The following is a 115,788-nucleotide window of genomic DNA, read 5'->3' as shown; positions in this document are numbered from 1 at the left end:
GTAGTATAACCTATATACTTTAGAAAGTTCGTAGTGTTCAATTAATTTTCCAATTCATCATTATATTATACTCGTATATTCCATATATATTATTAGAACGAATCTCATAATTATTCCCTAGATGAGTTGATGAGTTGAGTCATAGGTTATTACTAACAAAAGGTGAATCAATTTTTTCCACCTTTATATACAGCGGATAAAAATACACTAAACAAGTTAATTTTCTAATAAAAATTGCTTACATATTGAAATATTGATTGTCAGTATTATTTCAAAATGATCTCATATCTAGAAATCCTTCTGAGAAACTTGCATGAATGAGTCACATTTTCATTCATTGTTTCGATATCGATAAAGACAGTATAATATACGCTTGCGTCCAATAAAATCAACCAAAATCTGAAAATTATAAATGATAACTTACACCCCTATTCATTAAAAATGAATGTAGGGTCAGATAAAACAACCTTTTATTTATTATATTCTCTTATTAGTTAGTTATAGTTTCTTATTTTATCAATAATTAAATCTGGAGGAGAAATAATCGGATTTCTGAAAAAACTTACATTTGTTATCTTGTATCGTTACCACATACCCTTACAGGATATTTTATTTTGTTTCTCATCCGATATATTTCAACTTTTGGAGTTTGCTTTTCTGCTCCTGTTTAATTCGATTTCAGATCAACGAAATGAACCAAAATGCAAGCTCTTCAAATATTACTCACTATTTTTCAGATTGAGTTGCTCGCAAAAAATAAATGTGCTCAGTAGTCTTCGGATAGTAACCTTTCTAAAAAGCAGATATACATTCTCTCAGATAACCAAGAGGTTTTGAAGGTCCTGGAAGCATCGATTGCACATCTAAACTAGTGAGGGAATGAAGCACTAGCTAACGGAACCAAAGTGACCAGTAATGTGGCTCCCAAACCACAAGGGTATATCGGAAATAAGGAAGCATACATCAGAGTAACACTCCAGGAATAAAACAAGAAGAAGACAACGGAGGATTTTGCGAACAATCCATGGAAAAAGCAGATCATCTACTCTTCGAATGTCCTGCCCATTTAGCTAAAAGGCTCAAATATTTAATTGATGTGGGCGCAAATATCCTAGTGATGTGGGACATACTAACCTCGAACAATAGCCTCCTTTGGGAGTGGTATATATATTTTGGAGGCAGAATAATAAGATGTTGAATCTTGTACAAAATATCTTCTGGGTATAGGCTATAAATCCAAAACTACTCCCCAAAACAATTAAAAATCTACAAAAGTCAGATCTGAAGGGTATTCGATAATCGTAATTCCCATCTCGCTCAGATATTGGAAAAATTATACGGCTCCATATGGGCAAGCCCTGATATGTAATCCTTGTGTACAATACTGGTACTTGGTGTTATATGTTGCTCTAGTACCTCCTTGATGTATCGTTTTGCAATCAGATTGCCTCAAAGAGGTGTGAATACAAACATTATTTTCCTTTCACGACAAATTTCACTTCAAACAGTCAAAAATATTTTCCAAACCCGCTTGCTAATTGATTTGAGCCTATCTCCCAATCGATTTTATACTTTTATGAAACAATATAAATGAATTCAAAGTCACATTTAGTGGAGGAAGAGGGTTGATTCCTGAATTTTAGGGTTTTTCAAGGACATTGTACGGTGGCTCTTCAAAATGTTATATTATATATTTTTATTTTATATTTTTATAAAGACTGAAGTAAGTCAAAACGTCAATACTTTTCAATAAATTTATTTGTTGCTGAAATCTTCTTATTTTCGTTAATAATAAATATTAATTTGGATAATCGTTTCCGGGAATAATTTTAATTTGTTTAGTTTCAATTATTAATATAATTCAGAAGATGTTTCTAGCTTCTCTATCCTATTGTATTCTCCAATTTAATATCAATTGTCTACCTTATATGAGAACCAGTTATATAAATACTCTAACTGAGGCCAAATACCACTTCCCGAGGAAGTCTTCTGCAGGTGAAATTAATGTTATATTTTGGGATGCTGAAAGTGTATTTACAGAAGTTGTCAATCCAAATCCAAAACTATTTGACAGAATAAAGAAAGTTGGGCACCAGATTAAAGCATAAAGCTCAGGTAGTCATATGTACAGTGAATCAGTGATTTGTAAATGTTGGCGCATTAGGAATACTGGAATACTAATGAAAATAATGCGTTAACATTCATTGAGAATATATAGATAAATAGATTGATGTCTTTGTAGATTTTCATTGTCAGTGGGCCAGAGGTGGTACAAAGGGAATAGCCCTCGTATATATATGATATGATAAGAAATTTTTACTGTGGAGTGTAACGTAACAGTTCTTTTTACTCATGACTCACTCTATATAATGATAGAGATTTTATTTCAAATTTGCTTTTACGATAAGAGCGAGAAACATATCATTAAACAGTTATATTGTCTAATTCAAATTGAATTGATCGTTAGAAAATGAATGGAGCTTATGGTATTTGTGTAAACAAATGAAGGTCATAATAGTCATGAAATAAGAGGAAACAACGGATATTCACTAATTATTGCCGTTCACACGTACTTGGAAAGATCACTAACAACCCGATAGTGTTAAGGTGAACATAATTTCGGATAGGTTTTTACAAATTTAAGATGAAGAAGCTGTTGACCATTGTTTTGGGTTTATTTCTAGGGAACTCATTATGTAGGGGTAAGTTTTAAATTCCATTTCATGGAACTATTAACATTTTTCTCATTGGATCTATATATGGATATATATATATATATATATATATATATATATATATATATATATATATATATATATATATATATATATATTCCACCTTATCTCCAATTAACATAATATGAATATCTATTAAATAATTCAACCAAGTAGAATGAAATTTATTCTAACAGGGGAGAATTTCGTATATTTCAAAAAGAGTAATGTATTTATTAATGTATTAATCGCTGAAGACTTTGTGCTCGCGTTGTGTTTTGCTTTCTCACGTTATGATTTGTTAAATATTATTTTCTTCCGCGATGTATAACATTCGATCTTTTAAAGGGTCATTAATTTTTTTTTTATTGAAAGTATCAGTCAGCTCAATGCGTAAAAATGATAATTTTCTTTAATTATTTCATTTAATTTTTTTGTGTAATTTATTCAAAATAGTCCCCAGAAGTTAGTAATAAATAGATGTAACGAGTATAATATAACGAGAATAATATATAGGATCACATAAAAATTATTTTCTTCTCCTAACATTACTTTTTAATAATTTATTTCTGATTTTCACTTTTTTTATCAAAATGTTTCGCAACCTGAATCAAATGATAATCAGAGGAAGCATTGAGACAATATCCGTGTTATATAATCGATGCGTTAAAAATTCCCAAACAATTTGGGCGTTTTCTTTAAATTTCTTCTCATAAAACAACCGTTTGACTTATACGATAAGAAACAGCCGAATAGAAAAAATTCTTTAATAAATAAATGAAGGCTTGTTGGAAATTATTCTTGGTCACGTTGTTTTGTATTTTTTTCGAAAAGAAATTATAGGGATCATGGGATCTGAACTTCTGACAAATTGGGAAAATAAGCCATTTTTCAGATATTATTACGTACCGAAATTCGAACGACTATACCACTGACACTGCCATACAGGCAAACAACAAGTTGCTGATGCTATGAGTTGTAAACGAAAATAAACAGAACTTTTTTCAATTCATAACAGTAGAAAAGAAAGCTGAAATGGTTTCTGCTAGCTTTCTCAATATCAAGAGCTGAATGAAAAATAAGTTTTAAGCTTAATATAACGAATTTCCGAAATAGAATGATGCTCTTCTATTAATGTTAATTTTTGTTATAAATGTGAAAACACTCAGTATTTCCAAAGAATTGAACAATATAATTCCTGAAGAATCAAAAAATGAATGATTTATACTTTTGGCAAACAAATATTGGTATACCATTCAGAATTAAGCGTTCTACGTTGCTCGAGAGGAACAGTAGTAACATGTCCTGTTAGTCCGAAAAAACTAGCAACCATTTGCTTCGAAGTACTTAGTGCGAGAGCAGCTTGTGTTGGAATTGAATGGTCTTGAAAGACCAATACAGTCAATTGTTGTTTAGTTTTGGGTACATTTGCAAAGATGCATAATTTGTCACCTGTCGCAATCTTATAGACGTCTTTTGAAGCACCAACAATCGACAGAGTCATTGTCAAATTATGCGGTATCCAACGCAAATAAATCTCTTTGACAGCTAAATGTTCATGCAATATTGAATATAGACAAGACATGACGATATTGCAATATCATTCCACGCACTGCATCAATATTTTGGTCCAACAGCCGATTTGGGACGGTTTACCGATTTGGGACAATCTACATGACATTGTAGCGAAGTGGGACCAGGATTGAATTCGAAAAACTAGCAAAACACGGTGGCTCAAGATGGTGCTTCATCATCAAAAGACGAAGCGAGTTTATCAGCACAATGCTGTTGGTTTAATTCATGTCGAAAGTCATAGAAAATCATCGCATGCGATTTAATTCCATTTTTTGACCAAGATAAATGTTTCAAGTATCTATAAATAACTAAGTGTATTGACAATTACGTGGTTAGATCATCACATCGCAGTCAAATGGTAGCGGGTTCAAATATGATTCAAATTTCAAACTTAAATGTTGACATTTAAAACCAGAGTTACGCAATGAATTACAAGAAAAACGATGTCCACCAAAATTGTGAAAATCAAAAATTTGAGTATCGAGCTATTATCAACTACCTGTATTTAAAAGGGTTAAGAGGTAGTGATCAATATCCTTCGTATACGACCGTGAAAAATTGGACTGCAAGCTTCAAAAGAGGTAAATTTTCCATTGAAAATGATGACCAATCGGAAAGGTCAGTTTCTGTGTCAGTTTCCGAAAATATCGATGCAGTTCATGACATGATTTTATCAGACCGTCAAATTGGGCTGAAACGGATATTTGAAGCAATGAATATTTCATACGAACGCGTTCAACATCACGTCAATTTGGACAAAATTGCTGCAAAATGAATCTCCAAATGTTTGAATGTTGACCAAAAGCGTGCAAGGGTAGAAGCATCGCATACGATCTGTGCTCGATTTGAAAACGATGTAGACTTCTTAAACCGAATGGTTACTATGGATGAGACTAGGGTACATAACTACGATCCAGAACCAAAACAAAAATCGATGGAATGACGACACTCTTGTTATCCAAGACCTAAGAAGTTCGTGTCCAAAAATCAGCTGGAAAAGTTCTTGCTTCAGTATTTTGGGATTGCCATGGAGTAATCATGATTGATTTTTTGGATAAGGGTAGAACAATAACTGGGGATTACTATTCGACATCACTGACCACTCTATGGAAAAAAATTGAAGAGAAAAGACGCCCCTGCACACAAATCTCATATTGCTATGCTAAAAATTCGTGACTTATGGTTTGTATTACTAGAACACCCCCCTTATTCACCAGATTTGGCTACGTCCGGCTATCATCTGTTTTCTCAACTGAAAAAAAGTTTAAAAGTGTATGAATTTTCTTCCAACGAGGAGGCAATAAAAGCTGTGGAGGTCTAGTTTCCAGAGCAAGAAAAAAATTTTTTTTAAAGGTCTATAGACGTTGCAGGCTCGTTATAATAAAAGTATCCAATTAAGAGGAGAAAATGTTAAGTTGAAATTTTGTTTGGTTCTATAGTAGGCTAAGAATTTTTCGATATATCCTCGTAAGTCATTTATATAAGCCTTTATTGAAATGAGGTGTCAAATATGAAACAGCTTCGTTAGGTTCGTGAAGATGACTTACAATGTCAGTTGGCAGATAAAACATTAGGCACGTGGGGCAAAAGTCAATTTTTCACTATAAAAATATTTCCAGCTTAATGAAACTAGAAATTAAGTAATGACAACAAAGTCTGAGTTCAAAATGCACTAAAAATAAAATATTTTCGCAATAATGGGTACAAGAATGATTTAAATAATAGATGCTGCTGACAACAAAGCTGAAATAAACTATTATGAATATAAAGGTAAAAAATGTGAAGAAAAGCTAAAATCTAACATATAATGTGATAAAGTTGACATTATTGAAGATGGTTGTGAAGTGTGAAATTAAGGTAAAACCAAGTAACACTATGAAGTTTGAGCAGAATCATTGGAACATGATTTACTTGAATATAAGCATTTATCACTTCCCATTGTGTAACCAAAATCACTGCATCTTCTTCATAGGTTGTCTGACTGAGTATAGAGATCAGTTTTGATGAATTCATATCAAATATATTTGAAACAGTTATATACTTTCGAATTTTAAAATATCTGTTACAGAGCTACATCTAATTGATCCCAAGTCTGATAAGTGCTTCGACTCCTACCCAGATATTCAACCAATCAATCTCAGTAATTTGACTAAAGTATGTGTGGAAACCATACCCGAATTGAACGATTGCCAAGGTATAAGTCTCATAAGTGATGAAGTTGTTATCCTAAATTGTGACGAAGCTGGAGAAGACAAGGAAACATTACAAAAAGGTTGCTACAGACTCATCAAACAGGATTCTTCAGAAGATATCGTTTGTCAAAGATTTGTTAGAAGAAGGTCATGTGAAATAATAAAAACACCCGCCAATATCGCCATTGAGGTTCATTGTGAAAGAACAGCGAGAGGGATTGTTAATGTAGAGAAAATACATCCCTAAGGTATCGATTCAAATTTTTGACAAATTGTATAATTTATTGTATACTGTGTAAAATAAAGTAACTACTATTCGTTGAAATTTTATTTTTGTGAAATCATAGAGAATAATTTGAACTGGGTCAAAGTAATTCTCCCTTTTGCAGCATTGTTTTAACATTACAATTTGATCTTAGGATCAATCAGCAATGTAGCAAAGTGAGGTCTCACTCAACACCATACTTAGATTTCTGATACACCTTTTGTACACTATCAGTTAACATCCGAACACACACAATACTGCGCTTTAAACAAATTCACTTCATCAACTCGAAGGTTCAATCCTCTTGAGCTCTCTCTCTTCTCCTTCCAAAGTCGAGGAAAAAAATTACCTCAAAATTGTTGTGGCGATGAAGTCGTAGTTCATGACTAGTGGCAAATTTTGGTTAACAGTGTCTATATTCAGATCCTTGTGAGGACTCCTGCTTTGAAGGTATTAATGTATAATCACAATAATCCCTAGTATTTTCTTTTGAAATCTTTGAATGTTTTTTTAGATTACTTCGACTAGTAGTTCACAGTTCCATAGTTAATTACCATACCATCAGATGGGTTTGAGGGTGAGCTTATAAAGCTTATTGATCTTGTATATAGACAGATTGAAATTTCGTCCGATCAGCCAAAACGATTTTTCATATTCGACTGGAATTTATTTTCTTTTCTTTATAATATCAGCTTTCCAGCGAAGCTTAGCATCAAGAGTTATACATAAGTATTTTGCTAAATTTGTGCCATTTGAGTCATTGATTTCAATCCTCCAGTTTTTGTCCATTTGTCTATTTTACTATTTGAGACCTGTGATTTTTAGTCTTCTTCATAGGTATTCCCTGCTACTAGTATTGTTGTACATCTGCAAAGGTAGCTATAGAGTAAAGCTGAGTTTATACCAAATTAGTCATGAAACTGCCTGTGGGATCAACGGGTAGACACTCGGATGCTAAAAACACCTTTATACTTAAGGAAGTATAACCATCAAAGCATACAAACGTTGGTTTTTTTCTGTGTTAATCGGACTGTGGGAGGAGTTATCCAGTCCTGTGAAATGTTAGAATCATTGTGCGAATCTTTTTTGAACTGAAATGAGTTATCCGGCAAAAGTTGATGATTTGCATACTGCTAAAGTCTGTTTGTCAGATCTGATGGATATTATTTCTGGATGTGATTCTGTACTCGTAGGATCTATCATTTGATTCAACTTCACAGGTTCTTGAGTATCTGGAGGTGATGATGGGGCTTGTCGGGACAGTGAAGATTCAACAGACCGTTTAAATGATAATCCAGGTAGCCACATTGTCAAAAAAGTTGCTTGCTGAAATTTTTTATTGTAAACTAATTTTAAATAATTTTGGTTTTGGTTCAGTGCCTCCATTGAATATTGGAAAGCAACGAATGAACTCTGTACATCCCAACTTTGTTTCAATAGATCACATTTCCACAGTCAACTCCAATTCCTTTTCGATGATCACATTTTTTATGAAAGCAATTTGATTCTCAAAACTTTGTACGTTTATCGAATATTCAATTACTTTGATTACACATGAGAGATTAGTATTTGGACTGCAATATCAAAACTTAATAAATCTCAGAGTTTTCGAAATTATCAACTTCATTGTTGCTTCGCTAAGAGGCGTTAATAGTTTTACACATAACAAAACGATAGTTCAAGGTAGTTTTTTTGACATAAAAACAAATGTTACATTGGAAACGTTGCCGCAATAATAAAAACACTTTATTGGAAATCAATAAAACTGGAATGAGGATTTAATTATAGCTCTATCGTGTCGGCCGGGAATAAACGACGATTAAATATATTTGAAGATCAAAACCTGAATAGGTAATAGCCAATAATGATAAAGATAATGGTAAGATAATTGAATGAAACTGATGTCTTATAAAAGGAGCTTATTATACTCTCTAGAGTAAACAACAGGAACTAAAAGATAACAGTAGTTAACGGACGCACTACAAAATATTTTGTACAGAATCTAAACAGTATTTGTCAACTTTATTGATAAAATTGATCAATAATATTGACATAATTCTCTTGTATCCCAATATAATACTCATAACAATTTGAAAATTTGAAGACAATGTCTGAATCTGAAATCCGGTTGTCGTTTAAGAGACATATAAAAGACATTTGTCGAAAGTCGAAGGAAAGATCTTTTACATTCATCCGGCAGTGATAAGTCTAAATAAGGTTTTGAAGTTAATAAATTTGTACTCACTTTTGAAATAGATGGGAAAATAAATGATGCACTTTTAATTACTATGAGAATAGAACATCTTCAAATTCAACTCACACAATCAGGTGATCATCAGCTAATATTATCCATAATTATGTTAAAAATATCAAAAGTCTTGTCAGCTTGTTTCGCATACAGCTGCTGAGGGTCAAAGATTAACCATATCCTATAGATAACTGATGTTCTCTTAGTTCTTGAGTACTACTAAACGTACTTACATGAAAGAGTTTCCTTCCTGCTACTTCAAATTCAAATTTTAAATCCCAATTTCGTCCAGTTATTTTTAAAAACAGTTTGATGAAATTGTATCAACCAAAACAATCACGATCATTTTTAATTATGGAGAGAATGGAGCTTCATAAATGAAACAAAAAATTGAGGCAAACAGCAGTTTTTTATTACATTCGAAAAAATACAAAATAAAAATATAGATAATTACATGTACGTACGTATATATATATATATATATATATAACAATATCACATAATCACACTTCTAGAGAGTGTATTATCTGCTTAGTCTAACGTCTTCAGATGTCCGTATATCGTTTTTTTTGTGTTTTCTTGAGAGTTTGTATGCCATTATAAACAAGAAATCACAATCTCTTAATCTTTCACGTTAAGTTTTTTAAATAAATCATAACTGAAAAATTAATTCTTAAGTTGTAAAATTTTTATAATGTATCACAAAGTTTCACGTAGAATGAAGATAATAATGTCGCATAGTATTTAGAAAGTATCTTTTAATGTACTTTACAGTTAAATTAAACGTTCAAAATGAGCACCATTCGCTTCTTAATAATAACCGAGGCGATTTTGGAATTTTTTGTATGACCTCAGAGCTATTTTGTGAATTTCTTCCTCAGTTATTTTCTTATCTGGGAACAATCTTTGAAGATACTGAAATATTAGTCAAAAAGTCAAATAAACCTGTGATATGAATCGAATAGACTGCTGACATTTAGGTATTTAGAGTTACTAAGGACGTCAATATAATATTTGTGCGCGTATTAAATTTAACGATGGCTCATTTGTCCGAGACTCAAAGAATAGACATTTCAATAATGATTGGTCGTGGTAATAAGAGAAGACTTCAAAAAGAGGTTTGTGAAATTTTACGAATGAGTACCCTGGTCAACACGTTTCGCAGTCTACAGTTAGCAAAATTGCAAAAATTGTTCCGTGAAACGGGATAGGTGAAATATATTGAAAAACCAGCTAGAAATGTTTAATTTATTCATGAAAAAAAGTTATATGTACTTCTAGAGATTAAGGATAATCTGTATAAGACAACTCGAGAGCTTGTCGTCGACAATAATGTAAGTAAATAATCTATTTTAGGAGTTTTGCATAAAGAAAAATACCATCCTTATAAAGTTCAGTAGGTTCAGGAGTTAAATGAATATGATCTTGATAGACGGCAATAATTCTGAATGCAAATTTGCAGTTCATAAACTAAATAGTTTTTTCTGATTAAGCTACGTTCCATTTAAATGGAACGGTTAACTATTATAACTGTAGATATTGGAGTAGAGAAAATTCTCACTGGATGTGTGGGCTTATCTAGATTATTTTATTCACTGCCTACATTACAAAGATTTTTTCCTAATCTTCATCATCCAAATGAGGGATCAATCTATTTACTACCAACAAGATAAAGCTCCACTACATTTTGCACATACAGTAAGAAATTATATTTAGGTTTTTCCCAATAGGTGTATTTGAAAACGTGGAAAGATCGATTTGCCGCCTTAATCCCCCGATTTCACACACAACTTGATTACTTCTTATGAAGTTTTTTAAAATCTATAGTATATTTTAACAGACCAGAAAATATTACTGATTTAAAAGTTAGGATAAAGGAAGGAATTAACAAAATAACTCCTGGTCTTTCAAGTTGTTCGAGAATTCCAAAATCGCAACGGTTATTGTCAAGAAGTGAATGGTGGTCATTTTGAATATTTAATTCAATTGTAAAATACATTGAAAAATACATTCTAGATATTTTACGGCATATATTTTTATCATTTTACGTAAAGTTCTGTGATGGAGACATCAAAATATTAGATCTTTAAAATACATTTTTTCAGTTATAATTGCATCAATTTTGAAAAAACTTCATATTGCTGAGCAGAGGACTAAAATCCCTTTCCATCAAGGTGCCACACGATCTCCTTTCTCACTTAAAATTTTCGTGGGGTTGCTTATAGTTCTGAGAGGGGGTGGAGGGGGATAATATTTGTATATTGTAAATTGTCAATTTAAAAATCAAAATCTCCCTGTTTTAGGTTTTTCCCATATAGTACATGATAACACTAAAATTTTATTTATATATTGTATATTTATTTAAAAGAGTTTTGATATCAAAAAGATGGTATGGCGAATTGTAAAATATTCTTATGATTATAAAAGTTAGTATCAATTCAGTAGATACAAAGTATTTAATTATACTTTCAATGTTTTGCATCTTGAATCTGAGACCAAATAAATTTTGTATGAAATCTCGCTTAATATGAAATTAGCGAGAATAGAAAATTATTAACGAACAGAGATTTACTCACCTCAGATTTGATCCAGTTAACAAAAACACTTTTAGAGAACACTATTCAACACAGTTTTGTTTACCATGATGAACAAAAACTCAAGAAACCTAGTAACCGGAAATTAATACCCGCACACGTAAGTATTCTCCCAGAATTATACCAGCTATTATAAATTTCATTTCAAAAAAGCTCTGGCACAATTCAAATGTAAAGTGAATTTGAAATAATAATAGACATAATTTTTTTAATAGAAATCTATAGTAGGTATCTATATTCTGACGCCAATGGTGAATTATCTAAGATAATATTTTCTATCGTCAATTCGTCAATTATTTCTTGATATATAGATGTAAATAATATTGAAGTACTATTTACATATAGGTTTATCAAAAAAAATTTCCTATCAAGAAATTTTTTAAATAAGGCAAATGAGGCAAATCTTTTAGAGTGTTTATATTGTTTAATAAGCAAAAACTATTATTATTATTACGAACGCGTCTCCGCTGGTTCTGCCTAGATATAGAAGAATTCTAAAATTCGGCAACGGCGCGCGACGCCTTTGACATTCTTTTTATAAACCACGGAATCCGTTTGATGTTTGTTTTATATAAATTTTATTATAGCAGGTGGTTCATTCTCATTGTTGCTTTTGAATAATTCCTAGAAAGGTCTATTTATTTATGTGTTGTGTTTCTTCACTTTCTAGAGTTTTTGAGAATTTCTTTGGGGATATGTAAGGAGTTTGAGTAGGGCAGTTTGGTTCATAATAAATAATCGTAGTGAACAGACCGAAATAGAAAGTAATCGGAGAATTTGAATAAATTATCTAAGTAAGTTGTGTGCTAGCGAAAAGTGAATTAATAAGTAAGTGTGGTGTACAGTGTTTGAATAAATTGAGAATGTGAGAGATAGAGTCTATTAATATAAAAAATAAGAAAAACATTACACTATTTTAGGTATACCTAATCAAATCCTATAATAGAGTTCACTAAGTGAAATATGTAAGCAATTTTTCACTTATCTTCATATAATTTACGTTATTATTCTCAATATACCGACGCCCATTCTTATTTTTGAAAACCAATCTCTTCTAATTTTCCGGAATAATTGAGCATGGAATCTTTTCCGGTTGGACTATGTTTTTGAATTTTTCCTGGGTAATTGGAACTTTGTTCATATGTGAAATGAAAACTAAAAAATCTAAAATACTAAAAACTTCAAAAATAACGTATACAGTTGAGTTGAAATCCGTACAATTCAATCAAAACTACTCATAAATCTGCTTCTGTTGTCTGTCAAAGTTGATAAAATACTGTGAAAATAGTTGAAGTTCCAATTACTCTGCTATGAGAGAAGATAATGTAATTCAATATTATATTGGATTTGTTGGAAAAAGAATGGTAATAAATTAAGATCTACAGTTTTCACATATCACAAATTACATCCTTGTCAGATATAAGCACCACCTTATTTTTAGAAATTATTCAAATATATATGCTGGAAGGCGCTGTTTGTTAATTTAAATTATTACATACCTCGCTCGATATTTTCACAAAACCGAATAAAAAATAGCCCCTATAAGGTGATTCCGCCTATGTAATTTCTTGACATATTAACTGATTTATGGTAGCACAAATCCGTCATACATTAAAGATACGGTAAACTGTTTTGAGATCAACTATCTCAATAATTGGTATCTGGATTCTTAAAAATAATAATTTGTTTTAAGTGTGAACTGATGAATATAGCAAATATACTTGTCTTATTGCTTCTATCTTAGCAATATCTATTGCTATCATAAATATTACGTTTTTTCGATTTATGAATGGAGATAAAAAAGGTACAGACAAAAGTATTAATCTAAAACAAAGCCATTAAAGGTATAAAAATTAACATAACTTAACACTCACATAAAAAAGAATAGAGATATGAAATCTGAAAGTAATCATGAAAGATCATAGTCTAGTCTATATTATCTGCTTACTGAAGCATTTCTCCTTTTTCAGGTGTGACATACTGGAACTGTGGCGATACGTGGGTCCCCTTTTCCACAGCAGTTGCATTTTTTCTTCAATTTTCTGTGGACAAATATTGGTTAGGTTTAATAAGTTTGTCTGTTGGCTTTAATTTTTCGAAATATTAGAAACTATTATTCATATTGGAGAAGATAAATTGCTGATGTTTTTGAGAAATGTTTTAGTAAAATGTTGGATTTATTGCCGACCAATTCTGTATAGTTATGATAAATGCCAGTTACCATTGGAGAGATACCATTATTTAACCACAAATGGATGAAGCTTTGATTGGCTAGTAACCAAAGAAACAGTAGCAGGAAAGGAATTACTTAAACAAGAGCTATAACAGTTACGTAAACAACATACAACAAAATCTAAGAAGTAAAGCGTAATTGAAATAGTAAAAAAACATGTAGTTGAAGTCTAATTCTAAGTTTGAATTTCTCGCGAAAAATGGTACCAGCGGGAAATCATCTTCGGTGATTAATTTCATATTCCTCAAATTTATTGGGGGAATAGGCGCATTGTCCATATTTCAAGTGATCTTATCATTAAAAATATCAAATGTATACAAAATTTTATTATTGGAATCATTTTTTAACAATTTACCATTATTTATATTTATGATAATGATTGGTAATACTCGATTTTTCGGTCCGTTCATATTTTAAATGACCTTATATGTTCTTTGAAAGTGACTTCAATGGATCTCTCAGTCTGCCCAACATACTTCCTGTCACAATCATTACATCCAATTTTATAGATACCACTCTTTTCAAATCTGATATATCATCCTTAGGATTACCCAAACATTGTTTTAATGTATTGCATCAATTTATAAATCACTTTTAAACCTACTTTGTTAAAAATTTCTTCGAATCCTTTTGTTTGAACAGGATTGAGAGATATCAGAGCAAATTTCTCTTGTTTTTCATTTTTATTGTGGAAAAAGGTGGCTTCACATCCTCAAACTTATTGAGGAGGTAGCTATACTTAAGACTTATGTTAGATAGGCTTATCAACCGGCATAGGATTAGAAAATCTTCTTCTTCTTCTTTCTCTTTCAATAGGACCAGGTCCTGTTGAATCTTGTACGTTTGGCCCTCTTCCTGGATATTCCCGAGAAGCTGAACTCCAGCTCTCGTACCTCTTTGGTAGTCTGCCTACAGGTCTGCGGGTGTTCGGTATTTGAGTTTTAGCCCACTTTGTCCATCTGTCTTCTGGCATTCTTGCTACGTGATCCCTCCAGAATATTTTTCGTGCCTTGACCCATATCCTGAACGCCCAATTCCTCTCTTATGTCATCACTCCTTATTCGGTCCCTGAGGGTGACTCCCTTGATGGTTCGCACTATTTTCATCTCTGTGGTTCTCATTATTCTTTTTGTTGTTGATGTCTCGGCTCTGGTTTCTGAGGCATATGTGAGAATAGGTCTCACACACGTTTTATAGATTCTGGTCCTGCTCTGTGAGCTCATCGCTTTGTTTCTCTACACTCTACACCGCTGATTTTTTATGCTTTCATCGCTTGTATTCGTGCCTTCTCTGTCAAGTTTCTTTCACTATTTATATTCACAACCAGCTAATTGAATCTTGATACCTGCTGTATTATTCCGCTATCGACTGCCAATTTGCATCTAATAAAATTTTTTGATATTACCATTGATTGTGTCTAGTTGACTGCAATGCTCATATTAAATTTTTCGGTAAAAATTTTCATCTTATATAGTAGACGTTGTAAGTCGTCTTCATTTTCTGCTACGGCAATACCATCGTCTGCATAAAACAATACCTTTAGGGAGCGGTGACCCATTCTGTATCCTGCATTGACTTTGTTGACTTCCTCGATAATTTGATCCATTATGATGTTGAATAGGGTTGGACTAAGACTGTCTCCCTGCCGAACACTAGTATTAATTTGAACTTCTCCAGAGAGTCCTACCTTAGTTTTAATTCTTGTTCTGGTTCCGGTAAAAAGTTCTTGGATAACACGTTGGTACTTATAGTCTATGATGCTTTGGTGAAGTCAACAAATAATGAGTTTATTGAATTCTATCGACTTTTCCACCTACTGAAGAACTATGAATATTGCGTCCACTGATTAGAAAATCTCTATGTGAAAAATGTGTGCAAAAATTTGGTATAAAATGGGTAGGTGAAATTAATAGGCTTTAGTTCACCTTCAGTGTCTGAAAACGATAATTGTAGTGATAGTATAAACAGTGTGGAGTTGAAATTTTGTGATCAATACTTTATTACTTGATACTTAGGATATTAATTGGGAAAGGAAAATTCTATGAATTGGAGTGACGAAACTGATGATGATGACTACGAATCGAAAAGAAACGAAGTGACGTATTAAAAAACTACTTTTTTCCATAGAAAAATTCTGTTTTGTGTATTTTTATTATATAGTATAGAAAATCTCATTTTGATATTGTCGTCATGAAGTTTGACATTTTTAATGATGAACGTACTTAGAACGTGTTGTCATTTGAATGCTATTTTTTTTTTACAAATATTTGCAACATTCATCTTGATAAAAAAATATAATTTAATGTCGAACATTTTCGTGATATGATTTTCTATGATTTTCGACTCGGATTGTACCAACAGCAGTCTGCCGATCAACTCGCTTGGACTTTTGGTGATAAAGCACCCTCTTGAGCCGCGTGCTTCGCTGGTTTTCCGAATCTATCATGGTCGCGTCTCGCTACAGGATGAATATCGTGAAAATAATCCGAAAGCGGCTATTGTACCAGAAAACATCGATGCATACATGGGCATTAGTTCCATGCATATGTACAATATTACATGAAAATTTGTCTGTCAGAAATATTTGTTCGCGTTGGATACCGCATAATTTGAAAATCGCTCAAAAAACAATCTCTCATACATCAGTTCAAACGAAAACATCAAAACTTCGTATTAATTGGTCATCTGTCGAACAGTCCTTCTTTGACAACTAACATGTTATAGAGGTACCTTAATCGGAATGGGAAAAATGCTTAGACAATTGGTCAAACGCATACAAAAGAATATTGATCTTAATGGGAAATATATTGAAGAGCACTAAAGCCATAACCAATTACAAATATTTGTTCTCATTTGTCTCTCAAAACTAGAGTAACAACCCCTTATACTATTCTTATAAGAGTGTCTGAACTCGAAATTATTTTCCCGTTCAATGTAGTGTCGAGATTTTTCCTGTTTTACAATTTTTTAAATATACCTTTGACATAAAAACTGTGCTATCAGTCATTCTCAAATAAACTGTAGTATGAAATGTGGACTTCATTATTTGACAAAATCGGGGATGACATACAACGATATTAACATTTCAATTTTTTATGTGGTTGTAGATAATGTTCCAGTTTTCGGAAACGGCGTTAAGAATGTGTATTAAACTTGAAGTGGTTTGGTACTAGATTTTTATTAAAAAAATTAATAAGACCAATGCCATGAATAATAAAATACTCCGTGAAACATTTTTTGATAAACGTGTTTAAACGACCTCAATTATTACACTGACATGATTGAGAGACTGATTGTCCTTAAGACAGATAATATATCGATGTATCAGGTACCTTCGTAAGAAAGAAAGCCGTTTAGATGGTTATTTAGTGCCTGCAATTTTCGTATTATTTCTTGAGTTAAAGTCGATAATAACAGGCGAACATAATTGCACAGGTGTGAAAAGAAATTCCAACAAAAAAATGATTGAATAACGGTGGCTCCGTTGTAAATAATTTGCTAATTGGACATAGATAGAATCTTAAAAAAAATACTTAATCTTGTTCCAATTAAGAGCATATTATTAATCTGCATCAGTTTCTGCTATATCATTTACTTTATGTGTGCAGTGGCAGTGATAAATATGATAGAACATACGAGGTATGGCAGCAATCTGAGGGAGTGATGCAACTTGTTTGAACATAGCTAAGTGAAATCATCCACCTCTTTAACAGTTTATTATAACCTCATTGAATCGCATCTCCGATATGCTCTTCCATTCTCGGGTACGTGTGGTGCGTCTCAATTTCAGCGAATCTTCAAACTACGAAAATGTTAGATATATACTCGGTCTAAACATAAAGGCTCATTGCAGGGACTTTTTTAGAAGATTAAACATATTGACTCTTCCTTCCTTATTCATCTTTGAATGTGTTTGCCTAATTCGTAAGTAGGCTTCTCTAATTTCAGGAATATCTTTGCACGGTTGTCCACTTAGGAACGCGGAGCACCACCTTTACCTACCTACTTCACGTTTAGAATTAGTTAAGGGCTCAACATTTTGCAATGAAAAAAATATGCACAACCACTTGCCAATTGAAATCAAATCGAAATTATCTTTTCCCGCATTCCGCAATAATTTGAGGGCATATTTACTGGAAAGAGCCTTCTACTCTGTAAACGAATATTTTAATAATAATAATAATAATAATAATAATAATAATAATAATAATAATAATAATAATAATAATAATAATATATATATATATATATATATATATATATATATATATATATATATAATAATTTTTTAACAATCTCTCTATCAAATGGTTCTTCCTCCAATATGAGCTCGCTAAATAAGTCAAGTGGTAGCAGTTTGAGCCAAAGAAAAACTTGGAGTATCCTCAACCTAAATATTAAGGGAAAAAACATATGTAATTTTGAAAGAAATTAGCGGTATTAAATGTTCATTCCTCACATAAATGTTTGGTTTGTATAGTAGATTTGATAAATGCCGTAAAAATAACTGAAAACGATTGTTCCTCCACACAAACTAGCATTGAGAAAGACTAAACTCTCCAACATGAATATTCATGTTGGATGATCCATCGTACTTGCCGGACCTTTCCTCCTATAACTTTTTTTGTATTCAGTATTCAGACAAGATTTGAGCAACACAAAATGGAGATATATTGAGTTCTATAAAAAGTGAACTTCTAGCATTAGGGATATCATATGGAGATATATAGGGATTGACAATTAACAAGGGGAGTACATTCAAGGCGATATTACTTCTGGTGCAATAGGTCGTACTAAGTAGGAGTTGGTGATATTTATATTGTGATCACACTGTTTACTGCCACCTTCGGTTTTGTCGAGTCGAAAACTTGGGTACAGAAACGTTCCTTAAACAGTGTAATTTTCAGTACTGTTGTAATGATTATTGAGGTATTGTTGGTTATATCATGCGAAATACATCTTCCTCTTGGGTAGAAATTATGTGTAAATATACTTTAGGATAATTGAAATTGTGAGCGTTTGAATACCACAGAAAACTGATCAATTTGAAAGCTGAGATACGAATCTATTAAATTGATGCATTTCCTTCATTTTTCACATTGAGTTTGATAACTCTCGCAAATTTTTATTTATAACAATATTTATTCTGGAAATCATGTGCGAAGATAGTAAAGATAGTGATGTCATTTACAAAGAATAGAAGATCAAAACCAGTTAAGAGAGTAAGAGGAGCAAAACTAGGCAAAAAAAGAGAAAGAACTTAAGGGACATTGAACAGAATTATCAGTATTATACTTAAGAAGCAAAAATAATAGCAATGCTATTTGGAAATCATTCTACATAGAAATTAAGCTTGGATATTGGATTAATCATCAGTTCAATTATTTCCTATCAAAATGTAGATTATATTAATGTTCACATCCACCGAAATCACTCTGGTAAGATTTGTAGAAACAGTATATTTTCAAAGGCTGATCGAATCATGCAGCATCGTCGGTGAGTTTACAGCTAACTTCCAAGTTCATCATACTCTGAAGCAGAGTCCACTTAGTATGTGACCTGAAGAAGCTTCTTTTGCTTATCATAGAATTATTGATAATACTTGGATTTGCGGTTACTATTAATATTTATGGAATCGTCTATTCTTTGTAATTTCTATGGTATATAATTGCCCTTATGAAACAATTACTAGTTTTCCATAGTGACAATTCTACCTTTGTCTATGTGTGGGCATTTGGATGATCTGATATTGAATTTTTTTATATTGCACCTAATAAATATGTATGATTTAAGAAACTAATACTGCTTCTTTAATGAAGTTCATTATAGTATCTGAAGTAGCTTTATTTGTGTATGCTAGGAGAGAGCTATATATATATATATATATATATATATATATATATATATATATATATATATATATATATATATATAGCCGCTTCATTTTTCTTGCACTTTATCAAAATATAATTAGTATCACCAATCGATACGTTGTCGCAGCTGCAATATGGTGACTGTAGAATACCCAATTTATTAAAGTGCACCAGGAAACAACCATGATTTAATTTTAGTCGCGTTATAGTTGCTGTGTATTTTTTCACTAGAAATACAAGTTTGTTAAGGATTGAATGCTATTTGATCGATTTGGCTGAAGCTGGAAATGAGACTTTCTGATGTTTTTCTGAGTTCATTGTAAGTTTATGACCATCTGATTCCAATAGATTTTTTATGCATACTAGTTACATTAGGTTGACAGAAAACGTACGTAAGTACTTTTTTTATTTGCAATCTTCTTTTGCCTCATAATTTACCATATCGTGTGACATTTAACCCATAGGAGGATAATCTGAATTATGAATATTTATTGGAGACCCTTCGATAGTTTGTGAAACTGATATGAGTCTGTCATTATAGAAACAGTTTGAACCAGATTTAGTAAGCATCATGAAAGCATTGTTAAATTGCCAACGCTTTGGCAGAATAAACTGAAAAAATGTTTGCTTTTCTGAATTTTTTAACATGATTTATATTTGAAATGAAAAATGCTGCTTTATATTATTATTCAGTTTGGTTGTGAGTATTAAATAATTTATATTAGGAATTTTGATGTATAAGGGGTTTATAACTATACTTTTGGACTATTGAAAATGAGAACTTCTGTATTAAATGCTCTGTATTTATTTATTTGTTCATCGGCTTAAAATTGAGTACGAGTGTTTGATGGTAGTTGTTGAATTTTCGCCAAAACTGTTTAGCTAGGAGATAACATAATTAGTTCCATAAAAATAATAAAGGCTTCATATTGAATACAGTCAATAATTGAAAGTTTTGTTTCAGTTATTAACCCATTTAATGTACAACCATAGTCCAATATGGAACGGATATACTTAAGCCTTGTCTTTTTATATAGGCTATTCTTCCTGGAATCATCGTCGTTAATATTCTATTATTCACTATTTCTATTTCTTAAAAAGTTATCACTTATCGATCTAAAGTAGCAACATAAAATATATTTCATATAGTGACCTTCAATGCATTAAATCTAGTTATTGCCAATACCATAGCTATTTGCTCTATTGAGAACTATCTATGTCCAACTCCTTTTTTCTTCTTATCATTGAAGATGAAATGTTTTGCCAAGACGTCTTGGATTCGACTCAAAAATTACTCTACACTTGATTAATTTCTAAGACACTGCATCATTTAGACTAAGTGATAAATTAAAATAGTGACGTTTTTTTGAAATTTTATACATCAACTTCATTTTAATCCAGGTTGCTCTCCTCCTACAGCCAATACAAGGCCTAGAATATACTTTTAGCTCTCTATAACAGTTTCAGAATATTCATAGAACAATATTTATAGACACTTGTCTAGTATCTATATCTGGACACTTGTCTATAAATATTCAATTGAATCACTTATAAGCCATGTTAAAATAACTTAACAAACGCCTTCTGGATTGTGCGAAACTGTTTACTATCATCTAATAACTGTAAGCTAATCCCTGATTTGATAAATGTTCAATTTTGTTTTTGGTTATGATTTTCCACATTAAATTAAGTACTATGAACATTTTCTTGTTGTTTATAATCCTGTTAACAAAAATCTTGTTTGTGTAATGTTTCGAGAAAATATCAATATTACATAATTTAAAAACATAATTACTGTTGTACAAGGAGCCACCATATACTGCCATCTTGCTGCTATGATATAAAAAAAGTGAAATGTAGTTAATGATTATGTTAGAGATCGAAGTACTTTGCGTGTTATTCCTTGACGTGAAGTTGTGTACATTATCTAAATGATTACTTGGTGTTGATTAATCCTTCTACATCGGAAAGTAATTGCAATAATTTGATTAAATAATTTACTGATGGAAATCTATGGTAATCTATATTGTGTGCGTTAGTTTTCCATTTTTTCATACTAAAAGGGTAAAAAGTACAAGATTTTAGCTTCAATTTGTATTGTTTTTCGATGCGTCTGTCACGGAAGAAACGATGATTTAATATTGAGAAATCATATAATTAAAATCATCAAGTCAGAAAATTATCGATGTGAAATTTGAATATTGAAATTTGTAGGCTAGTTGTTGTACTTATATCGATTATTAGACAATTTTTGAAGTAATCTAATAGCTGTCAATTCAATTTTGTCATTTGATATTGATAGTTCAAATTAGGGGTTGTTTAGAAGTGATTTTCAGTACTATGAAGTAAAAAATGTCTGATTCCAAGTTTTCTTTGACTCCACCGGAATTAGTAGAAGTATACGAAGTGGCGTCACAGAAATTCTTGCCAGCTAAATCATGGAAAGTTTAAGAAACTGCGTACTCAAGATTCATGGAATAAGAAATGAAAAAAAAATGCAGTCCTTTCTCGGAGAAAATGGCACAACAAAAAAGGGAAAGTTAACAAGCCCATGAAATTTTTAATAATGATGATGAATTTTATTTAATGGTCAAGGTTATTATTGTATTCGAGATTGTAGAAGCTTGTCGAAGTTCTAAAATTATCCAACATTAGATTATGTTGAAGATTCTGGATCATTATTAATTGTGAAACTTCAGGAAACAAAGAATGATGTAAACAGGAGATTTGTAGTTACTGAAGAATATGTTAAATGTTACCAAATGTATATAGCATTTCGTCCAGCAGCAATAAAGGATCGCCGTCTGTTTTATACATATCGCAATGGAAAATGTATCAATCAGGTTGTGGGTGAAAACCATATTTATGAGGTTCCCGAAACATTGCCCAATTTTCATCAACTTAAAAATAGTAACTCATATACAGGTCATTCATTTCGAAGATCGTCGGTTACACTTTTACTGGGGAAAACCAAAAAAACATGGCGGTTGGAAGCCATCAACGTTGGCTGAAGGGTATGTTGACAAATCTGTATTACAAAGGACGGAAATAGCTAATGAAGTGTGGTGGTGCTGAAATAACATTGGATTTGCGAACAAGTACATCAACGGGAGTTATGATGACAGGAAGAAATATTATTTCAGCTTAAGAAAATTTGACTGTTGTACCGAATAGTTTTAGGAACATGTCATTCATGCAATGCACATTTAATCAATGTTCTTTTGATATGAAGTAAATGTGACATTATTTTGAGCAAAAATAGTTTAAAATTAAATATTCTCCCTTTGCTTATGTGTTTATAGAATATGCGGGAAAAAAGTACTTATTTTCTCCCCGGAAATACTATATTACGCACCTTGGAAGAAAAGTGGGGCATTCTCGCCCTACTTTTCTTCCGTGATTCGTATACTATTTTTTTCTCACCGGAATGAAAAGTTCGTCTTTCATGTATTCTAAATATTAAGGTGCAGACGAGCACAACAGTGAAATTGGATGAACACTGATTTTCTGGACAGTAGTTTTTATATATCTGACACAAGGTTCGATAACTCAAAAAAAAGTGAAATACTAAAAAATTCACTGCAAACTACGCAGACGCGGTATCATCTTATTATTGTTCTAATTTCACGATGACACTGCTTTCACCATGACAGTCACAACACTAATTCACTAGAATCGTATAAATTAATATTTTTTATTTCAATTCTGTATTTTCACGCGATAATAAATACGAAATGTCGTGTGAAGTACCTGTTGCTGTAGTTGCTGCTACCATACCAAGAGCAAAAAAAAAGGTCTTTCGGGAGAGAATAGGCCATTTTTGTCCCGCATACCAGGAACAAGAAGTGAACTTTTTATCCCGGCAAGAGAAAAAAGTCATTTCATGAGAAGTGACATTTTTTCAAATGTCAACAAAGATAGAAAATTGTTCTTCATAAACTCAGTTTTTTATTTTCAACTAACATTTTTTCCTCGTCGCTTTCAACCATTCTAAACTATTGAATAAAGTTTATGTACTCTATTTTCCTAACAGTACGAGACAATCGACACGTTTTTTAAACTGTACTGTACGTTTTATGTCTTTGAACTTTTGAAAAATATAAAATCTTTCTTCATCAAGGAAATACTGCTAATGAGGTTATAGGAGAAATTAACTTAACGTAGAATCAGCTTACTACTACTTAAATACTCAACTGCCACTACCACGCACTAATTAAGTTTTTATTTTCACACTTTTTACGTGAAATTCCAGTGCAGCGCTATTGCTGCTTCAACAGTCATGTAGACAATTATACTACGTGCGGCAATCCAATAACAAGTGAAATAAAATTTGTTTGTTAGCTCTTCTAGAATTCGTGTCACTTTGTCTTTCACAGATTCAATGTGTACAAACCTTCTTCTTCCAATGTGAATTTTACAATTTTGAAAAAAAAAAACATTAGAGCAATTCTTGACTCTTCTTTTACCCTAAACATTTTTCTAGCGCAACAAAAAAACTTTGGCTCCGATTATATTGATTTGTCTACAGTAACAGTTATCGGTATTTTCCCAGCTTTCTGTTTATCTTTCGATAAAATAACTCTACACTTGATCAGGTACATTGATAATATCGTTCATATACTACAAAATTGGAAACCAGCGGACCGTATTTTTGGACGACGGAGTTCATAAAAGTTCAATAATTACTGAAACAAGATGCTGCCCTAAAAATATATGATAGTTGGATTAAATGTGAGTTACAACAAATAGAAGCTGATAAACACACATTTTATCATTTTTCAGCAATGGTATCCCCACGGCTCCCAACCGTCCCGGATTTCCCGAGGCAGTCCCAATTTCTATTCGCTTGTGTCTCCGGGACACGGATTGTTTGAATGAGTTTGTTAAATACAATGACAAGAGCTTGTGATACATGTACAAACTAGGTGATTGTCATTAGGCAAGGCCCTTGAGAAGATTTTAAAATTTTATTCTTGCTCTTACTATGTATTTCCTTTCCTTGGAAAATTATTGCGTTGGAGCAACTGCTAGGCTTAGAAGATCAACCATAAAGATTTGATCACACGAAACCATTGTATTTCTACATTTTCTTGCTAATATATGCGCCGCCATGGAAAAATCAAATAGTCTTCTTCAGAAAATTGAAACCAGCGTTACTGAACTCTTCACAACTATTCAAAAGAACAAATTATTGCTAGTAGAGAAGATTAATTTTTTGGTTTCCATCTAAAGATAGCCAAAAATCAAGCAGATGTAGATAGTTTTGAAAGTGCAGCTTCCGATTTCCAAATTTGGGAGAGCATTTTTATTTTATCGTCGATAACTTGTCTATCCATGACAGAGTATTATAGGCTTTTTAGAATCTATTCTATAATCATTGTATTGTTGAAACGGTTTTTTCTGTTTGCAAGCGTTCAACTTTGACAGTTCTGGAGAGATGGTGTCAGATTTTCACTATTGCCAAAGAAGCGAGTTTGGACGTGCTCAAAACCGTTGTGACCTGAATTTTTTCACATAGAATTCGAATGGACGAAGTCTATAAACCACTGCAGCGTGGATTTGATGAGAGCCTAACTACTCATAGAATTTACATGTGGAATAAATACTGTAGCCGAAAAAAAATGTCAGAGGAAAAAGTGAAATACTTCACTTTAACAAGTTTTTTGTTCAGGTGTTGATTTTTTGTGTTCATAAAATCTTGTTAATATCGAACCCTCCAAAATTCTTGATAGCATTCGAAATTGATTTTCCTGAATTTCTGTCTAACCCTGAGTATTCGATAGATAGGATAAGGCATAATAACTGTGAATAAATTCAATATAGAACTTCAAGGGAATAATAAATCAAGAATCTTCTTGAAAAAAGCGAGCTGAATTAGATTTAAGATATACACTGAGTATAAGATAGTTGTTATCCGAAAATCATTGGTGCATTTTAAGCTTAACTAAGATGTACTGTTTATACCACCACTACACCAAAACTCACAATTACACTGTCTGCAGCGCGTTTTGATAACCAAGTTATCGACTTAAGAGACTGAAGGTTAACAGTATTTTACTCTTAAGCATGCATCCGCCATGGCGTTGTCTTACCGTACTCAATGTCGTGATCGCCAATAATGACTTCTATCTATAAAAGACTTCTCAACAGACAAAAATTGAGATAGGTATGTGAAACTTTTATTGTTGATTTACCTTTCGGTTTCGACCTAGTTATAAAGTGACCATTTGGAGAAAAATCAGCGGTAGAGGCTTAATTGTTCGGTATATGCCTCAATATTCACATAATTATAACAGAATAGTTGAGGACAAGTATAGTTTTAACAGGATGGTATTAGAGATAATACTGCTAGACAATTGATCTCATGATTAACTTCTTGCTTCAAATTATCTACTCTCACAACACTCTAGTTTATATTTTGAGGTGAAAGTTTTTTATTTTAAGCACCAAGTTTTCTTTTTGTCATCGGAGAGAAGTAGTTCAAGTTTTAAAGCCTTTCAGATCACTTTTTTGAATACTTCTTATATTTAGAGGATTCTATCAGTAACTAAAGATCAAGATGGTCTGTGGTGATGCGTTTGCTCACGACTATAAGCCTATTTTATTATGATCCCGTAAAAGGAAATCGTTCAATAGCAAATTTCATAGATCCAGCGAGAAAATTTTGAGAATCTCCAATGTGTGATTTCCAAAGCTTGTTATAATACTTACCAGGGTTGATACTTAAACTTTGAGATAGACAAATCAAAATAAATATTTTCAATTGGATTTGGCTTCATTGTTTTTCAACATAATCTTCATTCAAATCAACACACTTTCGTATGCGTTTAAGCCAATTGCAAAAGCATTTTTATTCTTTCTTTCTCTGATTGAGGTATCTTCAAAGCATGTGATTTAAATGCATCAACCGCTTTCAGGTTTAGAAAAACGTTGAAATACACAATTAATTTTTGATCTGCGGGAATAAGAAGGAATCATATGTTGCTAAAGAAGTACTGTACAGCAGATCATCCATCAAATCGATATGTTCGACTGTTGAAAAACATTTTTTGAACTCTGTCGCCTTTAGTTTCGGCTAAATAAGTATAGATCCATGATTCCATTAATTGACCAAGATGAATGTTTCATGTATTTGTAAATAACTCAAATAGCACTCTTTCTAAGTACGTTGACCATTAAAAATGTCAAATTTTAAAAAGGCAAAACTCAAAACTTAAAAATCTCAAAAATTAAGAAGCAACCCTTACGTCTGCTCATGCTACATTGTTTTTGGTATTTTAAAATGATGTTACTTATATTTTCTATCTACAAAAAGTATCATGATTCTTAAACATTTTTATATGCTCAATTAATTTAGCCAAGACTAAAGTTAACGGTGATATAAAATACTTCGAGTGTCTAGACGATAACTTAAGATTGTTCTTTTGAATGAAATTTCAATCAGCGGAAAATCGTATATACTTATTTGCTCAACTGTTCATTATCGTAAAAGCTTTTAATATCGTTATTGTTTTATAGACTATAAATATCTACAGAGAAAGAGAGAGAGAGAGAGTATGTTTTTATAAAGGTGTTCTTAATACGTGTCGACGCATTCGAACAACTCAAAATTAATCATAGCCTTATTAAGTAGACCAGATAACATCATACCTTCTCTAATAAAGCAATCGGCTACATGTATCTAATATCTGACAAAATCTAATATAGAGTAGACAGTTGGATATAATAGCTTCTTAAGTAGTTACCTCGTTCTTTTTTAATGATTACTTACTTAATAAACTCTTATCTATGATCCTAAGTTAAAAAAATCTCAACGCAAAAAGAACTTTAAATTAACACTGGGCAGCCGCTGCCACTACAGTATTTGATGAAATCTAATAATAAAATGTAAACAAACAGTCATAGCAGGACTATTATTTAGAATATCAGAAGTTCATAAGAAAAAAACTTTTCACAAATGATGATTCCTAAATGATGCATCAAATTTGAATTAAACGTTTACTAAAAAATAGTGTTTTTATTAACACATTGACGGAAACTAGGAACAAGTGAAGTTCGAAAATTAACAATATATGTTTTTGAAATTTTTAGAATATTATGAGGAGAGCTCTACTTTTTCTGATTAAATAAACTCAATTTTGATTAATTCGGCACCATAATGGCTATAACCGTATTTTTGGAAGTTTTACACGAAATATTAGTTTGTAATCAAATAATAGTTAGTTCTGGAACAAGTGAGTGAAGTAATATTTTTTTTCACGAGTAGACATTTCCTATGAGTGAAAAAAAGTTACTTCACTCACGAGTTTCATACAAAAATTTTTCTACGACCGTAGAAATAAAAAAAATTCGACAAAACTTCTATCAACTTTTATTTTGTAATAGTAATATTAAAGAAGACAACTGTAAGCATTATTAATTTGAAGTGAAGAAGAAGTTACATTACTGTTGGTACTTGAATTGGCAACATTTAATGAGCTCAAAGAGATAACCTCGTCTACAGTTGTATGAGTACTTATTGGATTATTAGTAGGATTCTGAACATTTGCAATGTTGCTTGAGGTCGAACTAGTTGTTCTCATTAAAATTTTTACTGCGGAATCCATTTTGTTTTTTATTGGGTCGTCTACGTAACCTTCCGCAACTGTGTTGGATTTCCCCCCACCGTGCTACTCTAGTTGAATTATATCATCACCGGAATCTACTAATAGAGACGCCGAAGAGCGTCAACATGTATGCCCAGTGTAGTTTTTTGGATTCAAATATTTACCATTAGGGTGCCTTACTGCCTACTGTTTCCTGGATTTCTTAGGGAGAATATTCGTAGTCGCTGCAGTTACCGATTGAACAACATTACTATTACTCTCCATTATTAATAATATTACACTCCTTTTAATTAGACTCAAAACGGATTTTCTTGAACGAATATCAAGAAATAAAAGTGTAACAGTTTATCGTAGAAACGAATTGACATGGGAAAGAAAGCGTTCACTGCCAACTATTTTGATAAAACAATTTTATAATTGCATTAAAAAATGACACGTTACGGCACTTTTTTTAACACAAAAGCGTTTTTCGATGTATCTGGCATCAGCGACAAATAATCAATACTTTGAAATCTCTTAATTTTTTATAATAAACTGTTTTGTTCATTATAAACTGTTTGACGAAATTGATAAAATAACAATCCTTAGCTTAGCGAGGGCCATTTTTCACGACGGCTACGCAAAAGTATTCCACGCACGCATGCAATAATTTTCCTACGACCACATTAAAAATAATTTCATGAAATATACTTATACCAATGTTTAAATTTAAAATTATGGTAATTTTCAACATCTAATAATGAGACAATAACGTTGATGATTTCCAATGACATTGTCTTAACTTTTCCGAGAAATATGCAATAAGAACATTTTCCGTGTAATCTTTGATTTTTTCAGTGTGACACCAATCCAAAATATCGCCATATGACTTTTCCAGAAACAGGTTTTGAGTTACAGTGCACGCATTTCATGCAATTTCAGGAGGAGAGCAATCAGATCCATCTTCCATGTTTATTTAGTTTAAGTGTTTTATTATTCAAAATTTGGAAATTATTTTGCTAGTACAAATTACTACAATTACAGAACATTCGGCAAAATACTCAAGATAACTTGATAAATATACAAAAATAAAATTGTGTTACTCATTCCATTTAGAAGCGATTGTACTTTATCACACTCTTTCAGATGTTATAATGACTTTAGATGTATTGTGAGGTCACGTATTTATATGAGTTCCAAATGCTTAATTTCAATAGTGGTCGTGAATAAACGACTATTACTTTGGTATCATCAGAAGCTACCCAGGGAATACATAATTGTGCAGAATCGTTCCAACGTTAGTCTTTTTAGATGTTTTGCCGCTTTCTTGATCAAAATAGGATTGAATTTCAGTGAATGGACAAAGAACTAGATATAAATCGAGGAAAAATAAGCAGTTTGTGAAGTTTTAAGTGTGAAGTTTCTGAAAAATTACACTTATTAAACAAGGTACTTTTGACATGCTGGTTATTGCCAATAGTAGTTTAATAGACATTTTATTATTGTTTAAATTAATGGAATTTCTAGTTCTCGTAGGCATGTCTAAGTGATGAAAATTACTTCAAGGGAAAGACGCATTTTTAATTGTTTCCATTCCTAATACAAAGATATATTGATTCGAATAAAGACCATTACTTTACATCATGCTGCTAAAAAATCTTAGGTTTTTCAAAGTTCTTAATATTCATTTTTACTGAACACATATGCATGAGAAAGCTTTTTTCAAAATAGGTGCTTCATTTACTCACAGTCGATCAAAAACAAAGTGTTGATGATTCAGAACAATTTTTACACGTAATAAATCAGATTGTTTGCATCGATATGTGACAACATCATCTGAGTTGACTGAAACTTCCGAAATGTCCAAAGGCACAACAGTTTGCTCGGAAGGTAATGACTTTAGTATTTTGGGATGCGAGTGGAATATTGTTCATCGACTATCTACAAGAGGAAGCGACAATCAATAGCGAATACTACATAAAATTGTACAAAAACGGCCTCATTTGCCAAAGAAAAAACAAATGTTTTACCAAGACAATGTACCGACAAGTAGATTTCAACGATAGTTGAATTGAATGATTTACACTTCGAATTGCTTCCTCATCTACCGTATAGTGACTATTGGTTGGCTCAAATGAAGAAGCAATTGCTGAAACTGAAGCTTATTTTGAGGCAAAAGACAAATTCTTCTGCAAGGACGGCATCGAGAAGTTGGAGAAGCGTAGGACTGATTGTATTGAAGGAGATTACATTAATGAATAGAATTGATTTTTGGCAAAAAAAGTGTTTTTATGAGTCACACGACTGATATGATGTGTTAAATCCTTATACTTGAAATACCAGTCACCTGCCAAGGGTTCTTGAGAAACTCATATTTTCACTCATCTTACAATGGAGAAAGCAGTTTCAAAACAATTTCTGATTTTTTTATGTGTTCACAGGCGTTATATATACAATTCCTTGAATTATTTCTAAACTTGAAATCAATCCGAAACGATTCAATATAATTGTAATACGTTAATGATTTCCAAAGTTGGTTATTAACGCAACTCGCATTATTGGACTCATGGTAAAACCGAAGTGAGTAATCCACGTCACCAGGCATATGATCGTTCATCCCTACACTCCAATTATGATCCATTCGTAATTTCTTTATCTTGAATTATATAATGTTCATTATCCAATTCTGATTGGTAAAAGATACTTTTGTTACTCATTTTATATAAATTCCACCTCATTTGAACGTTTCACAGTTATTCATACAATTTCTTGTTGTCTTTTTGTATACCATGCAATATTCATCGAACTGATGCAGTACAATGAATACAAATGAAGAGACAATTGAAAATTCGCCCGAGCGGAAATGCAGAAATGCAAGCAAGACACGAAATCAACTAGTGCGGAAAATAGTACCAAATATCTTCAATATACATTTTACATGTAGCACTATTAAGCCATGGGCGTTCCGCAGCTTTGAAATAGAATTCGTTTCAAAAATTATCTATGTAATAAATGTGATTACTTCACGATCAGACATTGTTTAATGCTGCTCTTTGAATTGAACAGCAAACGTGAGAATTACGTATTTTATTATTTTTTTAGTTTAAAAATGAATGTACTGCTTTGAACTCAAGTTCTATGTGGGGAACTATTCTGATTATTTCAACTTTTCTGAATGTTTTAATTGATATTGGCTAACGATCATTGTAAAAAAATTCTAATATCTACTATTCCACTTTTTCAAATAAATATGATCAAAATTAGCCAGCACAATTTAAATTCCGTGTACAATTTTTTTGCGTCACTAACTTTTCATCTACTTGCAATCCTCGTAATTTATTAAAATAATTTCATTTCTGTCTTATCTGTGAGAGATCAGAAAATAATAATTCCTAAGAATTTCAGTTCTAGACCAAGGTCGATAATTGAAAAAATAATAGTAGGATAGAACTAATTACCAAAAGAAGGGAAATATAATAAAACTGAAAGGAAAAATAATTTACGGGTGATCTGATATCGAATTGGGGAAGGGAGTGAGTTTTTAAGGGTTAAAAAAGGTTTATACTGATTTTCGGAAAAATTACAAGTCCTATGGAATAAAAAACAATTGAAAAAGCCATAAATAATGAAAAGAATTATTATTTTTCTATTTACGTTTTTTTCATATAACCTCAAAATTCATGTGAAAAATTCTAAGACCCAATTTTTTGGTTTCTTCTTTTTTTTTCATTTTCTACGAAAAATTTTGTTCGCGATTATTAGTGAAAACTGTTTATGTCCCATTACACTATAATTTGTTTTTTTTCGAAATACTTATTTATATGGAAAAAGCACCCTAATTTTCAATTGAAAATTCTCCCGCAAAATATCAGCATCAAGACAATGAGTTTTTGGTTCATTGGAATCTTTACTAAAGGCAATAAAATGGAAGGGACTCGCATTCGAAAATTTTTTTTAATCATTTGTGCAATTTTAAGTTATTAATGAAATGTTAAGCTCTAATTACACAGAAAAATTATTAGAAAAAAATTCAGATACGAGTTTTTTTCGTTTTTTGCCTTTTCTGAGAAAATTTTCCATGGTGTTGTTGATATTTTTTTACATCATCAGATTGTAGAGATTTCAACGAACAAAAAACTCACTGTTTAAAAGAAGCTGATATTTTGACGGGTTACTTTTTGATTGAAAATTAGGGCGCTTCTTCAATATTAAGTCAAATTAAACTGAAAAAATAAATATTTTGAATCAAATAAATTACTTTGTTTGGGACATGAAAAGGTAAATAAATAAACCAAGAACTTGGTTATTTCAATTTTTCACGAAAATTATTTTTATTATCTACAACTTTGCTATCCAACATTTTTCCATAGAACTTCCATAGACATTTTTCACTTCCTAACCTCTAATCACCCGTAAACTATTTTTCCTTTCATTTTATTATATGTTCCCCCTTTTCCAGTTGGTTTCATCCTATTATCTTTCTTTTAACTTCTTATCACTTTGAAAGGCTTCCACTCTGGTCTAAACCTAAATAGAATTCAAATGAAGTTGAAAATTGACCAATCAATTTCTTGTATTTATTGGAAACAAAAGTGACTACTTCACCATAATAAGAAATGATGTTATTAGGTTAAATGTGCTAGTTTTCTCAAAATGGTACTACACCTTTATGAACAGGTGTAAAATTTCATGTAGAACTTATTCATATATTCTCAGTAGTTAGTCCATGCGTCAATAACTACAATTACTTTCAACATCAACATCTCTTCGTCGATTCTTAGGTCGATTCACTCATTCTTAAAAATGTTCACAGTTCTTTATTACTGTAGTTTTGGTAATTCATCTTCGATTTGAATATGTATCACTGAAAGTTAACTACTTAACCACTGTAACCTCGTTAATCGTTATTTGGTAAACATATTAGTAGTTAAATTTAAGAAGTACCTTATTACCTTACCTTACAAGAAGTACCTCACATTACGCATGCGCTAAAAGTTAACGACAGTCAGTTGTTTAACCTAAAGCCTATTTTTTCGAATTCGATGTCTACGGTGTTTGTAGACATCGAATAGTGTAATGTTTGTTTCTGTGTTGTTTAAGTGTTTTCAAGATGACAAAGAATTGGTGAAGATGATTCACGTTTCGGTGGCCCTTCCGTCAAAAACGGATAAAATTATCAAAAAAATCGCCAATCTTGTTTGTTCTGACCATCGGCTAAGTATTCGGGCGATTTCTGAATCTATAGGAATCGAAAAAAAAAGTGTGCAGGAAATTTACATGCAAAAAGTGTGCAGGAACTTTTACATGCAAAAAGTGTGTGCAAAACTAGTGCCTCACATTTCATTAACAAGAAGTATAAAAATATTTGGTTTGACACAATGAATGCTATTGAAAATAACTCTAACTTATTAGAAGAGGTAATAACATGTGATGAATTAAATCTGCAATAGGAGGACCAAGATTTTAATCTGAGAAATGACCAAAAAAGACTTCCTACACTGTTTTGAACAATAGAAGATTTGCATAGAACGATGTAGAGAAGGAGGACGGGTACATAGTGAAGGTGATAATAAATGCATATGCATAATATCAAAACAATTAATCTATATTGTCACATCTCATAAATACCTTTAAAGTGAAACAATGAGAATTAATTCATGATGTTTATTTATATAATGACCGAAAAAGCTACTAATTTTTGACCGTATCTATTTTTTAATAATTTTAATTTCAAACGAGTCCGAGTGTGGAACCATTGAAAGTAGAAGGAGCGTTCTTGATGGGTTATATTTGAAATTTAATCGATTATGATAAATTATTTCGATAATCATGAGTCCTAATACTTCTAATCTTCTTTGCAGATGACCTGATTCACATGAGAATATTTTTAATCGTAAAGAGGATAGGTTATAAAATTTATGTTTGAGCATATTCTTTAAATTGATTTTTTATAGAAATGGGAACTGGAAACAAATTCTGGAGTAGCAAGAGACAAATCAATTTGAAGCACAATATAAATATTTCTTGGAAAAATATATTTCATTATAAATCTAACATAACCGGAATATGGTTTCCAAATACAACACTATTTGGAGCATACTTTCCATTATAATATTTGTGATTAATATATTTATTTCTTGTTTTTTCACATCAAATTCATCATCGAATACAAAAAATGTGTTAGATCATCTGCATTTCTTCATTTTTAACTAGTATATTTACCGAAATGTGTGATCTAACGTGCTAAAAAAATGGATACATAACATATCTTGTAGTTTATCATTCATATATGATGATGATCATAGAGCTACTTTAACATCACTTTTCTGCACAATTTCTAACTAGTTTTTATTTCGTAAAATAAATGAAAATCACTTGACACAAGATCGAGACGGGTTCAATCAATCAGACAATTTTTAATTGTCTATATTTATTTGTTCATTGTTTCTGATACTAATCGTTTCTAACTAACTGATAAAGTGTTGGTTGCTAATTTTATACAGAAAAATATGAAGTATTACAACTTCATTTGAGAAGATTTATACGGCCTTGGAGAACAAGTCCTTTTATTAGAATCATTAGAATCAAGTTGCGTGTTTCAGAATACCAGTTTAGTTTATCTTCTTCGAACTGAAGGAAAAACCGAACAATCTGTGTGACGAGCTCTATGGACTAGATATCTGGGGAAAGGCACTCAAACTATAAAGAAATCTTAGGTACAACGTATAGGTATGCTGAAGATACACTGTGCCTATTGAACGGCTTTTGAAGCGGTCGTGTGATTCCAAATGTATCTGAGATACTCAGAAGGTTGTGGAAGGAGTTTTGGAGGATATCGAATTACCACAACGCTGGAAATCTATGAAAACTAGGCATGGACTGAAGGGCTTATTGGACGCATCCGGGTTTAACCGGAATGTCGAGAGTTAGTTACTACTAAATGTTTCGGCACAAGTATGATAAGCCACTTCACAACGATCATCATAAAACTCTATACATAGACTATTGATATTACGAGAAATCGATTTATCATATTTATTTTATGCGCAAACATTCACTTCCAGAGATACCGGAAGTGGCCATTATCTCAGGAAGGTTAACAGATATAGAACCATGGATAACTTTGTTCGATAGATCTCATCAAGATCTATCTGTGTGTGAAAACATCTATGTGCAAATGGCCATTTCATGAAAAATCAATAGATAAATGGAAATTGTTTCGATATCTGTTAGCATGAGATAATGGCCACCGGTATCTCCGGAGGTAAATGTTTCCGCATAAAATATATATGATTAATCGATTTATCGTATCATGAATAGTCTATGTATAGAGTTTCATGATAATCGTCGTGGGGTGGCTTATCATATTCTTACCGAAGTTTCTTTGATGGATAATAGTACTGACAGAAGAAAGAAAAAGGAACTGTGAGGTGAAGAAACACCATTAAATTCCTTAGTACTGAGCACTTATAACAAGAGGAAATTTTTGTTAGGTAGAGATCCCACATTACCAACTGACCTATGTTTTTCGAAGATTTTCTCTCTCTGAGGGAAATTTTGTTGTTCAAGTGAGGATTTTTGGAGCTCATTAGCAGTGATCAGTGAGGTGTAAAGTCAATTTCTCTTTGAAGATGATATGATGAAAATCTCCATTGTTTCGTTAGAGAAGTTGCATATAAACCATCGTTTTGTGTTCTTCGTTTTTAATTGTGTATTTGATAATAAATTCATGTATTCAAATACAAATCTCTGGAGACTTTATAAGTACTTCTGTTTACGACCAATATATTATTAATATTTAATAGCTCCCGAAAAACTATGAATAAATAGATTAAAAATAGTTGTTCTCATATTTAATCAACGAACTATTCGTAATTTACTCACAATATCTACTTAATGATTTAAAATCGTGTATAATAACAAAACGTGTAATGTTTATGTATTTCATCGGAATTTATAGAGTGAAAATCGTGATTCACAACCTTCATTGTTGATTCATTTGCCATTCCTTTTCTTTGCAATTGAATGAAATATTTATGCAGCTAACAAATATTTAAAACGATATCTTTGAAGTACCGCCAACAAAACCATGTAACATCACGTTCCATTTTTTTCTGGTTAACCTAATTTTTTTTTATCATTACACAATATTAAAAAACTATGTAAGACATAAGCAATATTATCTGACTAGTTCAATCGGTTTTTTAAACAAATCAATTAGTTATATATGAATACTACAGTTGGTATCACCTTGAACGACACCACTTCGGTATGGTTACGAAAAATGTCCGTAAGGTAAACATTAGTGAGGAGTACTATTAAAAAAATTATTTTTGTGCACCGATAACTCATCATGGTACCATTCTAATCTTCTGTGTTTTAACGTTTCTAAAACTAAATATCATATCATTCTAAAAAATTAAGCTCTGCCTATTATGCGCTAAGATCAGTTTTCAAGAAACTAAATTCTTATAATAGTGCCCTTATTGAGGTGCATCTTTGATATGCCCTTCCTTTCTGGGTTACGTGTGATGCGACGAATCTTCAAACAACAAAAGATCCTTCCTTATTCATCTTTGAATCCGTTCTAATCCGGCATAATTCGTAAGCACGATTCTCCTATTTTAGAAAGATGATAGCACAGCTATCCACATAAGGACGCACAACACGACCTTCCTTTATCTATACCAAGTTCAGAGCTAGAGGGCTCAATCCATTACAATTCGAAAAATATGTACAATCATTTGCTAAGTTAAATCAAATCTATAACGTCCTTTCCCGCAGTTCGCATATTTACTGGAAAGTACCTTTTACTCTATAGACACTTTATATTTGATTCTACTTCATTTGTGCCTTTATTCAGTTATTTGTGTTTGTTTCTTAGTTCTTTGCAAGGTTTTGTCTACAAAACGTAAATAATTTTTTGACAATAAAGTATTTCTCTTTCTGTTTCTCATATTCAGATAACTTGACTTGTGTATTGATTGCAAAATACCTATTTGCTTCATGTTGAATATATAAATAGTTTGTCGTTGACTCCTACATGTTACGAGATACTTTTGATATCCATTATTATAGAGGAGAGGGATGCTAGAGACCCTGAAGATGAACAAGTCAATAAAGGTTTTCTAAGTGGTAATTTTCGCACAAGGACCCAAGAGCAGATAGTAATGACACATTATCGCTGTCAAAAAAGAGAAGATACACATCAGTAGGTCAAATTGCCATTAGAAGGTGTGCATCAACACATCTAGATGCTAGGAATCTTCATTATGGAACACAGTGTGTCTTACCGAAGGAACGAATAATACTCAAATATTAGAGTATGTCGTTGATCAAATGATGAGAGAGTTAACAGTATATCATTGACAAATCTAAGGCAGTTAACACTCGTGAAATCATCGGCGGAACATCCAAATAAGAGCTGAAATCCGAACACAGAAAAAGGCACAAACCCACAGGGGAATACATGGGAAATAATGAAAAATTACTTACCAATGAAAGCGAAGGCGCTATCAAAAATAAAGAAGAAATATGATAGAAGCAGAAACAATAGATGCAATTGCAGAATTAGGAAGAATGTTCGGGTTATTTGCAATTCTTATGAAGTATAATTATTCTTAGTGATTGTTTGAGCTTATTAATAATGAAAATGCATTACAACTGTTATTTATTTAAGCTTCATGTCAGTCGCTTGATTTGTTTGTATTACACTATAACCTAGCGTGATGAGAGCATTTCTTTCTATCTGTTTTTCCAAATTATGTTCGATCTAATCTAAGAAATATTATTGATATAGAATTAGTTGGCTCACTTCCCTTAGCGTTTGTTACACCAATGTACTCATTTTGAATCCACTGTTTCTTGTAGTGGACGAATATAACCAGAATGAGTCGTGTATAGATACACTCAAGAGCTTGTAGAGATTAATTGATAAATTTGCTTTTAAACGTTTTAGTCGGTCGGTTAAGTGATTTAATTATATGTAAATATATTGATGATAAATTATACCGATAGTGCTAGACAGTCACGAACTTGTTTACTCTTGGGCAAATTTCATTACAATGTGTTCCTGCATTGTGCATGAATTAAATAATATTACGTTGAAAATAGATATAATAAAAATCGTTAGGGCTTAATAGGAAGTGAAAGTAGGAAATTATCATTTATTTTTACTTCCGGTTATGGAATTGAAACAATATTTTAAAAATCATTGATAAATCAAATATGATTGAGATCGGCACATTTATGAACTTTACCAAAGTTTCTAGTTCGCCTTTTATATTTGATAGCTGATTTGTTTTAATGAAAAATGTGGAAAATTGTCATCAAGTATCGATGTCAATCGATTAGATATATTTTGTCTAATAGAACGCCATACCTTATGGGTAAATATTCATTCATTCATTCATACGATATATCTTTTGGATAGCATGTTAACCTAAAATTAAAAAAAAAATTCTTAATTGAAATTTTATTAAACTCTATAAAGGCTTTTACGGTTATTACAATGGATTAACGACCTGGTCTGTTCGACATAGTTTTTTCTTGAGTAGACTGTACATTGTAACCGTTATCGTACCCGGTGAGACTCTTCAATCAAAGTTAATTAATTTAGTTCAAAAACTTTATCAAATAGTAATAATCAGAATAATTACAAAAGTATTAACAATTTTGTGATTATCACTTCAAAAAAAAATATTTCATTATACCGTCCAGATTGTCTTCTAGCTCCATCTCCTCCGCTGGATGCATCACATACTCATTTTTTCACGCTATTTTTCAATTCTGCCTTGTGCTTGCAATCAAACTGGTAAGTTCTTAAAAGCATCTGAATTTTCGTGCCATCGGTGTTTAAACATTCACTAATATTTATAGAGTCATTCAATCGATTGAGCTTTTTCTCCCTCTTCTTGAAGTTCAAAAGCCACATTAGTCAAAAAGATCACAGTTACTTATGAAAGAACTCATGGATCTTGCCCATGACCAAGAGCTCTATTTTTGATACGTAGTGATTCTTCTCAGCTTCTGACAGCACAGCAGTATGCAATGATCTGTTCATCACTATCTTGAACATTCGACAACATCAACACATCAACGTTGCTGTTTTGAATGGAAAAAATATAATGCGGTATCGTTTGTTTGAACTGTATATCAATATAATTTTGAATTTTTTTGTTATCGAACTTTTATGAGAGTGTATACTATGTTTTGTCTAAAAAATTTACATTTTTAAAGACTAAACCAAATCCCGTCGAGTCTGACGAATTTAAGACCTGATTGGATTGTACTGAGAACGATTACTTGTACCTATATTTGAAATGTGATATTTATGTACTAAAGCGCAGTAAATTAATATACAGAGGGATACCTTATACCCGCCTTATGGGCCCCATATATAAGGCCGCCCATCAAATATCAGATTAGTAAAAAAAATCTTGAGCGCCTCAGATTTAGGTAGGGTGAGTTAGTTGAATGCTAACAAGTCAATCTGATAATTTGAAAGTGACATAAAGAAAGGGGGCTCAAAAAATTAAAAATAAACATCATCTTTACATTCTCGAGCGGAGTTCATTTTTTTTTTATTTTGAAGGAAATAATTCAAAGATAACGAAATGTACATAATAAAAATTCATCGATATCTGGAACTGTCAAGAGAATCTTAATCAAACCTTTTCTGTTTATTATAACGTATTCTATTTGGATTTCACTACCAAAATGAGACGCCCAAGTCTTATCTGAAATAAATTACAAAAATTGCTGGAGAAATGTCGTTTTCTTCGGCATCTAGTGATAACTATGAGCCTACTGTCGCTGGAGAAAGTGATTTATTCAACTCCTCAGATTGTTTTGAACAGTCATTCTACCATTACAAGAGTACGAAACAGAGCAGGTGATGTAAACTACAAATAATTGAGATCGGATTACTGGGTATTGTTGACCTTTTTCTGCAAAAAAGCTCATCTACAACGGAACTTTTTTAAAGGATATTTCCTCATGCATTATTTCTTCAGATAGCAGAATGTACCAATGGTCGCCTTGATATTTGAAATAAGTCAAAAAAGTGGAAAGATGACAGACAACGAAGAGATACAAAACTAATAAGATGTACGTGTGTCACGCCAAACAATAATCTGCCTGCTGTGAAGCATAACTGGAAAATAAAACTCTTAGAAAAGCAGTTTCACGTGACTTATATGTGCTTTTGTTCTCGATATTATACCTTGCTCGCTCAGATAAACAAGAGATTGCTCCCCTTATCTCTTTAAGTAGATTTTAGATCATGTTAAATGTTAAGTTGTGGCTTCGTTGTGATGATTTCTTCGGGCTACACATGATATAAACGTATACTCCGGTAAAGAATCCAACAAACTAACTTGGCAAATTGTAAGTGAAGAATCTGCTTTCATGTCCACAAACAGTGGGTTGTTATACGGCAAATGGCAAGGTACCAAAAAAGTAGTATAATTTATGTCCAAAAAGGACTTATTTCCTTACATCTTCTCGTGGAAGGACAAACCAAAAGATGTGTGAGATGTGCAAAATATAAATATCAAAAACAACAAAAACTCTTTGTGCAAAAGGCAACATTCCTTTTTGCAGGGTTATATTTTTATTTTATTTCCAATAAATTACTTATTTTGATAGCACGTTTCTTTTGTGAAATAGTACCTGGTGGTACTTATTTAAACCACATTAAAGCCTGGGGTAAACCTTCTCCTCCTACCTACCAGAAAAAATATTAACTAAAATTAATAAATTCTAGTTAGTGAATATCAAGTTACAAAGTAGACCCGTCCATTGTTGGTAAATTTTTGACCATCGAACCATTTTGTCGAGTCTAGAAACAGAATATGAACTTCAATTCATTAATTTTGGCCCTAGCAATAATGAATATGTGAGCTGGTGCATTGTATTAATTAAAAACATTCTCTTTTCAGCCAAATACGGCAAACGTTGCAATAAGCTCGCATAATACTCGCCGTTGATAGATTTTCCTTTTTCAAGATAGTCAATGGAAATTATCCACGCGCATTCCAAAAAACCGACGCTATGACCTTGCCTGCAAATTCTTCCTTTTTAGTCCATTATTTTAATTGTTCTTTTATTTCGAGAGTGAACTGATGTAACTACGGTTCATTCATGGTTAGGGAACGGTGCAAAAATTGGGATTAATTTCTGTGAAATACTGCTAAACACTAGGTGGAAACATCTTCAAAATGCTGTTTCTTGCGCAAAGCTTTCTCATCTTCAAATTTTCAATTAATATGCGATGTACCGAATTTTTTGAAATGCCTACTATGTCTGCTACCTCGTGCAGTTTTCGATCATCCAGTCCTCCTTTGTGGATTTTTTTTTATTTATGGAGTCTTCACTTCATTTGGTCGACCAATGCCATGCTGGTCTTCGTAGATTTTACAACTTCGTTTAACCCCTGCTATTCAATATACTCTTGATAACGAAGCAGAGCAGTCTCACCCAGAATTGAATTTTGTTTAGCTTCTATATTCGCTGTGCTAAGACGTTTCAAAAAATAGTATTGTATCTCATAACGATAATATTTTTTCCCATGTTTACAAATTCATTGAAAACATTCACTATTGATAGCTACCAAACAAATAATAAACAACCTGGCGTCTTCAAACTTGAAACATATGCTGTGTAGATTGTGTACTTCCTGTGGTATTTCTTAACCGCCATCTTTAGGTCGGGCCAGGTATTTCTAGGACCATTTTCGTACATACATTATTCAAAATACGTGGGGCATTGATACTATTAATATCTGACGCACCCGAGTATGTCCATGCAACAGTATTTTTTTACATATTTGGATATCTATAGCCGTTTCTTATCTCCTATGGAAATATGTACATTATAGAACATTTTTTTGAAATTTGCAGTAAAGTGAAACATTAATGGCGGTTGGTCGATGGAAATTGGCAGTGAAATTAGTTAGTGCCAAGGCACTGAAGTACCCGAACTGTCATCCGCTTCATGTTCGATAGCAGTCGGTAACACGTCAACCAGCTAAAACCTTTTAACATTACGATAAATTCAAACCGTTCTATTACCATTAATATACATAATCGAGAAGAATTAAGATTTGTATGACGATTTTTGGAAAATAATCATATTATTTAGCTGTGTAACTAAACGCGAATTGAAGGTTACTGCCGCAAAAGTCAGTTTTAAAAAAATACGACACTATCATTAAAATTACAGTGTACAATAGTTATTTTTGATCGATCTTATATACAAAAAATAAATGCAAATATAAATTAAAAATATGTCATTCAGCAAATCACAGTAGTTATTTAATAAATTTCTAAACATATACGAGTAATCATCGAAGTGTTTTGGAAATGGTAACTTACGACCAGATTTTACTTTTTTAAACTATTTTATTCACATTCAAATTACGAATAAAAATTGTAGTCAACTATGGTGATAACCTTTTTGAACTGGAGTTTATGAGCTTTTGTTTTATTGGTCACCTACAGAAGAATTTGGGAAATTTTGATGTAAATATTTGAATGATCACAGAAGCGATTTTCGTAATAAGATAATTATTATGATTATTTAACCAGATATAATATTCAACTTGATATTTCAAATTAGTAAATGGATATTTAGAATGATCGAAATTCAAGGAGATTATCCGATTATAGTTTGAGAAAATTATCTGTAGTTTTAAAAAGAATATACAGTATGATTAATAAATGAGTACATTTTGAATGAGATGGTTGGAATGGTACTAACAGAGGCGTGAGAAAAACAGGTCTCAGAGTTTCAACTAATCTAGTAATACAAATGAGGACTGAAATCTCAATAAACAATCATTTAACTTGAGAAACATACGACTTGAACATGTAGCGTTCCTATTTCACCTCGTATTTTCACTCACATACCATTAAAATAAACCTTTATTTTTCCCACGGTAAACGATTGATTTCGTCTTCGATCGAACAAAACAATGGCCGCTAGCAACTTACTATTGATCATAGCAGTCCATTTTCCTGCGCTTCTCAACATGTCCACAGGCGCCCTCCGTTACCCGCTAATGCCTATTGCATGCTATTAATGTCACTTGCCAGCAATAACTTACTATTGTCTTTTCGCGTAATGCATGCGTCTTTTGAAAGTGGATCGTTCCTTCAATAAGAAGATATCTAGATGTCAACTATAATGTATTTAAAGTATGTTTTGTCACAAAACTAATGTTAAGTTGCAGGTGACACCGGTACGTACTATTCCTATATAATTTATATATAAGAAGAATATAACAATAATTTGATATTGTCTAAATAGTCCGGTCAAATTAGACCAAAAAAAAGAGTAAAGCTACATAAATTACCATCAAGCTGAAAATCAGTACAATTGTTTAAAATACAATAGAGAGAAAAAATTTGCATGTTCCCCATCATTTAAGTGTATGGAAAAAATTTTATTCAAGGTCACAGATAAAAAAAATGGGTTTTTCGCGATTATCAACAAAATAGTGAGTTTTATCATAATAATACGTCATACAAAAATTATACACCATAAAATTGTCTACAAAAAACCTACCAATACTTTTTTCCTACGAGCCACCGTTTCTAAGATATAACGATTCAAAAAGTTGTAAAAGTTATAATATTTCCGTATTCTGTTGTATTCAATGGCTATAATGATTGTATGAGAAATACCAAAGCTGCAGAACATCTTCGTCAATTGATCATTTATTTGATGAACTTATGACAGTTCCCACTAGTCAACAGAAATTTCTTACAAATACTCACAACAGGTCTCGGCTCATTCCAATGTTGTAAGAAAAGTTTACTGCTGAAAATATATCGGTGAAATCATTAAATACGGCAACTTTTACATCTTTTTAAATCATTATATCTCAGAAACAGTGCCTTGTAGGAAAAAAGTATTAATATGTTTTTTGAAGATAACTTTATGATCTACAATTTTTGTCGAGGGTATTGTTATGATAAAACTCACCGTCTGCTGAATCTTGCGAAAAATGTAACTTCGAATGTCTAAATTGACTGTACTAAAAATGTTTTTAGTTAGAAAGAATCATTGAAGAAATATTGTAGAACCATTGAGGTGTTTCTTAGCAGCAGACATATTCAAATATTTAATTATTGTTTTTTCCAAAAATATTTTTTTTTCAATCAGGTTGCATTTATCAGTGAAGTGTTTAGCGACAAGATAATAAATGTCATTAAGATATTTGAACAGATTGTGTGTGCTACAATTTTTGTCAAGGCCTTGGGTTATCGGTTATTAAGTGTTTCGTAATGAGAAACTTTGGAACAATCACCTATATGATGATAAAGATATACAAATCATTGCGTATCTCTACTGGTATCAGCTAGCGTTCGCGTACTTCCCCTGAGGTTGAAATAAGGGGAATAAGACAAGCGTGCATTCTAACTCCACTACTATTTAATTTGTACTTGAAAAATATTCAATGAAGTCTTAGAGAACGTTGATGAATGTGTCTTGGGTACTGCAAAAATTTACAGCAATATATGCTACGCTGAGGATTTTTTTTAATAGCTAGCTCATTTGGATAACTACAGAGGCTTAAAGACCATGATGTAATGATCTAGCAGAATTACGGAGTAAAACTAATAACAAAATGTACTAGAAGGATGAATCAAGTTTAATAGAGGACAAATACATCAAGTAGAAGAATGAACGGAAAGTTTCTGAATATGAAGATGATACGATGTTACACCATTCCTATGGTTTTCTACAGCGCAGAAGCATGAGCGCTCATAGAAAATTTGCTCAAATTTTTGAAAGTATTTGAGATATGGGTTTATCACTGTATTTTGACGATAAGTTGGATTGATAGAGTTACAAGTAGCAAGGTTCTTGAGCGCATGATCAAAACTTTAAAAGTAGTTAACAGTATAAAGAAAAATGAAAATACTCTGATTATGTGATGCCCAACCTAATGAATCAGGATCCTATTCAGTTGGTAATGTTGGGCAAAATAATCGGTAGAAGAAGTGTAGGTCACCGCATAATATCGTGGTTGAAGAGTTTCCGTCAATGGTTTAGGAAATCAACCATTGAGCAATTCCGCCCAGCAGTAAATAAAGCCACAGTAGGCAATATGGGAGCTACCGAACGATAACGATTACAGCACGCTAAGAAGAAGTACTACTTTTACTCAAAGTGTTGGTCTTGGCATTGATAATTGACCGCAACGAGAGTTTTACAGCCTGGGACCCAAAGTATTGCTATAATATTATCCAAGTGCTGGAGCTATGATGATTCGACTTTAATTTCGAGTGCTAATAGATGTGTGAGAAGAAAATGGAATATTTTTTTATTTCAATGCGTATGAATGCTTGCAGAACAACTTAAGTTTTCCAGTACAGATGTCCCTTATTTTAGGTAAATTTATTATTATTTTCTCTAAATTGACGTGAAATGAGAATTTGATGTATGGAAATTATGTATAATTTGAAAATGTTAAATTAGTTACCAAAATGACAGTGTTGCCATTCGACAAAATCATCGTCGTTGTATCTCTAAATTGGTACATACTTTATGAGTAATCCAAATAGGAAGTACTAAAAAACTATTGAGTACAGTTCAATTTACCGACTTTCTTTGTATAACAAACAATGCAAAAATTGTATCTGCCTACAGTGAAGATTGATTAAGAACAGTTACTCAAATAGGTGTTTCACAGGATTTCAACAATTTTGTTGACTTATTATTCCAATTTTTAATAATTAGATGAATCGTAGATAAGTATTGATTAGAGAGAAGGTATAAAATCAGTTGTATGTGATTTGATCAGCTACTATCTTGAGTATCCAACTAAAATGACTCACCTCATATTGTGGTTCATCATAAGTGCCGTTTTATATACTTTTTCGATTATTTGTAAAGCAGGTATATGGTTTATTTATTTTACCTAATTTATTTTTAATTCCAATTGCATTAAACATTTTCCAACGTTATTGAATGATCCTATTCTCCTTCATCTTTCCAATTCTCTGCACCTAATAACACTCATTTTGATCATCCAATTTGTACGCCTCCTCTTCATGAGTATTTTTTCTCTCAGTACCCTTTCTTAGATTGTAGATTTTTTAGTCGTCTTGGCTTCTTAACCGCTCTGTATCTAAACCTAAAAATATATTTTATGCATGAATCTGCTTCTCATTGTTCTGACAACAAAATACAGAGACTTCTCCCAAAGAAGGCTATTATTCTGAGGGTTTTCTGTTCCACTTCCCAAGCTATTGACATTGCTTCTGCTCAATTGTAGAATCTCCAACTTCCGTCCTCTACCATGCCGATCGTGTTAAGGTGGTATTTGAATGTCTCAGTTGATGTGGTTATGAATGCAATTTTTCTATCCAAGACTCCATCTGATCCTTCAAACATTCAGATAGTACTTTGTTAATGTGATATCTTTTAAGGCTACAGTAGGACACTGGTCCAAAATATTGAGTAATTACCCCGTTTGGGCAAGGTTATCAGCTTCCATATTACTTGGTATATCCTGGTGGCATAGTAACTATATAAGTGTTACTTTCTTTCTATTAACTAGTACGATTAAGATTTCATTCAAAATCTCCTGAGCACATATGTATATTGATAGTTGCTATACTTCACAAATAGTTTTCTGGAAAATTTGCATGATGGTCTAGAAATGCCCTATCTTGTTCTATGCACTAGTTCCGAAAGATCTTAACTCCAAAGATCTTCATTAATCCTTGATTGACGGTCATTTATCTCTTTGTTCATCATACTATGCTTCCGGCCTTTCTCGATTCTATGATCCTTAGATGACCTATCAGATTTCCTGTATCCAATTTTTCTGTCTAGAGTAGCCACTATAAGGTGAAGGGAAGGAAAGTTTAGCAGCGCCTCTAAGGCTGTAGTAGAGCATGTTGTTATAGTCCCTGCGATATCCAAACAGATTGAGCCTTTGAATTTTCCTCAGTTTTATTGAGCAGTTGTTCGTTAAGTTTTCGACCACGAAACAAGTGTATACATGAGTATATGATCAAGGATTTGATGACCGACAATACAGGAAGGGAAAATAAGCTAAGTGAATAGAAGACTTATGTCGAAAACTAGGTGCACCTAAGAAAGTCGTAAAGAAAAGTGTCAAATATAAATATCATCAGTTCAAGGAATTTGGAAGGAAAGCACAATAATAATAAAAAAATACATTTTTTAAAGTGGTGTACGAACGACATGAAATTTCGTAATTGAATCAAAATCAATGCAAATAATCATCTTCACAGCAGTAAACCATTAAATTAAAGGAAGGAAGATAAAGGGTTCAATGTGAAAAATGAGTGTTATAGCCTTTTCAAATAATTATCATATAAAAATACCCATAATTCTTAAACTGTAGAATATTTTTCATAATGTAACTTTTAAATCAAATTCACTCAAAAAGAAGTCAACCAGATTTTTTCTTGTTCATCAGTGTAAAGTCTAACTTCAAATTTTACATACATCAGTATCATTTGCAAATAATCTGCAACATTCTGCAACGAGGCTTAGAGATTTCGAGTTATTCATTAGGTTCTTGAAAGAACTGAGAGAAGAATAAAATATATACCATATCAGAAAGAATAGTGAAATGAGTAGAAAAACGATTATATAAAAAGGACAGTCGCAGTACTTCATATATATACTAAGCTCTCTATATAATCAATCACCTGTTTCAGCAGAAAATATGGTGCAGTTTTTGCACAATTTTGTATATTTTTCAGATTGTCTCATTCTCCGTCCATAACTAACACATTTCTACTTTTAAATTGCTTATATTACTCATGATAAGTGATATTATCACCAAGAACAAATTCCTGCATGATCTCCAAACTCAAAATGTAATGATAATTGTACCAGTAAACTTAATTTACAATTAAATTATTCCAAAATCTCATAGAATTCAACTATTTGCAAGTTTTTAAGCTTAGAATGGAAATATTCCACACATGTATTATGAAGTGTTTGTAGGCTCCTCTAAGACCCACATTCTAATGCCCTGATGCTAAATAAAGCTCACGTGGTACTGAATCATTCAACATTTCTCAAATCTAATTACTCTTCTAAATATTTAAATTATATCAGTTTCTATTTTATAGAATGTGAGATAAATCCATTCATAGATAAGCATCCTCTATTGATGAATTTGGAAATGACCAGCTTCATTTATCCAAACAATGAAGATAAAACTGTAGTAATAAAGTCTGGAGACACTTATGTATTCGTTTGCCCTGGACAGAAAGTTGTACTCAACTCAACTGAAACTGAAACAATCGTTGAAGCAAAATGTCAAGTAAACTCCTTGTTTGAAATTGAAGATATAACATACACATGGGATCAAATAAGTTGTACTGGAGGTCCTGTTGCCGTAGGAAGATATGTGGATACTGTTTGTGGTATCAATGCCAAATCAGCTGAAATTGGTTTTGCCATGGAAGATAATGGATTCATAAGAACAATTAATTTATGTTTCGATGTACAAAAGCAAGAAGCATTGTATTCTCATTATAATATTACGGCTTCAATAGGCTTCCATCAAAGTGCAGTACCTCGACCATCGTTTCATGAAGATCAAGGTTTTTATGATGTAGGAGGTTGCAGTGTTAAGCATCTGTACTTGAGAGACATACAAAGATCGACTATAAATGGTTTGGTTGGGTTGCCACTGACGTCTACTAAGTACATTGATAATAATCAATCTTACGTTCTATCCAAGGGTCATCTTGCTGCTAAGGGAGATTTTGTATATGCAGCTGAGCAAATTTCGACATTTAGGTAAGTGATAATTGATGAATGGTGAGTAAAAAGAGACTTGTTGCTCACTACAATAATAAGGTATTGAAATTATTAAGAAATCAATCGATGCATATTAGAAACTGCAATCGTACTTCAGTATTAAAATCCAGCAAATCTTGCCGGATTTCAAGATTTACTGGTATTTTTTTATTTAATTAGGTAGATGCAAATAGACCACGAATTTTGGACTGAATAGTATCTATTTTTGTACAACATCATGATCTCAAAAGCATGATGTCGTAATATAGCTAAATTTATACTAAATAGCTACTATGCCACACCACGATCTAGAAACAAGTTTTAACTCCATAAGTGTGAACAATATATCTGACAGTATCATTAGTGAGGTTGGGTTTTTGTCACAAACCGAAGCAATGGAATCAGAGCAACGTTGTGGAACTTAGTTAATCTGTGAGCATGCAGTTTGAGAAGTAAAGAAATGGAAATTGTTTATCCATAGCAAAAGTTTTCTGCTGACTTAAATCATTGGAAAACATTTATTCATGTGTAGGATGGAACCGTCATTTAACAATAAGAATCACGAATGGACCGTTATATATAAACAGTTCTACTGCGAATATTTCTGATAAAATAGTGCTTGAAAACCTTTGAAAAACAGAGGATTTTTAACTGTAAAAAATCTTGATTATTGTTTAAGTCTTCGTCACTTTTTCCGCCTTTTCTTAAATTGAAGCATGATTTAGATGAAAGTCATTTCGAAAAATTGGAAAATATTGAAGAGCTTTGACCAGCCAGTTTAAAAGTTATATGAAAGCCGATAGTTTATGCAATCCAAATTTCATTACTTCTCTCACTAAAGGTTAAAGATCAATATTCTACGTTCTATGATATTTCTATGTAAATTTCATAACCCGCTGTCATAACACAAAAATAGGTTCACATTATTCTAAAGCAATTCTCCAATTAAAGTTTCTATTTTTTTGTGTATCTCAGTATGCGGTAGCTTTTCCAAGCCATATTTCCAAAAAATTTAGTAACACACCTTGTCGGATAAGTTTACTGAGTACCTATATCATTTCAAATCCAGTCTGGTGAAAGTGTATCATCATCGATTTTCAACTGCATTATAGGAACTTTGACAAAAATGGTAGTAAGGAAGTTAGTCAATATAAGAAAGAGTGTGATCATTTCAAAAGCTCCCAAATATTAAGGTACTAATTAAATATCAAGAATTAGTTAATTTCTCTGAAGGGCTAGTTTTATTTCTACAAGTAAAACAAGGTGTCCGTCTATTAATTGACACAATCCAAGTTGAGCTTGAGAATCGCGTAATATATTGTCATGCAGTTTTTACTAGACTATAAATATACTTTTGTTGAGTTTGTCTCCATATGAATTTTTTTTTTCGAACATTCACTAGAATAGAACCCAAAAGTTTTTCAATAAAAATCTCAAAGTTGTATTTATACATCCAATAAATTTTTTTAAATACAATTCCTTATTTTTTCCAAGGGTATGCGCCAACTCTTAATTTTAATACCCACCATGAAATTTTAACTTTTGTAACAATGTGCCAGCTTGTGATCATGGTTGTCATGAAGATTAGACAACCCCAACCCGTGACAGAAGATTATGCAGCCTAGAGTTTTTATTATGAAATGAACCTAATCTAATATAACCTAGCCTAACTAACTTCCGTTGGTATGGCACTTTGCTTCACATCCTTGTACTGAGCAGCACCAAATAATTTTGCCACTTTTTTGTAACCTTTGTTTTTAAAATTTAAAATCATTATTCACAAGTAATTTGTTTTTCCTCTGACTTAGCATGATATCACAAATTACAAACATCTGTTTGAAGAATGGGAATCAAGTGTGCATTATCATATTATATGGAGTTTTACAAATTACGGCTACTGCAAATTATAAAAAATTCATTTATCTATCGTATATTGTTTAGAAATTCTGGGTTTCAATTTTTGGATTTTTCAACTCTAAAAAGTGGATTAGGTTCTAAATTCCAGTTAGTATTCTTAATGTATCCGTCATGAGTTGTATTATGTACTCGGACTACCTTTTCGTTTACCTGAAATTTCCCCGACCCGAGTTGGCGAAAACCTATCTCTATGGATTAAAAATCGTCACGAGTTCTACAGAAATGTACTTTATCAGCTGCAACTCTTAAGTACTCGTAGGTTATAACAAGAGTGCGAAAAATGTCCCAGATGATTATTATTTTTTATTTTCATATCAATATTCTTCCTAGATTTCATTGCGATACGTACGCACATGGAAATGTAGTCCTCAAATTTTTTAAAGTAGGTCTTGTAGTATGCTGCTGCTTCTGCTATCCTTTGTCAATTAGTCTAGCAGGAGAAAAATCGTTGATTGGGCTTATGGCTAGTAGTGTTTGTCGTTCACAGTAGTCGTTTGCCCCGCGGCGCCTTTAATGTACCCATCATATCATATAAAGTTTCTGTAAAGACCGCCAATTAATTCTCAATTGTGTGACTCGTACTGGTCGATTCTGTCCTAGAACGGGTCCACCCATATTTGACAGCAGCTCATACTCTTAGATTAGCAGCAAGTTCCGTAAAGTTCCAAACGACCGGCAATTTTGTCAACAAAAACTTGAAGTAAAGTCATGACATCTTGTGAATACTCGATGTAGATATCCAAATTCACCCTACCTAGTTAATATGTTGTTAATTACGTGTTTTGTAGGTATATAAATGTTGCACCCCAATGGGAAACATTCAACGGCAATAATTGGGCCAGTACGGAAAGAGATGCCAGAGCTTACGCCCAATCTAATAAAATAGATCTCCAAATTTGGACAGGCACTTTTGGCATAACAAGTTTACCCCATGAAAAAACTGGAGAAGACGTCGAACTTTATTTATATACTGATACAAATACTCACGCAATACCAGTTCCAGCTATTTATTGGAAACTAGTTTACAATCCAATCAATACAAGAGGGATTGTCCTCATTGGTTTGAATAATCCTTACGAAAATGATGTGGAAAAATATATTTACTGTCCAGATGTTTCGGAACAAGTGAACTGGTTGCATTGGAAAAAGGATGACATACAATCAGGTTATTCATATGCGTGTACTGTTGATGATTTCCGAAAGGTTGTAACTTATGTACCTAACCTGAGTATATCTGGATTATTGGTTTGATTGTTTCCATTATCATATCTAATTTTATATCTAGTACATCTAGACTGCATTGAATTTGCTGTTAGCATTATCACATACTATATTTGGGTATATTGAAATATAAAAATTAATTATTATTAATATGAGACAAAATAGATGTATTATTAGTAGAGTGCGCTACAAAAACAATATCTGATGGTTGCATGAAATAATAGCATAACGTAAATATATGAATACTAGCTGACAAGGCAAACGGTTTTGCCGTATATATAATTTTTAGGAAATGTTGTTAAAAATAACTAACACTATAATTGTGTGGGGATATAATAATAATTGAAATAGGAATCGACCGCTAATCAGGTAGTGTTCCGTTTGTTGCACTTCTTCTGATGACCCACACATCACAACTGACTCATTCTTAAATTTAAGTGGACGAAAATACGAGAACTCCTTGTCCAAATTACGTATGGCTACTTTGGAATGAGCATAATAACATCAAACTTTCAATTAATCAAATTCAAATGCTCGAAGTTGGCGTTTATAAATTGCTCTATGTCTGTTGACAACGGATCTGAGCGCTTCTCTTCGTTTTGATTGTCGGTCATTTAGTGCTTGTTGTGATTCACGTAACTAAACCATACTCACACGAATATATGCATTGTTTTTTTGGATTTTGTTCGCTTAATCTTCGTACTTTTGTATAACTCAAGATTTGATTATTCGACGACTCAAATTGGCCTTTGCGTCTTGCTAGTATTGATAACATATAAATAAATCAAGTTGAAATACTTATTGGTGAAAAAAAGTCACTTGATATTGTATTTGTTTTCTTATTATTTGACTTACCTTTCACAATAATAAAACACTTATACACGTACACGTTTCTGTTTTGATTCAAAAATTAAGTACAATATGTACAGATACGGTAATGGCTCACAGCAAGTGTTTATTCACATGAGATCACTTAATTAACTGATATTAAAAACTGTCTTTATCAGTTATTAATAAAATGTGAATAAGTAATCATTGTACTAGAAATTAATGATAAATTCACGATGAGAGTTGCAGAGAAAAATTAAAATACTACGTATTAAAGTCACTGCCACGATCGATACACAAATAAAACCGGTTTCGTTCTCATCCCTACTCCGCGATGTTTGCTGGATGAGAGGTGACATCTGGCGAGAATAACTAATCGATTGATAGTTGACAGTTATCGACCGATGAGGGTGGGAGATCAAATTAAATTGAGAAAAAAAACATGAAATTATAAACTCTGAATAATAATTCATCGTACTTCAATTATTAAATTTGATTGCTATCTTGCAACTCTATTGGGGATGAAAATCGCGAATAAAAAGGGGGGTTTATCTTGGAAGGGTACAAAATTGAGAGTAACATTAATTTTTGATTCTACCTCATAACAAAATAAAAATAAAAATCTTGCTAAAAAAACTAAAGCTATTAATTAACAAATGAAAAATAGGGGTTGATCCTAGAAGAGTGAAAATTTGGGGTTGTATATTTTTTCAAAAGTGTCACATAGAAAATGATATCAAAAAATTCTTCTAAAAAATAAATTAGGAGTGGACCACCCTTAACATTTAGTGGTATGAAAAATAGATGCTGGCCGATTTTCATACCTACTAAATATGCTTATAAAATTTCAAAAAATCGGTCAAGCCGATTTGGAGGAGTATGTTTACTGACATTGCGACAGGAGAATTTTATATATAAGATGTATGAACACTGTTATAGTTTTTTTTTTGAAGAAGCGGAAGAAAGATTATTATGAAGTATAAGATATTTTCAAAAATATCTTAAGAATTTTTTTAGGAATCTGTAAGGTTACACAAAGAAATGTAAACAAAAGTGATACGGTTATGTGCCAGAATTGATGGCATTATCTTAATGGTTGTGTGGTAAAAATTGATGAGCTTAAATATGCATAGATTAACTTGGTGTAGATTATAGAAACAAGTCTTGCAATTTACATGCTTGTCTTTTGAAAATGGTGATGTAAAATTGGAAAAAAGCAGCATTTAGTTTACTCAAATACAGGTTCAACTGTACGTAACTAAGATGTATACCTATGATTTGTTTATTTATTCGCAAGTTGTGATGGCTTCATTAGTCGGGATAAAGAATTCTTGAAAGATGCTAAGTGCAAAAACATTTATTTTAATTACTATTTACCAGCAACTTAATCGATTTATACCTAAAAGAAAGGATGAAACCAATAGCCATGTTGGATTATTTGATAAGCGAGGATTTACGGGAGCCAACATTATCAATAATAGGTATGTGACATCGTCAACGTAAATAGCAAGATTCAGATCCAAATATTACAAAATATTTTAATACTTCCAACTTCTACATTTTCAATGTTATGCTTTCAATATCGATTAAAATTAATTTTAAAAGATATTTGATTAAAAAATTATGATGACTTAATAGTCATATTTTGATAGAAATTGGTAGAACACAGCTAATTTACATTATATTTTATTCACTTATTACTTTTCTCATTTCTTTTCTTCATTTTCCATTCTGCTAGAGAAAATGTATAAAATTTAGACTAAATGTTCTACTTGTATCTTTGCACTCGACAAAACTATTATGAACCATTTTTCACTCAATTATCACGCATTTACTTATATTAATGATTTTACGATAATTTGACCACATTGAGCACTGTAATAGAATCAGTTGTACCCACTACATACTTCCCTCCCCACTGATAAAATATTCTCAAGGCCGATTCAAAAACTTGAGTTTCCGTTTGCCGTTGCCGTTGCCGTTCGCGGGTGACATTTGCCATTGCCGAACGTGGATGACGTTAGCCGATTGACATCTATTGACCCTATTCATAAGCTTGACGTTGTCGCCGTTAAGCTAAACATTTTGTTATGCCTTTTGACGCATGTTCACCTTTTTTTCGTGGTATTTTTGTTATTGTTTTTAATCCAGTTTATATGAACGATATTATGGAGAATAACGGGGAGAGAGTATTGGGTAAAATCACGTGATAAACGCAAACGGATATGATTGGCTCTTTTCTATTGCTACGAACGGCCGAATTGAAAAGATAAAATTCGTTTATGTTTGAAGTCACCAACGGCAGACAGCGATGTCAAACGGCAACTATGAATAGTCTTATGCATTTCAATGTTTTTTAATTTTGTATCAGCAAACGTCAGCGGCAACGGCAAACGGAAAATCGGGTTTGTGAATCGGCCTATAAACATAGTAATACTGAATGTTTTTCGTATCCATTTTTTAGGTTATGGTTCATCATTCTATCAATCGTGATTTTCTTTTCTTTCTTATTTTACTCAAATATTTCACTCTATCAGTCTTTTCTTGTTTCCACGTTCATTTTTTAATGAAATTCTTAGAAATGTGTGTATATATCTTCATTGCATCTCTTTTCTTGTTCTAGCTATTTTTTCAATTCATTTTGATTATTCAAGGTACCTAGAATCATGTTCGAATCCAGGTTTTGCAAACAGGCGTTTTTTGACGTTTCCATGTCAATATCAAAATCGGAGAAACGTGATTTGTATTTTAAATGTCAAATTAGTAATAATTTATCTAAAGGTATCCTTTGATTCATCGAGGATCATTTGCGTGTGCTTTTGAAAACGGCATTATAATGCATGTCACAAAAATATACGTCTGGAGAATATGAAGGATAAGGGAAGTCAGTAAATTGAAAAATTAATCTGCTTTTCAAATGTCCTCGAATGAATTGACGAGCGGTAGTCAACTTCTGCTGAATATATTCATCTCGAAATGCAAAATTACGTACTCGACAGGATTAACCTAAATCAAAAATAAGGCTTGTGAAAATTTCTATATGTATCTCTCTTGATTAATGTTAATTGAAATTCAACAAATTGTTCTGAATTTGGTACATATAATGAATATTCACAAATGAAACAAGTTTGTATTGATGACACTTTATTTTTTTAATACAATAATTGATCAGTATTCATCATTGAATGGGTAGTGAGGATGTCCAACAGCCCTGAAAAATAAAATTTACATGATATATAACTAGAAAATGAGAATTCAATGGGATATATTCATAACAACATAAATGTCTAAATCAGTCCACGTATTTAGGAAAAAGTTTTGTGTATGAATTCTATTTTTGATCTCTCTGAATAATGATTACAATCTCAAAATAAAATGACACTAAGATATGTTTCATAATACAAACACGCCGTTAATATTCTAATAATCAGAAAGTTTCTTTTCACCATTAGCACTTCAACTATTACCTTCTCTATTCTTTCCTGTTAGCCTTTGACACATTTTACTTTTCTGGATCTCCATTTTTTATTATTTCAGTTACGACCAAATATATGTCTTCCAGAACTTTTTATTTGATATAATAGAAGTTTTTTTACATACCATGTTACTGTTTCCCACATTGAAATTTTTAGTTTTCATGATCAAAAATCGTATTTCTTCTCTTAAGCTCTAACATTGTGTGAATCAAAAATGAGAATTTTTCAGGAGAGCAAAAGAACTGTGCTTCTTTATATATCGTGTTCATAATACGCGTTGTTAGAACTTAAGCGACGATTTCTACTTTTGATTGACCAATGCACTTTCATAATTTTCTCATTCGTGCTCGTTGCTTGTTCATTATCTAATATTATTAACCAATGGAATGACTTTCAAAACCAAAAAAGGCATTTTTCTGATTTATGCGGAGTTGCAACTTATTCGACGATTTTTACTTTTTAATCACCAATATATTTTCTTAATTTTCTCATTTGTGATCGTTGCTTGTTGCTAATATTCCTTACTAATTTTAATTTATAATTTTCAATTTATGGTTTTTATTATTTTATCCAAATGAGAATCATTTTAAACAACAGAATTTCAAAATTCTGCGAACAGACAAAAAGTGAAGCGATCTTGGGAATTGAGGTCATCTAAAAGTAGGTTCCAATTCTAACTTAATTTTTAAAGAGATTTTTCTACCACAAGTTCTTATAACTCCATCGGTTTAGAGCTTAGTTGAGTGCAAAACACCATGATTTCTTTTAGTGCCCAATTGATTTCCTTTTTGGAAAAGCTGGAACGAGACAGACAAAATTGGTATAGTATTGTTGTAATTCTATTCACCCCGACGTTTCCTTCGAATTTCCTTCTTCAATATAATAATTTCAATAGCGTACCATTTGATAAGGCTTTGTATAGTAGATAAATAATTCCTTTTCAGTTCACTATAGACCCAATATCACTTGACAAGCCATCAATGCGAGCTTTGAAGTCCTTTATGTGACCTCACTATGCTCCAGTCATGATATTTTCCATTTAACGTATTCATGTGTCATAATTTTTCATTGCTTTTCTATAATTTCATGGAAAATGCTTTCATTCTTTTGCGATTTAAACGAGAATTGTAGATTTCGATATACCTAATTGATTCAATTTCGTTCAAGCAACTCAATCAGTACACTAACTTTGAATGCTTTTTTGTATATCTAACATTTTCTGAATGTTTTGAACCTGATTCGTGGTTGATATACAGTGTCTGCCGATCCATGTACACCGGTTTCAAAATTTATTTAGTGAGAGTCTAGAAAAAACATCCATGCCATGTTGAAAACGTTGAAACAAATTACGTATGATACAATCATAATATATTCACACAAAATCCCACTAATTTTCAATCATTCATAATATTCGACAAAACTCTCAGAAAACTGTAAGCTCAAATACTACGTCCAACAAGTTGGCACAATCGGAGTAATTGCAATCGATATACTGCCACTAATACAATCTACTTTGAAGAATAAAAATTTTTGATTTGTTTATGTTTCAAATTTACCTCAAACATCATGCTATACTACATGTGAAAAGTTTGTTTTCCATTATATCATACTATCGGATTACTTACTCAACAAACCAACAAACTCTTCCATTACAGTCAAACGTATCAAATACTGCAACATCTTCAGGAGTCAATTCAAAGTCAAAAATATTTATGTTTTCTGTTATCCTTTTCTTATTGACGGATTTTGGAATTGGAATAACTCCTTGTTGGAAGAGATACCTATAAGATAATACAAATATCATTTATTTTTTGGCGGCAATACAATTAAACCAATGTTTATCGAACTAAAAGCTTTGACTCTAATTATGATCTACTTGTACTATAACATTTTCAAGTTAAATAATATTTGATACCTCAAAATAACTTGCGCACTGGATTTCTTATATTTTTCGGCAATAGCCTTCACTTTAGGATCTTCAGTAAGAATTGGATCGGTAGGCTTAGCCCATGGTCTATCTGGTGATCCCAAGGGACTGTAAGCTGTTACTGCTATATTTTTGGATTTACAAAATGCGATGAGCTTTTTTTGATTCAAGTACGGGTGACACTCGATCTAAAGATGAAAATAGATTGAACTGAGTAAATAATGAATCAGTTTCCAGAATTTCAGAAGTCATTACTTCTAGGCTTCTAGCTTTTTAGTCGTTTAAATATTTCGGAGACCGCCAGGTTTATATGAATAAACAAATATATAGGTGTTCCGGGAATTGATGCAAAAATTTTAATGGTGAATAGATGACGTGAAAATAATGCTGTGACTTAGAAAAATTCTTAAACCATCCCTCATTTCTGAGTTATGTGCCTCTAAATTTGCGAAATCGGAGCTTATTTTTGAGAATATTTTCTAAATTATACATTTTTACATACATCGTTGTAGATGCCAAGGAAACCGTTCGTCATAAAGAGACATTCTGATTATTAAGACAAAATCAAACATTTCTAATTGAGCTGCATACTGTTGATAACCGTGTTCCTTACATAAGGAAAACATTGAAATATAGGAGAATTTAGGTGGTTAGCCTACAAATTATCAAATGAGAACAAAAAAAACTATAATAAATGTTCGGTGTGGACACACAAAGTTCCGGAGTCTACGGAGGATATTTATTTGAGCTTGAAAGAGCATTTTAAGATTCTGCCTCATAGCATCACAATTGGATTTCATTATATCGATCATTTCGTTCTTTGTGTTTACCGGTGTTGCATATACCAAGCTATCCTCAAAAAAATTAATTGATTGTTTTAATTCCACCTACTTGGAAAAATATTATTAAGATGATTTTTTACATTATTTAGGAAGATGGTAGAGGCTTCTTCATGTACGAACCACATGTCTCTGCGAATTTTTAAAAGAATATCACATAAAATGGTGAGAAATCATTTCGCAGAAATTCTAAGTATCGCTGACAATTGAGATTGTGAAATTTGGAACTACTAAGATATTACTCACTATTCCTAAAAAGCTTGTTCTAATCAACTAACTTTTTTCACATTTAAATGTTTTCCTTATGTAAGTAACACGATGTTCGACAGTATGCAGTTCAATAAAAAATGTTTGAATGTGTTTTAATACCTCCTGTGAGTATTTCCAATAAAAAATTACAATTTATGATCATTTTCTTCATAATGTCCCTTTATGGCGAACGGTTCCTTGGCATATGCACCGATCTAAAAATCGGGATATCTCCTAAACAATAGATTTTATCAAGTTATTCAAAGAGTTGACAAATAAATGGAAAATACATTTTTGTTATCTTTAGATTTACAGGTTGTCCTTGTGAAAGTTACGGATCGTTAACCATTGAGCATGAGTCGCCTCTGGATAGTAGTGTAGAATTATTTATTTCGTCAATGGATATGGACATATGTAATCATCCATTAAAAATTCATAATGTTCGAATCTATAATTTAGAAAATATCCTTAAGTATATTCTGATTTCGCACCTTTAAATGCCTATAACTCAGAACTAGAGGGGCGTATGAGAAAAGTTCACGTCATCTGCTCACTTCTGAATTTTTTGCATCAAGTCCCGGATTAACCAATATATGAATGAGATGCTGATTCTTGGAAACGTGAGTTTTGATGATTAGATGAATCTTGCATCATAAAATTTAGACTTGAAATTCAATTTACTTCCGGAGAATGAGACGAAAATAGTTGTGAAAACAATGAATAATGAAAATTACCTGATTATTAACAGGTTTGATTGTGGCATTTTCTAATACTCTTTCTAATTGTCTTTTATTGAAGTTGGATACACCAATAGATTTAGTTAAGCCCTTTTTAGCTACTTCTTCCATAGCTTTCCATGTGTCAATATAGTCGACATCACTAAATACACATAGAACGTCATGATCGGGTCGTTTTGGTAGTAATGCACCTCCTTCCTATTAAAAAAAGAGTAGCAGTAGTTTATTTTGAGAAACGTATGTATATTTTGTACCCCGGACAGGGATCAACCATTAAATAATTCTGAATTACTATGAATTTTGTTGCTTCTTTAAATAATAATGAATAATAATTCATCGTAATCTTTGCTTTGCATGTCACGGATACCCAAGACCATTCTTTACAATCTTTTAAAATGCTACAAGGGTAAAAATAATCGTTGCATTACAAGTTAAACTAAACTAAGTAGTAGGTTATGAATGGAACACACTTAGTCTTTTTTAACGTAACTTAATAGTCTCCTAATTCTAAAAGAAAATCCTTAAGATGGGAGGTACGGTGATCGATCTGGTTATACTATTAAACCTTGTCGTCCTAATCCAAATACTGCCCAACTGTATCGCAAAGTGTTGAAAAGCAACATGCTATTGGAATCTTATTTCACAATTAACAAATTCTTCTAAATTATATTTTCCAACGATCAACGGCGATTCAGAAATTTTTCATGAAAAATGAGTACACTGTAGTGCAATCACTGGTATTTTATCAGCTAAAGTCCTTATCTTTTCACTAATTGAAGCATTTAAACTTTCGGTTCAGTTCAATAGTAATGCAAATGACAGAAGATATTTCTTATGCAAGGTAAAAGTATAAGATTAGAGCTCCAGGTTATATTGCCTTCAGGTACTAAGCGATTTTTACGAGCACAGATAGTGCTATTTGTTCAAATAAAGCTCTAGATGAAATGTATTGAATTGAAAAGTTTGTTGTATTTACAATTGCAGGAGATCAAATAATTCTGGAATTAAGAGTATAAATCGGTAGCACTCATGTTTGGTAGTGCTGAAATAACACTAGATACGTGCCCAGGTACAGAAACAGCAGAAAAAATGTAATATCAACACAAAAAATATCGATTATTGTACCGAATTGTTCAAGAAAGTTAATCATGCAAATATCTGTTAACGACTATAATACTTTAAGAAAAATGTACTCATTCTTTTTTCGGGAAAAAACTGATTTCACATAAAATGACATTTGGTTACCTCTAATTAGTGATACAATATCAAAACATTTTGCCGTCACAGAAGTTTCTAGACCCGATAAATACTGAAATGGAAGATAGATAAATACCTTTAAAGCCGCTGGCCAATGAATCAAGTATAAGTCCAAATAATCTAAACACAAATTTTTCAATGATTCTTTCAATGTTGGTTCGACAAGATCAGGTCGCATGAATGAAGGCCATAGTTTACTGGTAATAAATAGCTCTTCTCTTTTGACAACACCGCTAGCAATTTTTTCTTTAAGTGCTGCTCCAACTTCGGCTTCGTTTTCATAGTAATACGCACAGTCGATATGTCTGTAACCAGCATCGATAGCATCTTTTACTGCCTGAGTTACTTCACCTGGTTTCGACTGAAATAAAAATATAATCCATATAATTATTGATATAACGTTCTGGCTATAAAATCACATAGTTTCATCAATCTAAAGCCATATAATGGATAAAGTCACCTTGTTTAAGTGAAAACTTGATGTAACAAAAGCTAACAATATTTTCAATGATTCGAATGTATTGAAAAATATTTTCTTGAATTTTAAATGTGATTAATAATATTTTAATAACTTTCAAGTGTTTCTCTCTCTGTGATTGAAATTAGAGTAAAACTGTTTTTTTTTCACAGTTATGTTTTTTTCCAGATTAACTAAGAACCATCATGTTAACGTCTATTCGGATACATCGTGAATGGAATAGTTTTTCATTCAATTTAAGCATTGACATTGACAAGTTCAATAACAATACTTGATACTACAATTGATTTCAGGCAAGAATAGATTTCATGTTCGTTTATTCTACTTTGCACATCTATGATAAGACTCCTCATTGAACAAATAATGTGATTTTATCCAAGAGAAACTGTATATTTAGTGCGTGTGAAAGAAATAATTCAGATTAATGATGAAAAGCGAGAAGCGAAAACGTCGCGTCGACGGATCAGCAAAGATGTTTCTAATCATGACCCCTTTCAAATAAAAAAATATTATCACAAACATTCAAAGTTTGAACCCGTTTTGACATTGTTGAGATCCTGTGGAAACTGTCGTATAAAATATATCTTAAACAATGCAGTTTCTATTTCAAAATAAAAAAAAATAAAAAGGATTCATAGAATTTTAAAATCTGTTAAAATATGTTAATCTGTCTACATAGGGAAGAATTACAAAGATTCAAAAGTTTTTGCAACGGAATCTAATACACGAAAAAGAGAATTTTAAAAAATGGTTCACAATCATGAGAACGAAAAAGCTATAAATGATAAAAAAAGACCCGAATAATTTAGGTAAAACTTATAGTGTATTTTTTAATGTAAATAATTCTTACTTACTTACTTACTTACTCCTACGGGAGTAAGGATAAATTAAGTTTTTTTTTATTAGAACAAATTTCTATTTTCATTTTCATTTTGATATTTATGATGTAGGTGATCTATTGATTGATATAAATACTCAAATATTTTGATAAAGACTTAAATGAGTCGAAACGACAATTTTCATCGGCCTTTCAAAAATTATTTGAAAAAACTAATTTTAAAACAGGAGATACCTAGAATAAAGAACATTTAAAAGCATAAATATATCGAAAGGTCTAAGAAATAAGATATTAAAGAAAAATTATACAAAAATAGACAAATCCTGTATTTTCTGAGTATAATTTGCGATGCTCTTTTGCTTGATTCAAATTTTTTTTAAAATGTCAATATGATTCGAAAACACGAAAAACCAAATTGTCTCCAATAGGATGTCATTTCAAATAAATGGTTGTAGAGTAGACCATCTGTTGATAATTTCAAGATTCTTGATTATGACAGACTCTGAGGATAACGTATTTGAGTTGCTCCAATTGACTCATCTTGTCATCAACAAATGAGGTAGTCTTTCCACAGATTTAGAAGTCGAAGATATCATTAATGAATATCAGAGAGAGAATTGAACGTAGAATTGATTTTTGACTGATACCACTATTGAACTATTGATGTATGGATTTGTAGATGCATTTAGGTTGTACTTGATAAGTTGTCGATTTCGAAGGGGTTATTTGAACCATTCCAAAAGATTACCACGAACGCGATAACATGGTATTTTATTTATTCAAGTTTCACAATCAAAACACTATAAAATTTCTAAGCAAACACAAAATACCAATGTGGTGAACATATTTCTGTCTCCCTCGATTATTTTTGAAAAAAATGTGGTAGAGCACACAGTCTATAATTACAGGCTTCAGATTCATCCCAACCTTCATGAAATGATATTTTCATAGTGGTCTCTAGGCAGTTTGAAAAGAAGTCATATAATTTTTAGGTATTAATTACTACATCAGGTAGACTACAAAATATTTCTAAATGCATTTAATATCGAATGATGCTTAGACTATGTAGAAGTTTGAATATATTGACTTATCTAAGAAAGAATTTACTATAGTGATTGTTTTTTAAAATAACAAGAAGGAAAAGGACATAACAAAGTGGATGACAGTCCTATAATCATGAATTCAACGTTGGAATAAGTGAATTGCTAGCAAATGGCAGTATTTTGAACGAAATAAATTCATATTTTATTATCTCTTCACTTTATTTTAAATGAAATAACTATTTTACTTTTTCATCACATTCTATTATTTAACTATCAACTAATTTCGATTATTTTCTAAAAACAATAATGAAAATTGGTAAAATAAGAATAAGTATAACTACAAATGATTTACTAAGTACTTTTAAATTGAAATAGGTTACGACTGGCTAAATTATTCTAGTCCATTGGCTTATAATGAGTTCACCACTTTCTTCTAGCTTGCATAAAACGAAACTTCCTTTTTCTTTTGTACAGAAACGAATTGATAGGATAGGATCTGTGCTTGTAATTTTAGTAATATTTTCAACAAAAATATCTCCTCCTTCCATATCAACACCTAGTGATTTATCTCAGTATTTATATTTTTTCACCTTGAATATATAAATGTTTCCAATAATTAACGATTATTTCTACTATCAGGTTATTTATCAATAGCAGTGCACTTCAGCTTTTTTAACATAATCTGATTTATATTATTATTTAATTATCTAATTCCGAGTTCAAGAGCTGACAACATATATTAGGCTAGGGGCTTTAGACAAGGTAGAAGGATTTGAATTGTAAATTGAAATATCCGTTGTATACGAAATAGATTCAGGTTGACTGGATGCGGTTATTTTACTGTATGCGAGGATTGCTACTTATGTTTTCAAATAGACAAATAAAAACAAATATTTGTGATAAGATATGGCTCTATCCTTCTAAAAAATATTCTCTTTTGATATCAATACACTTTTGCATGCGTTTGAACGAACTGTCGAAGCATTTCTTCCATTCCAATTGAGGTACCTCCAAAAAATGTGATTTAAACACATTATCCTCTTCAGGTGTCGAAAAACATTAACCTCGCAATATATTTTTGATCTGCGGGAATAAGTAGTATTCATTGGGTTCCAAACAACGGATGACCCTTCAATTTGATTTGTTGGATTTGGCTATTGTTCAAAAATCCATACTGTCGATTGTTGTTTAGTTTCGGGTTCATATGCATAGATACATGATTTGTAAAATTTGTTAAAGACGCATAAGATTTCTTCACCAATTTTTTACACCAAACCAACAAGATGGTCAAATTATGCGGTATCTAACGCGAACGAATCTTTTTGACAATCAAATGTTCACGCAATATTCAATGTATGCCAGTGGAACTAATGCCCAACTATCCCTCAATCTCATTGTAAGTCAGATGACGAACTTGCAATATCAATTTACACACAGCATTGAATTTTTCTGGTACAACAGCCGATTTTGGGCGACCTTCACGGAATTTATCCTATAGCAAAGAGCGTCTACGAATACATTCTGATATCCAGCGATGTAAGGTGGTTTGTCACCAAAAGTCAAAGCGAGTTGATCGGCACATTGCAAGATGAATGTTACAAGTATCTGTAAGCAACTAAACTTACACTCATATGACAACATATACTGAGTACGATCACCATTGAAATTGTCATAGCCAATTTATGTCAAATTTATGATGGTAATCTTAGTAAGCTTAAGTAGTAACTCTCGTATAATCTTTTCAAACAAAGTTACCTAAATTTTTTTTCGAGCGCGTTTTGATAAGCTTCTTTTCTCTAAACTTATAAATGTTTGAAGAAAGTATCTCTCAGATAATCTATAATCATAACATGTATTGTTATTTAAAAATAGTATTGCTTCCAGAGCCATGAATAAGTACTTCTAAGCTGAAGAAATCGATGGTGTAGATTGGTCTGCTTAAGATCCTGTTGTAAGCTCTGGGATTTCCATGTTTTGAATATGTTTAGGATATATTTTCTAAGAAAATTGGAGTTCTCTTACAAGTCGCTTCATTGGAAAAAAGTTCTTAATTATTCATCTAGTAAAAAGCATACGCAACATACTATACCAATACTATTTCACGTATGTTTCCTCTAAGAAAAAAAGCTGTAATTTCATCAAACGATGAAAAATAGACAAACAATCAGTGTTTATTAACTTTCAAAACTAATAAATTTGATTATTATAATATATTGATAGCAGCAATCACTTATGGTGCATTTACTTCAACTAGTGTATCTCTACTATCATGTGTTGAGACAAGAAGTGACAGTTCCGGCTTGCCATGCTATAGTAGCAGAGACAGTGAAATTGTGTTAAAAGTTGATGTTTAACAATATATTAACATTAAGAGTTTTCTTTCACGTTCCAAAGAAACTCACGAAATAGATCTACCGTGTTGATTTAATTACTTTAAAAACTGATAATAAGTGATTATAAGCGATATAAATGTCTGGGAACAGTCAGGAGAAACTTTTTCTTTCAAACAGGTTATTAACTATTCGAGAACTTTATTAAAAGCTTGGAATATCGTATAGGTAAGAAACCGATCAATGGCTTCTTCTTAATTATAACTAAGCGATGTGTCTCATGTGCCTTTTAATTCATACGCTTGTGGCATCTAGAAGTTTTCCTGTCTTCCACATTGGCATTATACACCAGATTTCTAGCTTTCTCCAAAAATGAATACTCTACTGAAAATAAAACATTTTGGCACCCTTTTTGACATTGAGAATGACACGTATTTTTTATCACGACTTTTATGTCGGATTCATATAAGTACTGAAATCGTCTTTTTGAATAAATTACGATATATAAACAGATAATGTTATTGATACCATTCTCATATTCCTTTTTTGCATATGAAATTAATTCAAATACTTCAAAAGAACGAATATAAGTTGTTTTCTTAAGATAAGATATGAAATTGAAAATAATATATTTATTCATATCATTCATAGTATTACGTAAGATTGATACTGACTAAAATTTCAAAATCTTATTTGAGGAAATAGTAAAATAACTAAATTGATATTGGAATGAATTAACATATAGCTAGTACAATGAATTGTTAGGGGAGTCTTGTAATTAATGATGCTAGTACGGACACAATACGTGATTGGTGCTAAAAGTATCGTCATGAATCCTCGGAGTAGGGCGAGGCTACATAACTTGATGCTTCGTTAAATATTTAATATCGTGTTGAAGCACACTGCTTGTCCGAAGTGTGCCGTTTTCTGAATTCTGAATTCGTTACTCAATACAAAAACAATTTTTATTTCCACTTTAACGCGTTTCTTTGGTCTGAGTAATTAAGAAAGCTTCTTCCTTTTTGGATACTGTCCTTTTTTGTATCATAGCCGATAGATCACTACTAATATTTTAGTTAATCTTTCAGCAAAACTTGATACAATTTTCTTCTTCTTCCTACTTAAAAATAACAAAGACACCGTCAATAAATACACATCGTTTACGAACTAACACATCCGCAACTTCGCATAAAAATGATTTTGTACACACTCAATATGCCTAACAAAAGTTGCTCGGAAGTTTTAATAAAGCTTGGGTATCGCATTTTACAAAAATTTAATAGAATTCTATTGAATTGGATCTTAAATAATCAATCAGTATGAGACTGATCACAAACATATATTCATACTTGTGTATGACTATTATGCATGGTAAAAAGTTCTCATAATCAATATTGAATTGTATATAATGATATTAGAGAGTAACTATAACAAATTACGGAAATAACCATAAAAATGTCACAAAGACAGCAGTTATTTCATAACATGAATACATAGGGAAATTTGCCAACAAAACTGACAATCTTTATATTGTGGAGTGAATCTAGTTTTGAGATAATAATTCAGAAATCGACTTTATTACAGACATCAACTTCAGAACATGTAACACGGTGATGTGGTGGAGAGCCAGGATCCTCAATGTAAATAAACTAATGTAAAATATAGCATAACGTTAAGCAATTAGGAAGTGGATCGTATTAAGTCATTGTTGAGTTTTAGCGGCTGTAAAACTCCTTTGTAGGATAAAACTAAAGTTTTCTCAGTGTTTGTACAAAGAATGTGAAGCTTGTATATCTGGATCACTTCAGGTTTCTCTGGTGTCCGCAAATAAACTGAATTTATCATTAATTCTAAGTCTGTGACATCATTATTGAGTATCAAAGAAAGAGTTGGCCCTAAAAGTAACCACGAGGGACACCATTGCCAATTTGTAAACTACTCGAAACTACCAGATGTTTTCTACATTAAAGGTAAGATACAAACGAAGGAACACCTCGAATGCCATAAGACTCTGGTTTGTTAATCAAAATTTCATGATAAACATAATCGAAGCCCTTAGTGAAATCCCAATAAACCGAAGCCTGTAAAACTTATTATGAAGTGAGGCATATACTTCATTATCTATCGTTTATAGTGTATATTAATGTGTTCTGTTACCATGTGATAGTCAACAAAAATGATAAGGAATAATATTTTTTGACCTATTTGAATCATTAGGTCAAAAAATGGTTTTAAATTTAACAAGTTCAAATTTCAAAGCAAGTGATTAAATTATTTATACTGTGCGTTCATGAAGTAACGTAACTTGCCAATATTTGTTTTTCTGGTAGGTTCACAGAACAAGTTTAGTGATATTGTTTTGCATAGAATTTAGGCCATCTGTATGGCTTGATTCTAAGTATACAGATAGAAATAACCCACAGACATATTTTTTTAAATATCATAACATGTAAATTTTCCAATTCCTCGTCATCCATTGAATCAGTAATTTACTGCATACTTTTCACTTAAAAATTTGAATTATCTTCTTCTATTCGACAATCTCTAAGTCTATCATAAAAAGCTAAGTCGGAACAATGCAATTGCTGATTTGATGTTCCAAAGAATCTCAATCAGATTTTATTCTGTACGCAATGGTATAAAGATATCCTCAAAAAAGGGTCACAAAGCGATGAATCTAAAGTTGACTTTGGGAATTCTATTGTGCCCCTTCTTTAAATCCATTTATCTGGTGAAACTCAATTTAAGTGATTTCGAATAGCAATACTGAAGTATATTGTTGCATTATCCTTTTGAAAACCATTGTAATTATTTTTTTTATTGCAGGATCTATGCAATTTCTGAACAAATCTGAATACTTTGGTCGATACAAATAGCTAGGCTATTACAAACATCCATTTCCAAAAACCACCAATTGACTCAGTGATTTTGTAAAGTGAATACGTGTGTTAAGTGCAGAGAATGCGAACTCAGGTAGTCAGGTAAGACTCTGACGAAACTTTCGTTGTCTAGACACAGCCTCTAATGTTTTATGAAGTAAAATACCTGCGTATAAAAGAATTGCGTTCATCAACGCAAATTTGATTGTGCGGAGATTATCCGTTTTATTTCTCTTCTAAGAAGTACGACTTGATATTCTATTTTTAGGTATTTAGGAATTTCAGATCAAGATAGGAAAACCAAAATCCAGGCGTTCAGCCTGAAAAATAGGGAACCATGTGATTCAGGCACTTCAGTAGAAAGAAATAGGAGAAAGTTTGAAGCAATAATATGGAAATAGGAACAAGAAAACTATGGAAAGGTTTGAAGTACAACAAAAAAGCGGAAAAGGGCGATCGCTCCAGTAACATAGATAATAAAAGAGAGAAGATTGGATGCGAGAGCCTTAAAAGTCAAATAATGGAAGCCAGAAGATCTGAAGAAACTGAAGTGATCATCAAGAAAAAATAAGGAGATAAGAAGAAAAAAAGCCGGAAAGAAGGCCACTTCCATTCATATTAAAGTCCCCACTTGTATGGACAGCAATACAGAAGGAGCAAGTGCGGAGGAAAATCGGTACCCAGCGCAAAACGAGAATTCACAAGGAGAAAATCACAACACCAACAAAAGAGAATTTCAATAAAACTAAAATGCTATTAAGCGAATAGAAAGAAGAAATTGAGTGGTATACTCAACGAAGAAAAAGATAGGAAGCTAGTCGTGAAAGAACTGGCAGAAAAGACCCCCGCGTCGGACATTGAAATACAGCTGAGGGAAAATGGACTCAAGCCAAAGAGAGTATAGCAATTGACGAGCTGTACACAGTAAAACGCGAAAACAGCCGAAAATTACTACTAATATTCATGGTAATATTAGAGCCAGTAGAAGAGCAGTCCTACAACAAAACTGATATACCTATGCCACACAAAGTGTGGTTGAAGAAAAAATAAACACGACGGACCTGTACAATGCTACAGGTGCCAAGGCATCCACCACGGACGTTCACCTCGTGAGATGCGCGGAAGTCCACAGGGCAGTGGACTCCATCCTCGGAAAATTTGAGGAGCCAAGACGTAGAAACTGCGGAGGAGAGCACTCAGCGGGGGTGCCCGAAGAACACCTCAAAAAATAAACCAGCCACGATAACACCACAATCAGGAGGCAGCTATAGCAGAACAAGGAACGCCTGAGCTATTGAGTATGCTGTAGAATGTGCAGACACTCATACTCGTAGCAATACTGATCGCCCAACATGTGATGAAAAATGAAGAACGACAACATTAATAGATTAAATTAAGTCAGTATATAATTCATAAAATATACAAAAAGACATACTAAAAAAATACAAAAAAAAACAAATAAAGAACCTTGGTCTTCCAAGGCAACCCACAAGAGGACAACTCTCGACACAGTAACTCCACACGTTAACTCCACACATAAACAAGTGCCGAGTTTTACATTAGGGACCGCTGTAAATGAGGCAAAGGGCCATTTGGATTAGATCCATTCTTGCCGTACAAGTTTGAAAAGGCTTTACCCAAGACAGCGAAAACACACGAACACATTGAGATTTCCAGGCCAAGAAGACAAGAGTGTATAGCCAACAGGCTAACTTTTAATGAAAAGATATGACTCCCTAAACCTGCCATAAAACTCAGGGGATAGAAAGGAGTCCACGCGTGAGCCTGCGATGCGAACGAGGATGAGGATCTGTTGAAAAGACAGGGGGTGGTGGAATGTCCATCCCCGCATCCATCAGTGGATTTATCTTGGGATTCTTATGGAAACGGGCTATCTCACGACCGCATGTGTGGGTGTGTGCTATTTCCAATATCTACAATTGTGACCATTAAATGTATCAACATAAATGTGGATTCGTAAAAAAAGACTATATTATTTATAATATGACTATTTGCAGCTTGCATTATGATTTTTCAAAATAAAATTCTGCAATCATGATCATCTTCATATAATTCTAATAGGTACTAACGTTACTTTATACAGATTCTCTCTAAATTTGTTGAAGACACATAAAATCATAATGTAATTCAAAATTTCACACAACGTACAAGCACTCTCTCTAGTTACGGTTTCTTGTTGGCCATTTTTAGCGTATTTTTTAGATTTTATCCTCCAAAAGTGCCGCAATCATCCAAATTGAAGTTTTGTTAATTTGGTTGTGACTTGAACCGTTATTGCTCACTATTAGTGAACATAGCTCTAAAATTTGAAATTACAATGAACATATTGCAACAAAAACAATGAGAAATAATGACATATAACATTTAAACATAGATAATGTCTACTTCAGAGCTGAATTTAAAATTATGCGACATTGGTAATGTATATGTATTTCAATAGATTACGAAAGAATGAATTGTACTTCTTAGTGGCAAATACAGATGGTGCTAATTATTAAAAAACAATCATAAAGTAAGTGAGCAAACCTATGAATACTGTATAATTATATTAGACGTAAAAATGAAAACAAGCAATCGAGAATAATAAAAGCACGCACCTAACATGTGAATGGAACTAATCTAATAATATCACAGCCACAGGCGTCACAAATAACAATGATTACTGTTAATACGTACTTTCCACGTGCCCAGGCCAAATGCCGGAATTGTTCTTCCATTATTCAATTTAATTAATGGTACTCTACTGGCCATATCGAGATCAAATTGCCGTCGCGGATTCAAAGGAATAACTAAATTTTCAGAAGAGTGAACCTTGTAAAATATATCTCACTTCATTAGTTATTCAAGGCTACGTTAAAAATACTCTAGTCGAGACTTTGATACAATGTTATCGGTAAATAGTAGACATTACATTAATAGTGATAAGGTTATATAATGATTTAATCACACCATACTACGAAAAATATTTTGGAAATTACGAGGGTTATCCGAAAAGCTTCTGACCTAATCTTTCACTTATTCACTTATCTGTACAGTTTAGAAATATATTTGCGCATGTGTTGACAAATTTCTAATAAGATTTCAGTCATTTTGAATTTTTAGTTTCTGTTAAAAAAAGCCAATATCAATGTGAGAATTAATTAAATTTCATATCAAACACCGTTTTAATTGCATTTGTTTGTTATAAAATTCTTATAAATTGGAAATATACACATAATTCATTAATTGGGATGAAAATTCTATTTCAGCCCCTATTGTTCTATGTTTATTATTCTTGCAGTAAAGTTAGTCATCCTCTATGTGTACTTCTATTTCACCTTAATTTTTCTAAATTTTATTTTCCCCCAGTACTTTATTTGTTCCCTTTAAACCTAATAACTCTCCGATTATTTTTATATCTTATTTTTCTTTTTCCTGCTTTCCTATTTGAGGACCACCCTAAACGTGAGACCCCTGAAATTTTATGCACAAAATCTAGCGATTAAAAAGAGTTTCGAGAGCAGTGGGATATGGACATATGGCTATAACATACAGGGATCTCCAAAAGGTTCTAACATCAAAATGTAACCTTCTTCCCAACTTATACAGCTTCGAACCTAAATTTAAATCCATCTTCTCTAATAGGTGAAAGTGGGAACATAATTATTCTGATTTCCTAAACCCAAAATGGAAATTTGGTATACGTATCGAGTAAATAATACTATTGGGAAAAGCCCCAATCTTTAAAACAGCAATTTGAGCCTGTACTGGACATTTAATCGACCAAAATCACAGGATCAAACGAATCTAAATTTGCTGAGATAATGGGCAACTCTCAGGATGGTAGTTACCATCTTTAAGGTGGTAAAAAACTGTATCGAGTGACTTGTGAATAAACAACTATGTGAAACTTGTGTGGATCACTGGATATTCTGGTATAAAAGGCAATGAAAGGGCAGACGTTACATAAAAAAGTGTAATGGACAGAAAAACGGTAAACACGTCTTACATTAAAAGTCTAATGACTAAAAGATCTGGAGACAGCTCACAACAAAAGTTTGATGGTCAGAAGAGCTGGAGAGGGCTTACATCAAAAGTTTAATGGACAGAAAAGCTGGAGACAGCTTTCTACAACTAAGTTCATTCCAAGAGCATGAGTTACTGAACACTATGGAAGAAAACCTGTACCAGCTCAAAATCTGTATCAGTCAAAGTCCTATCAAACGAATGTTGAACTCCAGCTATAGTCCTTTCATCGGTCAAAGTGGTCCATTTAAAAGACAAGATATCTCCATGAACCCCATAAAATCCAATGTCATGAATATTCAATAGCAGAAATAAATCATCCCTGATAAAATTATTCAATGTAACTCAATGGAAGCGATGTTAATAGTATTGATGGAGCATTCTAATGAATTCTACTTTTGTGTGAAAGGTTTCAATAGCAATCAAGCAGAAGATATTTAAACACTTGATTCACAATTCACATTTTTTGATCTAATGATTTTTCAATGAATAATTCATATGTTCTAAGAGATATTGATGATGAAGGTTTAAGAAATAAGGTAGAGTATATAAGTGAAAGTGAATATTATAAACATGGAATATCGTCGCTGAAATTCTATTATTGATCAATAGGCAATCCAATAAACCAAAACCAGGATTGGAACTACAATCTTCAAACATGGAGAGCAAGTTTATTGGTACCACTAATCATAATTACAATATACAGAACTCTACTGTATTGACACCGCGAACAAGTCTACTAATCAAAGACATTTTATTGTCACAGTCATCTTAATAAGTTTCCTGATAGTTTGGAAACTGTAGTGATGAACAGTTGGGTGAACGTTATCATCAAGAACTAAATTAATGGAAAAAAATTTCAGGTAAATCCATCACATAATAGATTAGATTACTGCTTATATTTGATATGATTGTACTTCAGAAAATTGTGAAAGAAAATGTTATAAGATACGACTAGTTGAAATATAAGAGTTTTTGAAATTTAATCCACTTAATTGGCATAATCATCAATTGAGAGTATTAGCTATTCACGTAACTAGTTATAAAAAGAGCGATATTGTTCAACAAGCGTGATATTTGCCTAAACAAGCGGCAGCGAATTTTGCAAATTACGCGAATTGAACATTATCACTGTTTTCATAAGTTGTGATTTGATAAAATCTTCAATCACAATGAAAATTTTGATGTGAATCAAATGTCTCCAGGTGGCAAATCAGATATTCAATTTGAAGTAAGAGAGTCTGCAAATGTTGCAGTTGGTAGTTTAATACTTGAGAAATCAAGAAGTAAATACGTTTTGGTCTACCAAAAATTTGAAAAATGATGCAATTTGAAATATACTGAACATCAATCAATTAATTACTACTGAAATTATTCTTACAATCAAATCATTTATTAATAAATTTTTTGTATAATTCGTTCTAAATAAATGAAAAAAATATATTGGGGTTAGAATTGGCATGTATGTTAGATTTCATCTGTAGGTGGTGTATATCCGTGGATTGGATTTGTCAGTGGACAGTATTCATTCATAGGTTAAAGCTTATTATTGTAACATTCACGGCTAAAATTAGAGACACGGATAAAGCTTCATTCGAATCATTTCTTAGAAATGTCCGTGTCTCCACGATTTAAATTAGAATTACGGATTTTTCCGTGGAGGCTGCCAATAGACACGATTTGATGAAGACACTTTTTTAAAATAACAATTCCAGAAAACAAAACACATGTCACTGCTGGAAATATTGCTGGTGTCAATCTTGTTGATCTCAAAAGTATAAAAAGATCAGACCTCCCACTGTAAAGCTCGACAGATTTTTAAGGCGATATTATAATGAAAAATGTGGGATTCAACCCGTGGGCATAAATACCATTGGAAAATTACCAGCAAAGATTGCTCAGTACCTGGGTCTACCTTATGTTAAAGGGTACACAGACTCAGGAACCAACATTTTGAAAATAAAGCATTAACAGTGGAGCTGAAGGCCATGTCGAGAGTTTATTAGAAAATTTAGAGAATTTCAGAAAAAATTCTGGGCCAAGTCCCTGTTATACATGTAGGTATCACAACTTCAAATGAAATGAACACTAGACAAGAAGTTCAAGAAAATATTCACCCAAACAATGGACTTTCTTCAAATAGCTGTGTCTTTGATAATGTTGTTTTCAATGTTTATAAAACTTATAATACTATTGAATTGAAGTATTGTGTTACTTGTAGGTTTAAATAATGAAATAATCGTCAGTTTTCACAGTAATTAATAAATTATTCTTTGAAACTTTTAACAAGTTACGTAAAGTTTTTACATAACTACTTTTCATATATCATTTATAAAATATAGAAATGTGTACGTTTCTTGATATCAGAATGACTTAAAGTGTCACTTTTGATAGCGAAATTAGATAAAAATATTCAATCTCATATTAAACCACTTTTGACAGTTCAATTTGTGAATATAATAGAAAAATAATGATACATAAAATAATTACAAATAAATTTTTTTGTTTGTACAAATATTACTTTAATGATATTTATCACCGTGAAATGTAAACTAAAAAAAATCAGCGAAATCGCAGAGATTTATCAACAAGATATTTATTGATGTCTAATTACTGTTGAATATATCGGCAGGGACATTAAAAAGGCTTGACTGACTTACAATCTCATCTCGTCAACATTTATGGTATCCATTTGATTCTAGTTTGTTCGTTAAATGGTCCTTTTTATCAACATAAATAAGCAAGCATTTTTTCAATTGACAGATATGGGTAGTTATTGACATTCTACTTTTTAGTTAGCTGTAAGTATTTACGTGTACTGACTTATTCTAAAATTGATGCGTATTTGTGAAACGTTCTTGTGGAATCGATAGCAATTTTGTTCTTTTACGGAAATTTTTTCCCGAAGGAATTCAATGAATAAAAGGGAATATGTTTTCCGAGAATGGGATTCGTTATATGATCATATATTCCAAACCGTTGAAGCAATTTTCTAATAATATTTATTGTTTCATTATTGAACGAATAGAAAACAGTGACAATGAGCAATTTCTTGAAAATACTGGGTTAATATAATAAAATCGAATCACGAGAAAAATTCTGAATTAGGTAATTTTTTCTAACGTTGAAGGAATGACATATGAGCTAGAAAGATATGTCGTAATGAAAATAAATCTAGTTGCAACATTTTTATGTGAGAAGTGGTAACCAATAACTGTATGGAAACTTGATCAGTATGTACACACGCATTTTCATGTGTACCACAGTAAATAATATAGCCTCTAACCATGACCATTTGTCATAAAAGCAATTTCGAAAGACAAGTCAATAAGTGTTTGGTACCTCGTAAAGTGTAGACTTATTTTGAAACAATAACTTTCTCAAACACAAAGTAGCCAACGGCCACTAATATTTTAACCATGTTGTAAATATTTGTTCAAAGAATTAACTCGTTTCGTATTGCTTCGTAATTCGTAATTGCTTTTTCATATTGATGAGTTTAAGACTGGATAAATGTCAGATTTGAGCCAGTTAACTCAAGAAAATCTCATCACCTAGAGAAGAATTTTTAAGTACATGTATATTATTCACATGACAATGAAAAATATGTGGAAACTTACAAGATAGGGGTAATAGGAAACCAGTTAGATTGTAGATTATTGACACGAGGTTAAACACCCTAAAACTTGTCACTACTGGCTCATTTTACGACATAATAACGAGATAGCGATCGTTTCCTATATAAAACAGTTGAACAAGGGGATGAAACCCGAATAGTATAGACCTACCATCAAGTGAATACAAGCGTTGTTCAATTGATAGTTTTTATTAGTTCGCAGAAATTCCATGGAGCCAATTTTTGTACCATTATATAAAATGTGATCGTTAGTTTTTATATTATTAACACAAATTCAAAATATATTTTTTAGAGAGTTACAAAAATATGATGTCATGGCGAAGTTTCGCTAGGTGTTTTCAGTCATTTACTTACATATCTAGAGATATTTCAAATTCATTTAAGAATCCATATGTTTTTCTAAATATTTTTTGGATGACAATGATGAGTTCATGATTTTCATTCTGTCTTGTAGTTACCCCGATAATGAGAGGTGCACTTCCCAAAAGCTTGGAATCATAGTTTAATACATTTCCTAATTTGCTACGATCCCCAATATTCTAGTTCTTCTTCTATCTAGTCAGCAAATTATCAGTCTTGATACCTTATATATGAAATGTTCGGAAAGGTCTCCATTGTCAGGATTATAAACAAAAGAACTAGGTTCACGGGTTGAACCGTGTTGAAACTTTGAAATTCTCGGCGTTTTGGCTCCCTCTTTAGAGCCATTATCGAGAGAAGGGTGAGGATGGGGTGCTTATTTGTTCATTGGTAAGAAGTGATCCGACTCCGTGGTCTCAATCTGCCTACTCCACCCTTTTTTTTTGGTTGATTCCAAGTCCTCAATCTGGCTTCTCCTTGGAATTTCACCAAGGAAATGAAATGAAATAGGAAATTAAAATTATATGTTAACCGTCGAAAACACTGTTGACACTAATACACTCACATTTGGTCTTAAGCTAACTGGTGAGCTAGTCGTCTGGACTATAGGGAACTATTGGCGGAATTTGGGTTTTTGACGCGTGTGGGATGTATATTATTGACGGAATGGGTGATACATCTGTGTAGATAGGCTTTCGGGAGGTTTCAGAGGAAATGTTATTGTTGGCCTGAGTGGTTTGGAACGAAGTTTATCCAAGTTGACGGTAATCTCTGTCTATTATCCCTGTTCGGACAGTTTGGACGTTTCTCTATTTCGATAGCTTCCCATCATCATCCGGCCCAAATCAACTCTGCAATTGATACATCGTATTACAATCTACCTCGTTGTCTGACGTATCCAGTCGACCATCTGAAATCAAAGAAATCAATAAATATTGATTCTAAATTGGTACACCAAATCTCAAATTTCTAGGAGCATTCACAAATTTCGCATCTCCAGCACCTCCACCCACCTCCACTGGTTTGGAGGATCAACTGAAGTCAATTTTGTCTGTTACACCTCAAAGATGTAACAGACAAAATCTGCAGAATATTCGCACAATCTTCAAACCCAATCAAAAACTCTCCCACCTAATCAGATACGTCAAAGATAAAATGTCCACTGAACACCATGGAGTGTATGAAATTCCCTACTCAGATTGCCACCGTTCCTTTATTCGCCAGGCAAATCATCATATGTCCAACTGAACCAAGAAACACTTGTTGTCTGTCACTAATTCTCCACCCTTTCCCAGCATCGTGTCCATACCACACACACACAATTAATTTTAACAGAACCAAAACTATCGCCTCACACCGATCCTTCAAGTCTAGGATTATAAGGCAAGCTATCGAAATATAGAAACGTCCAAAATGTCTGAACACAAGGGACAATAGGCAGCGATCACCGTCAACTTGGAAACACCTTCTTCATGCACTTCGCTCCAATACCCCTCCGGCCAACAATAACATTTCCTCTTAAAGCTGATATCCACACATTTATTACCCCTTCCCCTAATAACACATTTCCCACTCTCGTCAAAAACCCAAAAACCGCCAATATGTCCCCAAGAATCACAAAGTCCAGACGATGACCCACCAGATAGCTCAGGACTAACAGTGATTGTGTTAGTATCAACAGTGTTCTCGAAGGAAAGTATATCATTTGCATTTCCCATTTTAATTAATTCATGTTTTTTTTCAGCTTTTCATTTCCTCATTGAATTCTACTATTCACCTCTGAAATAATTTCCAAATTATCTATTTCAAAAATGTATTGTGCCGTTTTCCAAAAGAAAAAACAACTACTTTCCCGGCTAAAACCTCGACGAGTATTGAATTAAAACTCCTTCGAAGAACATGACGTCAATCAACCTTTTTATCCATCCCCAATGACTTGCAAGGAGAGGTTGTAACTACTGACTAGTTTCGACGTAATTACATATCATCAGAGCACCTCAAGAACCCTCGTTCGGGATTGAGACTCGAAATGAAGACAACATTTTACATACCTTATTTACCATCAGAATTCACATTATTGGCGACTACGTTAAATTTCTACATGACCAGTGGTTCGCATTCGCTGGGAAATCCCTAACTACATGTATCAAACAGCGACGCTAGCGATGTAATGATGTCAAAACTAGTCAGTAGTTACAACCTCTCCTTGCAATTACGAGCTATCGGAAATGTTAATATCGAAAAAAAGGTGGATGGACATCACATTCTTCAAAGGAGCTGTAATTCAATAATTGTCGAGGCATTAGCGAGGAAAGTAATTATTTTCTCAATTGAAGACCGCGAGAATACATTTTAGAAATATTTAGAATCGAAATTACTTCGGAGGTGAATAGTAGAAATACTTTATTTTGATGTTTATGTTTCTAAATCGTTTGATTTTTGGTCTCTTCTGATTTCAAATTAGTTTTTCTTAATATAGTTAAGAATTTGACGTTGACTTTCAGTAGTCAATTTAATACAATCAACTTCCAATTCAATCATTATACAATCGATATTAATTGTAATTTACAGTAGAAGCTTGATTAAAATATCCCAAATTCCTGTTTGAATTCTATTTTTTTGTAGAGGGCAGTAGAAAAAATTATGTAGGTTAACAACATGTGCATAAAGTATCTTTTTTTCACTCATGGATTTTTCTCATTTTTCCAAAGTACCACTCTATACACTTATTGCATAAATTACTATTTTCACTCTATATTTTAAGTAAGTACTTAAAAGTATAGTTTGAAAATAAGTTATTATATAAGTTGTTATTGTTCTGCTTGGGGGGCACGACCAAAAGGCCAGTAGGTCGTTGATACAAGATGAACAGAATAATTGCAGTACCGTTCCTAGACGAAACTTTAATTGATTACGTTGGTACTGTATATTTCACACATTTGTCGATTATACAGTTCGAAGTTGGTTTTCCAACAAAAATCCTCTTCAGCACTGCATCTTACTTACAGATCAAATTTTAAATTTGATTATAAAAAATGAAGACAATGTATAGTTGTTCCCATTATGATTGCTGGACGTCTATAGAGATACTCAACGCCCAACGTTCCCTACTTTCTAAATAACCCTCGTATCTATTATCTGTGTGGAATAAAAGTATTTTTTAAGTCAATTTTTAGCTAATTGATGTGCAAGTAATACTATCTAATGTCGATAGTGTTATTAGTAATAAGAAAATAATTGTTAATATCAGTCCACTTATCAACTAATTTATCACTCAAATATAATAGGCAACAATCACGGAACGACAATGATCATTTCTTAGGTAGTATATTTATGAGGTGGTGTATAATTGGCGCCTGCTCGTTTGCATGGTCTTTAATGGTACCAGCAACCGCAACCATCGTTGTCATGAATCAGCTTAACTATGCTCTTTATTCTTTTATCAGGTAGCCTATTGAGTTTAACTCGTTACTACTACGTCAATACATTCTTCAGCACCCACCTGTATATGGGTTACATGAAAGCTAATTTCAAAGTGTACAAGTACTGCAATACAGAAGATATAATATTGGTAACAAAAGAAAATTGACTGAATAATTCGATATACTGAATTAATTGAAACGTAAGTTTTTCACTCTGACAGTGCTTTTTTCATACTTAAGTTGCGTCTACCCAAAGGGTTGCTCTCGCCCACAAATCGTTATTATAATTATAACTTTCATCTAAAATGTTAATTATTTGAGGATAGGTCCAGATATTTGTAGTCTTATACTGTTTCTCTAAGATAGGTTTCTGGTTACTTATGGAACATAGTATTTTTGCGGGTTCGAATAACGGACAATACACGAGAAAAAGCTTACGGTACAGTTCACATACGAGGATATATTGAAAAATTCTCAGCCTACTACAGAACCAAGGAAAATTTTAATGTCAAAATATTTTATTACTCAACATATTCTCCTCTTAATTGGATACATTTATTACAGCGAACCTGCAACGTCTCTAGACCTTTAAAAAAATGTTTCTCCTTGATCAGCAAACCAGGCCTCCATAGTTTTTATTACCTCCTCGTTGGAAGAAAATTTAGGACCTTCTAAACTATTTTTCAGTAGAGGAAAGAGATGATAGTCGGACGGAGCCAAATCTGGTGAATGAGGGAGGTGTTCTAGTAATTCAAACCCTAAATCACGATTTTTTTGCATAGCAACATGAGATTTGTGTGCAGGGGCGTTTGGATAGCTTTCCGCATCTTTTCTCTTCAATGTTTGTGATCAATAATGTCGAATAGTAATCTCCAGTTATTGTTCTAACTTTATCCAAAAAATCAATAATGATTACTCCATGGCAATCCCAAAAAACTGAAGTAAGAACTTTTCCAGCAGAATTTTGGACACGAAACTTCTTAGATCTTGGAGAACCAAAGTGTCGCCATTCCATCGATTGTTGCTTTGTTTCGGGATCGTAGAAATATATCCAAATCTCATCCATAGTAACAGTTCGGTTTAAGAAGTCTACATCGTTTTCAAATCGAACACATATCGAACGCGATGCTGCTACCCTTGCACGCTTTTGGTCAACATCCAAACATTAGGGGATCCATTTTGCAGTAATTTTTCTCATGTCCAAATTGACCTGAACTATATGTTGAACGCGTCCGAAGGAAACATTCAGTGCTTCAGATATCGGTTTTAGCCTAATTCGACGGTTTGATAAAATCATATCATGTACTGCATCTATACTTTCGGGGATTGACACAGAAACTGGTCTCACCAATCTGTCATCAACTTGATTGAAAATAATGGAAAATCTACCTCTTTTGAAGCTTGCAGTCCAATTTTTCACGATCTTATACGAAGGACAAGGGTATTAAGCATATCTTCATAAATCTGTTTACCTCTTAACCCTTTTAAATACAGGTACTTGATGATGGCTCGATACTCCAATTTTTCAATTTCCACAATTTCAGTGGACATATTTTTTTCTTTCAATTGATTGGGTAACTGGTTTACTTTTTTGACGTCAAACTTTACACTGACACTTCTAATAAGTTATTAACTAGATATCAATACATCCTCGTATAAGTTAATTTCTTTTTTTATTGATTTCTGAATGAGTAGCACGCATCACTTTATGTCGATCACTCAGTGAGATATTCAGAGAGTTTAATTGATGAACTTTATCTGTGATTGTCGACATACACCAGTAATGGTCCGAATGTTCATGAAATATTCGTCCTTTCATCGAAGTATTTGATGTCATTCATCGATGAAAGTCGATATTCTCCAATTTCGCTCTTTCACGGCAGCATATGTAGAATCAAATATATATAAATGAAATTCACTATTTTGTTTACTGTTTACTGATTAAGAATAGTGCTTTCTTCACCTTAATGTCCGCTAGGGCCCTTATTTATTCCAGCACTGTCATATAATAATCCATTATGTATGTTTGTTTAAATGAATACAAAGGGGATGGATGGGCTCTAGTGATTGTTAATGCCTCCATTTGGCAAGTTGTGACATCAGTTCAATAGTCTATAGACAATGCCTGGGAGAAATCAATAAAATACATGTAAGGTACTTTATCAAACTTTTAGGTTTCTTGGATATTTAGCATTGCTGATTCTTTGCTGTTTTTCACAGTTATTATATAGCTCAAATATAAACCGAAATTTTCAAGTACACGCGCGAAAAATTTATTTTCATACAAGTGGCTTCACTGGATCTAAGATTGGTCCGTTACGAAGCGTAGAGTAACTCCAAGACCGCATAACTTCGCTTTTAGCTGTACTCAGAGCCATGAGCGAGAAGAATATTTGTTGCGTATTCGTTTTTTTGGTCATAGATAATGTCAAATCCGCGGAAATTTATCTAAAATTACTCGAAAAATTGGGGGATGGGGGCCTCTCCATGACTCCAATGTATCTTCCGCTGTCCGAAAAAGGAGATAAGTAGTAGCAAACTTGCCATATGCGCGACGCCCCAGAACAAATTTTAACGATGAGAAAGTTAGCGCAGTACTATATGCGAGATGGCTGCAGAATTGAGCATCAACGTAGGTGATATTCAGCAAATAATTTATGAACGGCTTGATTATCGCAAAATTTCGGAGAAATAGGTGCCAAGATCAATTTTGCAAGTGTTTCATGAAACGGTATGACGTGGAAGGAGAAAATTTATTGCAATGAATATCCACCACTGAGTACAACAGTAATTCCGGAGAGTAAACGCGCGTCGATGAAGGTTACACGGTCAGTGGGGGAAATGTACTGTGTTTTGGAAAATAAAACGAGTCATTCCAGTTGTTTTTTCATGGATCAATGAACTGTAAACATGCAGTGTATAATAACCTCATAAAAAGCACCATGAAACCTGAATATAAGTCAAAACAGCGCTATATTCCAATTCGCAGTGCGATATTGCTCCAAGACAACCCCATACACATACCGCTCAGCCTATGATGGAAGCGTTGAACGAATGGGACTGGGAAACACTAGAACACCCTCTTCATAGTTCCGATTTATCACCATGTGACTATTCTTCATTTGGTCTATTGAAAGAGGCTCTTGGCGGACTGTGATTAGTAAACATTTCGGAGAGAATCCTCGTGCATGAATGATTACGTGAAAATCCAAGAGATATATGTATATATATACATACTTATTTGAACCAACCTCGTATATAATTTCGTGAATATACTATTTTTAAAATCGATATAGGGATGCTCTCTTTCCAAAGAGATGGTATATTCTTGTGAACTGTAAGAATTCGAGTAGTATAAAAGATATTCAATTATAATTCAACACTATCCAAATTTAAGAATAATTTTGAATGAAATAATAAATTTGTTCAGATGAGAATAGTCCAATAAAAAGTTCAATCTACCAACCTCTTCATGATCAATTGGTAATTTCAGTTGTAATCTTAAGATATGAAGAAATAAAACTTCTGATATAACTGCAAATTATTTAATTTGTATGAATATTATAATTGCAGTTGTTAAAACGATTGATATGAATTATTTATTCTATTATTCATTGATCTAAACATTGACTTTCTTCTACCAAACAACGTCTCTTGACAACATCAGTGAAGTAATCCGCTGATTTCCTTTTGATTCTTGGCCTTTCTGGATCGTTGAAGTCAACCTTGTACATTCCCAAAAAGGATCTAAAAATTGAGAAACGTGCTTAATGAATTTTTTTTATGCAAAAATGGTTTCATATAATACATTTTCTACTTTCTACTTTCTACTACACCTCGCTCTCTCTAACTCCAATAATAACTTTATGGTGAATATACAAAGAGATTTGTTCCCAAAGGTTATATTAATACATAATTATGTTGACATATTTGAGATATTCGTCATATCTGTGAACAAACATTGCCATGCCATCAAGATTCCCATCTGTGATTTGAAGTGAGTTGTGTGGCTTTATTACTCACTGCGCGCTATATCAGGAGTATATTGCGCGAGGATGAGGTGGAATTTCAATATAAAGGCCAAGAATCTCAATTCCGCAGCCATTCGACGAATTTTGTGGTCTTCAGTCAGAATATTTGTGATCAAGTAGCGTACACTATTTGTATTATTGACCCCTTCTATCTACAAAATGTTGGGCCTTTTTTTGATATATTTTCGCTTCACTTCTGACTACAAAAAACGAAAAGCAACTCGCAACTAACAATTCTCGGGACATTAAATAGTCATGTCCAAGTGACTCAACAGGAAATGACGTACTGTAGTTACCATTGCTATGATGGAAAATATGCGCAGCTGCATGAACTTCCGAAGTATGGTTGGATCAGATACTGGGTGCTTCGAATAATAAACAATCTTTGGTCGACTTACTCTGTAATAAAAAATCGTAAACTCTCCAAAGTTGGATTACAGCTGATGGAGATGAAAAACTCATCTAAAGATATGAGCGAAAATAGAAAAGAATTTAAACAAACAAGTGAGAGATTAAGTAAAATAAATGACAAATGAAAGTAATAATTACATTGGAAAATCATGAAATAATGATAATAGTATCTTTTAGATATTTAAATACGGTTTCGTACAAAAGAAGAGTTGCAAAAATGGTCGGTTGAAGGTTATTAATACTCATTCACAGCATGATTATTTTTGAAGCAAAAATGAAAAATTGGAAAAAGAGTTTTTGATTATTGAGTAAAATAGTCTCAGCACGGATCAGTGTGTTTTATTGTGATGTTCATAGAATTTCACTCAAAATCGGTTACAAAAATATTTATAAAGAACTTACGTGTAGCCACCACCCCATTCCCAATCATCCAAAATACTCCAAACTGTATAACCAGTTAAATTAACGTTGTCATAATATATGGCATCCAAGCAAGCACTCACGTGACCCTGTAGTGAAATATTGAAATATATTAGTGAATCCAGTGAATCTAGAATGCATTACATTCAATATTTGCGCAACTCATATTTGGTTTAGATGACAAATTATTCGTAAAAGGAACTTCACTTCGTCAATAATCAAGTGAGAATTAGATATATGTTTAATTTATGCAGAAAAATATGAACACCCTATGCTTCCATATACAAGGGTTGCTACTGAAATTTTGAGAAATGGCAACACTGATGTTAATATGTCAAATCTGATATTTCCGTCATGAAGTTTGCATTTTTACTATTAAACGTACTCAGAAATGGGAAAAATCGCGAACATTTTCATGTGATGATTTTCTATGACTTTTGATGTGGTTTAAATCAATTAAATCAGTTTACCGACAATTGCTTCAAACACATGCAGAATCTTAATGGAGAATATTTTGAAAATCATTGAAGCCATACTTAATTTTAACTATTTACATTCACTTATCTATCTCAAAACTTAAGTAGCAACCCCCATATATACCAACATCACGATTCACTAGTTCTCTTTTCCTATTCTACACTCTGTTAAATTCCATCTTAGATTTTGGTCCTCTGTTTTTCATCCTCCAAGTAGCCGAACCCAATCCAATATCTTCATGAATGTGGAGTTGTCATATAATATTTGCTATGGTTTCTCATATATTAGAATTTTCATTCTGTTTTCCCCAGAATTGTTACTTTAATTAGATAAGTATTTTATGTCCTCCTATAATGTGATCAAATCTCTCTTCAGAACTTGAAGTAATTTAACTAGCAAGATTATTTCCCTATTAACTTCTGTATATTTTCCAAACATAAAATTAGTTCTCTCAGGTTCATTTAAAACTATTATACATAAGATACGCTTCTTATCATTGAAATTATATGTATCAATATTTTGTTCAAACATTCGATTTTATTATTAATTTTCATTTTCACATTTCACATAATCATCTTAATTATGATATTTATTTCGTTACTATCTCGTGACATGTTTATTGCCAACTGTCTTCCCATTATACAGGTGGTTATCCAGAATGTATATTTCCTTTCAATTTCACATCTAATGCTAATCATGAGTTAGGTTATTGCATAAGTTTATCACGCCCTCTCACCATATCAACTATTACGCTTTGTCGTTTCATATCTGCGTTTTTCAGTTTCTGTCTTCCAAGTTTGGTATGTCAAAGGCTTTGGTTAGGTTAATGCGGCCGAAATATACCGGCGTAATAAATGCCACCACTTTATTTTAAATTTTTCGGAGACCTTTTTCCCTACTTGTGATTCATTACTCAAATTTCTTTCTCAATATAACAGTTATCCTTACGATCGTATTAAGAACCATTGTGGACCTGTAACTTTTATGTACAGCACTTTTGGCATTTGGGATTAGGGATATGAATTTTAATGATTTCATCTTTTGGTATTCCTTATACTTTGAGGACACTTTCCATTTCAAGTTATTTTACTAAACTCAGAGATTATAGAAGTCCCTAGAATCCACGAATCGACGAACAATACAAATTGAAATTTTCATGTTAAAATCTGATCAATTTACTCATTCACCAGTAAGTGAAACGATTATATAATAATTATCTGAAATAAGAAGTTTCTGTATTTGAGTATTCATAATGATTTCACGGCTAATAAAAAACTGTTCGATCTATTATCACGTTCACATCTCACCTCTAAATATGTTATCCTGTTATCGTCTTCCAAAGTTCCACTTGTATCGGAGAAACCGTTTTCTGTAATGACAATTTCTGGATTATTGTAATTGTTTTTCAACCAGACTAAGAATTTTCTAAGACCCCATGGTACATCCTGTAACAAAGAGAAAACTGATAAGTTTCCAAGGAGAGCCCAATTAACTATGATGTTTTATAGTAAAATAGCATGATCCACGCAATCTAACGTTTGTACCATAGTATTCATCAATGCCCTTAATTATAGTTTCAATTAACTCAATCAACAAACATCAAATGAGACTGTTGGAGGTTCACGATCACTTCCTATCAAACCATGAAATCAGAATAGTAAGTAAACGTTGAATTGTTATAGACAATTCACAAGGAAATTCTAAGGCATCAGAGAAGAGAGCAGAAAGTCCAGGTTCTAGATGTGTAGAAAGTTATAGAGCTTGATTTCTGTTGAGCTCTGTTAACTGATAATATGAAACTAGTGTATGTCACAATTTAAATAATAATAATAATGGTCACAAAAGGCAACGCATGATCGAAATCACTCCGACCTCGAACAAGGCACATCTGGACAATACAGTATCAAATAAAAGGATTATTAGCATAATCTTTTTTTCATAGTACTAGGGCTTCGTAATAGCTATTCAAAATCAAATAATCAATAAAAACAACTACAAGAGGTATGTGATTAAGGAAATCAACTGTGACGTAGGGTTATATTTAAGGATAACGCTGTACATCTTATGCCGACCCCGTACGAAAAAAATGAAATAATGTCCAGAGCAAAGAGTTGACATTACGTAAGGCTGCTGAGATTTTACCAGTACCGTTCACGCTCTTACAGAGAAGGTTATCTTATCCATGGATAATATTAAGCGTCGATGTGCGATGAGACCGCAGAAAAGAAGTTAACTGAACGGCTATTACATTTGGCATGTCGGGGTTTAGAAATTACCCGTAAAGCGGTACAAGTACGCGTTTGAATTTGCACAACGTTCAAACATGAAACACAAATTTGACAGAAATACTGGAATGACTAGCCAGGACTGGTTTCATCGCTTCATGCAAAGAAATAAATATTCGGAAGGTGTCACGAGCAATGGTTGATGGTACGAAGAAGGGAAAAGGGACAAAACTTTCGAAACAGTGGTATATAACAACAATTTAAGAAGAAGACCTGAATGCGTATACAATGTTGCAAAAAGGGAATGCCACTTAGTAATCCCCTTTCCAACATTATAGCCAATAAGCATATAAAGTGCTAAGGATGTTGTCAGCATGACCAGTGTTGAGCGAGATGAAGATGTAATCGTTCTAGCCTGTATGAATGCTACAGAACTGTACATATTTCTATTTGTTCTATTCAAAAGTGTCCGTAAACGTGACGAATTTCTCCCTGGTGACCCATATAGTACTGAAGTTGCCATAATAGAAAAGGGATGGGACACCGGAGAAGCTCTTAGGTTGTGGCTGCAGCATTTCAATCGCTACTGGACCCCGCTACAGTACAGTGGACTTACTTTAATTTTGGAAGGGTGTCTCACACCATCTACTCAGTGGTAGACTTGTGTGCTCTTTTGAATTTAAATTTGAATTGAAGTTGTACTTCTCCCACCACACACATCACATGTCATGCAACCTCTCGTTTTTTGGCCGTTAAAAACCTATTAACACCGACAAGCATAGCAAAATTCACGAATCACGGAATCACAAAAATCAGGTTGCAACTGTTGGTAAAACTACAAAAGGATTAAAAAAAACTGGAATATTTCCAATAAACGCCAATGCAATACCTGACCACAAGTTTATCGGTGACCAGGAGTCGGACATTGTATAGTCTTAAGTCCAATCCCCAATAAATGCAGCTACAGGTGCAAGCCACTAATAAGCAACCAGTAGCTGATTCAGTGTCATCTAAAATTTCCCAACAGTCTGAAAAAGCCCATTCTTCCACCTATGTAGAAGACGAAATAAAGAAGATGAAGAATAAAGCAAGTGCAGAAAGAGTGAAGTCAAAAATTAAGGTACGTAAGTACGTAAGTGCCATTCACAACAATCTGACAAAATCCAGCCTCTCACATGTGCGGAAATAATTGAAAAAATTCTTCCATCACCTTTAAGTCACCAATCGCTTTTAGAAGAATTCATAGTCTGAAAACGGGTCTTGCAATTAACATCACCTTAGAGCATGACCACTCTTCTCAAAAAAGAGAAGAAATTTAAGGAAGACAATAAAACCAAGAAAAATAAAGAAAACACTATGGGTGAAGGAAATTCTATGAAGAATAAAGCAAAGTCTGCGATAGAAATCAGACTTTATTTACAAATCAGAGAAAGTGGCACTGCATTTACGGTTCCGAAATATTCCTTCATACGCCATCGGAGGATTAGATTCAGTGCAATGCTTGTGAAGAATGGTGCCACGAAAAATGTGCTGATATGGAGTGGAAAGAAGGCCATATGTATGTGAACTATGTGCCAATAATTAAAATTGATCTCATTATTAATTTTTCACTGACTCCAAAGCTATAAACTAGATTATTTAAGACTAGTAGCAAACAATTCGAGCCTTGTTGAATTATAGAACTTGCTTCTTTGGTGAATTCCTATTTATATCATAAGTAACTTCCAAATGTTTAGCAATATCAAGATCATAATTTTGGTTTCAATCAACCTTGTCTCGCGTAGGCTCAACTCAGTTCATATTGGCCTTTTTGACCTTCGGGGTTAATAACCACCATACAACACCTAATCCTACAATTCAAAATATTACATCTGATTGTAGTGTGCTAGCTAATACTCCAATCCGCTCTGGCAAAACTAGTTGTGCAAAATTATGCATAAGAAAATGCTTCTGGCCATTTTTAGGTCTTCTCAACAAATTTGAAGTGTACTACGACAGGTCCTTTATCGCCTATAGACAGATGACGAATAACAGACTAGAAATGTGGTGGATTATAACAAAGTCAAGTAATTTTTTTTGTCGACATAGCTATAGCAAATACGCGCATCTTGTCATTGAGATTAAATAGAAACTGTTGATGTAGTTTAAATTATTATATCATCCACAAAAATTTTCTTGAAGTATCATGAAATTGATTTGAATGTGGAATTGAACATTTAACTAGTAATTAAACTTACCCAGAACCAATCTGCACTACCCTGTGTCCAATCATCTCTATGCCAATAAATAACATTTTTGTCGTTTTCAAAACTAGGTTTACCAATAGGGAATTCAGCTGTATGGTTAATCAACTGCGTAGAATAATGATTGAGTCCCAAGTAATCAGAGGTACCTTTTATATAATCAATTTCAAAAGCAGTTAAAGTAGGAAGACGGGATTCAGAAAGCCCTTCTAGTTTACTCCTTTCTGCTACACGATCTTTGACTATTTGTGGCCAATCACCATTGAACAATGGATTTCCATAAATTCCAATCTGAAATTTAGAGTTGAATAAGTATGATAAGATATAAAATATGAATTCTGTATTTTATGGGCATGTCATATATGATATAAATATGAAATTTTCAAAATCTGCTACAAACTTGATATCTTAAAATTAGTTTATGGATTGGAAATTATTCTGAATAAGCTGCATCGATTTTATAGTTTGACTTGCTTCTATCATCTATCATAACGATTATAATCACTGTTGAGTATAGATGGGTAAATGATGGGTTTTTCTACATAAAATACACCAACAAATCAACTTATATGAAGTTCCTGAAAAGAAATTTTTCAAAAATTGGGGCGGTTTCAGGAATTTCTAAAATCATAATGAAATAACAAAGTAGCCTTACATCAAACTGTTGTGCTCTTTCTGCGGCTGCTATATCGAGTGGATCATCACTTCCTGGCTCATACCATGTAGCATCAATAACCATGGCTATTTGTCCTATAAAAAAGAGCGTATGGATTATTCTCGATTATATAAATTATTTAATCAAATACTATATTCTATCTACAACTATTATTATGAGTAGTATCAGAAATGATGGCGATTCAGGATAACTTCAAACCATTCATCTATTTACTAGAATATAATACTGATATATATTTGACGAAAATTGAAATTGCTGAATTGGAATTTAGTTTCTTGGTGGTAATGAAATATTTTTACAAATAACTGGGGCTGTTAAATGTTTTGTTTTCCTTCTCTTTCACTACAATGTGGACCTTTCATTGTTTAAAACACTACTGGGAGTCTTCCTCCGTTAGCTCTTCGCAGTTACATAGCTGTAATGGACTGAATCTTATCCCTATTAATGTGAATTTCACCTAAGGCAACAAATAGAATGAAGATAATATTCTAGCAATTGAATTCTATAATCTCTTGACAGACAATTCCGAATAAACGAATATACCGAAGGCTTTTTAGAGCGTTTGGATTGACAACGTTCTAAGTAAATTAAAATCGTAGGGTTTATCGTCCTCACTTATCGACTGGCTTCGTATCTTTCTCAAATATCGATCCATCTAGATCGCTATCGATAGACACACCCCATAAAGATTTGAGGTCAATGCTGTTGTTCCTCAGGGATGCATCTTATCACCTACTCTCTTTCTCCTGTACATCTACGATCTACTCCACAAAACTCCGAACCCGATCTATAGCTTTACCGAAGATAATACATTGGTGTCGTAGCTTAAATCAACTCAATAAACACCGCAAATCAATACCGAACTTGAAATAAATCCTGGTGTGGGATGGAAGCAGTTTTATTGAGTTTAATGCAGCAAAGATCCAGACTGCTATTTTTACAAAAAAGACTGGCACTGCAACCTAGGATTTGGTCCAGTTGGACATAAAATATCCCCATTACCGCAAATTTGCTTCTAAGGTGTTGAAGTTGGGAGACATTTGTCCTGGCATAGTCACGTGGCCGTTTTAGCTGAGGCAGCTTCACAAAAACTTGAAGCTCTCTTCAAGACCAAAATGCTATATTCATGGCAACAGCTACTCATTTGCTATAAAGCCCAGATTTGTTTATCTTTGAAATATTGGTCACACATTTGGAGCTCAGCTTCAAAGTATACCCTGAAAATGCTCGATTCAATACAGAAGAGAGCAGTTCGACTTATAGGCTATCCAGAATTGACCTGAACCCTGAACAGCTCAGAACATAGAAGAAAGGTCGTTGACTTGTCTCTGTTTTACCGATACTACCAAGGCAAATGCTCTTCCGAGATGTACAATATAATCTCACCTAGAGCAGTTTTTGCAAGACTCCACACGGCAGACACCACTCGAATCCATTTTTCATTGTTTAATAGCATTTAAATTTTTCATTACTTACAAATATTTTTGCAAGCTTTCTCTTGTTGAGAACTAAATGCTTTGAGCAATAATATAACATAGTTTTTATATATTAAATCATTATGTAAGTTCTACCAACAGGTTCAGAATCGTATGAATACTTAACCGAAGGTCAGATTAAATCTGATTAGGAATTTTTTCGGAATTGTTATCTAGAACGTCTCCTCAGTTATCTTAAAAAGCACTCAAAAACGCGTGCACCAGATTGACATTCATTGCCATGGATTTTTTCCAATAAATTATTCTATTTATGGTTTACTCAAGTTTTACATGAAAATGCGAAACAATTAGATGATTTATATGAAAAGTTTTTTCTTGAACTCAAACTTTGATACGGCTATACTACTTTGTTTACAGCGAGAGTTACCGCATTCATAGCAGAAGGTTTAATATAACACTTGTCTGTTGCTGGCGTTTGGTACATGTTCACTTATTATGTAGTACCGTCAGTATCGCTATTTCATAATCAAACTTCGTATCTCAAAATAAAAATAACAAAATTATATTTGGGTCTAGAATACCTGCGTAATTTGTATATAACAGATTACGAATCAATAACAGTCCTTCCTAATATTGGTTCCATATGAATCTCACATTATAGCGCTAGAATAGAATCACACGTGGACCTTAGATTGGTTTGTAAGAACAAAATGGTTTAAGAAGAAATTGTGATTTCGATGTGCAATTTTATACCATCCTATTATACACGTTTACGTATATAAATTTGGGCTTAGGACAGTAACAGCGGTTGTGGCATTATTTTCAAGAGTACCACGCTCATCATTGGCAGTCTGATCATCTTCAGAAACTGAATGTAAAGCTGTAATATTACCAACGGATCCAGAGATTCCAGTTTTTAATTTATTTTTAATGAAAATTTAACTTCTAAGTGCAAATAAATTTTTATGTTTTCCACAAACTGAATTGTTTTAAAAAATATTGTTTTAAAAAATATATGAAATATACGATGAAGCGAGTTTTATTTACCTTGATTTTTTTCCCTGAATAATTCATCGTAGATGTGATAGGCTTTGGCATGCGCCAATAAGACGTTTTTAGAGCAGACATAAGCCAAGGTACCACTAGCTTCGATCGCAGGTGGGAAATAGAGACTACCATATCCAGCTTGACAAACTTGTTTCGGTTCATTGATGGTTATCCACCATTTAACATCATCACCAAAAAGTTCGAAGCACAATTTAGCATAATCAGCGAATATATCTACGATAGTTTCGTTTATCCATCCGCCCATTTGGTCCTGAAGAGGTTGAGGTAAGTCCCAGTGGTACAAGGTAACCATTGGTACAATACCGTTGTCTCTGAGTTCTTTGAAGAGATTTTTGTAGTACTGAACACCTTAAATTGAGTTTTTAATTAATTGAGGATATTTTGTAGAAATTTTCGCCACTGAGAAGACACATTAGTATGGAATTTCTTATATTTAAAAAGTATGAGGCTTCAATTTGATGGGGCAGATCGATATTGAGAGTTTTTAGACGAAGAATTTTTTCAAATCATAATTGATAAAGAGTTAACCCAAAAGTCGTAGAATAAAATTAACAAGTATTATAGCATGTGAATTTATCGTAGTCTCCATTCTTATCGTTTGAAAATGTTGAAGTAACTAAAGAAGAAATTGATAAGAAAATTTTCTTCAAAATTTGTGTCCCTCACCAAGTAATATTATAATAATATCAGTAAGTTTTCTGAATATTATTGCTGCAAATTCAATTTCACTTAGTTATGTTGATGTTCAAATTTGAGGATATGAAAGTCGTATAATATTCATGTTTTATTTCTAAGGAAATAACAGCAAATTTTGAACTAATTAATATACGGCATTTGAATAATCTAATGATGGTAAAATAATATAAATACAATCAAACAAGTTTCAAAAAAAAGGGGTTGGAACATAATTGGAAATAATATGCAGAGAAATTGGAACTATTGGTTAAACTCTACCGAAAAAATAATTAATAAACATGACAGGAAGGAAGATATTCTATGGTGTATGTAAACTAAAGGAATGCTAAGTATTTGCCAATTCGTGGTATTTGATTACCGCATTATTTAGTAATATAAAATTTTTCGCAGCATTATCGCTGCTGTGGTTGAGAATGAAGATAGTAAAGGGGGAGGAATAATACGAGAAAATACAAATTAGTACGGAATTATTGAGGAGATCCAGAAGCTCGATTATGAGTGAACGTGAACTTTCTACCAATGCATCAGTGACAGCTCTATTAATGAATCAATTATCACTGAATGATACTGTGTCAAACATTTTGGAAACACCATATTCAGTGCTATTTTCGAGTCTAATTTGTTAATCCACAATTAATTTTCTCTCGAAGAAAAGAAAGGAGATGAACGAATTACATAGTGTAAATAAGAAAAGATTGAAAAAAATTTGTTATAGATAGGAATAACACTTACGTTGGAATAGTTTACCTACATTCAAAAATCGAGTTGAAATTAATAGCAATAAAAAGAGTACATAGAAACAATCAAAATAGGCTATATCAATTCTATTCTCAACTGGACATATTTTTTATGAAAAGATTAACGTTGTTGTCCTTCTAATTAATTGAAAGCATGAATCGAATTATCTATCTTACTTACTCTGGGGTAAAACAGACTTGAAGCTTAGTCAAAAGCACATTCCAAGTAAAATTTGAATTGTTGGATATGCATTATGAGCTTCTATTATGAGCTCGAAAATGGCTTTGAAATTGTTATGCATTCGTAACAAATTGGGCAGGAATTACTTACAGTTACCCTAAAATGGTACCAAATACTCTCCTTCTTCTTCTTCTTCTTCTTCTTCTTCCGTGTATTAGTCTTAGTCGCCTGTTTTATCTTCAACATCCTTGCCTCCTATCCTGCTTCAACGTAGTCGCTCCACCTTTTTCTTGGTCGGCCGGTACTCCTTCGTCCCAATGGGGATTTATCGCGCGCTATCTTGACCAGTCTGTTGTTGTCCATATAACTTATGCGCTCATTCCATTCTTTCTTTCTTGATAGAACCCATTCGTTGACGTTATCTATTAGGCACAATCTCTTGGTTTTCGCCGTTTCTGGTAATTATGGGTTTTATCGTGGCCTTGTATATTCTCGACTTGGCCTCTATTCCGATATGTTTATTTCGCCATATGGTTTCGTTCAAACATGCTGCTATTCTTAAGGCTGCATGCCCTATTGGTGGAATAAGTATCTGAGAAGGACATGTTGCCGGTCCCAAGCCCGGATAAAGAAGGAGGGTTCTTGGGTAAGGTTAGCTCCCTGTCTTAGGTAAAAATAGACATTGCGCAAAGAACCGATACTTTGCCTCGGAACAGGACGGATTTTAAGACGAAGACCCAAGCTATGGAAAGGACAAGAGCTTGGAAAAACAAATACTCTCCTGTATATTAGAATCCTTTTGTAAAATCAATATTATATACAGGATAAAAAGAAAAAGAGAATTCAATGACCTAAATGAAGAACAACAGTATGTATATAAAAAGTGAAGATGCTACGTGGACGTTGTTGCCTAATTGTCTATATCAAGAAACTCTCAATAACAGTAAGAGATGATAGCATATTCTGTGAATTAGATGAAAAACTATTTATCCACATCAAGGATTGAAAGAACTCATTGTTTCAGGGAATTTTGTGAAGCATACATCTTTATACATATTTCTCTCACCTAATTGGTTGACGTTATCAACATATCCCGTGGGAAGAATCCTAGACCAAGCTATTGATAGTCTATAGTGATAAAGACCCATCGCTTTAACCATAGCTACATCTTCCTTGTATTTTTCGTAGGACCTACAAGCGATATCTGGTGTAGATCTATCTGCGATTCTCTCGGGATAAGTGTGAGCAAAGTGATCCCATATTGTTTCTCCTTTACCATCTACATTCCATGCACCTTCAATTTGAGGTGCGGCATTCGCTACACCTATTCTCAAGTTTTTGGGAAATCTTCTGGTATTTATTGGATCATTTTGAGCTAAACTAAAACCATACAATTTTTTGTGAGAAGAATATACTACCAAAATTTCAAATTACAGAAACACGTAGGATAGAGGACATATTCAATTTGTTTCTATTATAATTTGATTGTGTTAAGTAAGTTCTTAAGCCCATTTTAAAGTGTGGGTTTGTTACTATAGCCGATTTAGTAGTATTTTTTGTAGAGTCATGAAATATGGATCTCAAACAATAAAACTAAGTTGAAAGTGAGCTTCAAGAAAGCTCAAGAAATCTTCCGATGAAAATTATATTGTCACTTTGGAGATTATTCAGAGGGGATGAAGGGAAGAGCCTTGCGACAAAATATAGTTGAAAAAAAAGTGCATAAAGGGAAAAAGTCCGGCTTTACCAGAATCACTAGCATACGACTTCTGGCAAATTCAAAAATGAAATATGTCTTAAAGAGTATTTTGATAATCCGTCCATAAATGCAAGTTCAGTAATTTTCAATGTAAGTATTTGATCTGAATGATTGGTGTATTGTATACATGTAGATATGTATTAACAAAAGTGGTGGTGGATCTCTGCTTCTATTATTTCGTCCCTATAACTTTTTAAATGCTCTGCACCAAATATACTTTCGAATTTCCGTGTTCACATGAAGATTTTTTGCACATTTCTGAGATTTGATATTGTGCTCTTTATATTTGGCTCATCATATTATAATTATAGAATTAATTTCAGTTTGAGAGGAATTTAATTCACTCAACTCATGATTTGGGAGAAAAGATTGCATAAAAAGTTCATATTTATATACTATTATTTTTACTATTACTTTAATTGAATATTTATTATTCTTGTGACAATATTTAGCAGAAAATCTAATAAGAAATGATTAATACGTCATATAAGAGTTGTAATAATAGTTGGCACACTCACCTCAATGTGAAGAGACATGTTAAAAACCACAAAATCTTCATTTTGCACAGCAATATAATAATAATAAAATTGTGAACTTTATCAACATTATATATAAGTATTGGCTAGCACTTCAACTTGAGAGATACTTTTCCATATTAAATGATATTCAGATATTATCAAAGTGTATTATTTTTTTAAAACATATTTCATACACTAAATATTGAGAATTAGTTCAGTGTACAATTAGTAAGGAAAATATTTTCTCGAGTGGCCTTACACTATTTTTTTCGGATGCGATGTTTATGTGTTCAAAATTCAAATCTTAGTTATCAATATTTGAACAATTTTGGAGAGTAATTATTAAATTATTAGTCGCTATTTTTTTATTATCCTCGGCCGCCTCGATGTTTGCTTTAAATTTTCTTCCAGATATTTCTCTTTGTAGTAATTCCATGTACATTTACTATTTCGTTGTAATTCATTTCTTATTTATCTCTTCTTGATATTCCTTGACGACGTTTTTATAACATTTTGGAGAATGGAATTTGCCTGAATGTCAGAAATAGACTATTAGTGATTAGGAAAACGTTATATTACGCCGTGATCATGTCTGAATAGTAATAAATGTCTCAGATAGAGTGCCTTCTGGTGGCGGCTCTATGTAGCTTGTAACACAATATTTTTGTGAATAATGTGAAGCTTTTTGCTCCATTTGTGCTCTTCAGCTCATCATATACGGGCCAATACTTGTTTTCGGTGGTTGTCACTAAATACTGTTAGCATTCCTTCATTAAGAGTGATCATATGACAAGTTAGATATGAATTATATATGAAAATAGGATTTTGAGCAGCAAATGTAGTAGGTTATAGACGTTGACTTAGTCGTATTATTTGTGTTATGCTTTTGTGTTGAAGTATTTATGCATGTTCAGAAAAAACAAATTTTTGTTTCTCAATCAATATTGTATAATTTATGTTCAACAGAATGGTATGTTAAATTTGATTAAATAAATGAAATTGAATTGGCAAACTATTTCTGTTGATTATATAGAGTCAAATATAATTTCATTCATATCTCTTGATCTCTACCTAATAACATATTGATATGAATATTTTGTTCATGAAATAATCTGAGATTGTGATGTCGAGAGCCCATATTTTCAGGGTTATGATTTATATATATCAGATCAGATACATACATTATACATATCTGATAAACTACAACTTTTTTTAAATGTACATGACCCACTGATATCAAATGTTCTAGCAACTAGCAACAATATTTGTAGTAGAAAATAGAAAATTTAACAGAATGGATCATTAGAAGAGAATAGCAGAATTCGTTGATTTGTTTATTCTTATTTCAAAAATTGATAGAATGAGAACCGAAAATATGGGCTCGATTGATATAACTGTAATAATCAAGTTCACAGTGTTAAATTCAAAATTGATATGTATATATAAGTAGGTCCATGATAATAAAACGTTTTTTGAAACGGCTTTTATAATTAATTTTCTCCAAATTTTGGTAATCTAAATTATCGTTTCATTGTTCTACACAATCTTAAAACAGACTACAATTGTTATTATGGAAATTTGTGTTTTCAAGGATTATATTGTGATAGGAGACATCATTTACTACTAAAACGAATTTTTTGGAGTATAAAAGATATAAAGCAGGATCGGTAGAGGTTTTTCATCACGAGACTAATGTCAGCACAATATTCATATGACTCAAATCAAAATTTCTGTAAACTTAGTGGAAATAATCGTTATGACTATTATTCCAAATGTCATCCATATGCGAATTGGTCATTAAAAGAGATATTCGACCTTTTTATTTGTTTGTATTTTATTTAGACATATTGAGCAAAACTCTTATGATAAAGTTATCTATATATTGGATGTATAACTGATGTAATATTTGATCTACCAATTGAATGTCCTCTCCACAAAATTAAATTCAAATTTTATTAATTTATATTATAACGTTTTTAAGATAGGCTCTATGAGATATGGAAGATTCCTTAACAATTCGAAAATTGACGTTTCGGTAAATATATTACCATACTCAGGGCAACACACAAGTAAAAATATCCATAACAGACGCCAGTAATAAAATTTGTACACATATAGGTACTTTAAATCGAAAAAACACAGACGAATTTTTGAAAAGTTCTAGGTGGAACCAAAGCCACTTGAAGGTAAGTGGGACTTGGTACTTCACATCGATTTCCTCTGCTCTTATTCTGTCAAATTTTTGCTTTTTAGGAGACTTTTAATACAATTTCTGTGGTATTTTTAAAAATATGTAAATGGTTCTACAAATTAGTAATTATTCATAGATAGTACTAAACATACAATTCAGCATTTACATAAATTATCAGTTTTCTTAGAAGTTCAGATACCACTTAATCAGTAACTGATGAAAGATCACACTGTATAGATACAACTATATGTACTATGATGTGTAATCTTATTGGGATTGCTTACCACGTGGAACTGAAGATTTTTTGAGATTCTTTATCTTCGCTCACTTATTTGAAAAACGAATGTCATCTACACCCTGTATACTCTCATTATGTACAGATATCTTGAATTATTTAGAGAAAAGTTTAGAACCCTAATATAGATATAAATATCACGTTCCTTTATAAACACACTGTGTATAAACCTCAGAGTCAAATTTTAATACTGATAGTAATAAAATATGTTTATTTGTTCATAAAGTAAAGGTGCATTCTGTATACTTCTAATGAACTTATGCAGACAAATAATAAGACATTTACTGCCAGCATCTCAGCTCATTATTTCCAAATTGAAAATGTATGATATTTTTTGCAACGTAAACCCATTTAGTCTAAGAGCTGGTCCCAACTTCTACTAGGGTACTTTCACAAGGTTGAAACTTTTTATTTATTATTCAATATGTTTAAAGTAGAAAAATCAACTTCTGGCAACACATTCGAACTGAAGCAAAAGCCCGCATTTACAAGACCGCAATCAGACCTATATTATCCTATGCAGCAGAGACCCGACCTGAGACCTCTAAAACGAAACAGATATTGGAGACTACAGAAATGAAAATAGTTCGAAGAATAGCGGGAAGAACACTACTGGATAGAGAAAGGAGTGAAAACATAAGACGAACATGCGAAATAGATAATATCAATGACTGGGTACTGGATAGAAATATAAAATGGAATGAGCACATTGACCGCATGACGGAAGAACGAATTGTGAAAATATCAAGGGACAAATCACCAGCAGGACAAAGAAGCATTGGAAGACCTAGGAAAAGATGGAGTGACAACCTCCCAGGTGACTGAGCAGAGGCAATGACGTGAAGAAAAACAGGCAATGATGCCTATACACAGCAGGAAGAAGAAGAAAGTAGAAAAATCAACTTCTGGCAGGGTTAGCGTCGTAGCAATAATATACACTGTTTTTTCTCTAAAAATTTACTGTAAAAATTCAATATCTGGATAACGGTAAGGTTTAGGTATGAGACAGTATACTTTACAGTATACTGTATTTTTACCCCTGAATGCATTAAAATAGGAAAAACCCGGTGGTTCTATTTAAAAAAACAAAGAAATATGATATCTATGACGTTAAACTTTGAACACTTTTTCTACACACCTTGTGTTGAAAGTTATGGATAGGTAATCGTGATTATTAGGTTTTATATTTATAAATGAAATACACAGTGTTTAACATTCATATATTAAGTCTTTATTTTATAAGACTACGTTTTCGAGAAGCGTCCTCACGCTTGAAAGAGTCGGTTTGTACTAACTAAAAACTAATAATAAAATATTTACAATGAGATCTAAGCCTCTCCTTAAGTATCGTAAAATTACAGATGTTTTACTAAAATATATGCATTACTTCGAAAAGTAAAAGAGTCCTTTTTGTGACCCATGTGTCCGGGGTCATAAAACAGAGGTAGGACTTACTTTTCCTTTTCTAAAATATCTTTCAACTAAATGTTAAGTTTCCTTAAACATAAAATCTAAGCATAATGTTAAAATACCAAAATAAAAAATAATTTGTAAAATAGGATTCAATTTTGCTCAGAGAAATTCAACACGCCCCCTCAAAAATGAATCCCTTACATAAAAACAAACTTGTAAAAATACAGTCTACATAATAATATTTTACAACTAAAATCCTAAGTATTAAGTACTCCATACATTTCTTACAATATTATCTTTACTTGAATAAAAACCGTAATGACCCTTCTCTCAACGTAGTCCATCAACTTATATGACTCTACCTGGTCCAACATTTGTTGCTTAAGGGCTTAAGGGAAAACCCAACGTCTTATGGGAAAACCTTACCAGACCAACTTACAATAGTGTTACAAAAAAATTCTTAAAAACTATTTCAAGTCCATTTTTGTTCTGAACTCCATAAATTTTGCCCCTGTCAGTGATTTAGTCAATACATCGGCTATCTGCTGATCTGTAGGCATATAAATTAATTTGATTAGTCCCTTTTCTACTTTATCACGAGAATAGTGATATTTTATATCGATATGTTTCGATCTTTTGTGACTTGATGGATTATTTGCAATACTTATGCATCCATTGTTATGACTTCTAGTATATACTAAGTTTAAATCGATTGTGCCCTTTAAATATCTTAAGATTCTTTTTAAATATTGCCATAATTTAATATTATTTTTGTTCATATATCTACTAACAATATTGACTGAAAAACTCAGATCTGGGCGAGTACAAATCATTAAACACATCAAACAACTAATAATACTTCGACATGGCTTATTACAATTTTTATCTAAATTTAAAGCTTCATAATCTATTTTGTTTTCAAGAGGACTGTTTTCTGGATCACAATCTTGCATCTTAAATTTTTCTAGAACTAATTTTACATACGCATTTTGATCTAATGTTATGACTGACTCTGTTCTGGAAACTCTTATACCTAGAAATAATCTTATTTCTTTAAGATCTACCATTTGAAATTTATGCATTAAATATTCTTTTAAACTATTCATCGTATCTTTATTCAGAGTGGCAATAACAAGATCATCAACATATAGTACGACATAAATATTTCTGGAAATATCACCCAAATCTAAGATATAAATGCACCGATCTACTGGAGAATTTTGAAAATTCATTGATTTTAAAGTTTTGTCAAATACCTCATAAAGTGCTTTGTTTAATTTACAGAACTGACCCTTTTTACATTGAACGCCCTCAGGTACTCTCATAAAAATTTCTTCTTTTAATTTGCCATTCAAAAATGCTGTTTTTACATCCATATGGTATAGTAACAGATTATTCTGGTTGGCAAAAGCGACAATGAATCTAAAACTAGATATTCTAGCAACTGGCGCAAAAGTTTCGTCATAGTCTACCATATATTCCTGACTAAAACCTCTTGCTACTAAACGAGCTTTATATTTACAAGGACTACCAAATTCATCATTTACAGTCTATAATATTTTTATCAGTAGGTCTTGGTACTAATGTCCAAGTATTATTTGTATCAAGTGAATTAAGTTCACTTTCAATAGCTTGTTCCCATTGAACTCTATCCGGCCTATTTTTAATTTCATCAAATGACTTCGGTACAGCACTTATTATTATTTGAGCTGATAACATACATTCTTCTGGACTACCAGATTCATCATATGATATTTTAGGAAGACCTCTGATCCTTTCACTCCTCCGACGACTGGCGTCAAAATCACTATTTTCTATTTCTAATCTTGGAAATTTATTTCTGGGATCACAGAGTACATCTGATTTCTCATTATCAGATTCATTACCTGGTTTATCATTACCAGTTTTACATACACTATCTGATTTCTCAATATCAGATACATTATCTGATTTATCATCATCAGATTTATTTACACTATCTGATTTCTCAATATCAGATTTATTGAAACTATCTGGTTCATCATTACCAGATTTATTTTCCATCACTGAAACTTCAAATGAATCAGTTTCATCTGCGGAACCCTTATTTGTTCTGTCAGATTTTATACCTGGCCGAGACACCAAATAATTTGTCTCGTCCACAATAACATCCCTTACAACGGCATGTTTATGAGATTCTACATCCCATACTCTGTAACCATTTGGTTCATAGCCAACCAGTACACCTTTCCAAGATTTATTATCGAATTTAGTTTTATTGAGTTTATCATGTACATATACAGTAGAACCAAATACTTTTAAATATTTAAACAAAGGCTTTTTGCTATGCCACAACTCATAAGGTGTCTTCATTATTTTTAATGCTCTACTCGGAATAATATTTATCAAGTAAGTTGCTGTTAAAACTGCATCACCCCAGAAAACTTTATCTAAACAAGATCCAGCTATCATTGACCGTGCTTTTTATGTAATTGTTCTAACCATACGTTCAGCAGCGCCATTTAATTGAGGAGTTCGCGGAACTGTTAAATGATAAGTTATGCCTTTATTTTTACAGTAATCTTTCATATCATTTGATAAATATTCTCTACCGTTATCTATGTATAAGTAATTTAATTTGAGATTGAAATGTGATTCACTTTTCGCGACAAAATCTTTAAATACTGAAAACACCTCTGATTTATGTTTAAGCAAATATACTACACAATAATGAGTATAATGATCAAGAAATAAAACAAAATAATTTTTATCATTTAGTGCCGTCGGAATGATTGGACCACATACATCAGAATGTACAATAAACAATGGTCTTCTTACATGATCTCGATTTTTAACTTTATTGAAAGGTAATCGAGTTTGCTTGCCATTAATACAAGCTTCACATATCTTATCAATCGGATTAATTTCTTTTATTTCTTCGAAATCGTCTATCATATTATGTATTTTCTTATTGTCGAGTATTTTGACGACAGAATTTATTTTGTAATTTTCAATAGTAAAGTTTATTTGCGTCAAACTATTTAGTGGCTTACCTTGCATGATAAGTGTACCATTTTTACTTATCTTTACTCCATGCTGATCGAACAGGATGACCATGCCTGACTTTTGGAGCTTGGAAACCGACAGTAGATTGTATGGGACTTCTGGACTGTAAAGAACTTCTCCAATTGTCACCTTTACGTCTTTGTTGGTTGTCACATTAATTGAACCTCGTTTGGTTGCTGAAATGTACTGCTCGCTCTTGGCAACCAAAATTTTAATTGGTGTTTCAAGTGGCTCAAATGTGCTGGCGATGTCTTCTCTGCTTATAATATGATCGGATGCTCCGGAATCTAGCAAGAAAACAACTTTATTTTGATTTGTTTCAATTAATTTATTTCCACCAGCCATAAAAGTGATAGCTTGAGAATTCGGTTCCACTGATTGAGCAATTTGAGCAGCCTTAGTTGTTTTTCGTTCGTTGTACTCTTGGTTTTTCTTAAAGTAAATGCAATCTCTTCTTATATGTCCTATGCGGCCACATTGATAGCATTTTGTTTTATTTTTACTTTTAAAAGAGTTTTTAAAATTCTTGGATGGCTTGTGACCATTCTTAAATTTTGATTTTCCATTATAATTTGATCTCCGGAAGGGAAACTTCTTTTCACTCGATTTATCACTATTTTCGGCAACTAATACTTTTGTACTAGTATCACGATTTTGTCCTTTCACTTTAATTTCGTGATTCAATAAACGCGATTTTACAAAGTCTAAATCTAGTTGATCTTCACGTAATGTTTCGATTGCAATAGATACTGCTTCATATGATGATGGAAGTGTTTTTAATAAACTAAGTACTTTACCTGCTTCATCTATTATTGATCCAGACGCTAGCAGATCATTTACGTACGTATTAAAAATTGAAAAGTGTTCTCTTAGTGGCATATCAGGCGCTAATTTTAATTCTGAAAGTCTTTGATTCATCATCATTTGTGTTGGAAGACTTTTTCGATCATATCCAGAATCTAATTTTTCAAAAATATTCTTAGCATATGTCACATCCGTAAAATGAAGCAGCGAGTCCGCCTAAAGCGAACCGACAATACTATGGGCAACGTCATTCTTTTTATTCCATTTATCATTTGGAGACACAGGAATTTCTTCGTCAATAATGCTGAGTATATGGTGCTCTTTCAACAGTAGGCGCACTCTCTTCTTCCAAATACTATAATTCTGTCCATTAAAAGGAGTTATTCCTCTTTGCGAATTTAAGTTCGAATTTGTCATTGTGTCGAATTATCTCAATTCACTCACAATAAAATAATTCACTTAATATATCTTCTATTTAAAATATTTTTATACACACACTACAATTATCACTTAATTGTGGAATGTCTAACAAGTACTTTTACATGTTTGATTTCGATCATAAATTATTATTTAAGTTCACTATTTTCACGATTTAATTATTCACGTTATCTGGGCCCATAACCTGTTGAAAGTTATGGATAGGTAATCGTGATTATTAGGTTTTATATTTATAAATGAAATACACAGTGTTTAACATTCATATATTAAGTCTTTATTTTATAAGACTACGTTTTCGAGAAGCGTCCTCACGCTTGAAAGAGTCGGTTTGTACTAACTAAAAACTAATAATAAAATATTTACAATGAGATCTAAGCCTCTCCTTAAGTATCGTAAAATTACAGATATTTTACTAAAATATATGCATTACTTCGAAAAGTAAAAGAGTCCTTTGTGTGACCCATGTGTCCGGGGTCATAAAACAGAGGTAGGACTTACTTTTCCTTTTCTAAAATATCTTTCAACTAAATGTTAAGTTTCCTTAAACATAAAATCTAAGCATAATGTTAAAATACCAAAATAAAAAATAATTTGTAAAATAGGATTCAATTTTGCTCAGAGAAATTCAACACCTTGTATAAAATAAAAATTTTTATTCTATTTTGAAATTTTATTCTATTTAAAATATCAAAGTTACAGTCAACTTCCGGTAGAATCGAAAGTTTACCATCTTTTAAAATATTTTAGTTGAAAAGATCGTATTCGAAAACCTAAACGTAGAAATTTTAATGATTTTACGTTAAGTATTTTGCCATATACAGATAGTTTTACATGTCGTGGAAACCCTGTATTCTCGAAGGTCAAAGGAGCCTACCTATATATTTTGTGAGCTTGATTTCTACTTTCTAGCTCATCGTAATAAAATCATTTATACTAACTAAATATTGGAAAAAATTATATGAAATAATTATTTTAAATTTGTTATGTTACATAATTTATAGAAACAAAAAGATAATATTTACCTGCAGATTCAAATGAGACCGATGAATATTTTTTTCATTGTTGCAGAAAAATTTTTCAATTTTTGAATTTTCCCTACCGTATCATTCATTTCATCAGGTAAAACAATATCACTATATTTATGTTATAGAGATTTTCTAATTATCAATACCTCATGGCATTTTGATAAAATCTGAGGTTTAAATTTAATCAATTTATTATTGTTTTTTTTCTCACAAATACACAGATTATTTCTTACCCTTCCATAATTGATGAAAACAAGTAGTCTTTTCTCTTTTGTTACTTATTACGCACAACTGATCACAATAATGTAGCTGAGATATGAAAAAAATATACAGTAGAGTTGAAAACTGAGTCTAAAAACACTCAAATATGAAAAGAAACGGATATTGAACAATCAAGTATCCAAAAATAGTATGAAAATGCAAGTCAAATTGCTCCGAAATAAGCAGCGTTGTTGACAAATTTGCTTAAAATGTTCTACTCCCCTACCTAAGAATGTATTACCTGTATTTTACAAATACTTGCCACCGAGCAAATCATCTAGCAATTTTTTATACTTAAAATTGTCTAATTAAAAATATACTCGAAAGCCAGATTTGTGAGGATACATTTTTTCAAATAAAAAAATTTGCAATATGCAAAAACAGTGGATATTGTTGCAACCGCGCTAGCCCGCCAGAAGTTGATATTTTTACTTTAAATATATTAAATAACATATAGAAAAAGTTTCAGCCTTGTGAAAGTACCTTAGTCGAAGTGGCGACCAGCTCTCCGACTAATTTCTATACACTGTGCTGAAACTCGTGCTTAAAAAATATGATTATACTTAAATAATATAATAATAAATTGAATATTTAATTTGTTAATCCATTATGTGGATATAATCAAAACAAATTATGCCCTGACACCTGAATAATGAATTAATATTGTGTTTAACAAAGTGCCAAAACATTAGTTAGTGGTTATTTCATTCACATAACTGGTACTGATCTTTATCATCGACAATATTCCTTTCTATAAAACATTTTGTCTGAAGTTAATTGAAATAGATTTATATTCCAACAAGAAAGCGATACAATCCGAGACATATATTTCGCGAATAAGATATGTACAACATTTACGCAACATTGCAGAACATTTCAATTCAGTTTATGATCAACTGTTAGGAGATATTCAACCGATACGAATTCCACCACAAAAACAACCATTTTCCAATCTCATATGAAATACAGAAGATACAAAGCTCATATAATTTTTTTCGCAAGAAACATGCAATAATCAGAGAAAAAATTTCATTTTTGAAACAAGTTTTATTGAAAAAAAGTAACTATAAAATAACGAGTGAGTTACCTAAACACCTAATCAGCATAAATTTACCTAACAACTATTTTTGAAGCAGTATTGGGATTGCAAATACTACTTCCAACGAAAAAAATGAGTTCAATCAATATATAGTAGACAAAATTAATACGAATGCTGTTGGTAAAGTCGATTTTTAAATTAGGGTACTCAAACTATGTTTACCCTATTACACAGAGCCTTTATTAAATGTTATAAACAGTTGCATTTTGGAACGTGCTGTTTTTGATATTTGGGAAAACGCTGTTCTGTTTCCTAAAGATACACCTCCAAAATAAGCAGAAGACTTAAGACCAATAAACATAAAACTCGTGGTATAAAAATCCTATAAAGACACATATACAACCAAACAAGTGAGTTCGTCTACTAGTCTAACATCATATCTGACAATCAATCAAGCTATACGAAATTTTTCAGTGCGTTAACAAGTCTGGTTAATTTGGTTAATGATATAAGATCTAGAGAAAATTGACTTTAGCAAAACTTTCGATGCTATTATGAAATATATTAAATTATTTTAGCTAATCTAAATCAGCTACCGTCTTTTCAAAATCATATCACCAGAACAGATGTTATTGCGTTTTAATTAAAAATAATGAGGTGGTGGACAAATCCATATATTCGCCAATAACAACAGGAGTGCCGAAATGTTCCATTTTAGGTCCTCTATTATTTTTTCTATATTTAGTAGATATGAAAAATCGTTTGAACTATTTCAATATACTATAGTATGCAGATTCCCAATTATACGTTTCCTTCTCAAAATCCGATATTACCGTTATTAAGGATCGATACGACAAGGTCTTGAGCCTTGTTTTTTTATTGCAGCAGATAACAACTACCTTATGTAACTACTAATTTCGGTATAAATATTGATTACGAAAACATACCAATAGCAAATGAAGCAAAAAGCTATTTTTTGGATACATTTTTCTCTTTTGAAAGTCTAATAAACCATAAGCTGAAAATTGCGTATGCTGGTTAAAAAGCTCATATCATCTTTGAAATATCTTACCTTTTAAAACCAAGTATTTTCTTTGTAAGATTCTCGTTCATCCACTGCTTATTATAGAGATATAGCTTATTCTAAATCGATAACTGTTCCAGTTTCCAGCTTCATTCAAAAATTGCAAAACAGCTGCATGCTAAATATGAAGAATCGTAGGGAGTCTATAACATTCCCTTTCATATAAAAATTAAGTTGATCAATTCACGACATATGATAAAATATTTTTAGTTCTTCACTGAATCATGATTCGAATACGAGGAAGTATGTGAAGTTTCAAATCAATAATTTGATTTGAAGGTACCGAAAACTTTATTTAAATAATTTAATCTAAACAGAAAAAGAGATAAAATAAGAGCGTAAGTTAGATACAATGTTGTTAAAAAGTGGAGAGAGAAAAATATAAGATCAATCCCACAGCAATGGATAATTCATAAAATAATATACGGAGGAGCATATATAGACAAAGCATGGAGACGAGGAAGGTGTGAAGTAATATATCTGTAGTGAGACGATTCCATCATGTATTGAGGGAGAGTGTAGAATGAAATAGTTAAGACCTTGAGAGAAATAATGTGGTGAAGTGGTACTGTAAAGAAACCTCAAAAGGAATAGCAGAAAGAATTTCAGAGGTAAGGTATTAAACTACAACCACAAGGCCTGTTGAGCAAATGTTTACTTAGTGTTATAGGAAATCGAGTACGTAAAAAATTTTTTCATTTGAAAAATACTTCATATACATGTTCATTGTAGAATTTTTAACACAAAATTAATGGCTATTAACTAAATATTTCCAATTTTATTCAATAAATATTGTTCTGTTGAGCTTGATGATATCAAAACATAGAATTGATTGAAGTACAATGATTTCAATCATATTCCAGAAGAATTTACAAATACTTAGGCTTCCAGTCCGAATAAATGCAAACTATCGTCAGCTGAATGAGTTCGAGAGAGGTTGAAAAGCAAATATCACTGTTGGATTATGATACAAATCGCCATTGCTACAGACTCAAGGTCATTTTTAATGTTCACCAAAGCGAATACTATTGTCAACGCTTATATAAAAGATACTTCCATAATAGAGAAGACTCATCGAGTGATAGTAAGTGAATAATCAGTGTACTAAGGCTACGGCAAAAACGCTTCCTGCCAACTAGCCGTCAAAAAATGAAAGTTAACATAACATTGAGTGTTAATTGGGAAGTTTGAAACCACAGATGACATTGAAAACTAAAAGTTTGAAATATTACGTCCATAGCAAAATAAAGCTGTGAAAGTAATGGTAATAGGTTGTTCACAAACAACAAATCTGAAACAAATAATGCGTCAGCATCTAGTGTTCATAGAATTGTACAATGTATTTCTCGTTAAATATATGAGATTGTCTCCAGAAAGTCTACATTTATGTTTGAAGACGTTTTTAAGCAAGGAAACGAGACACCCATATATTTCATTCTGACGAACGATGATTTCTTAGTGCTTTACATTGGCAGATGTGGCATAATAGAATGGCCAGCCGAATCACCGGATTTGTGACTTTCGGTTTTTTTGTGGATATACTTGAAATCAAAAATATTAAAAATGTATGTCACTTTACCTATAGATCATGAAAAGTTGTGACGGAGAATAACAAGAAGTAGAAGTTTCAAAGATGGTTGAACAAATAGTTCCATCCTAATCTGGTTGTAAAAATTAAAATTTCTCACTTTGACTAAATAAAACCATTGATCAATCAAATGGTCATGAACTCCAAATATCTTCTATGAGCAGCAAAGGAAGTGATAGCATAAGAGACTTTCAGTCATTGTTAAAGTTTGGGAACTGGTGATATATTAGAGTTAGTGCGGTTGTTTCAATAGTACGATGTCAATTTATTCAAAGCAGTTTTATGTAGAGATCAAGTGAGTGAAATCCAATTTTAATACTTGCGATTATAGATCCAATAATTAGAGATGGAAGCTGAGTTCTTTCAAGAGAACAAATGCGAATTTCATTACAAATATGAAGAAGTACGCAAAATTCGTCTAGTCTACCTATCTTCTCCCGATGTTAGTTATTCATACTTTATCAACAGCAGCGCGTGATAAAGTGGTTAGTTGTTTGCACTATGCTCTTAAAAAAATTAACGACGCTGCTCTTCCACATGCCAAAGTTTTCTAGTGCTCAATGTATTCTGCAGTTTTTTATTCTCACGTTATAACATAATTATTGGTCATTCTATATTTACAATCAACTTGATTATTTGGTACTGCTCTATATCTCAGTCCTCCATAATCCAAGAGGATTGTGAATAAAAAAGATGAAATTTCGTTGTGAGCTGATAACGACTTGTTTTATCTTGACAAATGCTGGTTCTGAAATATCTTATTTGTGCTTCAATATGTGTATTTATTGATTTTTCTTGAAGAAGTCCAACTATAAATAAAATACTAGAACGAAACTTTTTTTGATGACCTTTACTTCGAAATCTATTGAAGTTGGCTCCCTCAAATTTAAATAAATCCTGCTACATTAAAAGATTAAACTATAGATTATTGTAATCACAGGTCACTAACTTAACATTTTATTGTAATTTATATTTTTCAATCAATTAAACTGTTTTTTGTCTCAAAATATATGTAGCTGGCAAATTCTCTGATGGGCAGTTGATGTAGATGTTGCTGACATGGTTCTGGAGGTACCTACACATTCTCTATCTGATTCTATTTACTTTACTTTTATGTATCGGAAGCTTTTAGTTCAACTTTTTCCACTTTGAAACGTCAGATTTATTTGATAGTTTATTATAGGCCATCAGAATTAACGATTTCTTTCTGGAGACATCTGTTAGTTGAGCGAATAAACCAGTTGCTGAATAGGTATCTGCTTTACCAAGATTATGTCAATTTAATAGAGAATTACTAAATTAGAAATTTCAGTTCTGTGTTGAGCATAAACTGCCGATGCAATGATATACCCTTGATAATGCTGTAGTTTATCTAAGTTTTACGCTGTAGCTTCTGGACAAACTAGTAGCTTCCAGCCAGCCTATGGTCCTTAAATGATAAAGAAATGGAATTGCAAGGAATTGAATGATAGTGTCCATATAAGCACATGAGAAGTATATCATGAGCTGATATTCATGTATAATTCATCAAATAAATCGTGGTTAAAAACACTGAAAATGTGGTCCAATAGTAAACAATGCTGCAAAATACTTCTAAATGTGGGCATAATATGACGGAAAGAAAATTATTGTTAATTTCTAGAGGCGAGGGATGATTTGTTCGAAATTTTACTTTAGAAAATCATTTCACATCATAGAATAGAACTAGTAAGAGATTACAACAATTATTAATATCGAACATATCACGCTTTTAAAACATTGACAGTAATTTTCATTTCAGTTCTTCTATTCTGATTAAGAATTATTTTTCAATTTCAATTTGTTTGTTGTTTTCTAGATTTCTTCCCAAATTATTTTATCATCAAACGTTTCTTATTACCAAGTTATGAATCTCTGAAGTTGAAGAACAACTTCCAGCAAGATCAATTCCACGTCTCTACTGCCATTCCTAGAACTGTTGATGTATACTTCTATACTATACCAATACTCACAATTACACTGCCTAATGTGCGTTTCGTTAACCAAGTTCTTCAAAGACCGAAGGTAAACTGAAACTTAGTGATTTAGCCCAATCGGATTAGTCATTTAGGTTCACGAAAATTCTAAGCAGCAAATTTCCTTCGGAATTCGTTGGGGGGTTACTGGTAGTCTAAATTCAAAAAGAAGAGGTATCAGACTTGTTGCTGCATCCGCCATCTTGATTTAAAGGGTTATTTTTTGTCTCTTGAATAATTCGTTTATTTTCAATTTTACACGAAAGATAATTATCACGAAAGTTGTTTAATATTAAATTTCCTACAATTTTGCTTGTCATCAACTTTTTAAGATCGATTTTTTTCGAATTATATTCGAAAAGAGGGGGTGAATTTTTTCTTATCGAATAACTCCTTTATTTTCAATTTTACGCGAAAAATTGTGATGAACAAACTAGTTATTCAAGAGATAAAAAATAACCCTTGGAATCAAGATGGTGGATGCAGCAACAAGTCTGCTACCTGTACTTTTTGAATTTAGACTACCAGTAACCCCCACTCAATGAATTCTGAAGGAAATTTGCTGCTAAGGATTTTCGTAAATCTCAAATTTTGCCGCCTTTCCAGTAAAACATTTTAAGTAAGAGAACCACTTCTACATGAACTTTCACATTACTTTCCTAACTAATAAACTGTAGAGTTGACTTTGAATTATTTATTTTCAAACCATGATTATTACTCTGCTTGGCAATACTCAAATTTCCTCTCTGTCCATATTTCAAATGAGGAAGGTGCACTTTAAACAGGACATTAATAGATCTCTTAGTTTACCCAACATATTTCTTGTCGAAATCATTAGACTTTTTTTTCTAGTATTCTATCGTTACTTGCTATTGTTACGAATTATACTTTATAGATAAGTTTCCAGTTTCCAGTTCACCTTTTACTTGGTTTTCGAAACGCGCATCAAATAGTGTAATCCTCAGTTTTGGTAGCATGTAGCAGTAAACAGTGTGTTAAGTAATCTTATATCTATACAATGTACTGTTCAGAACATAGACCTTCAAATCGGTGTTTGCGTATTAGCTCTCCTGCCATATTTTATAAAAACTTTTTTGATATTAATAAATGAAATTTAAAATATACGACAAATCTAAATTTTCGATATTTGACCAATTTTAGATTTCAATTTTCATAAAGTTATAGGATAAGTCTTGGTTTTTGAGGCGTACTGCGAGTTAAGACTAATTTTTGTAATTGAGGTATAAAAATAGTTTTTAGAAAAACCAAAACCAGTTCTAAATATTGAAGTTCGTACTGATTTCATCCAATGAATGGAAAAAAAAGTTTCGATTTCATGTTTAACTAAAATTTATGAAAAATGTATCTTACATTATATGCAGTATTTAAACAAATTTATCAGATAAAAATAGTTATCAGATTACTAAGTGGATCTCATTATAATTGCTAATAAAAATGTTTTATATGCGAGAGTTGTCACCTAAGTTTTAAGATATGATAACACAGATGGGAATATGTAAAATCTGATATCAACATTTTTAATATTTGAAACATTCATCTTGGTCAAGAAATAGGAACGAATCGCTAGCATTTTCATGCAATGGTTTTCTATGACTATGCATATAAACTTGAAACTAAACAACAATCGACTGTATGGTTATTTTAAGTCGAGCCAAATATAATAAAATTTGTTTGTTCAAGAAGCATTTCGAAGGAAATGATCGTCGATTTTTTCCAATTACTTCAAATTTCGTGGAATTCTAAACTATGATTCAATTATTACATACCTTGGTGGAATAAATGAGGGAACTCTTTAACGATGTGTAACGTAATATGTAACTCACGTTGCCACTTTATTCCACACATATTTTGAATTGACACAAGAGATACAGGGTGCGATTTTGCTATGAGTACAATTTATATATGGACGAATGTATTTCTAGTTTATTCTATAAAGGGTACGTTATAAAAAATATCTGTTTCTAATATTCACTTTGTTTTAAATTATCATAGAAAAAGAAAGTCGTGATATACGAGGTAAAAAGCATCATAATCTTTGGTTTCTATTGCAATGTTCAGCAGGCGCTTCGAGACTTTTTTGAGCTTAAATGTAAAAACTTGTCGGAGTGCATTTCCAACGCCTCTTTTGGATTTGAACTGAACAAATGGACATGAAAAAATATTACTTCGACTATGCAAGACCCGGATTAAATGCTAGATATGGCAAGAGTTCAATACCACCACACCACCATAAAGTTTTCTATCTTATTCCTCTAACTGTTTGCAGTATGTAGTTTAACATTAATGTGATAGGAAGCCGCTTCCGATTACCTGAACTTGGATATTACATCAGCTGTCCACCATATACCTCGTCATTGATAGCTCGACTATCTGGAATGATTTCAAAGTATAATAATCCCTCAAAACTCCACCAGTTACATAAAAGACTTTCCGTTCCAATCTACGGGTTCTGGAAATTGTCTTTTTTGTAGCCACTGATTTTTTGATGGGATAAATCCATTTTAAATCACGAGTGATAATACTTACAGTGAAACGATCATCTGTCGACAGGGCAAGAAGCTTTATACACACCTCTACTTGATATTATGCTTGGATCCAGACACTATTCGAGAATTCACAAATCTTACCCAATGATTTGTAATCGCAATAGTATGGTTGGAAGGCTTAGGAAGTCTGATAATTGGCGAACGATCTTCAAGCGTCAAATATTAAAACGATGAAACCAACACTTTTCGCTCGTTTACTGTGTCTTCTCTTCCAATTTCAAATATTTTCATTGCTGTCACGACTACTCCAAACTTTTGTGTCCAATGTTTTACGTACGTCAATAAACCACTAATAAACCATTGCTCACTATGGAATAGTGTGTAGCAATGTTTCACAGAAGTGAAACGTGGGTCCATAATTAACACCCGAAACAAAAACACAATCAAAACAATGGACTGAAAAGGGAGAACCGGCTCCAAAGAAGGCAAAGACCGTTCCATCTGCAGTCAAGGTCACGGCATCGATTTTTTGGGATGCGCGTGGAATAATTTTCGTTGTCTATTTTGAAAAAGGTAAAATTATCAACGGCGAGTGTTACGCGAAATTATTGCAACGTTTGAGTAAGGAAATCAAGCAAAAACCTCCGCTTTTGGCTAAGAAGAATTTGTTTCATCAAGACA

At 32.3% G+C, this 115,788-nt stretch overlaps 4 protein-coding genes and 1 long non-coding RNA gene across 5 annotated transcripts; 3 read left to right on the top strand and 2 right to left on the bottom strand.

Moving 5' to 3' along the window:
• The first annotated feature begins 2,519 nt into the window (after positions 1-2,519).
• On the top strand, positions 2,520-6,822 carry LOC130440562 (uncharacterized). The gene is made up of 2 exons (XM_056773812.1): positions 2,520-2,702; positions 6,358-6,822. Exons 1-2 carry the CDS (start codon positions 2,645-2,647, stop codon positions 6,726-6,728), a joined length of 429 nt encoding a protein of 142 aa, XP_056629790.1. The 5' UTR covers positions 2,520-2,644; the 3' UTR covers positions 6,729-6,822.
• Positions 6,823-46,053: 39,231 nt separating this feature from the next.
• On the top strand, positions 46,054-54,742 carry LOC130440558 (uncharacterized). Its single transcript, XM_056773808.1, has 3 exons — positions 46,054-46,186; positions 48,406-49,081; positions 51,787-54,742. The coding sequence occupies exons 1-3, from the start codon at positions 46,117-46,119 to the stop codon at positions 52,247-52,249; spliced, it is 1,209 nt and encodes a 402-aa protein (XP_056629786.1). The 5' UTR covers positions 46,054-46,116; the 3' UTR covers positions 52,250-54,742.
• Positions 54,743-56,174: 1,432 nt separating this feature from the next.
• On the bottom strand, positions 56,175-72,162 carry LOC130440561 (aldo-keto reductase family 1 member B1-like). The gene is made up of 6 exons (XM_056773811.1): positions 71,798-72,162; positions 61,609-61,893; positions 60,273-60,473; positions 58,439-58,638; positions 58,149-58,304; positions 56,175-56,258 (listed from the first exon to the last, which is right to left on the bottom strand). Exons 1-6 carry the CDS (start codon positions 71,870-71,872, stop codon positions 56,216-56,218), a joined length of 960 nt encoding a protein of 319 aa, XP_056629789.1. The 5' UTR covers positions 71,873-72,162; the 3' UTR covers positions 56,175-56,215.
• On the top strand, positions 66,525-71,515 carry LOC130440563 (uncharacterized). Its single transcript, XR_008909550.1, has 3 exons — positions 66,525-68,191; positions 69,048-69,202; positions 69,369-71,515. It is a non-coding gene; the product is annotated as an uncharacterized LOC130440563 (long non-coding RNA).
• An 11,914-nt stretch (positions 72,163-84,076) lies between the features above and the next one.
• On the bottom strand, positions 84,077-97,545 carry LOC130440811 (myrosinase 1-like). The gene is made up of 8 exons (XM_056774158.1): positions 97,424-97,545; positions 96,213-96,526; positions 93,512-93,880; positions 91,008-91,102; positions 90,347-90,643; positions 87,192-87,329; positions 85,390-85,496; positions 84,077-84,292 (listed from the first exon to the last, which is right to left on the bottom strand). Exons 1-8 carry the CDS (start codon positions 97,462-97,464, stop codon positions 84,157-84,159), a joined length of 1,497 nt encoding a protein of 498 aa, XP_056630136.1. The 5' UTR covers positions 97,465-97,545; the 3' UTR covers positions 84,077-84,156.
• Between the last annotated feature and the right edge of the window lie 18,243 nt (positions 97,546-115,788).

Source organism: Diorhabda sublineata, chromosome 2 (assembly GCF_026230105.1).
Source record: "Diorhabda sublineata isolate icDioSubl1.1 chromosome 2, icDioSubl1.1, whole genome shotgun sequence".
In the NCBI taxonomy this organism is placed as follows: Eukaryota; Metazoa; Arthropoda; class Insecta; order Coleoptera; family Chrysomelidae; genus Diorhabda; species Diorhabda sublineata.
Note: the sequence above shows the minus strand (reverse complement) of the source record. Positions and strands in the feature narration are given on the sequence as shown.

Coding starts and splice junctions, on each gene's coding strand:
- LOC130440562 (XM_056773812.1), top strand. CDS start 2,645: ATGAAGAAGCTGTTGACCATTGTTTTGGGTTTATTTCTAGGGAACTCA. Junction 2,703..6,357: donor AGGGAACTCATTATGTAGGG/GTAAGTTTTAAA, acceptor TATCTGTTACAG/AGCTACATCTAATTGATCCC.
- LOC130440558 (XM_056773808.1), top strand. CDS start 46,117: ATGACTCACCTCATATTGTGGTTCATCATAAGTGCCGTTTTATATACT. Junction 46,187..48,405: donor TTCGATTATTTGTAAAGCAG/GTATATGGTTTA, acceptor TCTATTTTATAG/AATGTGAGATAAATCCATTC. Junction 49,082..51,786: donor GAGCAAATTTCGACATTTAG/GTAAGTGATAAT, acceptor CGTGTTTTGTAG/GTATATAAATGTTGCACCCC.
- LOC130440561 (XM_056773811.1), bottom strand. CDS start 71,872: ATGGCCAGTAGAGTACCATTAATTAAATTGAATAATGGAAGAACAATT. Junction 60,474..61,608: donor ATTGGCCAGCGGCTTTAAAG/GTATTTATCTAT, acceptor TTTTTTTAATAG/GAAGGAGGTGCATTACTACC. Junction 58,305..58,438: donor AGTGCGCAAGTTATTTTGAG/GTATCAAATATT, acceptor ATTATCTTATAG/GTATCTCTTCCAACAAGGAG.
- LOC130440811 (XM_056774158.1), bottom strand. CDS start 97,464: ATGAAGATTTTGTGGTTTTTAACATGTCTCTTCACATTGAG. Junction 93,881..96,212: donor TGATAACGTCAACCAATTAG/GTGAGAGAAATA, acceptor ACTCAATTTAAG/GTGTTCAGTACTACAAAAAT. Junction 85,497..87,191: donor ACAGGATAACATATTTAGAG/GTGAGATGTGAA, acceptor ATTTCACTACAG/GGTCACGTGAGTGCTTGCTT.